The following is a 144,179-nucleotide window of genomic DNA, read 5'->3' as shown; positions in this document are numbered from 1 at the left end:
ATAGCGGTCCTTACAGAACAGCAGACTGTACCGCACTCAAGCCTATGTACCGTAGCACCCTATACCAAGTTACCAGTCCTTATAAGAACTTTTGTGGACCAAGCAGGTTGTGTATTAGTGTTTAGCAGACTGTACGTCAGTCCCTATACCGCTGAAGGACTGCTGCAGTATAGGGCAGCGGTCAGCAGTGGTGCACGTCAACCCTATCTATTGTGGACCGATAGCGGTCCTTACAGAACAGCAGACTGTACCGCACTCAAGCCTATGTACCGTAGCACCCTATACCAAGTTACCAGTCCTTATAAGAACTTTTGTGGAACAAGCAGGTTGTGTGTTAGTGATTAGCAGACTGTACGTCAGTCCCTATACCGCTGAAGGACTGCTGCAGTATAGGGCAGCGGTCAGCAGTGGTGCACGTCAACCCTATCTATTGTGGACCGATAGCGGTCCTTACAGAACAGCAGACTGTACCGCACTCAAGCCTATGTACCGTAGCACCCTATACCAAGTTACCAGTCCTTATAAGAACTTTTGTGGAACAAGTGAGTTGTGAATGTTTAGCAGACTGCAGCAGAAGGGCAGCAGTCAAGTATAATATCCTTTCTATATTTGGAAGAAAGAATATTATACATGTACAAGCCTATTACTGTACCACTGATACCAGTCCTGAAAAGAACCTTTGTGGAACTAATAATAACAGCAAGTCTTTAAAATTACCCTCACTGCCTGACAACACTGCTTCCTTCCTGTCCCTATACAAATTGGCAAAAAAAGAGAACGATTAGTGGTTACTGGAACAGCTCTTTTGTGGACCTTGATAGTAACAGCTAATGATGATGATGATGATGATGATGATGATGATGATGAAAGACTAATCTGGCTGTCCCTGTAGCATACACCGTCCTTTCCCTTTCTCTAAACTAACAAAAGACACTCAGGCTGCTGCAAGAATCAGCAGCACAGCAAACCTATCAACACCTAACACCTATACCAGTCCTGAAAAGAACTTTTGTGTACCAAATAGCTAGTGGTTTATCTCTCCCTACTCCACACAGGAACCTGTCCCTATCGTAACAGAAGAAAGAATGTAAAATGGCCACCGGATCGGGTGTATTTATAGGTTAGGGGGAATGTACAAGTGTCCATGTGCTGTCATGTCTCAATTGGCTGTCCTGTATCACATGATAAACGTGTCACCAAAGGTTAAAGTTCTTGTATACATTAAACACGTAAGTCCGCCGCGGCGAACGACGGAAAAAGGCGTTCGAACGTGCGGACCGCGAATGTCGGAAATTCGCCGCGAAACGACCGCCGGGCGAAACGTTCGTCCATCACTAGTCCTGAGTCTGATTGTCTTCAGCAAACTGTTTGTAGGCTTTCTTGTGCATCATCTTTAGAAGAGGCTTCCTTCTGGGATGACAGCCATGCAGATCAATTTGATGCAGCATGCAGCATATGGTCTGAGCACCCCTCCAACCTATGCAGCAATGCTGGTAGCACTCATACATCTATTTCCCAAAGACAACCTCTGGATATGACACTGAGCACGTGCACTCAACTTCTTTGGTCGACCATAGTGAGGCCTGTTCTGAGTGGAAACTGTCCTGTTAAACCACTGTATGGTCTTGGCCACCGTGTTGCAGCTCAGTTTCAGGGTCTTGGCAATCTTCTTATAGCCTTGGCCATCTTTATGTAGAGCAACAATTTTTTTTTTCAGATCCTCAGAGAGTTCTTTGCTATGAGGTGCCATGTTGAACTTCTAGTGACCAGTATGAGAGAGTGAGAGCGATAACACCAAATTGAACACACCTGCTCCCCATTCACTCCTAAGAACCTTGTAACACTAACAAGTAACAAGACACCGAGGAGGGAAAATGGCTAATTGGGCCCAATCTGGACATTTTCACTTAGGGGTGTACTCACTTTTGTTGCCAGTGGTTTAGACATTAATGGCTGTGTGTTGAGTTCTTTTGAGGGGACAGCAAATTTACACTGTTATACAAGCTGTACACTCACTACTTTACATTGTAACAAAGTGTAATTTCTTCAGTGTTGTCGCATGGAAAGATATAATAAAATATTTACAAAAATGTGAGGGGCTTTCTCGTTCCCCTCTTTTCCTGCAGCCTGCCAGGTTGCGTGCTCGGATAAGGGTCTGGTATGGATTTTGGGGGGACCCCTATGCCATTTTTTAAAAATAATTTGGTGCAGGGTCCCCCTTAATTTCCATACAAGACCTGAAGGGCCTGGTATGGATTTTGGGGGGACCCCCATGCAATTTTTTTTTTAATGTTTGGTTCGGGATTCCCCTTAATATTCTGGGGGGGGACCCATGCTGTTTTTTTCAATGAGTTTTATCTATATTGCCGGGCCCGGACAATTCATTACAGCGGCAATCAGTTTTAAATAACTTTTTTCCTTTAGAAATGTTATTTTGCTGCAGTACTGTTCTAAACGGGAAAACTACGCCAATTTACAGGTATACTATAGACACCCCCCAGGCACGATATTTAAAGGAATATTTCATTTTTTTTTTGTTTCACTTTAAGCATTATTAAAATCTCTGCTCCCAAAAAAACTGCGGTATTTAAAACTTTTTTATGCATTGATACATGTCCTCTGGGGCAGGACCCGGGTCCCCAAACACTTTTTATGATAATAACTTGCATATAAACCTTTAAAATTAGCACTTTTGATTTTTGATGTCAGTGTCCCATAGACTTTAACGATGTTCTGCGGCTTTCGAATTTGCCACGAACACCGCATATTGTTCGGTGTTCGCCAAACGTCCGAGCAACCAAAGTTTGGCCCGAAGTTATTCTCAGGTCGAAGCGTTCGCCCGTCCCTAGTGGTGACCAACCACTTTACGTGATACACCTAAGCATTTCCTATCAAGGATCAAAGGGCAGTTACAGTCATTAGAGATCTTTGGGAGATGTATTTTATACATTATAGTCTAGCCCACAGGATACACTCAGATCAAGGCAGAGATTTTGAGAGCAAGCTAATTAAAGGATAAGTTCACTTTTTAGATAAAAATAATAAATGCACATTTTTTGCACGTAAAAAAATTTGCATTTATTATTTGTTTTGGAGCCTGTAAAGCATTGCATTAGAGATCTGCAGGTCCTTTGCAGATCTGTCTGTACATCCCGTACAGGCAGAGCAAATACAATCTAACAAATAAAATCAATGAACTACCACAGCGCTGCACAGTGCCCCTAGAAAATAAACTCAAGCTTAGGACATAAATCAGTGGATCAAAGACTACAAATTAGCCAGACTAGTTACCACCTAGCGCAACAAAATTTACTATCAGCCCTGTTTAGGACAAAGGTTCTACACGCTCAAATGCAAAAAACAGTCCATGGCTTGTTTTTTTATTTGTTGTTTTATTGGGGGATGACAACTTGGATGGGGTAGGGAATTATGGGATGCCTAACATGAAAAATGTCCAAACACAGAACCAGGGACAACTTCCTCCTTATGTACAAACTCGTCTTCTTCCTTCCTTCTGCACAAACTTGGTTCCCTTATGTACAGCTCCTGCTGGTTGTTCCTGGTGGAACTGATGCCGCGTACACACGGGCGGACTGTATGGCGTACTTAGTCCGTCGAAACACATTTCAGCGGACAGTCCGCTCGTGTGTGGGCTTCACTTTTTCAGCGTGCAGTCTGGCGTACTAAGTATTTCGGATTTTTCGAAATTCTGTCCGTCGTACTTTGGTTTCAGCGGACAATCCGCTCATCAGTAGGCTAGTTCGACGGACTAAGAATGGCGCATGCCCAGAAAGGATTTACACGGCGGAAGGGTGCTTTGCTGTGTATTGGACTTCCTATTTCTAGTCCCGTCGTACGTGCTGTACACGTCATCGCGCAAGCTTTCGACGGACTGTTTGGGTATCCGTGTGTGGTCAAGTCCGTTCAGTCGAAAGTATGACGGACTGTCCGTCGGATTGTACGACGGGCTAAGTACGCCATACAGTCCGCCCGTGTGTACGCGGCATAACAGTCACTGTAATTCAGCAACAGCCCATTACAGGCTAGGAACTTGCCGTCCCTTTTTGATAAAGTAGCACATATGGAGTGAACAGCATTTCTTATCACCTTTTGCTTACCTGTAGACACTGAGCCTAGTTCTACTGCTTGCAAAAAATGCTAGCCCACCTGGCTGCTTTCTCTTCCCAGTCTTCCTGACTGACACACACATGGAGATTCCCCAGGGCAAGGTTACGTGGCTAGACTTGGCACTCCGCTGTCTTCAAAAGAGCACCACTATACCTGGCAGTCTCTCCCCTTGTCTGTCCCTGCACTGTGCTGATCTACTCACTGTCTATCTTTGCTCTCTCCGCTGCCTCTCCAGCTTGAATCCCTCCAACTGCCTCTTGTGGTGGGATCCTTCCAGGCCAGCCCCTTGAGCTTTAGTCCCAAATAAACCCTCCCCCTTATGGGGGTTCCAAGGGCCACCAACAGCCTCTCCTCAGCACTGCCTCTCCATCTTCCACCCAAATCCCCTGCTGGCATGGCTCATGTCTATTTAAGGGCTTTTTAAGTTCTCTGTCAGACCCCAACCTGTGGATTTTCCAAAGGCCCTCAAATATTCAAGGAAATCACTCCTAGCCTCTGCTCACTATTTTCCAGAACATTCTCCAATATTCCAGAAACAGAGAGAGGAACCAGAGAGCTGCCAGGATGAGTCATCCAGCCCGCCAATAACCCTGACCCAAATTCAGTGACTCAGATTTATCTCTGGATCAGACTATAATTTACTTCCTCTCACTTCTAGTAGCACACACTAGAAGGCAATTATTGTAGCTGCTGACTTTTATTATTAGGACACTTACCTGTCCACGAATCCAGCGGTGTCTTCACCACAGTCGATTTTTAAATCGGCTCTCGAGTGCTGCCACCGCCATTTCTTGTAAAAGAAACCGACAGTGACGGTTCCCTACTGCGCATGTGTGAAGCACGCTGCACTTTGTAAATGGCCCTGCGGCGGGGGAAAAAGGAGAGGGGCCGAGCCTCCCGATGACTTCGCCATGACGAGATCAGCCAGAAGTGGATGAATTTACCTGTCAAAACCAGGTACCCTCTCCCTCTCCCCTCTGAAAGGTGTCAATGTGGCAGCAGAGAGGGAGGAGGCAAACAAGCCCTTTTGGGTGGAGCTCCACTTAAGGGATACTGACGCCAGTACTGCGGCCCAAAGATGACATAATTCCAGCAGGGAAAAGCTCTTCTGACAGCTCCAAACTGCCAGGAGACACCTGCTGGTGGATCTCAGTACTGCACGCCAAACAATCGATATTACCAGCAGAGGGAACCTTTCCTGACAGGTGGAGTCATCGCCCAGACTGAGTTCTACGGATGGCTCCAGAGTCATGCCTTGGGCTTGCCACCTGCAGAAGACAACACGGCTGGTCTTCCATTCATCTTTGTCGCTGATGAAGCATTTGGGCTGGGTGATCACCTGATGTGGCCATTCCTGATGATGACCCTCACCCAACCCAGACCAGATGGTTTTTAACTACTGGCTTGCCAGAGCCAGAAGAGTGGTGGAGAATGCTTTCGAGATAATGGCCAGCCAGTTCCGCCTGTTCCTGACGCCAATCAACATGGCAGAATATAAACTAAACCATATAATATTTGATAAACCTTTTTAAAATATATTTTTTTTGTTAAAATGAAAGAATATTTAATTTAATTTACTGCTTGTGTTTCTTTTAGCTGTCTTCTTGGTTCTCCAATGGGCTTTTCTTTTTGCCCATTTTCTTCAATAGCGCAAACATAATTTAGTTGATACATTAGGGTGACAATCTCTTCTTCAGCTATTATGTTGTGGGTCTGCTACACACACACAATATTTTTCTTGTTAATATATGTAATGCATTAATGATAAAAAACACACATCCTTTTCAGCACCATGAATTAATTGTTTTGAGTCCCAAAACTGGCCTGATTGGGGCAAATTTTAGAGCACTGTAGGGGTAATTTACTGAAAGTGCACTTGTAGTGCAAAGTGGATTTGCCTTTAGTAAATAACCCCCATTGTCACTGTAAACACCAAATTTCTACAACAACTGGTATTGAGTATTAAAAGAAGAAGCCACACTTTGTTAAGTAGAAAACATTTTACTCAAAACGCATTCACATGTGCATTAGAAAAGGGTTTTTGAACAAACCAACATATTTGTTGTATAACATTTTTAGATTTGACAATACAAAAAGCCTTTTTGGGTTAAACAGGCATGTTTAAAACCATAAACATACACAACTCAGGAACTTACAAAGTTCAACTTTGACAAAGTGAAGGCAATATCAGACATTAGTATGTCCAAACTGTGTTAATATTGCCTTCATCGGATGGGGTGATGTCACCCCTATGAAAGCCAAATTTTGAAGATGCACACAATTTGGGAGTCAAAATGTGGCTTTCCCTCCTGATCCTATGCCTAATGTCAACATGTGTTAGCTCCTATCATGGGGGATCAATGGACGTGTTTTGGGGGTGCAACCCCTTCCTCTCATCTACTTTAGTTGCAAGGAAGGGGTTGCACCCACAAAACGCATACCTTGATATCCCGTGATGGCAGATAGCACATGTTGACACACTGGGGCTGATTTACTAACATGAATGCGCTGCGCCGGTTCATACCTCCATTTGTGCGCCAGGTAAATTTTCAAGTGAGCGTATGAACTGGTGCACGCATAAGCGCAACACAGAATGTGCCGGCGCAATTCATAGTAGCGAGCGCCTTATCATTAACAGTGCATTCACACAGGGGCAACATGACTTCCAGCGTGACTTTGGGAGACAACTTGGACACGACTTGCGTGTGAATCACAGCGCGACTTGCGGTGACTTACAACACGACTTTAAGTCGCCCCAGGCCAGGCGACTTTAATTTAAAAAAAAACGGCATGGGTTCCCCTCAAAGAGCATACCAGGCCCTTCAGGTCTGGCATGGATATTAAGGGGAACCCCGCAGCAAAAAAATGGCGTGGGGGTCCCCCTCTAAATCCATACCAGGCCCTTCAGGTCTGGCATGGATTTTAAGGGGAACCACGCAGCAAAAAAATGGCGTGGGGGTCCCCCTCTAAATCCATACCAGGCCCTTCAGGTCTGGCATGGATTTTAAGGGGAACCACGCATCAAAAAAATAAACTGGCATGGAGGTCCCCCTCAAAATCCATACCAGACCCTTATCCGAGCATGCAACCTGGCAGGCCGCAGGAAAAGAGGGGGGACGAGAGAGCGCCCCCCTCCTGAACCGTACCAGGCCACATGCCCTTTAACATTGGGAGGGTGCTTTGGGGTATCGGCCCCCCAAAGCACCTTGTCCCCATGTCGATGAGGACAAGGGCCTCATCCCCACAACCCTGGCCGGTGGTTGTCGGGGTCTGCGGGGGGGCTTATCGGAATTTGGAAGCCCCCTTTAACAAGGGGACCCCCAGATCCCGCCCCCCTTGTGTGAAATGGTAAGGGGGTACTTACCCCTACCATTTCACCAAAATAGTGACAAAAGGGTTAAAAATTACAGGAGACGGTCTTTGACAAGTCCTTTATTAAAGTCTTCTTTCAACTTCTTTCTTCTGGTCTTCTTCCTTCTTTTCTTCATCCTTTGGTTTCTCTGTGACGCTTCTCTTCTCTTATATAATGGAGGGTGGGGCCACACGGTGACCCTGCCCCCTTCTGATGCACAGTTCCATTCCTCGTCCTCCTCATTGCTGCTCTCCTCTGCATACACTTGCACTTTCATTGACATGTGCTCTCCCAAAGAGAAGGGGCGAGGAATATACTAGAAAGAAGGTCAGGGGCGGGCGGAGTTTCACGCATGCGCAGTGTATATAAAGCGTAACACCCGTGCATCGTACGCACGATCTGTGAGCGGAGGACGGAGTAGTGTAAGCACCGATCGTGATTACGAAGGTGCAATTTGAACTTGGGGCATTAGTGGTCTATACTGCTTCTAGATTGAGGCCTATATTGGGACAAGATTAGGAGAGTTTAGCCTGACATTAGGGTGTGTCTTGTGTTGTGTCTTGGAGAGAAAATGGATCAATTCATTGATCACGACTTCCTCCCCCAATTCATTGATATGTACAGAGAGCTACCCTGTCTGTGGCTTTATTAATACTAATAAAAGAAAGAGGCAGGCAGTGGTGGATCAATTGCTGGAATTGGTGATCCCCACGGCAAACATCAACTATTTGAAAGCCAAAATTGGTGGCCTGAGGACCACATATAATAGGGAGCACAAGAAGGTCCAGGATTCCATGAGATCAGGAGCAGCAGCAAATGACGTTTATGTCCCCAAGCTCTGGTACTACGACAGACTGCGGTTTTTGTCAGACCAGACTAAAATCAGGCCATCACTCTCAACCCTTCCTTCCACACATCCTTCCACTCTTCCTTCCATCTCAGATGAGGCTTCAGAAGTCCAACCTGGGCCTTCCACCCAGGAAGAAGATGTGGAGGAGCCCAGCTTGAGTCAGGTATAGCATTGTTTAACATACTTCTGAAAATTGTGTTTGATTGATGAACAATTGTCACGTACCTTACAGCGGAGTCCAAAATGCTGAGGGTGGCCTCTTGCACAGTTCCAGTCCCAACACCCCTGGTAGTGAGGACTGGGAGTGCTGGGGCAACGAAAGGGTGCAGGTGCCTGCAGGCTGAAGGCTGGAGCTCGGAGATACAGGATCCTCTTGGAGGAAGGCGTGAAGACCAGACAGGTAAGTATGGATTCAGGAACAACTGCAACGTCAGGAACAGGCAAAGGCTGGCAACAAGGTACATAAACGGAAGGCAAGTTCGTAGTCAAGGACAGGCAGAGGTTGGCAACAGGTTGGCAGTGAGGTACAGAATCAGGAAGCAGAGCCGTAGTAGAGAATCCAAGCCGAGGTCTGTATAATCAGTAAAGGTAGATAACAGGCAGGGGTTATCCAGGAGAATGGTCAAGGAAGCCAGGTTTGTCAGGAGCCAGGTAACAGGTCAAACAGCAATCAGGAACTCAGGAACAAGCTGAAGACGATCCAGCACTGGTATCAGGCAGAGACTCTGTTTATATAGGGCCCCATGCACCAGGATTGGTGGACATGAAAGTGCACGCACACGTTCGCATTAGCGTGCGAGTGTGCACACACGTTCGCATTGGTATGCGAGTGCGCACGTTTGTTCCGGAACTCTTTCGCCTCTGTCGAGGACACTGCGCATGGCCATTGGTATTAGCGGAATGGGAATTAGCCACTGCTGCACGGAGACGGGCATTAGCACTGTGAGTTCTCTGACAATGTCCATTGGCATTAGCAGAATAGGAATTAGCCACTGCTGCACGGAGATGGGCATTAGCACTGTGAGTTCTCTGACAACAATAAAACTAAAAATATGTCCCATTTTCATACACAGGAAAGCCTCAGCCAGGAGGAGGCTGTGGAAAGTGGCATCCAGGAGGTTGCAGGGGAAAGTGGCAGCCAGGAGGTGGCCGGGTCCAGTAGCCTGACCGAATCCCAGGGTCCTCCCCTTTGCCTTCCAACAAAAAGTACCAGCAAGGGGAGGAATGCGGAGGAGGCAGTTCTTTCTTTGATTCGGGAGGCTACTACGGCCCTCAGAACCACCCCCAATCTAAAAGAGGCCTATGCCTGCATGGTAGCCAGCAAAATGCAGGAAATGAAGGTGGGCCAATGCCTCTTTTGTGAGGAAGTGATCTATCTGGCCCTAAATAAAGGGTTGAGGGGTTAACTCACAAGCAAAACCCACCTGTGAGTTGGACCATCCTCCACCTCCTACCACAATTTCAACCTCAGAGCCACAGCCCAGAAGCAAGCATGCAATGAAGACAAGAGAGTGATGGCCTGGGTTCAGTCTGGTCTGACAAAAGACGCTGGCTGTTGTAAGACCACAGCCTAAGGACATATATGTCATCTGCTGCTGCTCCCGATCTCTCTGAGTCCTGGACCATATTGTGCTCCCTATTAAATGGACTCCTCAGGCTACCAATTTTGCCTGTAAGATAATTGATGTGTGCTCTGGAGTACAAAGGCTTCACCAATTTCACCAGTTTATCCAGCGTTGCCTTCCTCTTTATTTTGTTATGACCCCTAATAAATGCCTAGTTTATTTTCACAAATACTTGGCTATGTGTTTTAGTTCAAAAATGACAGTTTGTTTGTGAGTAGGCAGGTACATTTCAAAAAGACAATGTCAAATTAACAAGGGACACCAACACAAACTAATTTATTTGAGGTTAAAAAATACAAGATAATAATGGTGTTGTGGTAACTTGACACACAAAATGAGAAAAGATATTATGGAGAGCACCATAAAAAACAAAACAAAAAAACAGGAGATCTTGATAAAAAAATGTTTTAAAAAATTGATCATTATAAAAAAAATAAAACATTATTTTGGAGATCTGGCAAAAAAACAAAACAAAACAAAGATTATTCATGAGATTACCAGAAATAATAAAGAAATCAGTTTGTCAGAACTCTGTGTGAATATCAGCAGCAACACAACTTGATTATTCTAGCATTATAAAGAAGAAGAGAATGCGCTGCATTAAAAGATAAAAAACTTTGAAGCGTGGCGAATGTGCTATCTCCATTACGAACGCTAGTTTTACGAGACCGAGCACTTCCGCCTTGTACTTAATTCAGAGCATGCGTGGAATTTTATGCGTCTGAATTGTCTACACGCACTCGGAATTTACGATAACGGATTTTGTTGTTGGAAAATTTCAGAACCCTCTCACAAATTTTGTTTGTCGGAAATGACGATAAAAAATGTTTGATGGAGCCTACACACGGTCGGAATTTCCAACAACAAGCTCACATCAAACATTTGTTATCAGAAATTCCAATCGTGTGTACCAGGCATAAGGCTACAAAAAATGGCCATCCACTCACTGCCTCGGAATATAGTGGTCTACTCTTCGTAAAAAATAGCTTTATTCGGCTTAGTTTCCTACCCACGGAAAAACCCTCTAACATGTTTCACCCAGTAGGGGATTCATTGTTGAAGCCACTACTAAGTGAAACATGCTAGAAGGGGTTCTCCCATGGGCAGAAGACTAATGCCGCGTACACACGACCAGACTGTTTGATAGCAAAGGTCCGACGGAATGAGTCCGTCGGACTATTCGATCTTGTGTGGGCTCCATCGGACCTTTGCTTGCCAAAAATAAGGCGGACTTTAGAAATAGAACATGTTTTAAATTTTTCCACCGGAACTCCACCGGACCGAGAAATCCGTTTGTGTGTATGCTAGTCCGATGGACAAAAACCAACGCTAGGGCAGCTATTGGCTACCGGCTATGAACTTCCTTATTCTAGTCCAGTCTTACGTCATCACGTTCAAATCCGTCGGACTTTGGTGTGATTGTGTGTGGCCAAGTCCGTTCATTCGGAAAGTCCGTCAGAACTCCGCCGAAAGTCCGTCGGAAAGACCATCGGACTTAGTCCCTCGAAAAGTCCGGTCATGTGTACGCGGCATAAGCCAAAGCCATTTTTCTCATTATATGCAAAGGCAGTGCTCTGATGGGTGAAAAGGAAAAAGTAAGATTGCGCTATGGATCGATTGTTGAAAAATTGAAAACACCTTAGGTAAGCGCTGCCACTACCTTATTAGTCTCACCAATTAAGGTGGACCATGCTATATGAAAGAGAGAAAGTTAGGTAGAAATAGCGCTATACCTTTAAATCAAAAATCAGAGATACTGTCTCAGCAAAATATATTGTGTTCCTTATATATAATAAAGTGTGGGGGGAAAAAAAAAAACTGGCGTTATAATCTCGTTTGTATATTTAATGAGAAAGAAGGATATCCATGGTGTAGTATGTAATCACAAGTACGTTTATTAAACAAGAAAACTACTCACATGTAGCAAGTGATAAAACTGCAACACTTTAAAATTACCGCCGGCCGCTATGGTTTGCTATGGAGAGTGTGCGTCGTAAACGTACTTGTGATTACATACTACACCATGGATATTCTTCTTTCTCATTAAATATACAAATGAGATTATAACGCCAGTGGATGGAAAAGGAGTCTCCCAGGAAAGCACCATAGAGCGGCACAGGGGCTTACACTGTGAAGGCGAATCCACCCCAGCAGGGGCAGTATATCTGGTGAGGGCAATAATATTATCTTGCACTGAAAAGCGCACCGGGAGAGAATTTTTCCATCTTTGAAAATCAAGGACAGTCTGCACAAGTCACCTTCTTTACTACTATTAATCTTGGGACTATTTTATGAATTTTTTAATTTATATCTTTCCATATGTACAATAACATATGTATGCATTGTTGTTTGATGAATTAGTCACTATACTATAGGTATGAAAGTATGTGCATTGATTGTTCACTAGTATAGATTTGGTATGAGATATTGATCTCAGGTTCACACAGCAATAGTGGTGTGTTTTTTTTCCCCACACTTTATTAGTGTCTTTGAAATTCCTTCCCTTTAGTGGAGAGGAACTTATAATTAATTCAGGGAGTTGACACGCCCTTGACATATTTAATCACGATTATCACTTTTCACCTCACAAGAAAGATATATATGTATGTAAAGATATATATATAGGAACACAATATATTTTGCTGAGACAGTATCTTTGATTTTTGATTTAAAGGTATAGTGCCATTTCTACCTAACTTTCTCTCTTTCATAGTGCTCTGATGGGTGCCATTTTGTGGTAATCTTTGGTTTGTTAATAGTTATTAAAGTTTAAACCCTTCATGACTGAGGGACCTGCAGAGTGTAGAGGCTCTGATTATCTATAAAACATTAAAGCGGAGGTCAACCCTAAAATGGACCTTCCGCTCATCGGATTCCTCCCCCCCTCCGGCGCCACAATTGGCACCTTTCAGGGGGGAGGGGGGTGCAGTTACCTGGATAATCCAGGTAACTGCACCCACTTCCGGGCTAGCTCTCTGCGGAAAGGGGCGTACATTACGCCCCTTTCCGCAAGTGCCCGCCCCCTTCCGCAAGTGCCCCGCTGCCTGCTGGGAAACACACAGATCCCAGAGGCAGCGGGGACCGTCCTCATTGCGCAGCGCGGCTCGCGCATGCGCAGTAGGGAACCGGGAAATGAAGCCGAAAGGCTCCATTTCCTGATTCCCATACCCAAGATGGCGGCGGCAGCACTCGAGTGTCGATCTAGAGATCGGCTTTGGGTGCCGACATCGCGGGCGCGCTGGACAGGTAAGTGTCACTATTTTAAAAGTCAGCAGCTGCAGTATTTGTAGCTGCTGACTTTAAAAAAAAAAAAAAAACGCGGAGTCCCGGCGGACTCCCGCTTTAAAGAGGAAGTAAACCCTGATGAGTTTACTTCCTCTTTCATTCCCTGCAAAGCATAATGGACTACTATGCATCGCATAGTAGCCCATTATGTGTCACTTACCTGACACAGGAGCCAGCGAAGTCGCCGCTGTCCCCTGTAGTCCGCCGTATCCATCTTGTTGGTGGGGTCTAGCAGCTCCGCCGCTGTCATTCGGCGAAACCGCGATGACGTCACTCCCGCGCATGCGCATGGGAGTCGACACGCGCGGCAGCTCCATTCTTGGAAATGTTGCGCTCAGTGCGCCCGCTGTCTACGGCGCATGCGCCGTAGACAGTGGTGCCCGTTTTCGGGCAAATATCTCCTAAACCATATAGGTTTAGGAGATATTGCTTGGACCTACAGGTAAGCCTTAATCTAGGCTTACCTGTAGGTCAAAGTGGTTTGTAAGGGTTTACAACCACTATAAAAACCTTGACCAATCACTCCTTCCAGGATGACCATACAACACATTTTATTTGGAGTCGAATGGCCATAGCAGCCTTTAATTACAAACCATTAAATACAACATTCACAAGAAAACAAGTTTAATGCATATAATACAGTCAATGCATAACAAATAAACCAACCTCGGCTTATGCCAGATCTAAGGTCTTTGAAGGCCTATATACTCACGATTAACCGGTTGTATCTGCCACCCAATCAAAGGCCCCCGACTGCAACTACACCGGCTCAGGGATAATTAACCACTTACGTACTACCAGATACAACCTAATTAATACCCCGATGTTACCACCGTATTATTAGGAAGGGACACCCATACCTCAGATGGGCCAAACCCACAATTTCCCACAATTATTTAACCAGCACCACCTTCAAAGACCCAATAGAGCCCCTGCCACAGCACACTAGCATGACACCTTATGCATGTGTTGCCCCCCAAACCGGAAAGCCACGCTGAATACACTCCTGCAAAAAAATTGCTACCTCCTAGTTCACCTTTATCCTGGCTTTATTGATCTTTTCAACAGAGTGAGCCATATGCCACGCAGACCTGGCAAATATATTGGACCACACAACTTAACCCGACCCAACAGATAAAGTTATGAGAAGAACAGTTGTCTGCACTCCAACCAGCAGATAACAGGCATTTCCTGAACACCGCCCTAAACTGGAATTGAGACCTTGCAGTCCCTTCTGCATGCCTAAAGAAAACTCCTGGAAGATTTGACCAAAACCATGAAAAAAAAACACACACAACCCAGACAGGGCAACCTGGAGAAGAGGGAACCCCACAACTCAATCCAAGAACCCCTCCCCGACTGATCAGTGTTAGATTTTTTTTAACAGAATTCCCAAGTAGTGTCCCATAACCACACATCCTGTTTGCTCAAACCACCCTCACCACATTTGTTACGGCTTACTAATTTCCCCACCCGAAAAGCCCCCAAAAAAATAAAATAAATAAATGGCCAGCACAAAGACGGCCCAGAACAAGGTAACTTCATAGGTGGAAAAACCATGTGTACATCATTATCCTTATAAGAACACCCCCCCATCCTCATTCATCAAATTGCTCCATTCCTGACACACTCTGCAGTATGAGGACCAAATTGACGCACATATTGAATGACAAATTGAGAACTTGGAAATCACCTACTCCAGCCAAAGAGAGAGACCATTGTAATAAACTAGAAATTAATCCCACACTCGCAAGTCCTCACGCTAATCCTGCCCCAGCCCAATATAAGGATGTTGTGCCTTAATGGCAGCTTTGGCAGCTGCCAGTCGTATGCAAAAAAATGTGGTCCATAGGCATACTGCAACAAGCAAAATTCAACTTGCCCAAGAAAGATTGCAGAGCATGAAGTTGAATTTATTTTATTTTTTTGCTTTGCCAGGTGGCAGAAACCTTCCCTATCAGATCTTCAAGATTGTCCAAAGGCAAACGACATTCCATCACCACGGTGTCAATGACAAAACCCAGAAACCACAACTCAGTGACTGGCCCTTTGTCTTGTTAGGGGCCAATGGTACACCAAAAAACTGGAAAACATGATGGAAATGCACCATCTTTTCTACCTTCACTTCCCTCTTTCCAGCGTCACCTCCTTTTCCATGCTTGAAGCATCTGGACAGTGCATGAGACCCTCCACACCCTGAATAGTCATGACAAAAACAGCACGCGCCAAACTTGCAAGATCTGGCATTGAATTGAGAACATAACCCCCTGTGATTTGTGGCCAGTTGTGAAAAGGCTGCCGCACCCTCAGTCCCACCCTGAAAGGGAGGAACCGAACTCTGTGGAGACTACATCAGTTTCATCCAGAGAATGAGGTTTTTGTGGTCCCACCGTAAATAGGGCCGGACTGCCTTGCGCTGACAAAATTGCTCTTCATACCGAAACCAAGCAACCCCACCATAGACTCGCTGGGCTTTGCTGATAGAGTCCAGATAACAAAATAAAAAGGGTTGAGCAATTCTCAGGGGCCTTTTCCCCAATGACACTAGCTTAAATTGCACACGCCTTCAACCAGTTTGAGAACATATGGGTAATCAACCGATGCCGCTGTTTTCTTCCTCCTTCTTACATCCATCTGGTCTAACTGTAAAGTAAAATTTCTCCAATGGCAACAATGAAATACATTTCCACATACTCACCCTTCCATATACTCTCCTTCACTTATGGTTTTAGATGCACACTCAAAGGCCCTTCTAAACACACATACACATTGCATTTTGCAGTATTTGCCAGACATACCCCGGCGACACCTTTGTCAGCCACTTTGCCGTTGGAAGCCTTACTGGCTGTAGTTACCACAGATGCTGCCAGCCGTTGACCGAAGGAATTCGATGGTCCCACACTCGATCCCTGCTGAGCTGTCACCTAAGCCCCCCGGAGCCCCCTTGAATAGATATTGAATAAGAACAAGAAAGAGGACATGAAACAAAAGGCTCACCTGGCTGCTTCTGTCCCTCAGGACATCCAGCCACAAATCTGGATCTCCGAACAGCGTGTCGGAGTTCAACATCTTCAGAGCCTCTGAGCACCCCTTCAGACCAGCTCTGTTCACCAAGCCGCGCTGTCTCTCTCTCCCCTCAACAGGCTTCAGGGTGCAGTTGCCAGCCCCAGAGTCCAGCGGGCGCCCGCTAATGATATCAGCAGCCGCAGCCACCACTTCCTCTCCTACTCCCACGCTGGGCTCTGTGAGGGGTGGAGAAAGCCTCACCAGCCCACGCCCAGCTCCTTACATCCGCAGGGCATGCTCTATAAGGCCTGGACACAGGGAAAAGCTGCCAACCGTGTCTTCTGTCACTGGGGGCCCTGGCCGGTACCCGCCACTCCCACACCGGGCCACACTAGACATAGGCAGGGAGCCTGTATAGCCAGCCGCACCATCCATACTGCGAAGGTGTGAGGGCAGGGGAGTCGAAGCCAAATGAAAACACTCCCGCCCTGTGTTCACCGTACACAGGGATTCCTCCCAACTCGGACACCAGGGGAAGCAGGCATGTGCATGGCTGGTGGGGTCAGTGGGTCGCTTGAGGGGCTCCCAGACTCAGGAATTAAGTGCTCAGAAGGCCTAGATCTCCTAGCACGTGGGTGACTAAAATCGGGGGACCAGGAGAAACCTACCTGGGCTCCTGCAATAAGTCTGATAGGTTGTCTTGTAGCCACTCAAGGCCTCTGGCCACAGCTGCAGCTCTAAGATGGGACAGCATGTTATCTAATGCCGTGTACACATGATCAGACTATCCGGTGGACAAACCGCCGGAAAGTCGGCGGGAGTCCAATGTACTTTTGAAATGAATGGACTTGCCCACACACGGAGGAAAGTCCGTTCATTCAGGTAGCCGGGACTAGCGCCATTGGCATTGACACGTCGCTGGCCCCGTCACCTGGTATGGACTTAAAGGGGAAGCCCTACGCCGAAAAAATGGAGTGGGGGTCCCCCCCAAGTTCCATATCAGACCCTTATCCGAGCACGCAGCCCGGCCGGTCAGGAAAGGGGGTGGGGATGAGCGAGCCCCCCCTCCTGAGCCGTACCAGGCCGCGTGCCCTCAACATGGGGGGTGCTTTGGGGAAGGGGGCCGTGCGGCACCCCCACCCCAAAGCACCTTGTCCCCATGTTGATAAGGACAAGGGCCTCTTCCCGACAACCCTGGCCGTTGGTTTTTCGGGGTCTGCGGGCGGGGGGCTTTTTGGAATCCGGGAGCCCCCTTTAATAAGGGGGCCCCCAGATACCGCCCCCCACCTATGTGAATGAGTATGGGGTACAATGTACCCCTACACATTCACCTGTGAAAAAAATGTAAAACAAAAAAACGAAAGGGTTTAAAATAATTTATTGCACAGCTCCGGGGGTCTTCTTCCATCTTGGGGGGTCTTCTCGCTGGACTCCTCCACTATCTTCTGCTAGCTCTTTTACTAACCGAGGAGCCCGGCTTTCTTCTTCGTCGCCACCTGGGGGTCTTCTTCCGACTTCAGGGGGTCTTGTCTCCCTCTTCGGTTCTTCTTGCCGGGCCTCTGCTTTCTTCCTTTAGCTCTTTTACTAGCGGTGACCTGGTCTTCTGTCGCCGCTGCCTCTTCTTCCGACTTCGGGGGTCTTGTCCCCCTCTTCGGTTCTTCTTGCCGGGCCTCTGCACCTTCTTCCAGCTCTTTTACTAGTGGTGGCCCAGTCTTCTATCGTCGCCGCCTTCTCTTCTTCTTGCTCCTTGAGATGTTGACTCGACGCTCTCTCTGGCCGCAATGACAGGGAAGCGGTGTGCGGCGACTTATATAGGGAGGATGCTGGGACTGTGACATCATAATGGGCGGGGACATCACCCAGCGATGTCCCTATATAAGTCGCCGCACACCGCGTCCCTGTCATTGCAGCCAGAGAGAGCGTCGAGTCAACATCTCAAGGAGGAAGAAGAACAAGAAGAACAAGAAGAGAAGGCGGCGGCGGCGATAGAAGACTGGGCCACAGCTAGTAAAAGAGCTGGAAGAAGGCGCGGAGGCCCGGCAAGAAGAATCGAAGAGGGGGACAAGACCCCCCGAAGTCGGAAGAAGACCCCCAGGTGGCGAAGAAGAAAGCCGGGCTCCTCCGCTAGTAAAAGAGCTAGCAGAAGATAGCGGAGGAGTCCGACGAGAAGACCCCCCAAGACGGAAGAAGACCCCCAGAGCTGTGCAATAAACTATTTTAAACCCTTGTGTTTTTTTTTTCACAGGGGAATGGGTAGGGGTACATTGTACCCGATACTCATTCACATAGGGTGGGGGGCTGGTATCTGGGGCCCCCTTATTAAAGGGGGCTCCCGGATTCCAATAAGCCCCCCGTCCGCAGACCCCGACAACCAATGGCCAGGGTTGTCGGGAAGAGGCCCTTGTCCTTATCAACATGGGGACGAGGTGCTTTGGGGTAAGGGGGCTGCACGGCCCCCCTTCCCCAAAGCACCCCCCCATGTTCAGGGCATGTGGCCTGGTACGGCTCGGGGGGGTCGCTCGCTCATCCCCACCCCCATTCCTGACCCTCACACCGTTTTTTTGGCGTAGGGCTTCCCCTTTAAGTCCATACCAGGTGAGGGGCCAGCGACGTGTCAACCTCGTCGCCGAAGGCGGTGACATTGATTTCCTTCGCCAGTCCCGGTTGCCTGGAGCCATGTTCAAAATGAACCTCCGTGTGCGGGAAAGTCAGTTCATTTCAAAAGTATTGCGGACTAGCACACACACGGCCGGATTGTCCGCCGGACTCGCAGTCCGGGGGACAATTTTTGAGTCAAAACTACTTTATAAGTCCGCCGGACTTTTGGGGAAAAAAAGTCTGCCGGAGCCCACACACGGGCGGATTGTCCAGCGGACTCTGGCTCGCCAGATAGTCTGATCGTGTGTACGCGGCATTAGTCACCAACATTTTGTTCTGCCTACAGGTGAAGTCCAGGAACAAAAGAGAAAACTGATGCTGTGATGAGCTCTGACTGAGCTGTGACACGATCCCTCTGTTAGCAGCAGGGGCGGATCCAGAGTCTAATCTCGGGAGGGGCACTGCTATAAAATATGTTTTTTGGGGGGCAATTTATATGGGAAATGGCTGGTATTGGCGCTTCAATCATTACGGCACCATGGTTGTTATGGTGTCAGGATGATTGAAGCGCATTATTTCTATTAATACATTGTAATATAAAATTAAATGGTTCAACTCACTATATTGCAGAATCTGTGGGAGCCCTGAGGATGTCACTTGCCATGTCGCCTGCCACCAAATGTGGATTGTCACTTGCCACGTCACTTGTCACCAAATGCGGATTGTTACTTGCCACGTCACCTGCCACACATTGCGGATTGTCACTTGCCACGTAGCCTGCCACACATTGCAGATTGCCACTTGCCACGTCACCTGCCACACATTGCGGATTGTGACTTGCCACGTCACCTGCCACACATTGCGGATTGTCACTTGCCACGTCGCCTGCCACCAGATGTGGATTGCCACGTAGCCTGCCACACATTGCGGATTGCCACTTGCCACGTCACCTGCCACACATTGCGGATTGTCACTTGCCACGTTGCCTGACCCACATTGTGGATTGCCACTTGCCACGTCACCTGCCACACATTGGGGATTGTCACTTGCCACGTCACCTGCCACACATTGCAGATTGTCACTTGCCACGTTGCCTGCCACACATTGTGGATTGCCACTTGCCACGTCACCTGCCACACATTGCGGATTGTCACTTGCCACGTTGCCTGCCACACATTGCGGATTGCCACTTGCCACGTAGCCTGCCACACATTGCGGATTGTCACTTGCCACGTCACCTGCCACACATTGCGGATTGCCACTTGCCACGTAGTCTGCCACACATTGCGGATTGTCACGTCACCTGCCACACATTGCGGATTGTCACTTGCCACGTTGCCTGCCACACATTGCGGATTGCCACTTGCCACGTAGCCTGCCACACATTGCGGATTGTCACTTGCCACGTCACCTGCCACACATTGCGGATTGCCACTTGCCACATAGTCTGCCACACATTGCGGATTGTCACTTGCCACGTCACCTGCCACACATTGCGGATTGTCACTTGCCACGTCACCTGCCACACATTGTGGATTGCCACTTGCCACGTAGTCTGCCACACATTGCGGATTGCCACGTAGTCTGCCACACATTGCGGATTGCCACTTGCCACGTAGTCTGCCACACATTGCGGATTGCCACTTGCCACGTAGCCTGCCACACACTGCGGATTGTCACCTACTGGTGGTCTTTTGTTGGGTCCCAGAGTGAAGATAGGCAGCAGAGAGATGATGCAATCTCTCTGCTGCACACAGCTTCCTACACAGTGAGGGTGGAACTGGAGGGATGCAGGGCAGTGAGAGATGATGTCATCTCCCTGCTCCCCTGCCTGCTGGCTTCCTGATTGGCCAGCAGCCCTCCTAAGCCGCCCAGCTGCCCCCCCCCCTCACCCGTCCACTCAGCGCGGGTACCCGCGGAACCGGCCGCGCGGGTACCCGCGGAACCGACCGCGATTGGACCCGCGGAACTGGCCGCGGGTACCCTCGGAACCGGCTGCGATTGGACCCGCGGAACCGGCCGCGATTGGACCCGCGGAACCGGCCCGCGGGTACCCGCGGAACCGGCCGCGATTGGACCCGCGGAACCGGCCGCGTGTACCCGCGGAACCGGCCGCGATTGGACCCGCGGAACCGGCCGTGCTGTCATTAGCTGGCGGTATTCTCGGAGGGGGCAATTGACCCGTTGCCCCCCCCCTGGATCCGCCCCTGGTTAGCAGAGTATTGAAATCATGCTGGAAGTTTGTTGTATGCAGTAATACGGCTTATCAATGCATGTCTTTGCATAATGGAGAAACATTAACATAGGAACAAGGAGCATCCAAGTACATAGAGAGAGGATAGACAAACATCCTGTTATATCATAGATAACCTAACTATACACTATAATACTACAACGCCACCTGCTGCTTAGACAGGCATAATGCATATGCAGTATATAGTCAGTTTATAAACAACTATTCTGTTGTACTTTTCTAACACCCCCCCTCCTCTCTGCCCGCTACAGGACACACCCTCTGCCTTAAACTCTTCAATCTGCTAAACTGACTGCAGCATATCAAAATCACCCACTAATACTCCGTCTCGTCTGCAGGCCCCAGTCATAATGGCCCTCCTCCTAGTTTCACTCAGCTCCAGGCCATGTACTATACATCGCAAACTACCCGCAAGACAGCTACAGTTATTCTGGGAAGGAGTCCATGGATGTCCTCCCAGAACACGCCTCCCGTCTCCTTCGGACACAGCTGATCACAGATCGAAAATAAAGGGCCAATCACAGCGGCCCTTTACCATCTGATCAGCTGTGTCCAATTACAGCATGTAAACAAACTTGCCAGTTATCGGCATTCCTTTCCTTACACACTGTCACAGTGCAAGGAAAGGAGAGCTGGTAAGTGATAACCGGCAAGTCTGACAGGGCACATTTACACTGATAATCAGGGCACTGATCTTCAGTGACCTGATTATTAATGCAGCCCCATCAGTGCCCATCAGTGCTGCCTCATCAGTGCCCTTCAATGCAGCTTATTAGTGCCCATCAGTGCCCCCTCATTGGTGCCTTTCATTTCAGCTTATTTGTGCCCATCAGTGCTACCTCAATAGTGCCCATCAGTACCCATCAGTGCTGCCTCATCAGTGCACATCAGTGCAGCCTCACCAGCACCCATCAGTGCCTCCTCATCAGTACCCATCAATGCCGCCTCATCAGTGCAGTATAATCAGTGAAAATTAGTGCAGCTTCATCAGTGAAGCCCAGCAGTGCCCATCAGTGCAGCTTCATCAGCACAGCTTCATCAGTGCCCATCAGTGCAGCTTCATTTGGGCAAATGAGTACAGCTTCATCAGTGCAGCCCAGCAGTGCCCATCAGTGCAGCCTCATCAATGCCCATCAGTGCAGCTTCATCAGCGCAGCTTCATCAGTGAAGGAGAAAAAAATTACTTATTTAGAAAATTGTATAACAGAAACGAAGAAAATCCTTTTACCCCCAAAATTGTAAGTCTTTTTTCATTTGTTCAGCAAAAAATAAAAACCCCAGTGGCAACTACTTCCAGACTGCCCGCCGCCATTGTATGTCGGTAATTTGACATAGAATACCGGCTTTATGGCAGCAGATAGTTGCCATAACCCTGGTATATTCTTAAATGGCGGACGGTCCTCTTTCTGATAAAAGTGGTCCCCGCTGCACATTCGCCGCGAGATCACTTTTATCGGAGATGGGAGAGGGCCAATCTTCTGCCATGCTACGGTCGTCTCCGCCGCTTACCAAGGCCGTCAGTAATGGAGGAGCCGATCGGGTCCTCTTCTCTCTGAGACATGGAGCCGAGTGAAGGAAAGATGGCCCCCGCTTGACTCCATAACCTTGAATAACAGAAGCGACATCAAATGTCACTTCCGCCCAATGGTTTTAAAGGGGAAATAAATTATTATTATTTTTTTATTGTATTTAAGTGTAAATGGGAGTTATGAGGTCTTTTTGACCCCAGATCTCACATTAAAGAGGTCCTGTCATGCTTTTTTTCTATTACAAGGGACGTTTACATTCCTTATAATAAGAATAAAGGTGACACTCATTATTTTTTTTAAAGGACAGTGTAAAAATAAAAAATAAAAAGTTAAATAAGAAAAAAATAAATAAATTTTAAGCGCCCCATCCTGCTGAGCTCCCGCTCAGAAGCGGACACATACGTAAGTCGCTGCCGCATATGAAAACGGTGTGAGATACCACACATGTGAGGTATCGTCGCAATCGTTAGAGTGAGAGCAATAGAAAAAGACCTCCTCTGTAACTCAAAACTAATCACCTGTAGACATTTTTAAACAGCGCCTATGGAGATTTTAAAGGGTCAAATTTTGTCGCCATTCCGCGAGCAGGTGCAATTTTGCAGCATATGTTGGGTATCAATTTATTTGGCGTAACATTATCTTTCACAATATAAAAAAAAAAATGAGGCTACCTTGAAGCTATTACCTTTTGTACCACCCCCTTCCTTTAGAATGTAATCTCTACGAGCAAGGCCCTCCCATACCTTTTGTATTAAACTGTACTGTAATTGTGTTGTCCCCTCCTACACATTGTAAAGCGCTGCGCAAACTGTTGCGCTATATAAATCGTATATAATAATAATAATAATAATAATGTCTTATTTTTTAATTTAAAAAAAAGTGCATTTGTAATACTGCTGCGCAAATACGGTGTGACATAAAGTATTGCAATGACCGCCATTTTATTCTCTAGGGTGTTCGAAAAAAAAAAAAAAATGATATAATGTTTGGGGGTTCTAAGTAATTTTCTAGCAAAAAAAACAAAATGCTTTTAACTTGTAAACATCGACTTTAAAAAATAGGCCTGGTCCTTAAGAAGTTAAATACCACCAAAAGAAATCTCTATTTGTATGAAATAAAAAAATAAAAAATTAATCTGGGTACGGTGTTGCATGACCGCACAATTGTCATTCAAAGTGCGACAACGCTGAAATCTGAAAATTGGCCATGGGCAGGAATAGGGTGAAAGTGCCCAGCAGCTAAGTGTTTAATTAAGCTTTGACAAAAAAAAAAAAAAAAAACAATACTGGAAGCTTTTTTTTTTATGAGATGGTGTAGTAAACCATTCCCAACGTTTGATATGTGTATTCCGTTTCAGTAGCACAGATTTAGCAGTCATGGCCGCTAGGGGGCGGCTATCCATCATGCCAATGGCTTGGAGTTGCGGGCTGTCTGGCAGTCCCCACCCTGTGATGTGACAAGGAGGGGAGGGAAGATACAGGTTAGGAGTCAGTCTACATAGATGTGACAATATACACGTTATCGGGCTGCGGGACTACGCCGCTCCTCCTTCCCCAGGACAGAGGATGAGGGAAGACGCAGCTATCCATAGATAGATCCATAGACAATAGCTGGATCCCCCACCCTTCCCTGTGTACTGAGGCTGCTGGGAAAGATCGGAGGAGGCGAGGAAGTGCATCTCTTTTTTCTCATCTGCCATTGCTTTGTGATGATCTGTGCGGTGGATGTGTGGACTCATCATCCGGCTTTATTGTGACAGCAGCCTCCTCCTGTTCTGATGGAGGGGGGCACGGTGGCATGTACATGGCTGGTGAGTGGAGGTGTAGGGATCGGGGGTGACACATTGGGGATCGTTGTTATCCATCACAGGGAGTGATCTAGGTGGAGGATGTCATATCATGCTTAGGACTATGATGCACCATCGCTGACACCCCCACCCTCCTCACTGTTGATCATGATGATGGCATCAGCAGCAGGAAAGGATGGCTACAACAACAGCTGTGACCTGAAGACTGCTAGACTATGGAGGGATGCCGCCCTGCGCTCCAGGAAGCTGAGGAGCAGCCTTAGACAGCTCACCCTAAACTGTGGGGATCATGACAAGCTCATCCTCCCTGAGGACCTGGGCGACGTGGAGGTGCTTAACCTGGGCAACAACTCCCTGGAGGAGGTACCTGATGGCCTACAGAGCCTGTCTATGGGCAACCTTCATGTCCTTATCCTGCGCAGGAACAAGTTCCTCAATGTGCCCTCTGCTGTGTATGAACTGGGTCGCCTGACCGAGTTGGACATGAGTCACAACCGACTGGGCTGTCTGACGGAAGCTGTGGGCTTACTGAGCCAGCTGAAGAAGCTGTGCCTGAGCCACAACAAACTGCAGACCCTGCCCAGGCAGATTGGCTCTTTGATGCACCTAGAGGAGCTGGACGTCAGCTTCAACCGCATCAGCCAGCTACCCGACACTATGCAGGGCCTTCCCCGCCTTAGAGTCCTGGATTTGGACCACAACGACCTGTGCAGCTTCCCTCAACAGCTCCTGCATCTCCCTGCGCTGGAGGAGCTGGACTTCTCCGGTAACAAAATGCTTGGCAGCGACTGCGGTGGCTCCTTGCCTCCTGGCATCAGAGCCATGAAGTTGTTGAAGGTCTTGTGGTTGAGTAGCACAGGGCTCTGCTCCTTACCGGACTCCTTCTGTAGTTTAGGTAGCTTGGAAAGCCTCATGTTGGACAACAATAACCTCTGCTCGTTGCCCGACAGCTTTGGGGAGCTGCAAAAGCTGAGGATGGTCAACCTGTCTTCAAATGTCTTTCAGGAGTTTCCAAAGGACCTACTTCAACTGCAGGACTTGGAGGAACTGTACATGAGCCGTAACAGGCTGACGGTAATACCAGAGGGCATCTCTAGCTTGTTCAGGCTAGTCACCTTGTGGTTGGACAACAACAGGATAAGGTATCTGCCGGACACAATAGTAGAGCTGGGTTTGCTGGAGGAGCTTGTGTTGCAAGGTAACCAAATAGCAATTCTTCCAGATAACTTTGGGAAACTGTCCAAAGTCAACATCTGGAAGATCAAAGACAACCCTTTGATTCAACCTCCCTATGAGGTTTGTATGAAAGGGATCCCTTACATTGCTGCATATCAGAAAGAACTAGCCAATTCACAGCCAGCAGTGAAGCCAAGGTTAAAATTAGTCCTCTCAGGCCAGATGGATGCTGGCAAAACTATGCTTAGGCTTTGTCTCACCGATGGTCTGCAAAGCAGCTGTATACCGGGAAATACAGGGATTGAGGTCACTAACTGGACAGCTGATGTAGAACGGGGACTTACATTTATCGTGTATGAGTTAGCAGGGGACCAGAGCTATGACATAATCAATCCTTTCTTCCTCTCCCCTGGTGCTCTGTATATCCTTGTTGTTAATTTAAAGTCTTACGTTTCTACACATTTTTATACATCTGTAGGTTATTTTCTACATTTTATCAGTGCCAAGGTACCACATGCAGTTGTATGCATAGTAGGGACTCATGCAGACTTGTGTGAGGAAAAGGAGATCGAGGAAAAATGCCTTGATATCCACCACCAGATTTCCCTGCAGGAAAAGAAAGATACGGAGTCCCTACAAAATCTGGCACAGACTGTTGACGAAGCCCTTAGCCAAAATTATGACATGCGTGCGTCGAACCCTCACGCCGCTTTTTATGGTGTTAGTGATAAGAATCTGAGGAGGAAGAAAGCTCAGTTGCAATATTTAATGAACAATCGTCTTCAGATTCTCTCCCCTGTTCTCTGCGTCAGCTGCCATGATTATTCCAACATCAGACGCTTGCGAGAAAAACTCCTTTCCGTGGCCGAGCACAGGGAGATTTTCCCAAACCTGCATAGAGTTCTTCCCAAATCCTGGCAAATGCTGGAAGAATTGCACTTTAAACCTCAGGAGCTCTGGCTGACTTGGTGGGACTCGGCAAGGCTAGGGCTACAAGCGGGATTGACCGAGGACCGACTGCAGAGCGCCCTGTCTTACTTACACGAGAGTGGGAAGTTGCTCTATTTTGAAGACAATGTGACTCTTAAAGAGTACGTTTTTCATAATCTGACTAAACTTATTGACATTTTGAATGTCTTTTTCCAGAGAGATGCATCTGTCCTGCTACAAAAGCTAATGAGTGACTCTAAGATAGATGAGTTGAGGGCCACACAGCTTCATCATTACGTCGAAGGTTTTCTTCTTCATGGACTTCTGCCCACTCATATCATTAAACTACTGCTTAAACCACATATCAAAACCCAACAAGACTTGCAGCTAATTCTTGAACTTTTGGAAAAGATGGGCCTGTGCTACTGTATCAATCGATCCAAATGCAAACCATTAAATGGGGCCACGGCTTGGTATAAATTCCCTTGCTATGTGAAGAATGAAGTACCGCATGCAGAAGCCTGGATCAATGGTACCAACATATCGGGACAATCTCTAGCAGTAGAACAGCTACAGATAGAATACAGCTTTCCATTTATATTTCCTCCTGGCTTGTTTGCCCGCTTTAGCGTTCACATTAATAATCATGTTGTACATCGCTCAGATGGTAAATTTCAGATCTTTGCCTATAGGGGAAAAGTGCCAGTTGTAGTGAGCTTTCGACCTTCCAGAGGAGCCTTACAGTCAGACGTTTTGTCTATTGCCAGCCATGCTTCATTGCCTAACATATGGACTGCATGGCAAGCTATAACACCCTTGGTTGAAGAACTGAATGCACTATTACAAGAATGGCCCGGCCTTTACTACACAGTACATGTTCTATGTTCCAAGTGCCTTAAAAGGGGGTCGCCCAATCCGCACACCTTCCCAGGTAAGTTTATTGTCAGCTTTGTGTGTTTGTGTATATGCCTTTCACTGTCTCTCTTGCATTTTGAATATAGTTGTTGATAACATTTTATCAGTTATATATTTGTACTGAACAGTTAGGCCTCATGCACACTGAACGTTTGTGACGTTACTGTTAGGGGCATCAGACGTTTTTTTTTTGTACTGCATCTAAACTCTCCTGCGTGTTATCCTATGTGTTCATGCACACATAGGCTTTAAGGCCCCTTTCACACTTGTACGACCTAAAAGTTGTACTTTGACGCAACATTGACATGAGTTGAAGCAATGCCTGTGCAATCTGGAGGTCTATGGACCTCAAGTTGCATCAAAGTCGGACCAAAGTAGTGCAGAGACTACTTTGATGTCGCACAGGTATGAACGGTACTCATTGGAAATCATGAATTACGACTTGTCATGCGACTTTGCAGTCCCAAGTCGCAGGACAAGTCCCACAAGTGTGAAAGGGGCCTTAGCCGCATTTTTTGCAGGATAGTTTAGTGGCAGAAAAAAACAAAAACATCCACTGCCAACGGTTTCTGGAGCAGCAGAAACTGACAAAATGCTGAGAGCCCCTAAACTCTGCTAAACGATGGGTGCCCAGTGTTTTTTTTTTCTAACGACACTGAACACTGGTCCTCAACAACCGGTAAATAGCAAGCCGGCCACTGCATCCTTAACAACGGGTGAGTCATCAGCTGTCAGCGGGTTTGCACTGACAGCGGAATGTAAACAGACCATTTGCTGGCAATAAAAAATTGATAAAAAAACATCTGCCCCAATCCATACCATGTGGTCTGGCATGGTTCAGGAGGTGAGTGGGGGTGGGGCGCTTGCTTGACTCCCCACCCCTTTCCTGGCCCGCCGGGCTGCATGCTCAGATAAGGGTCTAGTATTCATATTGAGGAGGGACCACCCACTCCATTTTTTTTTCCGGTGTTGGGTTCCCCTTAAAATCCATACCAAACTCGAATGGCCTGGTATGGATTGAGGGAGACCCTTTTTTTTCCCTCAATTTTTTTTATTGCCAGCAATTGTTTTGTTTACATTCTGCTGTCAGTGGGGAAGCCTGATAACTCATCTATTGTTAAAGTAGTTCTAAAGCCTTATTGTTTTTTCACCTTATTGCATTTTATGCATTAAGGTGAAAAACCTTCTCCCCCCCCCCCCTTTTTCTTACCTGAGCCCGATCTGATCCATCAATGTGCACGTGTGGCGCAGCTGTCTCACTCCTCAATGGGCAGATTGAAAACAGGAGTGGGGGTGCTGCTTCCCGCTGTCTGTGTCAATGGACACAGCAGCAGGGCTCGGGAGCGAGCATGCACAAGTGCCCCCATGGAAAGCCACTTTAGAGAAGGGGTCTGGTGCTTTGTAGGGAGACCCCAGAAGAAGGGGTTCAGAGCTGCTCTGTGCAAAAGCATTGCACAAAGCAAGTAAGTATGACATGTTTTTTTTTTTTTTTTTAGAAGGAGAAGCTCTACTTGTTCTCACCCTCACCCCTCCCCCCTCCATTGCCACATTTGGCACTTTTTGTTGGGGGGGTTCCTGGTTTTGACAGGTACCTGCTTCCACTTCCGGGTAAGCTCACTGTGGAGATCTATGAGCATTTCCACCCCCTCCTCCTTCCCTCCCTGCTGCCTTCTGGGATACGCACACAGGTCCCAGAAAATGGCGGCACCATTCAGAAAGCGCAGCGTGACTCACGCATGCGCAGTAGGAAACTGGCTTGTGAAGCCTGAAGGCCAACATTGTGATATCTTTGGACAGGTAAGTGTCCTTATATTAAGTCAGCAGCTACAGTATTTGTGGCTGCTGTCTTTACATTTTTATTTTTTTTAATAGACTGGAGCTCCTCTTTAACCACTTAAGGACCGCCTCACGCCGATATATGTCGGCAGAATGGCACGGCTGGGCACAATCACATACCTGTACGTGGCCCTTTAAGTGCCTAGCCGTGGGTCGGGAGCGCGCCGCGCTCCCGACGCGGTCCTGAGCTCCGCGGCCGCGGGACCAGTGGACCCGATCGCCGCTGGTGTCCCGCGATCGGGACACAGAGCTAAAGAACGAGCAGAGGTCTGTGTAAACAAACCTCTCTCCGTGCTTCCTAGTGTGGCTGTCATCGGAAGTCTGTTCCCTTTTATAGGGAAAGACGATCAGTGACGTCACATGCCAGGCCATGCCCCCTGCAATAAAAAAAAACACATAACATCACACATAACCCCTAGACTGCCCCCTAGTGGTTAACTCCTTTACTGCCAGTGTCATTTACACAGGAATCAGTGCATTTAAATAGTCCCAAAAATGTCCGATGTGTCCGCCATAATATCGCAGTCACAATAAAAATCGCTGATCGCCGCCATTACTAGTAAAAAAATATATATTAATAAAGATGCTATAAAATTATCCCCTATTTTGTAAACGCTATAACTTTTGCGCTAACCAATCAATAATCACTAATTGCGTTTTTTTTTTAATTTTTTTTTTTTTTTTTTTACCAAAAATATGTAGAAGAATACGTATCTGTCTAAACTGAGGAAAAAAAAAAGTTTTTTTATATATTTTTTTGGGGATATTTATTATAGCAAAATGTAAAAAATATTGAATTTTTTTCAAAATTGTTGCTCTATTTTTGTGTATAGCGCAAAAAATAAAAACTGCAGAGGTGATCAAATACCACCAAAAGAAAGCTCTATTTGTGGGGGAAAAAAGGACGCCATTTTTGTTTGAGAGCCACGTCGCAGTGCTGAATCGCAAAAAGGGGCCTGGTGGTCCTTTGGCTGCAAATTGGTCTGGGGCTTAAGTGGTTAAGGATGCGGTGGCCGGCTTGCCAGTCATAGGTTGTTAATGCTAATACTACTAAATGTAGCCTACACACTGTGCTAAACGCTGGCAAAAACTGCTAAAATATTAGCATTTTTTTTACCCGGTGTTTTTTATTTATTTTTGCAGTTTTTATCTGCTAGTGTGCATAAGGACTTATTATTATTATTATTATTATTATTATTATACAGGATTTATATAGTGCCAACAGTTTGTTTAGCCCTTTACAACATGTTTAGCTTTAACGGTAGGCAGTGGCCACAGAAATTTTAAAGAATTGTTACAACTCCCAATGATTATCAGTCAGTGGTATTGATTGGACATGTATAGCTATAAGTATTTTCAGGCCTAAACAGATGTGAAATGTAACAGAAGTATGACTATGCTGCATTTGGAGTGTATAAGGTACGTGTAATATCTAAGGTAAAGTGTGTCTGGCAATAGTAAATACTGTATTCCTTTAAGGGAAAATTGACTCTACTTATGAACAGCTGCATGTCTTCCTAATAGTATCTCTGGAAAGCCTTCCTTGTTTTCAGGTCAGTGCCCTCCGATGTATACAGTATGTTCTACATAAAACATTGCTGCACTTCCACAAAAAATAGTTTTTTGTTTGCTACTGTGATTACCAGTGACGTTGTTACCGTGCCTAACATTGAAGGGCTTTTTAAAATATGGTACCGTATTGAGAGTATATAAAGAATTTTTTAATATTTTACGTTTTTCAGGCCATTTTTAAATCTGGAAGTCCTTTTATTATCTCTTTCACGGGTTACATCCAATTGGTATATAAACATGATAAATATAGGCTTTCACGTGACTTTGTTATTCTAGACATCGTGTCGCTAAGCATAATAAACTTTGAAGCACAACAGATTAGTGTATATAGTGTATGTATGTAATGTATAAATATTTAAGCCATGTATGTTCATGTATAGTGCTGCCAATTATATGTAGTGGTAATAATGTGTTGGTGGTTCCCTACTGACCCTATGCTTTTCTTCTCCCTGATCTTTGCACCTTGTGTTAAAGTGGTCTTTCGCAACCTTTTTACCAGGGAGGAACCCTTCAAATCATTTTTAGGTTTCAGGGAACCCCCGCTTAATATGTTAGACCTATGGCTCATGGTACAATAATGCGATTAGCATGTTGAAAAGAAATAAATAATAAAGAATGGGATTTACTTTGTGAATTTTAAACAGATTGTAAAATGAGCAGGGCCCTCTTATTCCCCCTGTCTTGAATTGTATTGTAATGTCTGCCTTAATTTTGTAAAGCACTGCCTAAACTGTCAGCGCTATATAAATCCTGTATAATTATAATAATAATAGTACTAGATAGAAAATAAACACAGGCAGTGAACATTTTCATAACCTCTTACATTGGTGGCGAGTGTACAAGTGACCCCTTACATTGGTGGTCAGTGTAAGAGCATGGTCAGTGTGGAAATTACCCCTTACATTGGTGGCCAGTGTACAAGTGACCCCTTACATTGGTGGTCAGTGTAAGAGCATGGTCAGTGTGGAAATTACCCCTTACATTGGTGGCCAGTGTACAAGTGACCCCTTACATTGGTGGCCAGTGTACAAGTGACCCCTTACATTGGTGGCCAGTGTACAGGTGACTCCTTACATTGGTGGCCAGTGTACAAGTGACCCCTTACATTGGCAGTAAGTTTAGAAGTGACCCTTACATTGGTGGTCAGTGTAGGAACAAGTCCTTTTGTTGGTGGTCAGTGTGGAAATGACCCCTTACATTGGCAGTCAGTATAAATGTAACCCCTTACATTGGTAGTCAGTTTACAAGTGACCCTTACATTTGGTGGTCAGTGTAGGAGTGAGTCCTGTCATTGGTAGCCAGTGTAGAAATGACCCCTTAGAATGGCAATCAGTGTAAATGTAACCCCTTACATTGGTCAGTGTAGAAGTGACCCTTACATTGATGGTCAGTGTAGTTACATAGTGTGGTTGAAAAAAGACACAAGTCCATCTAGTTCAACCAATAAAAGGGGAAAACCCTATATACACAATCCTATACCCACAGTTGAAGTGATCCCTTACAATGGGGGTCAGGGTAGAGGTAGCCCCCTACTTTGGCAGTCAGTGTAGAAGTGACCCCTTACATTGGTGGTCAGTGTAATGGTAACCCCTTATATTGGTGTTTAATGTAGAAGTAACCCTATACATTGGTGATCAGTATAGAAGTGACCCATTTACATTGGTGTGCAGTGTAGAAGTGACCCCTTACATACTGTAGATTGAGTGTGGAAGTGACCCTTACAAAAATATTCAGATGAGGTCGGAGATCATGTTTCTACTGCTTTCTTCTCAAGGAACCCCTTGCTCTCTTTGGAGGAACCCCAGGGCTACATGGAATGTTGATTTTGAAAGGCAGTGTTGGATCAACTATCCGCTCAGTTAAATAGGTATTTCTTTAGATACTTATTATGCTTGGAAAGTCATAGAAGCCATGGTAATGTTTGGTGTGTTCATTACTAGGAGATATTCCCTTGTCTACAGGTATGCCTTATTATAGCCTTACCTGTAGGTACAAATGACTTTACGACCACTTTAAAAAAGTTGCACAGCTTTGTAAGCTGTCTGTAAACCTGGTGACCTCTCAGCAACACAGTGTTATGTACTGGTCACCAAACCAAACCTGGTGTACTGGTCACCAAACACTCTTTTAAAGGTTATGACTGTAAACCTGGTGATCTCTCATTAGTAAAACATTGTTATATACTGACATTCCAGTCACCAAACACTCTTCTCTCTAAGCTGTATATTAGTAAACTTGGTGACCCCTCAGTAGCACAGTGCTGTTATGTACTGCAATGCCTGGTCACTAAGGATGGGGAGAACACCCCCCTGTTTGCTTCACAGCAGAACTCCCAAACAGGGGAAATGTTCTAACCCGAAAGGCGAACTCCATTGAAGTCTACATTGGGAGCTAGAAAAATCAAAAGTGCCCATTTTGAAGGCTTATATTCATGTAATTGGACATGAAAGAGGTATGGGGGTCCGGGTACTGCCCTGGGGGACATGTATCAATAAAAAATAAAATACATAAATAATTTTAAAAACAATTGTTTTTGCAGGAACAATGATTTTAATTATGCTTAAAGTGCAACAATTAAAATGAAAAATTCCTTTAAATACAGTGCCTTGGGGGACCCCTTAATGTGCCTGTAAAGTGGTGCATCTGTAGCACACATAAAACATGCTGCACGTAAAATTATATGAGTCAAATCCCATTTAAAATGACTCGAGGTTGCAATTGCCAGCACCCGGCTATTGAAAAAAATATAAAAACGGAGTGGAGCCCCCCCCAGTCCATACCAGACCCTTATCTGAGCAAGCAGCCTGACAGGTCAGAAAAGGGGGGGGGAACAAGCGAGCGCCCCCCTGCTGAACTATACCAGGCCACATGCCCCCAACATGGGGGGGAGCTTTGCCCCCCCCCCAAAGCACCTTGTTCCTATTTTGATGGGGACAAGTGCCTCTTACCGACAACCCTGGGCTGTGGTTGTGTGACCAGCCGACAACCACAACCCTGGGCTGTGGTTGTCGGGGTTTGCAGGTGGGGGACGTATCAGAATCTGGAAGCCACAGATCCTGCCCGCCCCCCCCCCCCCCCCCCCCCATCAGCTCAGTACTGTTATGTACTGCAGTGCTGGTCACTAAACACTCTTCTTAGTGGCGGTATTACTGCAAACCTGGTCACCTCTCAGCAGCATAGTGCTGTTATATACTGCAATGCTGGTCACCTAACCCTCTTGTTATCTGTGAACCTGGTGACTCCTCAGCAGCACAGTGCTATTATGTACTGCAATGCTGGTCACCTATGTGTTATGCTGGTGTTATGACTGTAAACCCGGTGACCTCTCGGCAGCACAGTGCTGGTCACCAAACAGTCTTCTTAGTTATGACTGTAAACCTGGTGACCTCTCATCAGCACAGTGCTGTTATTTACTGATTTAAAGGTTAAATGTATGGTATCAGACAATCAAATTTCTAAAAATGCTTTAATTTATATCTTTTTCTAAACATGTCTTCTAAATCAAACTATTTTTAAGGTCTTGGTTGCACAATCCCACATCCTGTCTGGAATCCCACTTGAGCAGAACTTGTGTGTAGTCCGTCGATATGTGATTCTAGCTGTATTAGTGAGCTGGTCATGAGCCTCGTTTTTTAGCATGGATGATTTACTGCATAGCTTAAGACTAAACATTTTCTCGCTCTGGCAGCAGGCCTTAGAGATTCTTTGAATAACTTGGTGCTGGATTAAAGTCAGCTCCAGTGCAATTGCCATAGATCAGTTTAAGATATATAAATTGTTGTTTCCTAAATTGTCAGTGCATCTTAAACACTGGTTGAAAAACTGCAGTCTGTCAAAACAGATTTTAAGTTTAAATATAAGGCTCGTTGTAGATGGTATTGATGTTTTAACACTGGATCTTCATTGAAGAAAGTTCCTGCTTAAAAAGCACTGTGATCTGTATAGTGCTTGTGTACGTTAATGTTCATACCAATATAAAAGTGTGTAAAATTCTTCTACCTCCCAGAATGCAAAATAAATGTAAACACTTCCCAGGTTAAATAAATGAATAATCAAAATCTAATTTTTTTTTTTTTTTTTTTGTAAGATGGTGTGTCCAGTAGTGCAAATTTTTTCTCATTCTTTCTTGACGTATCTGAGCGTTGTGCTATAGTCTGCGTGCACGGGAACATAGAAAAACAAGTGTTTGCATTCAGATCAGTAAAAAATAAATTGAGTGCCGAAAATACCTTGCATTTTTGCAGTAGTCCCAATGTGGGTTATTTATTTTTCTGCAGAGCAAGCTGTGACCTTGGCCAGATACTTTTGGCTCATAAGACTTGTGCACATGCAGAACTCTGCAGGCAGCTTTACTTTGTGCCTATGTATTACAAAGGAGCATGCAATAAAGAATCACTTTTATTATATTTTGCCTTGTAGGATAAGGCCTACATGCATGTGTAAACAGCACGGGATGTTTCTGTAGAACTGCTGATCTTCTGATGATACTGAAAAGCTCTCTTATGAATAGACTTTTTAGTTTGACAAGTAGAGCACAAAGGAATTCCCACTGTTGGTTCTCTTGCATCTTTGAAAAATGCTTTCGAGAGAAAGTTAAAAGTGGACCTGTCACTCCGAATCAATGTCAGCTCATCTTGCTATAGGGCACTCTTTTATTTGTGACTGGTACTTTTGTTATGTGACCATTAGCTATAGGTAACACGTTGTGGATGTGACTGTATCATTTGTGATACATATACACATTTTCCCAAGTTACCGTTTAATTACCTATAGGCATAGCCCTGAACGTATAAAACATTATTTTGATTTTTCCAGTGATATGCCTTGAAAATTACTTTGCATGAGCTGTCACAGTTGCTACTTCAAGTACAGGAAACTGCTGTTTTCTAGAGTAGTATATGAGAGGGGCTCCTCAATGATGTATAACAGTTGTCTCAAACTGGTGGCCCTCCAGCTGTTACACCACTACAAGTCCTATGATGCCTTGCAAGGCTGACAGTTACAATCATGACTCCCTCAGGCAAAGGCATGATGGTACTTGTAGTTCTGCAGCAGTTTGGAGGGCCACCAGTTTGAGATCCCGGATGTATGGTGTATTTGTGTGTAAGCCTGGCCATTTATGGAATTTTTCTTGTACAATTTTCCTTTAGATTTACCAAAACCATATAATATAAGGTCGAACCTAAACACTCAATTTGTATGCCCTTGTACTACATAGTTGAAGGTAAATATAAAGGAAATTCAATAAGAAAATTGTATAATGTATGGCCAGCTTAACTTAGTAACACAGGTAAGCCTGTTGCAGGTGCCTAAGAGCAAAGGAACGTGAATCTTTTTATTCATAGCAGATATGATTTATGAAAACTGGAGCAAAAGGGACAGTGTTGCCCAAGAGAACTTTAGTCTCTCTTATAAATAGCGGTTGCAAGGGGTAACAGTTCTGCTGGTGGTGTAGCATTTAATAACTGTCTGCAGTATGTCTCTAGGTCAGGGGGCAGTGACAGAAATTCCGATCTACTCATTGACCATGTGACTTGTAGATCATTTTGTTGCCATGCTGACCCTCTATCACAAGTGCTTTCCCTTCCCCTAACATATGCAGAGTGCTGCAGGGAAGCAGCAGCAAGACCTAGCTACCTGTTCTGCCATGTTGGGCCCCGTGATCCTCCCTCCTCTGCAATCTGTCGCAGATGCTTGTATGTGATGTCACACATTTGAAATGCCTGGGATAGATAGAAGAAGTAGATTGTCAGGAACTACCGACCAGAACTATGTAGCTATGTCTGACCTCCGAGGGAGAAACCTGGTAGAACTAGGGGAGATACTAGTAACATTAGGGTGACATGATGGCACTCGGGGTACTTATACTATAATGATGAGCATCACTATAATGGGAAGGAGTATATAATGGAGGGCTCGCTGACCACCAATGTAGGAGGGGTGTTAGTGGGGATCCCCACTGGCCATCAATGTAAGAAGGGAGGTTACTAGGGTTCCCCCCTGATCACCAGTGTAAGGAACACACCGCTAAGGGGGAGGGGCGTACTAACAACCAATGCATGATTTTTCTTATCGCCCTTTCACCACTGACCACACACACTTTAATTTGGCCACACCCCATTTTAAATGTTCTCCCACCCTACGATGATCTTTGATTTCTTATGTGTTTTTAAGGTAGCTCTGCTCCTCTCGGGGGTTTGTGTCGGGGGTTTGTGTGTGATATTTTGGGAAAAGGTTTCCATGTTCCCCTTTAATGTAATAACAAGATAACAAAGTAAATTATAAGCCATTTCTAGTCATTATTGTTTTTGTCCTGATCGATAGAATCAAGGGGCTGTGAAACAGAAGTAGCACATATTAAGTTACCTTTCATTTTTCCCACACATTGACTGTCCAAAACAGTTATAGGCCCAGACATTGCTGTACATCACTGGTGTCCAAACTGCGGCCGGATGTAGTGGTGTTGATTATCGTAGCATCGATGCATCGCGATTCAGCTGTTCACGATTCTGTATCGGTGCTACGACCAGCCTAATCGATTGGCAGATGACGTCATCCCAGCTTGCCCTGCCTCTCCTAGGAGAGCGCTCCCAGCATACTCTACTTACAGGTATTAAACTAACGGTGTCTTATTGAATCCCGTCTTACAGTACAATAAGTGCCCCACTGTACATGCTTTTTAAAAAATATGTAGCTAGATACCGCATTTTAGAGTGCCCCTCAGCGCTCATGTGACTGCCTGGCTTGGTGCTCTCCTCTCCCCATCTGACAGCTACAGCGGGCAGGGCTGAGAATCCCCTGCTGATGTCAGCCGGGAGGAGATAGGAGGGCAGTGAGCCAGGCAGTCACATGAGCGCTGAGGAGCACTCTGAAATGCGGTATGTAGCTACATATTTTCTTAAAAAGCATGTACAGCGGGGCACATTAATGTGCTGTAAGGCAAGAATCAATAAGACACCGTTAGTTTAACACCTGTAAGTAGAGTACATATGAGTTTGTACTCTACTTACAACTCGTACTGTATCTGTGCTGGGAGTTCAGCTCGGTTTTCCCGTTTGCACCTTCCACTGTGTTAACTCCTAGCGTGCTGAAATGTCTCTTGGTTTTGTCATTGATACAATTTTCAGTTTAAGCAGGAAACTTGAAAGGTGGAAATACAGATATTTGAAATTGCAGATATTGAAACTTTGTTGTAACTGCCATGTTGTGAGTCTTGCTTCTTTATATACAGGTTTTGTAACTGATTTTTCTGATGTCTATAATAGTGTGTTTGCACAATTGGATCTCTCCCTTCGGTAGACGAGACCAAGCAGCAAATTTTATGATTGTAATTTTAGATTTCTGAGCTCATACTCCTTTTTAATGTTCTTTATTCTCAGTCCCCTTTCTCAAATTATCCATTGGAAAATAAGTAGAATGGATCTGATATAGCAAAATATATTTTCTATAGCCATCCAAATAACAGTCCCCCACTCTGTTCAGAATTAAAAATAAAATTTTGGCTTCAGATCTACGTCCACAAGTTTTCAAGAATACAATATACAGGATATGGATGTAGAAATTAAATGGAGACAATATTTTGAAAACATAATTCCAGGGAAACAGATAAATACACAGTTGTAAATTTGGGCAGCCAGTTTTTTTATTTATACACTTCTAAATCTTGCAAAGCCTGGCAGTTGATGCAACGCCCTAGTTAAGCATTGAATTTTCCTACATCACCCACCCAGCTACAGCTTTATTGGACAAGGAAACTAGTGCCTTAAAGCAGTTGTAAACCCTTAGGGTCCTTTCACACGGGGCGGATCAGTTCTGATCCGCCCCGTGGATATCCGTTTGCTCAGCGGGGATCACTCCGCCGATCCCCGCTGAGCAGGGAGATGACAGCTCCGTCTCTGAACACTGCGCAGGGACGGACCTGTCACAGCGCCGCTCTCCCCTATGGGAGATCGGATGACGACGGACCGCAGTGCCCGTTGTCACCCGATTCGATCCGCAGAAGGATGGAAAAATAGCTTTTTCCTCCGTTACACTTTTTCGGATCGGAGCGGGTCGGATGTCAGCGGACATGTCACCGCTGACATCCGACGCTCCATAGAGCTCTATGGAGCACCCGTTCAGGTCCGCCTGAAAAACTGACAGGCGGGCCTGAACGGGACGTCAGTGTGAAAGGGGCCTTACACATACCCATGAAGTGACTGACCTCAGGTGATACACAGAAATGAAGCAAATCCTCCTATATAACTTGAACCTTTTTATCTGTAGTCTTCTCTAAATCCAGAATATTTAAGCTTGTCTGAGCTGTCAGAAAAAAAGGGGACAAAGAGCTGAAGTTACACTCTGCAGTGCTCAGTGAAGAGAACTCTGAGAGCTGATTGGAGGGAAGAGACACACCCTCCTTCACATAGCACATAGGAACGGAGCAGAGGCTGTCAATCTGCTGGAGGTCCCTTCCTTGTCACCATTTTTCTCTTGGTGTTGGGAAAACTTGTCAAAAGTGATTCTTGGCAGAACTTGTCAGAAACGAATAAGCAGAGAGAAATGACACTTAGCTCTCTTATTTGAAACAAGTACACACTATAGAGGGATATGCTCTGTTCATATTTCATGTCTGAGCCACTTTAAGTCTAGTCTTCCAGGAGCACAGAATGGACAAAATAATGCACTTATTTCCTTCTTGCCCCTGGGCCAACTGAACATCCAAACCCACTACTAGAGGTCGACTGATATTTGCAGTTTTTTAAATAATCGGCATCGGCCGATTGTGCTGATAAAAAGTCGATTTAGAACTACAGCGGGACTTTGAAATGACTTCTGTAATAGAAGTCAGTGTAAGTTGCTGAGTCGTCATAGAAACGTCTTCCTCCTCTCTGGGCAGGCTGCCAAGAAAAGAACAGAAAGATACAATGTTTACACTTCTGAATGAATGAAATCATCTCTGTGTGTAGAAGTTCTCAGTTTAACCATTTAAAGACTGCGTACACACATTTAAAGGCCGCGTACACACGGGCGGATTGTCTGCCCAACTTAGTCCGCTGAAACGTGTTTCAGCGGACAATCCGCTCGTGTGTGGGCTTCAGTGGACTTTTTCAGCGGACAGTCTGACGGACTTAGTCTTTCGGAATTTCCGTAATTTTGTCTGTCCAAACTTGGTTTCAGCGGACAGTCCGCTCGTGAGTAGGCAAGTTGGACGGACTAAGTATGGCGCATGCTCAGAAAGGATTTACACGCCGAAGGTTGCATTGCAGTGTATTGGACGTCGTAGTTCTAGACCCGTCGTACGTGCTGTACACGTCATCGCGCAAGCTTTCAGCGGACTGTCTGTTCATCGTGTGTGGTCAAGTCCGTTCATTCAAAAGTTGAACGGACTGTCTGTCGGATTGTCTGACGAACTTAGTTGGGCAGACAATCCGCCCGTGTGTACGCGGCCTAAATCTTTTCTGACACTTGTTGCTTACAAGTAAAAATCCTGTATTTTCTGCCAGAAAATCACTTAGGCCCCCCAAAAATTATCTATATTTTTTTAGCAGAGATCATCCTAGGGAATAAAATAGCGGTTGTTGCAATATTTTATGTCACACGGCATTTGCACAGAGGTCTTTCAAATGCATTTTTTTGGGGAAAAAAATACACTATTTAAAAAATAAAAATAAAATAAAAACAGTAAAGTTAGCCCATTTTTTTTTTTCGTCCAAAAGTTTTGACTACCTGTTTTTATTTAACCACTTGCAGACCGGACCATTTTGCTGATCAAAGACCAGACCACTTTTTGCGATTCGGCACTGCGTCGCTTTAACTGACAATTGCGCGGTCGTGCGACGTGGCTCCCAAACAAAATTGACGTCCTTTTTTTCCCACAAATAGAGCTTTCTTTTGGTGGTATTTGATCACCCCTGCGGTTTTTATTTTTTGCGCTATAAACAAAAATAGAGCGACAATTTTGAAAAAAACACATTATTTTTTACTTTTTGTTATAATAAATATCCCCCAAAAATATATAAAAAAACATATTTTTCCCTCAGTTTAGGCCGATACGTATTCTTCTACATATTTTTGGTAAAAAAAATCGCAATAAGCGATTTATTGATTGGTTTGCGCAAAAGTTATAGCGTTTACAAAATAGGGATAGTTTTATAGCATTTTTATTAATAATTTTTTATTATTTTTTTTTTTTTACTAGTAATGGCGGCGATCAGCGATTTTTATTGTGACTGCGACATTGGGGGACCCATCGGACATTTTTGACACATTTTTGGGACCATTGTCATTTATACATAATCACTGCTATATAAATGCAGTGATTCCTGTGTAAATGACACTGGCAGTGAAAGGGTTAACCAGTGGGTGGCAGTGTAGGGGTTAAGTGTTCCTAGGGGTGTGTTACTAACTGTGGGGGGGTTGGGCTTTCATTGGGTATCCAATCGCATGGAGCAGAGATCAGCGTCACTAGTTGCTAGGTAGAATGGAGAAATGTTGTTTACACAGCATTTCCTCCATTCGGCCGCTCCGTGAGACGATCGCGGGGATGCCCGCGGCGATCGAGTCCGCGGGTCCCGCGACCGGACTCACGGGGGTCCCGACCAGCGCGGGAGCGCGCCGCCGGCGGCGTGCTCCCGATGGCAGGGCGGCATTGAATATTGGACATACCTGTACGCCAATATGCCTGCCCGTGCCATTCTGTCGATGTACATCGTCGTGCGCTGGTCGGGAAGTGGTTAATATATAGGTTTTTATTTTTTTATTTTAATCATACATACAAGTAAACTGATTGGAGGTTTGTTTTGTTTAATAAATGTTTAAATGTAAGAAATTTTCTGTATCACTTATGAAGGCTGCTTTCACACTGGAGCGGGCAGGTGTTGATGGTAAAACGCAAGTTTTAGCGGCTCTTTACCATCATTTTAGCGGTGCTATTTGGCTGCTAGTGGGGCACATATAACCCAGCTAGCGGCCAAGGAAGAGGTTAAATGCGCCCATGAAGCACTGCTGCCAAATCGCATTGCATGCGCTTCGGCAGTGGTGCCCATTCATATCAATGGGCAGGAGTGGTGGAGGAGCGGTATACACCACTCCAAACGTGCTGCTTGCAGAACTTTTTTTTTAAGATCCTGCCAGCGCATCGCCTCAGTGTGAAAGCACTCTGTCTTTCACACAGACTGCAGGGGAGCCATTTTGCAGGCACTTTACAGGCGCTATTTTTAGCCCAAAAGCGCCTGAAAAACGCCCCAGTGTGAAAGGTGTGTTAGATCAAGGGGGATTAAAAAAAAAATAATAATAAATAAAAAAGGAAAAAAATAAATAAAATAAAATCGGCCTAACACATCGGCCCAAAAAAATCGGCATCATATATCGGCTATCGGCCGCCATGATTTCTAAATATCGGCATCGGCATCGGCCAGAGAAAAACCCATATCGGTCGACCTCTACCCACTACTATATAATATTAGGCAGCAAACCAGCCGTTCTGGATGGACAGTTGACCCAAGGGAGTAAAGAAATGATTTGCATGCCCATTATGCTAAAAGGAGGAGCAAATCCTTATATTTGGGATTTGTGATGAAAGTGAGGCCCCGTACACATGATCAGACTTTCTGACAACAAAACCATAGAATTTTGTTCGAAGGTTGTTGGCTCCAACTTGTCTTGCATACACACGCTCACACAAATGTTGGCCAACAATTACGAACGTAGTAACGTACAATACTTACGGCGAGCCGAGAAAAAGGAAGTTCTATTGTCATATGATATTACGAACGCTAGTTTTACAAGACCAAGCGCTTCCGGCTCGTACTTGATTTCGAGCATGCGTGAACTTTTGTGCGACGGATTTGTGTACACACGATCGGAAAGTCCGACAGCGTTTTGTTGACGAAAAATTTGAGAACCTGCTAGCCAACATTTTTGGCACAAAGTCCGACAACAAATGTGCGATGAGGCATACACATGGTCGGACTTTCAGCCAACAAGCTCACATCCAACATTTCCTGTCGGAAAATCAGATCGTGTGTACACGGCATTAGACTTGGCTGTAATCTGTTTCAAGAAGGCTCTACTGTGCTTCATGCAATTGTCAGAAATTTTTATTGTTCTAAATTATATATTATTTTTTAGTTACCAAAAAATACATCTGTAACTACAGATACATATGCCTGACACAAGACAAAGTGTTCTAAAACTGAACTATTTAAAAGGTATTAGCGCAACACTTCCATGTAGATCAGCTGTTTTGGTACACTGTATTCAGAACTAAAGTCCGACCCATTTGCACAAATAAGAGGCCTCAGACTTCTACAAGAGCCATCTATTCTTTTGTGTAGAAATGTTGAAATGAACTGAAGACCCCTGGCATGAGGATAGTCATTTATTTACACCTTAGTATAGCGTCTAAATCATTTATTTGTATCATGCATATATTTTTGCTGCTACATTGTTGTAGTAATGCTACAACAATAGTAATGCAGTCACAATCAAAGCAAATGCAAGATTTGCATTGATTTGGAATACTAAAGGGCAGCTGAACATATAGTTATTCTGCCGAGAAACAGAAGCACATTTAAAATTACAATGAAAATAGTGTCAGAACCTAGGTTATTATCTTATTTGAATTATTCATTTCTTTCCAGTCTAGTCTTCTGGAGGCTGCCTCTAAAGATCACTTTTAACGGAGCCTTCTATTTCTGGCCTCACTTGGTGTCATGTCAGACAATCAGTCTGTGCATTTAGCTGAGCACAAGAAGAACGAAGGCATTAGGAAGGCTTTTACTGTGTGTCGTATGAGTTCCCCGTGATTACAGTAATAGAGGCTGGAATAAAATGACTCATGCTGATGTGCACCACCCTGGATTTTCCCTGCCTCAGTTCCCCTACAGACTCTTTTCTTCTTACACTCATTCAGTTCCTTTCTGACAAACTAAGCTTGCATCATTATGACTAAATTGGGTAAATGGAAAGTTGATGTAGACGTCTGAAGTGCCGCAAATTCATGTTACAAACGTGAAAACTACATTTTATATTGAAAATAAAATGAAGCGATCGTTGTGTGATAAAAGGCAGCTAGCACACAAAAGTAAATATACAAACTTCAATAAGCAATAAAACAAAAAATGGTGTGCAGCACTCAACTGTGATGAACATACAAAAAATGTATTGGAAGTGATAAACAAATATAGTCCTAAGATGAATAAATCTGTGATGTGATTGAGGAAATTCTTCTGTGTGTTCAAAAAAAAATTTCAATGGTAGGTGTGCTGTGTCGGAAACACTCACCAGAAATCAAATAAAATTCAAGCATCAAATAAAGCGCACTTAACCCAGCACGTGAAAAGTTAGATTGCCACGACCGTGCACCTCCCAGAAATCTAGACACTCACCAGATGGTGTACATCAAAGAGCCTTGAACTATTGCTGTGAAGCCCAGGTGCTGTGACCAGAAGTTGAATTTCAGAGGGATCATCCACAGATAACGGACATCAATATGCAATGACCTGTTGCTATGAAGCAAAGGGATTCTTGCCTTGGTATAAACGTAAATGTATTTTATTGGGATTTATTTTTAGTTTTTTTCCCCAAGTTTAACTTTTTATTAAATTTCCAAAATATAAACATACAACATATACATTCAAAGACAAATATTTTATTGGGATTTTATGTTATAGACAACACAAATGACTGTGAAGTGGAAGGAAAATGTTAAATGGTTTTCAAACTTTTTTTACAAATAAATATCTAAAACGTGTGACGTGCATTTGCCCCCTTAACTCTGATACCCCTAACTAAAATCTAATGGAACCAATTGCCTTCAGAATTCCACCTAATTAGTAAATTGGGTCCACCTGTGTGTAATTTATTCTCAGCATAAATACAGCTGTTCGGTGAAGCCCTCAGAGGTTTGTTAGAGAACACTAGTGAACAAAGAGCATCATGAGGGCCAATGAACACACCAGACAGGTCAGGGATGAAGTTGCGGAGAAATTAAAAGCAAGGTTAGGTTGTAAAAAAAATATCCCAAGCTTTGAAAATCTCACGGAGGGTGAGAAGAATATGGCACAACTGCAAACCTACCAAAACATGGCTGTAGACGTAAACTGACAGGCCAGGCAAGGAGAGCATTAATCAGAGAAGCAGCCAAGAGGCATGGCAACTCTGGAGGAACTGCAGCTTGGGTGGGAGAATCTGTCCACAGGACAACTATTATGCCTCGTACACACAATCTGACTTTCCGACAAAAAAACGTGGATTTTTATCTTCTATTTTTATTGGAAAGATGTTGGCTCCTACTTGTCTTGCATACACACGGTCACACAAATGTTGGCCAACGTGGTAACGTACAAGACGTACGACAAGCTGAGAAAAAGGAAGTTCAGTAGCCAGTGCGGCTCCTTCTGTTTGATTCTGAGCATGCGTGAACTTTTGTGCGCCGGACTTATGTACACACAACCGGAAATTCCGACAACAACGTTTTGTTGGCGGAAAATTTGAGAACCTGCTATGAGAAAATTGAGTACTGTCCGTGATACTTTTTTTATTTACACTAAGTGCCGGTTCACACAGGGGCGACTCAGATCCGACTTCAAGTCGCCCCAAGTCACCTCAGGTCGCACAACATGTAGAAATCAATGTAAGTGAATGAGAGCCGTCTTAATGCACACTACTGAAGTCGCTCCGACTTCAGAAAAGGTTCCTGTACTACTTATATCCGACTTGTAGGTGACTGGTACCTATTGATTTCAATGGAGGTCGCCTCCAAGTCGGATCTCTGTCTATACAGAGGCGACTCTCAGAGAATTATCAGCTCTCAAAAGGAGTTCCCCCCTGAGAGCTCATTCTCTGATTGGCCACGGCAAGTCGCCTGGCCTGGGGCGACTTAAAGTAGTGTTGTAAGTCGCGTCCAAGTCACGTGACCACGTCAAGTCACGTCAAGTCACATCAGGTCAAGTCACGTCAAGTCACATCAGGTCAAGTCACGTCAAGTCACGTCCAAGTTGCCTCCAAAAGTCGTGTTGCCTCTGTGTGAACCGAGCCTAACGTATCATTTTTCATGGACGACCTTTCAAGGTCCAAGCAGTACTGATTCACAAAAGTTTTAGGTAAAATGTTAAAACAAAACAATCTCTGAGGGCCGGTTCACACAGCGAGCCGCGGCGAGGCGTCTCCGACTTACCTCGCCGCGACTTGAGGGGAGCTCAGCGGCGACTTGCAGAGGACTTCTGCATAGAAGTCAATGCAAGTCGCCCCCGAAGTCGCCCCGAAGTAGTACAGGAACCTTTTTTCTGAGTCGGAGCGACTCGAGTCGCTCCTCTCAGAACGGTTCCATAGTACTGAATGGGGGCGACTTGCGGGAGCGAGGCGAGGCGAGCCGTGTCGCCTCGCCTCGCGTCGCAGTGTGAACCGGCCCTTAGGGAAAGGAAAACTAAAAACAAACACATACAAATCAATAGTATGGCAATGGTAATAAAGCTATCAGCAAGTGAGATAAGACAGAGGGAAAGCTATAGACTGGAGGGGGGATCACATTCACAGAGGAGAGTCATAAAACTGTAGTATAGTGGGTGAGGAAACCATTATCTAAATTTAGGCCATTGTTTTTTGTGTCAAAAAGAAGTATCGTTCTTAGCTCAAACGTTTTCCTTTCCTGGATAGTTCTGAAATTCCCTTTAAAAACGAAAACATTGCAGTCTTCTATAGTGTGGTCCGGTTGTGAGAAATGATGTCCCACAGCTGTGCAGAAACTGTCTTCCTTGTGTTCTTTGATCGTATGTCTGTGCAAATCCATTCTCAGTTGTAACTTCTGTCCTGTTTCAACATAAGATCCTTTGCTACACCTGTTGCATTGGATGAGGTACACCACATTACTGGAGGTACAGTTGTATGTTTCTGTGATATTGAAGGTTCCATTTGTGGGTGTGACACTTTTGGATAGATCTGGTTGCACAGATTGCAGCGTTTTTTATTGCAGGGTTTGCGTCCATTATTTGTGACTTTATAATCAGAGTGACGTTTCCTGCTGATTAGTTTGTCTGAGGTTGGGTGGTTGTCTGAAAACCAATAATGGGGGTTGTTAAAATATTTTTTTTTTAGAGTTTCATCCTCTGTTATGATGGGTTGTAAATCGTTGATTATCTTTTTGATCCCATCTAGTGTTGGGTTGTATGTGGTGACTAGAGGTTCTCGGTTGGTTGTTTTTTTTTCTCTATGTATTGGAGGAGATTTTCTGTTCGGGTTAGAACCTGCTACCAAACATTTGTTGGCAGAATGTCCGACAGCAAATGTTCGATGGAGCATACACACAGTTGAACTTGCAGCCAACAAGCTCACATCCAACATTTATTGGCGGAAAATCCGATCGTGTGTACAGGGCATTAGTCTTGCACTCCCAAAATCTGTACTTTATGGAAGATTGGCAAGAAGAAAGCCATTGTTGAAAGCCATAAGAAGTTCCGTTTTCAGTTTGCGAAAAGCCATGTGGGGGGAACTGCAAACAAGTGGAAGAAGGTGCTCTGGACAGATGAGATCAAAATTTTACTTTTTGGCCTAAAAGCAAAACGCTATGTGTGGTAGAAAACTGACACTGCACATCACCCTAAACAAAACAACAGGGACAGGGAAGCTGGTCAGAGTTGATGGGAAGGTGAATGGAGCCAAATACAGGACAATCTTAGGCGAAATCTTGTTAGACTCTGCAAAAGACTTGAGACTGGGGCAGAGGGTCACTTTTAGCAGGACAACGACCCTAAACATACAGCCAGAGCTACAATGGAATGGTTTAGACCAGGGGTCTCCAAACCCCGACCGCGGGCCATATCTGGCCTGCTTGAATGTTTTATCCATCTATTCAGAGACTGCCTGCTTAATTTCCCCCATGCGCTTTAGGCAGTGGGACTAAGCAGAAGGCAGGCAGGGCAATGTATGTGTGCCACTGTCAGAGCGAATCCAATGAGGCTGAGGAAGGCGGAGCGGTGGGCAGATTCCTATGTGTGCAGGGAGGACACAGGGCACTGCTATTGGGCAGCATGGATGTGGGCTGGGTGTGTGTGCTGGAGTGAGGCTGGGGGAGTGGCAGCAGAGGAGGAGGAGGAGGTTGGGCTGGGGGAGTGGTGGCAGAGGATGAGGTTGGAGTGGAGGAGGCTACTGCTCTGTGCAGCTGCCACTGCCAGATGTGTATGGAGGTATTGTGCCTGCTCAAGTGACAGATAACCCACACTGGTGTGCTGCAGATTCCTCCACTGACATCATCTGGAGGAGAAGCAGCAGGACTGGGATGATGGTGGGGTGAGTTAGGGGAAAGGTATGAGGAGGGGGGGTGTGATCAGAGGGGAGAGATATGGGGGGGTGATCAGACTGGGGGTATCTGGGGTGGTGGTGATCAGGCTGGGGGCTATCTGGGGGGGGGGTGGTATCAAATTGGGGGGGTATCTGTGGGTGTAATCAGGGTGGGGGACACAGACGTGCAGAAAGGCTCTGACGGGGGCACAGATGTGCGGACAGCAAAATACAGTCACAGGTACTCTTTATGGAAGGATCTGGGGTCTATAAGACCTCAAATCCCCCCTCTGCACATAAAAGGATTTAAAACACCAAGGTGTTTTTGAATACTTTTAATTTTTTTTAAATGGCTCAGTTGACATCTGGGTAAACCAGAAGTGACGTCCTGTTATCACTTCTGGGTTACTATCACAAACAACCAGTCAAAGCCGAATCCAGCTTTGCTTGGTTGTCCCGCCAGCCGACATCATCCTGGTATAACCACTGAAAAACCAGCAATGTACGGGTACAACGTTAAGTGGTTAATCACAGCAGCTTGCTGTACTAGCACACTCCTGGCCTCTGGTTAAGGTCTCCCAGCACCCTAGGCTCTCTACTCGAAACTTACAGATTCCACTCCTGGACCCTCTAGTTGCCTTAGCTCTCCTGGCCCTCTACTTGGCTCTCCTGGTCCTGTGGGTAAGGTAATCTCTCTAACATGCAGTCATGTCTTCCCAGAAGGTCACTGGTGCTACTCTCAGATCTGGTTTATAACGACTCCACACACCTGTGCACTCACACAGATAACCAAGACATAGGATTGAAGGTTGTGTCCCACCCAAGACACTTTGGAACCTTCAAACTCCCCAATCCAGAATGACAAAACCCAGAAAACATTTACAACACAGTTTTCACCACCATCCACTGCTAATAGATACTTAGGTAGAGCGAAGGCTGCACTTTAACAAACGGCTTTAAGGATATTTTCATTTATCTCAACCATGCGAGTTTCGTACACTGTGGACTTCTAAATTTGCACTTGTCAGATCTTTATATGGTCCCCTATGTATTGAAATGCTTAATATGTGTTCAACTAGAATATGCCTTTTTTGTATAGCAAATGTGTAGTTTGGGAGAGCCAGACAAAGCACTGCCTTTGTCTGACTAGACTAGATTCACATGTGATCGTTCTGTAAGCCTGCACATACCTATAACCTGACCTGTCCCACTGAATTTATGACAATAATAACCATATCTATAACTTTTTTTTTTTGCCCGTGTCACGTTGCAGTTAAATGCTGCTGTATAACAGCGATTGATACACGTTACAAGAGACTCCTGAGTTGTAGAGAAACTGTCCAACTGGTCTATAGTTACAGGGGGGACTACCCAAATTGGTACAGAGGAGCTGTCCAGAGTAATGGAAAGATTGCTGCTACTTCTATTACTGCAGAGCTGTAGCATATGAGATGAAATTCTGAAGCTGGCGCTTACATTATTACATAACTGTGCAGGGAAGCATATCAGGGGCTGAACTTAGCAGAAAACACTATCCACAACTTTTCCTAGGTTTGCTTTTTGATACATCCTTCTATACTAGGTAATGTAGCATCTCAGATATCATGACCAGCACTGAGAATGCATGCGATTGCATTACTGTGCCTAAATATTGGTGGTAGTGTTTAATTACTAGCTCAATCATGGCCCTGTATATGTAATTTAAGCTGATCATACATAGATGCTTCAGCCATTTACTGCTGAATTGGCCAAATTTTTGATCCGTGGGTGACCCCGCCAGCAGCAGGCCAGGCAAATATTGTCATGCGAACATTGAGTGCAGCTAATCAGCTGTAGTCATTTCATTTTACTTTCTTTGGATTTCTAGGTCTATTCATTCCATTCCATCCAATGTATTTCATTATAGTGCAGCCTTGAATAGGTCCTGCAGCATTTGCCTGATCCTGTAGGTACGCTGATATTCAGAGGTAATATGCAAAGTAAAATCAATCTGCAACATTAACAAAAATAAAAAACTATCTCAATATTAAAGAGGTGTTGCACATAAAGAAAAAAAATTCATCAAAATTCCTAAAAAAAAAAAAAATTTGGGAAAAATAAAACTCACCTAAAAACCTGTTGCTAGGGGGTCCCTCATAGTCTGCCTCCTTCAGTGCCTGGGCTCTTGATATCACTTCCCTTCGGTGCAGGAAGGGCTCAGCTCTGCCCCCTCCCTCCTGTCAGTCATCTGGGACACGTGACAGGTCCCAGATGACTGCACAGCCAATCACGGCATGCAGCGCCGCTCGCACATGCACAGTGGGTGCCTGGCTGTGATGCCACAGCCGGGTGCCCACAGTTAGAATGCCGGACCCTGGTACAGGTAAGTGTCCGATTATTAAAAGTCAGCAGCTGCAGTATTTGTAGCTGCTGACTTTTTTAAATTTTTTTAATTTTTTTTAGGGGAACTCCTCTTTAAGCCCCAAAAACTTTTATTGCTGTCACAAGGAAAGTAAACATCCCTTGTGACCATAATAGGCAGCGACAGGTACTCTTTATGGAGGGATTGGGGGTCCATAAAGACCCCAAACCCCTCCTCTGCACTTGAAAGTATGCAAAACATCAAGATCTGTGTTTTTGAATACTTTATATTTTTTTTAAATGGTGCCTTTAAGATGCCAGTAAATCTGGTAAGTGATGTCATGACATCGCTTCCGGATTACTAGATCCGAATGAAGCACTGGCTTTGTTCGGGTTTTCAGCAAGCCTGCGGACGTGTCGGCTGGTAGCTCGGGCCTCCCAGTGGGACGGGAGAGTCTGGGCAAGCGGCGGAAGGCGGCGGAAGGGGATGTCCTCTCCCGCTGCTTGTGATAACAGCCGAGTGGCTGCTGAGCCGCTTTGGTGGATGTTACAATAAAGCCGACTGCCCGCTCTAAAGAACGGTACCGGAGTGATGTATGCAGCTGCATGCATCACACTGGTAAAACCCCTTGAAGCAATAACGGTAATATTGGGTACGTTTGTGCCCAATACCAATACTTAAAAAAAAAAAGTGAATGTCGGCTGCCGATAATCAGTCCCACCGATAATCGGTCGATCTCTAGTGTGTACCCAGCTTTAGGGTCTTCCCCACACTTTTCTATGGTTACAAAGACAAGATTGGGGGAAAATCTTCCAAACAGAAATAAAAACCTGAAAAAATTGTGAATCCTCCCACAAGCTTAAATAAATTGGCCTTAGCTTAAATTTAGAAGCATTGTATCTATAAACGTTGTCTAATGTCTGATGTATTGTTGTATTTGTTTTCAGCTTTGTGGTTGGTTTGTAGAATGGCATTGCACCAAAATGTCAGTAATATATTCTGTAAACAGTTTTACTTCCCATAAACTGCGATTATTGAATCATTATGCAGGCTGCCAAATTTCCAGCTAATTACTGAATAGGTCATGCTGTTCTTAAGTGGTCAAAGAACTCGCATTGGTTTTTCCCTTTTTGCTAAGTCAATATGGACATTAATATTTACTGTGTGACTTGTTTTTAAGATTTTTAATTCTGGGAAAGTCCACGATTTTCTGCCAAATGGTAACAAAAGGTACAACCTACAGTAAAGTTATTTTAAAACTATGTATATGAAAATTAGCAAAAATATTTGCTGAATTCTGGATTTTTTCAGTGTCTCCTAAACTCCAGGAAACTCTGTGTTTGCAGTAAGGCTGTGCCCATACTTTAAGGCAGTGGTCATCAACCCTGTCCTCAGGGCCCGCTAACAGAACAGGTTTTATGTATTACCTTGGGGAGATGCAGTCTAGAATACAGCAATCATTGAGCAGCAAATTATATCACCTGTGATGTATTTCAGTTATCTTGCAAACCTGGCCTGTTAGGGTCGGGTCACACTAGGACGACTTGTCAGGCGACTTAGCCGCCTAACAAGTAGCGTCCCGTTCTGTACAATGGTGTGTCGCTCCGACTTAGAAAAAGGTTCCTGTACGACTTTGGGGGCGACTTGCATTGACTTCTATACAGAAGTCGTTTTGCAAGTCGCCGCAGCGGTCGCGTCTGGGTCGCCTGAGGCAGTCGCGCTGTAAGTCGTGCTGCCTCAGTGTGAACCGGACCTCAGTGGGCCCTGAGGACAGGGTTGATGACCACTGCTATAAGGGATAACTGCTTATTCTAGGTGGGAGTAAAAGCACTTTTACTGTCCAAATCCTCTGCTCCCTGGGCAGATGCTTCATCAGTGGACTGTCCCTCAGCATCTTCATGACTGTAGGGCTAAGGACCCTGTATCGGTCTTGATGACGTCAGGGCCTTGGACTTAGAGTTTCCACCTCATTCCTTTAAACCCAAATACCTTTGAATTACACAGGTTCTGAGGCTAATTAAATGTAGATAAGGCACCAAGTTAGTTTAATTACCATGTTAATCGGCCACAGAACCTGTGTAGTTAATATGTGTTCGGGTTTTAGGGGATGAGGCGGCAACCCTACTTGGATCTCCAGACCAGTGTTTCTCAACTCCAGTCCTCAAGGCACCACAACAGGTCATGTTTTCAGGATTTCCCCCAGATGAAACGGGTGTGGTAATTACTAAGGCAGTGAAACTGAACAAATCATCTGTGCAAAATAATGGAGAGCATGAAAACATGAACTTTTGGAGTGCCTTGAGGACTGAAGTTGAGAAACACTGCTCCAGACACTGCGGCGACAGGACTGTGTAGGTAAGGCTGGCCACAGACGGAGCGGTTTTCAAGAGATCGATCAATCAACTTGGGTACATTCAGCCTGCCCATACAGGGTTTGAATCTCGGACAGTTCCTGCTGAACCTGTCGAAATTTGAACTGTTTATTGACGGCTTAAACCTTCTTTTCTATGCCCAATAGACCGAAAAGTGCAGGTAACACTGGTGTCCGTTTACATCTGGCTATCTCTGATCCGGTCTGCAAAAAGGGCGCAGTCCTCTTCTGTTTTTTTTTTTTGTGGACTTGATCGAACCCAGAAGGTAGGCGGGTGTAAACAGACAGCTAAGGCTGCATGGACCTTATGATCAGGTCTGCCTGAAAAACTGACAGGTGGACTTGATCAGAAGCATCACATAGTAGTCCATTATGTGTCACTTACCTGACACAGGAGCCAGCGATGTCACCGCTTTCCACTGTAGCCTGGCGCATCCATCTTCTCGGTGGGTCTCGCCGCCCCGCCGCTGTCATTCCGCGAAGCCGCGATGTCACTCCCGCGCATGCGCACGGGAGCTGCCACGCGCGGCATATCGCCGTTGACACATGCGCCGTAGACAGCGGTGCCTGTCTTTCGGTAAATATCTCCTAAACCGTGTAGGTTTAGGAGATATTTCTTGGACCTGCAGGTAAGCCTTAATCTAGGCTTACCTGTAGGTCAAAGTGTGTTGTAAGGGTTTACAACCACTTTAAGGGGTGCTAGCAGATTATTTATTTAACAGCCGTTGCAGACCTTGATGGCTTTATCGAAAACATAAGCATGTCATCCAATCCACCTTTTTTTTTCTAAGTAGATAGATCTTTGATCCCACAAATATTCTTAGTGTTGTTTTTACAAAGTCTGACTTTTTTTTTGCTGCACCTACTGAAAAACCATACTTTTCAGTTTTTTTCAAATACGATCAAGACACTTAACAGTGGTGTGACTGTAGGCATTCCATCCCATATGACTAATGTGGGATGACGGCACGGCTTTTCCAGAGAAATGTGGTAATCAGATTCTGCAAACTCTGAGATTGAATGTGCTTTTGCAGTCAACCGTATGCCATGGCTGGATATAGTTATATTATGTAGCCTTTCACAGGTGCCATGATTTGTTAAAACCTGCTATCAGTACTGTTTTTACAATCCATTATTGATTTCTTCTGTCTAATGACCGCCAACTAAAGTGGTCTAATTTACATAGTCATGCTGATTAGTTATGTGAATTTGAATGTGTGTGGGGCAGTAAAAATGTAATCTCTGTACATAACTAGTTTTGGGGTACTGATTGAACAGATTGATTCTTGCTACGTAAAATGGCTTATATAATGTATAAGAACTACTAAATCTTCAGATTATCACTTATTACTCAGCATGCATAGGCACTGAACAACTATATTAGGTGGGCACCATACTGAGGGGTCTAATGACAAAAAATATTTAGAATTTATTTTGGAACGTGTAATCTTATTGGTGCCTAGGGAACTTGCTGATGGCATTTTAAATGTGCAGGTATAATAGGTTTAACATTTTACACACCCACAAACTCAAGTAAGGTATATCTTGTTATTAAAGAATGCCTTGGGCACATATAAATAATAAATGTAATAAAATACATATAAATGGGCTGACAATCATTCACATGAGCCAAGTTTCCTGGGAAACCATGTATTGTCTTAGGATACATAACAACTATGGTTCTAGAACAGGGGTGTCAAACTCAATTTCATAGTGGGATGCATCAGCAGTATGGTTGCCTTTTTTAAAGGGCCAGTTATATCTGGGTACGCTATGTACAGAATGCAGGGTTCAGAACTGCATTATTTACAGTGTGCAGATTTCAGGATTAGGCTACGTACAGGGTGCTGAGTTCAGGAGTGCGATACCTACAGGGTGCAGAGTTCAGGGGTGCGCTACCTACAGGGTGCAGAGTTCAGGGGTGCGCTACCTACAGGGTGCAGAGTTCAGGGGTGCGCTACCTACAGGGTGCAGAGTTCAGGGGTGCGCTACCTACAGGGTGCAGAGTTCATGGGTGCGCTACCTACAGGGTGCAGAGTTCAGGAGTGCGCTACCTACAGGGTGCAGAGTTCAGGAGTGCGCTACCTACAGGGTGCAGAGTTCAGGAGTGCGCTACCTACAGGGTGCAGAGTTCAGGAGTGCGCTACCTACAGGGTGCAGAGTTCAGGAGTGCGCTACCTACAGGGTGCAGAGTTCAGGCGTGCGCTACCTACAGGGTGCAGAGTTCAGGCGTGCGCTACCTACAGGGTGCAGAGTTCAGGAGTGCGCTACCTACAGGGTGCAGAGTTTAGGAGTGCGCTACCTACAGGGTGCAGAGTTCATGGGTGCGCTACCTACAGGGTGCAGAGTTCAGGAGTGCGCTACCTACAGGGTGCAGAGTTCAGGAGTGCGCTACCTACAGGGTGCAGAGTTCAGGCGTGCGCTACCTACAGGGTGCAGAGTTCAGGCGTGCGCTACCTACAGGGTGCAGAGTTCAGGCGTGCGCTACCTACAGGGTGCAGAGTTCAGGCGTGCGCTACCTACAGGGTGCAGAGTTCAGGCGTGCGCTACCTACAGGGTGCAGAGTTCAGGCGTGCGCTACCTACAGGGTGCAGAGTTCAGGCGTGCGCTACCTACAGGGTGCAGAGTTCAGGCGTGCGCTGCCTACAGAGTGCAGAGTGTTCAATATATTGTACGTAATGCTTGAGAGGACTGTCTGTCAGAAGCTGCAGACCTAATAGAAGAAATGAGGGTCATAAAGTGTGGACATGCTGCACTTTTGAGCTGGGTATATGCTGCAGAAGACAATATATATAAACAACATATTACATGAGGCTAGTAGAGATCAATGCTATTACTCTAATCAATGTTCTCACTACAAACTGCTGAGGTTCGAGGGCCATACATCATAAACTACAGGGCTGCATGCAGCACCCGGGGCCTATAGTGTGTATCTGCCTCAATCCAAAGCACTAAGTGTACTATCTGTCTGCTGCTTCATTCCTCTGCTCTCTGCATGAGTAACTTCTGAAAAGTTCTCCTGACACCAAGAGGTAAAAAGGTGACATGGGAGGGAGCTCCCGCACACATCCTGTGATTGACAGTCTGAGCTCTGTTCCTGTGTGCTGTGTGAAGAGGGGTGTGTCCCTTCCCTCCAGTCGGCTCTCACTGAACTCTGCAGAATGTAACCGCAGTTTCTTTCCTCCTGCTTTCTGAAAGCTCAGACAAGCTGTATAAATTATGGACTTTTGCATGACAAGTATCACTCTTAAGTATCACTTGAAGCTAGTCACTTCACTGGTTATACATAAAGGTTTACAGACACTTTAAGTCTATTCTAACCAGAGGTTAGGCCTAATTCCTGAATGCAGTAACCTGCTGTGGTCAATCGGAGTTAATACAAATACAGTACCAGTGTGTGGCGCCCCCAAAAATTGTGAAAAAAAATTTGGCCTCCCCCTTTGTAGGTGAACTAAACACCTTTAAATATGCACTCGCTTCATGAGGAGTCATAAAGGTGAAATGTATGTCGAAGTATATAATAAGGCTTACCTGTAGGTACCGTAAATATCTCCTAAACTTGCACAGTTTAGGAGATATTTACTGTATCCGCATGTACCAACGTCATCGGCACATGCGCACTTAAGAAACTGCCCGCTCCGGCCATTTCTTCAGGAGCTGTGCCCTGATGCCATTGTGGTTCTGGTCAATCACAGCGCTGGAGCCCGCGAACCAGGAAATAACTCCGGAAGACATATCGCCGATCACAGTGGTGTGCGGGGACTGCTGCAACAGATTCGATCTAAGGTAAATATTTCATAATAAGCTAGCATGCGAAGCATACTAGCTCATTATGTCGCTGTCTTTTTTTTTTTTTGGGTGTTTACAGCCACTTGTAAACTCTTAAAGTGCAACCATTGGTGTTGGGACAGTCACACTTCGATAATTATATAATATAAAATATTTCTCTCTCTCTATCTATCTATCTATCTATCTATCTATCTATCTATCTATCTATCTATATATCTTTTGCATATTATATTGCTTAACCACATTGACTTTTCATTTACCGTATATACTCGAGTATAAGCCGAGATTTTCAGCCTCTTTTTTGAGGCTGAAAGTGCCCCCCTCGGCTTATACTCGAGTCATCGCTGTCTGCCCGCTCGATCAGCGTGTCGAGCAGACAGACAGCGGCCATTCTGATTCAAAAGCCGCGCCTCCGGCTCCCCCTTCGCCTGTGATAGGCGGAACACTGAATTTCCCAGCAGCCTGTGTTCCGCCTATCACGGACTTCGTATCATCCTCGTACTACGGACGAGGATGATACGATGTACGTGATAGGCGGAACACAGGCTGCTGGGAAATTCAGTGTTCCGCCTATCACAGGCGAAGGCGGCGGCGCAGCTTTTGAATTTTACAATGGCCGCCGAGGCGCCGACGAACGAAGAGGGCACGGGACGGAGGCAAGGCACAGGACGGCACGGCACGGGACGGGACGGGACCGGAGGCAAGGCATGGCGGCGAGGCACGGCGGCGAGGCACGGAGGCAAGGAGGCTCGGCACGGGACGGAGGCTCGGGACAAAGGCTCAGGACACAGGTAGGCTGGACACACACACACACACACACACACACACACACACACACACACGGATACACACACACACAGGGATGGATGGATGGAGACACACACACACAGGGATGGATGGATGGATGGACACACACACACACACAGGGATGGATGGACGGACACACAGGGATGGACGGACACACAGGGATGGACGGACACACAGGGATGGACGGACACACACACAGGGATGGACAGGCATGTCTTACCCTCGGCTTATACACGAGTCAATAAGTTTGCCAGTTTTTTTGGGGGTAAATTGGGGGCCTCGGCTTATATTCGGGTCGGCCTATACTCGAGTATATACGGTATGTTTGTTTATTGTTAGGTGCTGTTTTTGACATTTTATTTATGCATGTCAGCACATCTTTACATTTTTTATTTTGCAATCAGAGTTAATCTTTATTATAAATATTAGTTATAACATTGTTTATTTATTGTGGCTGTATTCTTAGTTTTCAGACATGTCATAATGAGTGTAAACTTTGAAGGAAGAGTATGCTATTACAATATACGGTATTTGAACTTGAATTATTGACACAGTTAAAACGTGGCGCTTAACAGAGTGAAAATTGTAGTTCTTACGTGAGTTACCCCACCCAGCCTTACCTGAAATTGCAGCCTGAATTTTTCTCATGAGGGCACTCCCATATTAGTTGTTTTTTTTTTCTTTTGAAGTTTTTTGTTTTTAATCCTTTTTGAATTCCTCCCTGTGTCTGACCTACCATGTCCAAATTGAGAATGTCATTTGTACCTCTGTGCCCATGCTCTTCGCCTTCTCTTAAAGTGTCAGTCAGTGTACAGGAACTAGAAGTACAAGCAGCGAGGATGGCAAAGTAGTTGCCCTTTCACCCCCTTCCTAACCAGACCAATGTTCAGCTTTCAGCGATGTTCCACTTTGAATGACAATTGTGCTGTACCCAAACATTTTTTTTTTCATACAAATAGAACTTTCTTTTGGTGGTATTGAATCACCGCTGGGTTTTTTATTTTTTGCTAAACAAACGTAAAAAGTTTGAACATTTTCTATAAAAAAACAAAAAATTTTTCATAGTTCGGTATAGAGTTGCAAACAGGTCATTTTTCTCCTTCACTGATGTGCGCTGATGAGGCTGCACTAATGGGCACTGATATGCTGCGATGGGCACTGATCAATGGCACTGGGCTCTGATAGGTGGCACTGATGAGGAAGCACTTATGGGCATTGATAGGCTGCAATGGGCACTGATCAGTAAGAAAGAATAATAGGTTACTGCAGAGGAAGGACTATGGGAGGTTATTATGAAGGTGTTTCTTTCCTATGTAAATGAATCACTTCACAAAGAGCAGGGTTCTGGGAGGGCCATACTTACCTGGGCAGGACTGAATTCTAATTGTGATCCATTCAATCCGGCAAAGCAGCAGCACAGCTAGCTTTCAGAACTGGCTGTGTATAAAAATGTTTCCTTTTTGAATAATGCTTTGATCTGTTAGGCGGGGCATGGGAGGTTTGGACTCTTCCTGTAAGTGTGGCTGGGTGTGATTGAATGCTAATTAGAATGTATTCAATATTTTGTCCAGCACCCGGTATGCACCTTCAGTTACAGGGCTGGAGGAAGTATCATGGGGACTTGAGGTGCTGTGATGTCACCACACTTATACCCTATTGCGACAAATCCACTGCTGCAATGGAAGATGGGGCTTGTAGTCTTATCCACAGATCCTGTGTCTGAATGATGCTGCTGTGGGGGACAAAATGGGTGCATTATGAAGCATAGTCAGAAAGGTGGACTTGGCCTTTTAAAGGGACTTTTTTTCACTTTAACCACCAAAAAAGCAACAGACAGGAATAAGGACCTTTTGTTGGTGGGCTTCAATGGACAAATGCAGCTTGCTGTAGACATCAGTTTGAGCAGTTTCTGAAATCATTCAGAATTTATTGCAAGTTCAGTTGGTCTGCTTAGGCTGCTTTTGCATCCCCATAGACCTATATGTGGAGAAAAGTAAGCAAATACCTGGTGTCATTGACCCTAAAAAATAGGCATCTAGACATGGCCTGTTCTGCTCCTAGTGCTTCCATTAGTGCTTAGGCTTGCCCAGCCCTTTCTTCCTCCCTATGCATTTCTATTGGCTAGTGAGGAATCGTTCATAGTAATCGGCGAGCACGTAAGTGTGGGGCAGGAGGAAGTGAGCAAGCTCCAACAGTACCAGCTTTGCCCAATCAGAACTTATTTCTATTCAGGAGCACTGACTCTAGGTGCCGGTGTTGTGTTGAATACTGTCCCCCATCAGATGCTATACGCCCTATACTGCGTTTTCGCAGTACGGACGACAAGGAGACGCCGAAAGTCTCCGAAGATGAACGGCGCCTGTGCACTGAGTCCAGATTCAAGCCCCACCATCCAAGTGGACATAACTGCTACCGTATGTCCACTTGGATGGTGGGGTTTCAACCTGGACTCAGGCACCCTTCCGAGACTTTCAGAGTCTACTTGTCCTCCGTACTGCGCAAGCGCTGCGCAGTATGGGGCGGACACAATCCAATGGGGGGACAGTTTTTGACAGAACACCTGCACTTATTGCCTGTCAACAGTCTGCTTTTTGGTAATTAACCACTTGGCGCCCACACTACGTCATATGACGTCATGGGCTTTGCGGCGGTATATCTGAATGATGTCTGAGGCCACAGACATAATTCCGATATCAGCGTTTTCAGCCGGCGATTCCCTGCACCATAAGAATGATCATAGTGGCTGTTCCGCCGCTTGATCGTTCTCACGGACAGCGGGAGTGGACGCCCCCCCCCCCCACCGCCGCCCTCCGTTGCTTGTACCAACTCACCGCTTCCATCGGTGAGTTGGTCACAGGATCCGCCGGCCCCCGGAAGTTACCATAGAGATTTCTGGCGGACCAGATCGTCCCCGGAGTCTCTATGATCGTTCGTAGGCCGGGCACGATGTTATGACGTCACGCCCGGCCTCTGCATTCACATTAACGGTTCCGTTTTGGCTGGGAAGCAAGGATCGTTTTTTTTAATTTTTTTATTTTTTTTATTTTTTTTATTTTTTTTATTTTAGGCTTCCCAGCCTAGAGGTGAGATATGGGGTCTTATTGACCCCATATCTCACTGTAAATAGGTCCGATCATGCCATATTCCTATTACAAGGGATGTTTACATTCCTTGTAATAGGAATACAAGTAATCATTTATTTTTTATTTTTTTTAAGTGTCAAACTAAAAAAATAAACTAAAAATTAACAATAAAAAAAAAATGTAAAGTGCCTTTGTCCCCGTGAGCTCGTACGCAGAAGCGAACGCATACGTAACTCCCGCCCACATATGAAAACGGTGTTTAAACCACACGTGAGGTATCGCCGCGAACGTTAGAGCGAGAGCAATAATTCTAGCCCTAGACGACCTCTGTAGCCCTAAACATGTAACCAGTAAATTTTTTTAAAGCATCGCCTATGGGAATTTTTAAATACCAACGTTTGGCGCCATTACACAAGCGCGTGCAATTTTGAAGCATGACATGTTGGGTATCTATTTACTCAGCGTATCTTCCTCTTTCACGTTATGCAAAAAAATTGGACTAACTTTACTGTTTTTTTTTTTTTTTTAAGCATGAAACTGTTTTTTTTCCTGAAAAAAATCTGTTTGAAAAATTGCTGCGCAAATACCGTGCGAGATAAAAAGTTGCAACGACCGCCATTGTATTCTCTAGGGTCTTTGCTAAAAAAAAACATATATAATGGGTTCTATGTAATTTTCTAGTAAAAAAATTATGAATTTTACATGTAGGAGAGAAATGTCAGAATTGGCCTGGGTGCGAAGTGGTTAAAAGGACAGCATTACTTTAGCAAAGCTAGAGGATAAGCAGAGGAGGTAAGAACCTAGCAACATCTAAAAGACGTCAATAGCGGCCTTTGTGTTTTTATTATGATGGGTTATCTTTAAAGTGTAACTGCATTTTTCTTTAGGAAAATAAACAATCCCCTCTGTCTAATATATGTACTATGGAAAGATTTTAACTTTATAGTATAGTTGGACTGTTTTCTGCTCTGAAGGAAAAGCTGTTTGTAACACTGTTTAAGACTGATTCCTGAATGGGAGGGTCTGGTTCATAATAACTGCTGGATGCACTTTTTGTGTTTTGATGAAGAAAGTTGCAGAGTCTGCATCTCTATAGCTGTATTTAAAGAGGAAGTAAAGGCTATTTAAAAAAAAAGGCAACCTGCAAGGCAAAGGCATAATGAGCTTTTATGCATAGCATACTATCTCATTATGAATAACTTACCTGAGAACGAAGCCCCCGAAGCGGTCCTCCGTCTTCATCTTCGCCGCTGCCATGTATCCCGGAGTGACTTCCCGGTCTCGCTGCTCCAGTGCTGTGATTCACCGGAGCCGCGATTACGTCACTCCCGCGCATGTGCAGGGGAGCCGACACAAGCGGCATATCGCCATGATCTGCGGCCGTCTCAGTGCGCCTGCGCGCCGTAGACAGCGGTGCCTGTCTTTTTGTAAATATCTCCTAAACCGTATAGGTTTAGGAGATATTTCTTGGACCTACAGGTAAGCCTTAATCTAGGCTTACCTGTAGGTCAAAGTGGTTTGTAAGGGTTTACAACCACTTTAACCCTTAGGCAGTTTCTTACCAAAAAATGAAACTCCTATTGCAGAGGATGCCAACATAGTTACTAGTATTAATGCAGATTTTTGAGAAAATCAACCAGCCAATCAGAAATTATATTTCTGGGGGCCTTCTGTAGACTAACTGTGTATCGAAGGCCTCCAGGTTGCAATTTCATTTTTAGAAAATTAAAGTGGCTTCAGATTGAAATAGAAAGGTAATATTTATTAACATTAAATTACAAATTGGCTTGTGTAGCAATTCTACAAATGGAATTCCCCTCTAAGCCGGCTGTTGAAACGTTGAAAGGGAAGTAAAAGAATATCAGAAGAATTTAGAAGCTGGGACTGTTAACATTTAAACTGAGAATTTCTGATAACTGAAATGGAATATACTTTCCAGCTTAAATACAGAGAAAATTGAATACTTTGTTTGTCTTCTGGAATAAAAATGTTAAATGTACGGAAAGTCTCACCAACAGTCCATGGGAAATCAATAATTTCCTATTTAAGTACACGTCCTCATAAATATTCAATTTTTCTCTTGAGATAGTGTCTGTTTATGAGAGTAGACTACTGACCTCTAAAGAACGGTAGTGGTTGATTTACACGATCTCTATTTTCTCTGTTTTGGTCTGTTAAATATACAGTACCATTGAAACTGTTTGTTTTTTTTTCATGATATTTGTTCCGCCACTGCAAGAAAAAAAAATTGTTGTTCATCCGTTCATCCAACCAGAAACCTTGTGAGCTGAAATCTTCCTGCACTCTCTGCCTCTGAACTGTTATCAGTTAGCATTGTTCCCTGCTATCTCTTCCATGCACTAAGAGAGAGAGAGAGGTTATGTGGTCCTACTTGGCTCAGTACAGTTGCCCCCCTAGGACAGGAAGTGGGCAAATGACAGGATTTCCAGGTTAAAATAAAGGGAAAAAAAGTGTAAAAAAATAAGTAAACAAATGCAATCACTGCATACAACGACCAGTGAGCTACAGTACTGTCAATTTGTGTTCTTGGGTTTTGATACAGTTTAAAGCATCACTAAACCCACATCATGAAAAAAATATCATTAAATGCTGTATTACATGCTGTTCATACTCACTCAGTCATTGTGAGATTTGTTTTCTGTATTCTGCAAAAAAACCTGGTTGATCCTGCTGTTCTCTATCTCCACCTTTTTGTACGTGTCCCTAATTCAGCTAGGGATTTTGCAGAACAGTGTTGGCAGCTCTGCACATGCTCCGTTTTTAGTGAGTTTCTATGCTGAGCATTTCCTCCCTATCACATCTGAGCAGCCCATGTGACTATAGAGTCGCACATGTGGACGTATACACAGTGGTAAATGACAGCTCACCCCTCCCTTATTTTGAGGGGACAGAAAATTTACACTGTTATACAAGCTTTACACTCACTACTTTACATTGTAGCAAAGTGTCATTTCTTCAGTGTTGTCACATGAAAAGATTTAATAAAATATTTACAAAAATGTGAGGGGTGTACTCACTTTTGTGAGATACTGTGTCTGTACTGTTTACTTATCTCTCTCCAAAGCCCTCAGGCCCCTTTCACACTGGGGTGGTGGGGGCGTCTGCGGTAAAGTGCTGCTATTTTTAGTGGCGCTTTACTGTCAATTTCGCTGCGCTATTTGGCTGCTAGCGGGGTGCTTTTACCCCCGCTAGCAGCTGAGAAAGGGTTAAAACCACCGCAAAGCGTTGCTGCAGCAGCACTATAGCTGTGCTGCCCCATTGATTTCAATGGTCAGGAGCAGTGAAGGAGTGGTATATACACCACTCCTTCACCGCTCCAAAGATGCTGTTAGCAGGACTTTTTTTAGCGTCCTGCCAGCGCACCGCTCCAATGCGAAAGCCCTCAGGGCTTTCGCATTGGCGACGGCAGCGGCTCTTTCAGGGCACTTTGCAGGTGCTATTTTTAGCACTGTAGCACCTGCAAAGAGCCCCAGTGTGAAAGAGGTCTAAGTCCTGTGTCTTTCTGCTGTTTTGTTCCTCTGTTAACAGTATGATAACTTCTGTCAAGTTCTCCAAGACGGGAGATAAACACAGCCTGAAAGTGGGTGCTATAAATAGATTAGCAGAGAGCTTGTCTTGTCACAGCACAGCTCTGACGGTATCTTCATTCTTCTGCCTATGTAGAGTGGGGGTGTGCGTGTTTCCTTCAATCAGCTGTCACACAGTGTAAGCCAAGACTACACTATTACTGCTAAATGAGGAAGTAAAAATTCTAACACGATGTAAGAATTATAAAGACTATAGAAAGCTGAAGACAGCAAATGTACATTTAAAACATATGTAGGGAGATTGGTTTAATCTCTGTGTATCATCTGAGGCTGTTCACTTCACTGGGTATATGTGAGGGTTTACATCCACTTTAATGGAGGCTCCCTGTTATTCTAAGACGCAGGCTGGAGGGGCGTTACACAGCCTGTAACTGGCAGAAATCCACCCACACCATGTTATTTCCAAAAAATAAAAAATATCTGATTTCAAATATATATTTGTATGACAACTTAAAACAGTTTTTAATATTAATTATTTATTTTTACTCTGTATTCCAAAGGCTTTTTTTTTTTTTTTAACATATGACCAGCAGCAGAGGACTAGAAGCTCCTCCTGCTTATGTTTCCCTGCAGACAGGCTGGGAAAGAGCCATGTGACAGCTGTATATCAATTAGGAAAAAAAGGTACTTAGATGTTTTTTTATTAAAATAATTACAATGCAATTTCCCTCCTCCCAGTACAAATCCGCTTCCCTTGCTGAAATCCCCCAGCACACAAAAAAAACACCTCTCTTAGCACAGATCCTCTACCCTTCAAATCAATCCCTAAATGATCTCTCTGAGTACACAACCTCTCTCTGTGCATTCAGAAAAGGAAGGAGCTGGTAAATTACATATTTACCAGCTCCTTCCTTCGCTCTCCATCCTGACAGATATGGGGCAGGTTAGGAAATTAGGAAAAAAAAGGTACTTAGATGGTTTTTTATTAAAATAATTACAATGCCATTTCACTCCTCCCAGTACAAATCTGCTTCCCTTGCTGAAATCCCCCAGCACAAAAAAAACACCTCTCTCAGCACAGATCCTCTACCCTTCAAATCAATCCCTAAATGAACTCTCTGAGTACACAACCTCTCTCCCCACTCCGAATCCTCACTCCCAGCACAAACCCCCCCCCCATATCCCCCTTCTAGCACAAGAGCCCCCCCCCCCCAAGAAATTTCCCATCCTAGCACAAATACCCCCCCCCCAAGAAAAATAAATCCCCCCTCCTAGCACAATTTCTCTTCCACGTCTACCATATCAGCTCTTCTAGCACAAACCCCCTAATCCCCCCTCCTAGCACAAGTCCCCCCCCCAACAAATTTGCCATCCTAGCACAAATCCCCCCCCCCCCCAAATAAACTCCCCTCCTAGCACAATTTCCTTCCCCCTCTACCATAATAGCTCTTCTAGCACAAACCCCCAAATCTCCCCTCCTAGCACAAATCCTCTTCTCCCAAATTGTGCGACTTTGAATTGGCGGTAGTGTGAAAGGGGCCTTACATGGATGTAAAAGTTCAAAGCTGGCCATAGGTGGGTAGAAATTCCAACGAAAATGTTTAGGAAAAGAAGGTTCTAAGAAAGTTTGTCCATTTTTCTAAAAATGAATCAAGTCGATAGGTGTTTTCAAGCACAGTCACTAGAAAATTTAAAGGAGCAGGATGGAAATTTTTTCCTAAACGAATGTATTTTGAACATTGTATGTCGTTTTTATTTGGTAAAGTCCAGTCATTCCAAAATCAAAAGTTAACAGCAAACAAAATCTTTCAAACGACAAATGAATATACTGAGAATGTTTTTAGAATTTTTGGACAAATATTTTGAAGACTTTTCCGTTCGAAACTCTATCCATGGCCAGCTTATGTCTTGATCTTCATTAGTGGTTATCAGAGCACCTCACTTTACATCTGTGATGGACAGAGATCAGTGCCACATACTTTGGTCTCTTGATGTTATGGCCTGCGCCGACCTGCAATGTGCCCTTCAGTAACCTCTGATCATCAAACTCAGCACAGCTTAGCAATTATAAAAACCTTGGATCTTCAGGACTGTTCAAGGACATGCCAATGGCAGCGGTAAATAGGCATAGAAAGAATGAAAGTATGAGTTGCATGTAGCATTGTTGTCAGTTACCATAATAATAACTAGGGTTGCACCAATACCACTTTTTTTTAAGATCGAACACAAGCTCTGATACTTTTTTTCAAGTACTCGCCAATACCGATTACTGATGCTTTTTTTTTTTTTATGTCATGCAACAGTGGCACTAATATGCAGCACTGATGGACACTGATGAGGTGTGGACTATGTCGGTAGTTTTTTATTTAACTTTTTTTTTTAATGTGTGTGTATATATGTGTGTGTGTGTGTGTGTGTGTGTGTGTGTGTGTGTATATATATATGTGTGTGTGTGTATATATATATATAATACATTTTTTTTTTTTTTTACATTTTTTTTTTTTTACAATGCTTTCTTTTTTCATTTGGGGGAGGGGTGTGTGGAGGGTGATGCTTTTTTATTTTTTTATTTGCTTTTTTATTTTTTTTTTGCTTTTTACAATTTTACTTTTAAGTAATTTATTCTTTTTTCTTTTAATCAACACTGTTGGGGTGGGGGGCTTGAGATATTAGGGATCTAAATAGACCCCTGACATCAACCTTTGAGAGAGGAGGGACTGAGGACACAGATTCTCCAGTCCCTTTCTCTGCAGCCTCAGCTGCACTGAAGATGAATGGACAGGAGACAGAGGCTCCTCCCCATTCATAAACGGAAGCAGAGTGAACAAAGTTTACTCTGCTCAGTTATGAATGGACAGTCAGTGATGACTGACTCTGCACATTCAGAAAAGGAAGGAGCTGGTAAATTACATATTTTCCAGCTCCTTCCTTCGCTCTCCATCCTGACAGATATGGAGCGGGGGGGACTGGAGAAGGACAGAGAGGGTGGAGGAGGTGGGAAGGGGCATGGAAGAGGACACAGAGGGGGACTGGAGGAGGACACAGAGTAAACACAGCTTACTATTCTCAGTTATGAATGGACAGTCAATGATCACTGACTCTGAGCATTCAGAAAAGGAAGGAGCTGGTAAATTACATATTTACCAGCTCCTTCCTCCGCTCTCCATCCTGACAGATTGGGGGCGGCCCGCAGAAGGACAGAGAGGGTGGAGGAGCACGGAGGAGGACATGGAAGAGGACACAGAATAAACAGTTTACTGTGCTCAGTTAAGAATGGACAGTCAGTGATCACTGACTCTGCATTCAGAAAAGGAAGGAGTCGGTAAATTACATATTTACTGGCTCCTTCCTCCACTCTCCATCCTGACAGATTTGGGGAAGGGGGGACCAGAGAAGGACAGAGGGGACGAAGGAGCATGGATGGGGACATGGAATAGGACATGGAAGGACTAGTGGAGGATACAGGGGAGAGTCAGGGGTGATTGGCGCTGCTGTGGGGGGAGTTACAAGCACTGATCTCCTGTATATATTCCAATAAAGCAGCTGGTAGCCATGGGAGGAAGAGGAGGCTGTCAGCTGCTTTATTCAAAGCCTATACAGGGAGATTGGTGGTTGTAACTCCCCCCACCGCTGCACCGATTACCCCTGACTGCCCAGATATCAGATTAGGCATCGGAGCATTTGCACGAGTACATGTACTTGTGCAAATGCTCGGTATCGGCTCCGATACCGATAATAGTATCTGTGCAACCTTAATAATAACCCCAGTGAAGTGAAGCGAAAGCTTACGCCTTTCTGGCCTAGGTCAGAGAGATGCCCCCCCCCCACCCTTGGGGCTGTGTATAATTCCACTGCGCATGCTCAGTGCAGTGTCATCAGCAGGCCAGTTGCCAAGACCCGTAAGAGACAGCTGGCCTCCTCTTTGCAATGCTGGACCTGGTAATGCAGCAGATTTTGGTAGATGACAGTGAGATAGCACTGGATTCGCTGAGTGGGTGGGTATGTTTTTTCACTTCCACTTCAGCAGACTAGGAAAAAGGGGTTAATATAATTAATCTCAGGGGAGTAAAGTTGCTTTTTAAGGCCTTCATAGACATGACAGTCATTCAGTCTGTCCAATTATTTTTTTATTTTTTATTTTTTTAACAAGATCACATGACGTCATATTAGGTTACCTATTCCACTCTATAGGCCAAAGGCTAGCATTAGACAGCGCTAAACTTTGAAATCTAAAAGCATAGTATAGGAGACACATGTAATCTGAGATTGTCTGAATGACCACCTGTCCTCTTGTCTATGGGCATGCTCTCTCCCCATAAATCGGTTACACAATGCATCATTGCCTTCAGCAAGGAGAACAAGACGTGAGATCACAAACTGTCAGAAGAGCTCTGTAAATAGTGTAAAACTAGCTCCAAAAAGTTCACCGAACATTTCCAATGACGATGATCATATTCAGAAAACTTTTGTCTAGACAGTCCCTTTAAATACTTCATTTCCACTGCTGAGTAGATTCATAGAATTCTTTTGAAGTGATTTCACATTTTTCTTGATTCAATACCTAAGAATGTTTAAAGTGGCCTAAAAAGAAACATAAGAGTATTGTAATACACTGCTTTTATATAATTTAATGAAGCACAAGAAATTTGGTGCTGGTAGAATGTGATGTATTGATCCATATATTAGTAATTTCTTATATCTGGAGTTAAATCACCAAGATCTTTAAAAAAAAAAAAAAAAAAAAAAGGGTTTTTAAACCCCCATATATACCCAGTGAAGGGATTAGCCTCAGGTGATACACATGATCCTCCTACATAAGTTGTACCTGTCTATCTGCAGTCTTCTCTCTACTTCCGTTCAAAGTGCTGAATTTATAAGCTTGTCTGAGAGTTCAGAAAAAAGAGGGTGGAGAGCTGATGTTACACTCTGCAGAGCTCAGTGGGAAGAGGTCTGCGAGCTGATTGGAGGAAAGGGACACCCCCCCTTCACACAGCTCATAGGAACAGGCTGACAATCTACTGAAGGTCCCTCCCTTCACCTTTTTTCTCTTGGTGTCAGGAAAAATTGTTAGAAGTAAATCATGCTGATAGCAGAGGAACAAAGCATCAGACAGAAATTAAACTTTTAATTAACCACTTCCCATCCCAGCCATAGTCATATGACATCCGCAGGAGGGATCTCCCATCCTGGGCGGGCGTCATATGACATCCTGGGCTTCCCAGCTGTCTGGGGGGGGGGGGCACCGTGTCACTCGGGAGTCGTTGCGTTTGCCTGGCAGCCGTGATGTCCGCCAGGCAAGCGTGATTACCCATTAACAGAGCAGGACCATGGATCTGTGTGTGTAAACGCACAGATCCACATCCTGTCAGGTGAGGGCAGACCGATCGTGTGTTCCCAGTACAGAGGAACACCGATCGGTCTCCTCCCCTTGTGAGTCCCCTCCCCCTACAGTTAGAATCACTCCCTAGGTAACACAATTAACCCCTTGAGCGCCCCCTAGTGTTAACCCCTTCCCTGCCAGTGACATTTATACAGTAATCATTGCATTGGTATAGCACTGATCGCTGTATAAATGTGAATGGTTCTAAAATAGTGTTAAAGTGTCCAATATGTCCACCATTATGTCGCAGTCATGATAATAATCGTAGATCCCCACCATTACTAGTAAAAAAAAAAAAAATTATAATAAAAATGCCATAAAACTATTACTTTTTTTTTTACCAAAAATATGTAGAAGAATACATATCGGCCTAAACTGAGGAAAAAATGTGTTTAAAAAAAAAAAAAAAATGGTGGTATTTATTATAGTAAAAAGTAAAAAATATTGGTTTTTTTTTTCAAACTTGTCACTCTTCTTTTGTTTATAGCACAAAAAATAAAAACTGAGGAGGTGATCAAATACCACCAAAAGAAAGCTCTATTTGTGTGGAAAAATGCACCTGCCAATGACATTTATACAGTAACCAGTGGCTATTTTTAGCTCTGATCGCTGTATAAATGTCATAGTCCCAAAAAAATAAAATACTGATCACCGCCATTACTAGTAAAGAAAAAAATAATAATAATGCCATAAATCTATCACGTATTTTGTAGATGCTCAAATCAATCAATATACACTTCTTCCGATTTTTCTTTTTACCAACAAAATGTAGAAGAATACATATTGGCCTAAACCGAGGAAGAAATTTGTTTTAAAAAAAAAAATTGTTAGGATATTTATTATAGCAAAAAGTAAAAAAAATTGTGTTTTTTCAAAATTGTTGCTCATTTTTTGTTTATAGTGCAAAAAAAAAAAAAAAAACTGCAGAGGTGATCAAATGCCACCAAAAGAAAGCTCTATTTGTGGGAAAAAAAAGAACATCACATAACCGCACAATTTTCAGTTAAAGCGATGCAGGGGCGTATCGCAAAAAATGGCATGGTCATTAAGGGGGCAAATCTTGGTTAAATGAAAAAAAAAAAATAGACTTTAGTATCACTTTAATTGGCCCTGGTGTATGAATGTGAGTTAGGGACCTTAGACTGTAAGCTCCTTGAGGTTGTGGGACTGATGTGAATGTAGAGTGTGTGTGTGTAATATATATATATATATATATAATGTGTAAAGAGCTGCATAAATTGTTGGCACTATATAAAAGTACCTGTAATAAATAGGTAAGTGGTATGACATTTCATTGCTTGTGAAGATCTTACTTGTAAACCAAAGGCCAGTAATGAGTTTCTAAATGTCAGTAGTCTGAGCATAATGAGCGTTAATGAGTAAATTACTCATACCTGCATGCTTCTGATCCACAAATATTTTTTTTAAAGTGGCAGTCCCTGCATTTTTTTTTTATGGGAACCACACAGAGTGATTTATATGATAAAAAAGTGAAGAAATTAAAATGCGAATACATATGGGAAAAAAAAAATATACTAATAAATAAATAAATCTCTCAAATAAAAATAAAAAAAAGCACTTAAAATGGCACTCCACGCAAAAGTGTCACAAATGTATGCTCCAATAATATGTGATTATAAACTCTTGAAAATTCATTAACCACTTAAGGCCCATAAAGATTTACTTAATGACCAGGCCATTGTTTGCAATATGGCACTGCATCTCTTTAACTGACAATTGTGTGGTCGTGCGACTATCTACACAAACAAACTTTATGTCCTTTTTTCCCACAAATAGAGCTTTCTTTTGTTGGTATTTGATCACCTCTGCGTTTTTTTTTTTTTTTTGCGCCATAAACAAAAAAAATGATTTTTTTTTTTAAAAAAAAAGCAATATTTTTTACTTTTTGCTATAATAAATACCCCCCCAAAAAAATATTTAAAAAAAAACAAATTTCTTCCTCAGTTTAGGCCAATATATATTCTTCTATATATTTTTGGTAAAAAAAAAATCAAAAAAAAATCGCAGTAAGCGTATATTGATTGGTTTGCGCAAAAGTTATAGCGTCTACAAAATAGGGAATAGATTTATGGCATTTTTATTATTATTTTTTCTACTAGTAATAGCGGTGATCTACGATTTTTAGCGAGACTGTGACATTGCGGCAGACAGATCAGACACCTAACTGACATTTTTGACACTTTTTTGGTAACCAGTAACATTATTACAGCGATCAGTGCTAAAAATATGCATTGACATTATACTAATGACACTGGCAGGGAAGGGGTTAACAGGGGTGATCAAGGGGTTAAATATGTTCCCTGGGTGTGTTTACTAACTGCATGGGGGACTGTGTGACATAGCATAGCAGATAGACAAAATCTGTGTGATCTCCTCTGTCAGAATGGAGATCTGCCTTGTTTACACAGATAGATCTCCGTTCTGGCACTGCGGGGAACAATTGTGGGTGCCTGGTGGACATCGAGTCCGCCCCACCTACTGATTGGCTGGCCAGTGGGCGTGCACACGCCCACAAAATAGAGTTCTCAAGCCGATGTACTATGATGGCGATTCATAAGAATGAGCCAACCTGCAGTATAATGACAGCGGCTGGTCAGCAAGTGGTTAAAGTGTTGACAGAAATCAAAGTGCTTATAAATATTCATCCAACGTTCTCTTCATTCAGCATCACCTTGTGATCACCACACATGCAAAAAATGCACTCACCATCAGGATTTTACCTATATATATATATATATATATATATATATATATATATATATATATATATATATATATATATATATATATATATAATATAGAAGGTCAATAAACACATGCCATCATATACAGTAGATAATATAACCAGGCTCTGCGTCACACTCTTCTTGTGGAATGCCAGCCGCTGCTCAGAATCCTCGGGAGACATCTCCCTGGTTGGGAATGCACCCTTCACCACATGCAGCAATTCTTAAAAAAGACATAAGAGCACCATATAATGCTCTCCGTGTCAAAACAATTTTATCGACCTCAAAATAGTACTCACATAAACAGAACTTGTAATAATGCATGTAATGGCATCTGTGCATCTATTCCACTACCTGGTCTCACTGCAAACACAACAGCCGTTCAGTTCGATGGTTTTGCCGAAACTCCTCCCCAGTGGTGTGCTGACTTCACAGATCAATCCCATTTGATACGTTGCGTCCCTTCCTCGGAAGCTAGGGACCGATCAGAAACTGCACGCTTTAAACAGACGCACACAGAATGATGTCTGCTTCCTTTGTGCATTGGTGGCTTCAGGCATTAAAATGACTACAGCAAGCACATTTTACTTACTCTGGGCTTCCATTTTTACTCAGCCAGCCATTGTTGTGCTTTGAGAGAGCAATGCTAAAATCCCCTAAGTGGTGTTCTTGGTGCTCTGTTATCTCGAAATCCATTGTACAGGCAGGGTAGTCTTGGTTTTTCCAAGTATGGTCTCAAACTGTGGTACCTTGAAGGAGAATAAATATGATTTATATTTATTTATAAAACGGTGTATGTGGCTTTCGTTTGGGAAGGACCCTTCGTTCCAAAATCGAATGTTAAAATCAAATGAACTACTTGAAATACTTTTGTCAAGTCACTTAAAGTAGAACTATAGGCAAAACCTTTGTCATCTGTGTCCCATTGTGGAGATTTACCTCCACTTCCTGTTCCATAGCCAAACAGGAAGTGAGAGGAAATTCCTGCAAATTAAGGGAATTCCTTGGGGACCCCCAGATCAACAGAATTGATGTCCCCATTGGAAGATTTCCCCTCTATTACTTTTTTGGGGACAGCCCACCTCTTTGGGATTTTCTTTTACTTTCACATTCATTGATAATGGTAAAAAGGATAAATAGAGACAGACACAGACAGCAATAAAAACTGACAAGCATTGTAATCCCTCTCCACTCTATCCAAAAGTAAAAAAAGGAATGTTGCTTTTAGTTATACTTAAGCCCCATACACACTATCAGATTTTCTGCTGAGTTTTTCCTTCAGATTTACCAAAACCATGTAGTAGAAGGGCCTGCCTGATTGCATACACATTGAAACTCCTAAGGTTTGACCTCATATTATATGGTTTTGGTAAATCTGAAGGAAAAACTCAGCAGAAAATCTGATAGTGTGTATGGGGCTTTACTGAGAACTGCACCATCATATAGAGTGCAGCTGTGCACAGCCATTGATGTCTATGGGAGGCAGTATGTGGCATCTGGGCAGAATTTATGTTGAACGAGCTCAGCTGCCTATGTGCAAGGCAGTGCAACCCCCTAAAGCTGACCTTACACATGTTGAATTTTGTTAGAAATTTTTCGTGTTCAGGACATTTGAGTTAAAAGGGAAGATTTGGCAACTGGTTTCAACAAGAGCGAGCGAAAAAATTGAAAGACAAAGATGGAAAATTTTTGGCAAATCTAATGGAAACAAATGAATTTCTGATCGTTGAGTTTGCTCCTAGCAGAGAAAAATCAGAACTAGTCTTATGCACATGCAACATTACATCACTCCTGCACACACCAAACTTTTTTCACAAAAATCGAGACATTGACATGGTACTTGAATGAAAAGTCAACAGAAATTAGTCTATGAAGGCCTCATTGAATGGTTGGATGAGTGACTTTTTTTTTATATCTTTTCGTCCAAAAGCCCAAACAAGACCAGCGTAAGGCCTTGTTTAGAAGGGCGTACTACAGCGTACACCCATGTGAGGGCTGTGTTTGCCCACTTGGGGAGGTGCAGGTGTTCCATGCAACCCTGTCCAATTCATGTCAGTTGGGATTCAGTTGCTCCCAATTTGAGAGCTGTGTGGGTGGATGGCCTTGAATGTTCACTGTCTGCGTTCGGGGGTGTGCACCTGCATGACTGTCAAATTTGGAACAGCGTCTGTGTCCCAATTGACATGAATGGGACTGCCTGCATGGGGATGCACACAACACCTGTGCATCCCCATGTGGATAAATGCGGCCGTTGCATGGGTGTATGCTGTAGTACGCCCTATGTAAACAAGGCCTAAACTTAATTTCCCATTTGTTTACATTTTCCACATGTGTATGAGACAGTGACAGGATTTTTTTTTTCCTTTCAGAAAGAATTGCCGTTTTTCTAAAGGCTAATAGTGCCTTTTGTAAAAGTGGCCCATGGGAGCACAGAGTAAAAATCTGGCCCTGACTGTGACAAATGAAAATTCCAAATCGTTGTATTTGTATTTACACTGTATATGAAAAAGTAAAAAACAAAAACAAAAAACACACACCGTAAAAAGAGGGTAAGCACCGAGGTATCTGGGTTTGATTCAGACTAGAAAAACAGGTTTACATTAGTACCACCTTATCTGTTACATTTTGCTGTAAAAGATTACATAGAACAGGAACTAGTTTGGTATCAGGCATTAAATATTCATCTGTGTAGAAGTATGTTTGCACAGCATCATTACTGTTTCTACTTTGTCCTTTGTCCTAGAGGTGCAAGCACACACAAACAGACTGAAGATTATAATGCTCGTAGAGGAGCTTTTTCCTGATGATAGAGGTACAAGCATATCAAAGGGTTGTAGAGGAGGTATTTTCCTGATGACAGAAGTGCGAGTACATCCAAGCATTGTAGAGGAGGTCTTTTCCTCAAGGTAGAGGTACAAACACATCCAAGCGTTGTAGAGGAGGTCTTTTCCTGATGATGGAGGTGTCCACACAACCAAACATTGTAGAGGAGGTCTCCTGATAATAGGGGTGCGAGCACATCAATGCCTTGTAGAGGAAGTCTTTTCCTGATCATAGAGGTGCAAGCACATCCAAGCAACATAGGTTATAATGCATGTAGAGGACATCTCTTTCTGATCATAGAGGTGCGAGCAAATTCAAGCGTTGTAGAGGAGGTCTTTTCCTGGTGATAAACGTGCGAGCACACCCACACGTTGTAGAGTAGGTCTTATCCTGATGATGGAGGTGCGAACACATCTAAGCATTGTAGAGCAGGTCTTCTCCTGATAATAGGGGTATTCACACATCCAAGCATTGTAGAGGAGATATTTTCCTGATCATAGAGTTGCGAGCACATCTATCAATGTAAAGGAGGACTTTTTTCTGATCATAAAGGTGCGAGCAAATCCAAGAAATGTGGAGGAGGACATTTCCTGATCATAGAGGTGCGAGCACATCCAAGCAACGTGGAGGAGGACTTTTCCTGATCATAGAGGTGCGAGCACATCCAAGCAACGGGGAGGAGGACTTTTCCTGATCATAGAGGTTGCGAACACATACAATCATTGTAGAGGTGGTATTTTTCTGATGATAGAGGTGCAAGAGATGTAGAGGAGGTCTATTCCTGATCGCAGAAGTGCGTGCACATACAAGCATTGTAATAGAGGTCTTTTCCTGCCTATATAACTGCCATGAAACAAAAACAAAAACATGCTTGCAAAATACGTGCTGAAATTGTTCCATTCAGTGAAGGAAAATACGACTTGTTTTTACAGCCTCTGCTGGACAATGTGCTGTGTAGTTCCAAGTAAACATGTTCTGGTATTGTGCTTTTTTTGCATAACACCACAGATAAAACTGCAGTGTCTAGTATAGAACAAGCTTAAATTCTGGGAGCATTTCCTGAAATTATAAGGCCTCTTTCCTCTGTATTTGTGTGCACCAGCACTCCTACCCTTTTCCCACAATGTGTACCAACGATATTTATATTGGCCCACTAGAAGAAGATTCCATATTTACTTTACTATTGTTATACAGTTGGACTTGCTCTCGTCTCCCCATCCGTGTGCAGCATGTTCTCCACTTCACCAGTAAGTGTAGCAAACACAAGCTCTTAAATCAGATTTTTAGTTTTGGGGCCCACAGGTGCTCCTGCTATAATGTATCTAGCAAAAGGCCTTCTCAACAATGGGCATCCACCCTTTCCCTCATCTCCGCTACTAAAATCTTCTCCTGGTCCTCTTCCAGGTTTACAGTCTTCTCTCCTTTATTTTTTTTATTGACTGGGTCAGGGTAACATAACTCATGGGCAGATTTGTGGGAGTTAGTGGCCATTCACTTAATAGAACTCATAAGAGGTGAGGCAGCCATCTTGTGTGCTCACAGTATGTGGGAGGAGACCCTCCAGTGAATAGGCAGACCTGGTATGGAGTGGAAGGTCCGCTTTAAGATAAGACTGGCCATACACTAATGGATATTTTTATTTTTTGTTGTTCTGTAAACCATGATAATAGGTAGATGAATAAATCTCCCGCTGAGGCTGTTGTTATTTAGACAGCCGCTGTTGGTGGTTCGTGATATGCTCATCTGAAAATGATCCGCCCAGATCCTTTGGTTTTCAAAACAAATGATGTAGGGTGATAGGTGCTCACCAGGCCACCTATTGTTCCAGTTTTTTTCTGGTTAATCAGAAACTGGAAATTCGATCAGTGCATGGCCAGCTTTAGTCCCTAGGTGCAGTATTAATAGAATGATGTAGAACTGGAATATTAAAGGGGTTCTGCACTCATAATAATATATTTGCCCATTCTGTTGCCTCTAGACCGTACATTTGATAATGCCACATGTTTTTTTTTTTTTATTAATCTACCTTTTGTAATTCGTAGTTTTTTATTTTCCTCCCCTGCGGCGATGGGCGGTCTCTTGCGGGGATCAGCATCATTTCCTGCTGAAGCCCGCACTGTCTCCTGGGATCTCGTCCAAGTAATCCCAGGAGACATTGCGGCTAATGCACCCGGAATCTCGCGAGATTTCGGCTAATACACCCTAAATCTCGCGTGATTTCGGCTATTACAGCCGAAATCCCGCACTGTCTCCTGGGATCTCGTCCAAGTAATCCCAGGAGACATTGCGGCTAATGCACCCGGAATCTCGCGAGATTTCGGCTAATACACCCTAAATCTCGCGTGATTTCGGCTATTACAGCCGAAATCTCGCGAGATTTAGGGTGTATTAGCCGAAATCTTGCGAGATTCCGGGTGCATTAGCCGCAATGTCTCCTGGGATTACTTGGACGAGATCCCAGGAGACAATGCGGGCTTCAGCAGGAAATTATGCTGATCCCCGCAAGAGACCGCCCATCGCCGCAGGGGAGGAAAATAAAAAACTACGAATTACAAAAGGTAGATTAATAAAAAAAAAAAATGTGGCATTATCAAATGTACGGTCTAGAGGCAACAGAATGGGCAAATATATTATTATGAGTGCAGAACCCCTTTAACTGTGTTACCGATTTTAGGAATAGTAGAAAATGTTGAGTCTGCTTTGCACAGTAGTATCAAATATTATATAATTATTGCATATCTAGCATTTCTTTATCTGTTGCCACCACAAGTCATTCCTTGTTTGAACTTTACCTTACTTGCTGATGTGTATTCAGGTATGTTTTTTATTGTACAAACTTGAACTGTGACCTAACTGTTATCTGAACGCTTAGTCACGCCATCAAACACAAGATGTACACTAGTCATAACCTATAGGCCTCGTTGACACGGGCATATCGAAGTGTGCATACTGTATGTGCTAAGGTCAATGTTTGCCCGTATGGGATGCACTGGTGTTACGTTCATCTGCATGCAGGCATTCCTGTGCATGTCTTATCGGCCGCTGGTCCCATTTTGGCTCCCATGTATGTGCAGGTGTGTTTCCCTTAACACACACTATCTGTGTTTAAAGACACACACCTGCATCTGTACAGGTGTCAAATTGAGATCAGCGGCGCTGTCCGTGCAGCTGCTGCGGCCCAGTAGACATGAACGGGACCGTCTGCATGCAGATGCATAGAACACCTGTGCAACTTATGCAGACAAACACCGCCCTTCACATGGATGTGCATCTAGATATGCCCGTGTGAACAAGGTAATATTGGCACAAAATACATTAAAAAAGTAAACTGGCATATTAATGCTCTGCCCAGGGAAGGCTCTGCAAGAATCATAGACATTAGAAAAACAGCTACAACCCATTTTGCAGATTAAATGTATAAGAAAAATTTGCTAAAAGAAGAGGAGGAACAAGGGAATACTAGGTAATGCCTTTTCAATGGCTGACCTTTAAGTTAAGGTCATGAAAATATGGGGCAAACTGCCAGGACAGAGTGCCAGCTAAGTAATGAAGCTTGGGTGGTGAGGTTGTAAAACTTCCATTTTTTTTTTGTCAAAGCTTTATTATACAAGCTGAAGTCTATCATGCACAGCTGCATCAGATTTTGCACTCCAGTTTTAGTAAACCAAATGTACGTGTGTGTAATTCAGATCCAGTGTTACTCAAAGTCCAACTCCGGGGAATGGAAGAGGAGGACCAGGGAATGGAATTGCACAGAGCGGCCCCCGATCCTCTTCTTCTCAAGTCCCCTGCTGGTGCTCCTGGCTCTTCTTTTTTTAGGTGTGCCACATGGGATACCATAGTGGCACACCTATGGGCTCAGCCCGGAGCTACGTTCTCTTTGTCCATAGACACAGACAGTGCAGCTCGGGTGTCCGCCCCATCCCTCTGCCTCGTCACATGAATACTGCTACCTAAACATTTTGTACCTTGATGCAAAATGTTTAGGCTTTAGAACCACTTTAAGGAGAAAGGTCTTGCTGTTGACGCTATATTACTGTATCTTACTTTTAACAGTTTTAGTATCGCTTGTTTCCCCGCCCCCCCCAATTTTTTTTTTTATTCCATTTAACAAAAGGTTTGTTTCTGTAATTTGCACACTTTGTGCTTGAAGGTATAATTTTATGTGCAGAATGTTCCAAAATGCCTCTTGGCTCTCTCTATGCGGCAGTAGGCAGCGGAGAGGAACCAGGACTTGGAGCAAGCATAAGAAAATTGACAGTATGCCTAGGGCCCTGAGCTCTGGCCTAGGGCGGCTGTCAGATGTTCTTGTTGATTTCTATATTATAGGCACTTCCCCTGCAAAACGTACTGCGGAGGAAACTTGCCACTAGGGCCAAAAAAGCTTAGAGAATAACCTAATTAATTTAGAAGAAGTTGTGTAGCGGCATAGAGTATTGACACACAATGATATGCTGGTAAATGTTTTTTTAATGACTTCAAAAGGAACAGAACACCAGACAAAAAAAAAGAGTAGTTACTTAAAGTGGAAGTTCAGAAAAAAAACAAACTAACTCTAAATCTATTGGCAGCCGATCGGACCTTGTTGTCGGATAATCCAACTGTGTGTGGGCTCCATCTGACTTTTTTCGTCGGGAATGTCCGACCAACAAAGTTTGAGAGCTGGATATATAAATTTTCCGACAACATGATCCGATGGGATTTTGTCAGATCGTTTGTAGAGAATTCCGATCGGACAAAGTGCCACGCATGCTCAGATCAAATTCCTAGACCAAAGCTATTGGCTACTAGCCTGAACATAGTCCCGTCATAACTCAATAACGTCATCACGTTACGAACGATCGGATTTTCCGACAACTTTGTCCGACCGTGTGTATGCAACACCAGTTTCGGACAAAATCCGTCGAACAAAATCCAACGGATTTTGTTGTTGGAATGTCCGACCGTGTATACAAGGGCTTAGACTAATCTATCCAACACTGTAAAGCAGAAATCACTATACATACCTTTTCTGCAGCTGATCCGGTCTGGTCTCCAGCGGTGGATGCTGTGTGGAAGAGAAAGCCGATAACGGCTGTGAAATGCTTGGGAAGGGACGTCACCCATAGGCTAAGGTCCCATTCATACCTGAGCGTTTTGTAGCTTGAAGCCTGACGCTACAAAACGCTGGAGGGGAAAAAAATCTATTATTCTCTATGGAGATGGTTCACATCTCCACTCCAAAACGCCTGAAGCCCGAAGCTCCAAAACGCCTGAAGCTCAAACAAGTTCTGGAACTTTTTTTTAGGCAGATTTGGGCATTTTTCTGCATTGGTGACCTTTTGACCTATACAAAATCGCGCAACTTTCTGCCTGAAAACTCTACGCTCAGGGGTGAATGGGGCCTAACAATGGGGTTTCTGTTGTCAGCTGCCTCCCCTTCACACTCCTACACAGAGAAGTTGCCACTGACAGTTCAGCATGGGACCAGAGCTGGTCAGCTGCAGAAAAGGTATGCATAGCAATTTTTGCTTTACAGGGTTCGTGGTTGCAGGAAAGTAATTTGCTCCATCTATGGCCAGCCTTACCCTGCTTTTGGGAAGCACAATGGCTTAATGGTTAGCACTTTTGCCTTGCAGTGCCAGAGTCCTCAGTTTAATTCCCAACCAGGACACAATCTGCATAGATTTTGCATATTCTCCCTGTACATGCCTGGACATCCTATAGACACTCTGGTTCCTCCTATGCTGCTAGGCTCCTGTCTAAATCATCCCTAGTACAGCATGTATATATATGTGAGTTAGGGACCTTAGATTGTAAGCATCAGGCAAGGAGTGATGTGAATGTGTAATTTATTTACACACACACACACACACACACACCTCTCTATATACACACACATACATATGCATAAAGCACTGCACAAGATGTCGGCACTATATTAAATACCTGTAATAAATACATACAGTAGATCATTGGTAGAATAATGTATGTCAGCGATAACATGGAATTTGCATGTTGTGTGTGTGTGTGTGTGTCTGTTTCCTCTGGGAACTCCAGTCTCCATCCACACTTCAAAGAAATGCTGGTAGGTTTAATTGGATCCTGTCTAAATAGTATGAATGTGCATGTATAGTCTAGTATTTGTATGAATGTAAATTGGGGACCTTAGGTTGTTGGCTCCTCAAGGGCAGGGCTAGATGCAAATGTATAATATACTGTGCGATATAAATACCTGTAGTAAATAAAAAAAAGAACATGGCATCCTGTATCTGAATAGTAGTGCTGTGGCACTAGATTTTACCTGCAGATGGCACTGCAAGTGAAATTTATATATACACGGTCCTAGTCTAGCACAACTGGGGTCATCTGGGAATAGCTTCGCTAGACTGAAAGAGTCCGTTATCCTAGAAAATTACTTTCAAGACACTGGAACACCATCTATATAGCCCTTTTTTTGTAAGTGTGTATTGTTTGTAGTTATATATTTAAAGTGGTATTAAATCCAAAAGCATACATTATATTGCAGCTTGCCAATTCTTAGCCCTTGTACACACGGTCGGAAATTCCAACCACAAAATCCATCAGATTTTTTCCAAACTGGTGTTGCATACACACGGTCGGACAAAGTTGTCGGAAAATCTGATCGTTCGGAACGTGATGGCGCTCGTTCTTTATGACGGGACTACGTTCAGCCTAGTAGCCAATAGCTTTGCTCTCGTACTTTGATCTGAGCATGCATGGAATTCTCTACAAACGATCGGAAAAAGTCAGATCGGATTTTGTTGTCGAAAAATTTGAGATCCTGAGGAAAAAGTCCGATAGAGCCCACACGCGATCGGATTTTCCGACAATTTAATCTGATCGGACCGCTTCCGTCGGAATTTCCGACCATGTCTACAAGGGCTTAGATGTGATGGCTGCATTCATTTACATTTTTAGACTTTCTCTCTTCTCTTTTCATCTGGTGATCTGCCCAGTATGTCTGTTTTTCAAAAGAACAAACAGCTGTAGGAGTTATAGGGTTGAGACAAACCATTTACCGCTGACAGGGGTGCTTACATTGATCAGCTTTTATTTCTGTATGCAAAACCTATATCCCAAAAGAAAAAAACAGCTGTAACTGATTATAAAGTGTGAGCTGGAATTTGGCCTTAATGTGTTAGCCCTTGTACACACGGTCGGACATTCCGACAACAAAATCCGTCGATTTTGTCCGAAACTTGTGTTGCATACACACGGTCGGACAAAGTCGACCGTTCAGAACGTGATGACGTTACGACGGGACTACGTTCAGACTAGTAGCCAATAGCTTTGTTCTAGGAATTTGATCTGAGCATGCGTGGCACTTTGATCGGAATTCTCTACACACAATTGGACAAAGTCTGATCAGATCATGTTGTTGGAAAGTTTTATAGCCAAGCTCTAAAACGTTGTCCTTTGGATATTCCGACGGAAATAGTCCGATGCAGCCCACACACAGTCGGATTATCCGACAACGAGGTCCGATCGGACATTTTCCGTCAGAATGTCCGACCGCGTGTACAAGGGCTTAGTGTATCTAAATCTGCTAGCTCGTCTAACACGCCTCTCCCCCCAAAGTGACAATTCTGCTGTCCAAAGGTGCCCCTGTGCTCCTTCATCCAGAGTGGAGGCACTCTAATACAGGAGGGGCGTTGCTGGCCAGATCACCAGGTGAAAACAGAGGGAACAAAGCCTAAAAAAAAAAACAAAGATAACTAATGCAGCCACCACATCTAAGGAGCTGCAGTGCTGTAATACTTGTATATACAAACACATAAATGTGCATGGTTATGTGGCTCTAATACTTTATTTCTAAAACGATTACCTTTTTGCCTGTGTTTTCTTTGGATGTAACATGGACACTCACATTTTATTGCTACTACCCTTATTTGGCCTCACCAACAGAAACGCATTGCATTTTTTTTTTTTTTTTACGCCATGGGACTTCACATACTACAAACACAGAGGAAATTAGAAACCCCTTGAACAAAAATAAACCGAGAGCTGGCGACCCCCTTCACCTTCCCTTTAACCTTTGCATGTTCCAGAGCTACAAGTACAGAGGTGCGAAAAATGCTGATTAGGCTCCATGAGCTGAGCAACTAATCCTGTTGCAAATTAAATGCCATTTAAATTTGGCACATGCTAAAGGCTTTCACTCTACTGTACGGGTGAGACTTCTCATCCTCTTTGCTCAGTTACAAGGTTTCAGAATAGTGTGCAGATTTATTTTACAGTTTCCCCGTCCATGAAAACTGCAACTTTTTCAGCTCAAACATTGCACACAGCAGCAATTCTCTCAGCAGAGGATCAGATATTTCAGCTGTACAAAATGCAAAAATGTCATCTTAACCGCTTGGCGACCAGCCGCCGTCATTATACTGCGGCAGGCTGGCAGGTCTGTGCGAATCACCGTAGGTGTACGTCGCTCACTTTAATGCCCCATACACACGGTCGGAAATTCCGACCGTGCGTGGGCTCGGATTATGTTGTCGGAAAATCCGATCGTGCGTGGGCTCTATCGGACTTTTTCCGTCGGAAAAAGTTTGAGAGCTGGATCTAAAATTTTCCGACAACAAAATCCGATCAGATTTTTTCCAATCGTGTGTAGAGAATTCCGACACACAAAGTGCCACACATGCTCATAAAAACTTTGGAGACGCTATTGGATAATGGCCTCTATGTAGGTCACCTCGTTCCGAACGATCCGATTTTCCGACAACTTTGTGCAACCGCGTGTATGCAACACAAGTTTCGGCCAAAATCTGTCGGAAAAATTCAGCTGGATTTTGTGGTTGGAATGTCCTACTGTGTGTATGGGGCATTAGAGCTCTAGGGGGGCGCATGCGTGCCGCCGGAGGCACGAAGCCAGTGTGCGCAGCTGGTGGCCGAGTTGTCTGCTGGCGACCCGCGATCGCTCCTCAAAGAGCCAGAACAGGTAAACAGAGGGATCCCCCTTCTGTCAGGGAAGTAGAGAGAGATCTGCTGTTCAAAGGCCCCTTTCACACTGGGGCGGGAGCGGTGTCGGCGGTAAAGCGGCGCTATTTTTAGCGTTGTTTTAGCGGCGGTATTCGTCCACTAGCGGGGCAGTTTTAACCCCCACTAGCAGTCAAAAAAGGACGCTTTGCTGGCGGTATAGCCGCGCTGCCCCATTTATTTCAATGGGTAGGAGCGGTTTAGGAGCAGTGAATACACCGCTCCAAAGAGGAGCTCACACTGGAGTGAAAGGGGCCGGATTTTTTCAGGCGCTATACAGGCGCCATTTTTAGCGATGTAGCGCCTGAAAAACGTCTCAGTGTGAAAGGGGCCTTAGCGATCAGGAACAGCGATCTCTCTACTCCCTGTCGGTACACTTCCCCCACAGTTAGAAACACCTCCATAGGACACACTTAACCCTTGATCACCCCCTAGTGTTAACCACTTCCCTGCCAGTGACATTTATACAGTAATCAGTGGCTTTTTAGCTCTGGTCACTGTATAAATGTCAATGCTCCCAAAAAAGTTTTGAAATTTTCCAATCTGTCCCCGCAATGTTGCAGTCCTACTAAAAATCGCTGATCACCGCCATTACTAATAATAAAAATGCCATAAATATGTCCCCTGTTTGGTAGACGCTGTAACTTTTGCGCAAACCATCAATAGAAGCTTATTTGATTTATTTTTTTACCAAAAATATGTAGAAGAATACATATTGGCATAAACTGAATTTTTTTTTTGGGATATTTATTATAGCAAAAAGTAAAAAATATTATTTTTTTTTTTCAAAATTGTCGCTCTTTTTTTTGTTTTTTTTTGTTTATTGCGCAAAACTGCAGGAGGTGATCATATACCACCAAAAGAAAGCTCTATTGGTTTAAAAAAAAAAGAACATAAATGTTGTTTGTGTATAATGTCGCATGACAGCACATTTGTCAGTTAAAGCGACACAGTGCCGTATTGCAAAAAATGGCCCGGCCATTAAGGGGGGAAATCCTTCTGGTCCTTAAGTGGTTAAAAAAGCCTTCAGGTTTAAAGGATAACTAAACCCAAGAGAAAAAATTTAATATATTGCAGCTTTCAGGTCCTTGGATACGGGAGCTGTATTGGTTATTTTGTTCACATGAATAGCATTTTCAGCAAAAACAGAACATACACTGGGAATAGTAAATAATCACCCCTGTTTAAAATAAGCACATGTTGTTGTTGCTTTGCAGCCTGAAATAAAGACAGACACAGTTTTTCTTTTATCCAGCTGTATTTATTAGTGCAACTTATAACATCCAAGTAAAAGATATAACACCAACATGTCAGAAACAAAATGAAAAAAAAAATAAAAAACAGAATTACTGAGTCGGAAAAAGGATCTTCCCCCTTATGTCAGTATTTTTTGGACCACATTTTGCTTTAATTACAGCCTTTAGTCTGTTGGGATATGTCTCTACTAACTTTGTACATTTAGACTTTGCAATATTTGCTCATTCTTTATTGCAGAACTGCTTAAAGAGGAAGTGAACCCTGATGAGTTTACTTCCTCTTTGATTCCCTGCAAAGGCAAAGCATAATGGACTACTATGCATCGCATAGTAGTCCATTATGTGTCACTTACCTGACACAGGAGCCAGCGAAGTCACCGCTGTCCCCTGTAGTCCGGCGCATCCATCTTTTTGGTGGGGTCTCGCAGCTCTGCCGCTGTCATTCACGATGACGTCACTCCCGCGCATGTGCACGGGAGCCGACACGCGCGGCAGCTCCGTCGCTGAAAATGGCGCGCTCAGTGCGCCTGCGCGCCGCTGTCTATGGTGCATGCGCCGTAGACAGCGGTGCCTGTCTTCGGGCAAATATCTCCTAAACCGTATAGGTTTAGGAGATATTTCTTGGACCTACAGGTAAGCCTTAATCTAGGCTTACCTGTAGGTCAAAGTGTGTTGTAAGGGTTTACAATCACTTTAAGTTCAGTTAAATTTGATGGTGACCGTTTGGGGACTGCAGTCTTCAAGTCATTACAAAAAATTTTTTCAATGGGGTTTAAAGGAGAAGTCCAGCCTGAGCACATTTGGCTGGGCTTCTCCTATGGGTCACAATTAGTTTTGCACTCCTGTGACCTGTTATCAGGAGAGAGCAGTCTGAAGTCCACTCTCTGCTGATGTCACCAAGATCAGTCCAGGCACTGCGTCATCGCAACAATAAAGTCTGGATCCTCCAGGTGTCTGGACTAATACCCATCTCAGTTTCTAAGAGACTGGGACGGCCACTCCTCGCCCCTCCACAGGTCAGCGCTCCATTGAGTGCAGGGAGGGCAGAGAGGAGAGCCGCTGACTGACAGGCAGCAGCTCTCCTCTCAGGGGAACTGAGAGAACCGAGCCATCAGCGGTGTTCGATTGCTCGGTTCTCAGTGCAGAGACGCCGGGGAACAGATGCAACATCAGACGGATGATGCATCCACCTGGGGTAAGTATGATGGGTTAAAAAAAAAAACATACTTCTCTTTTAAGTTTGGGCTCTGACTAGGCAATGCAAGGACATTGAAAGGTAATCAATCAGCGCAAATGAAAATATAATAATAATAATAATAAATACAAGCAGCTGAACACTCAGGGTCAATAAATCAAATCCCATCGTGAAATATAAAAGTAGTAGTGCAGCACTGTGAATAATGAATAGTACACAATGAAATATAAAAGTTCATATAAAACAGGGCAAACAGGTTCCCAAAGGGTGTCCACTCATGTTTTATATTGTATTCATGCAGGTGGAAAACGTGCAGAGCCTCTACCACAGATAGCGTTAGTAGCTCACCTCATAACATGAACCACTGACTTAACAGGTGGGTCAAATGCGCCTTCCCATAAAGGGTAAAACACTTGGAATCCTCATCAATAAAGTCAATACATCTCAGAGCAGACATCCAAAAATGGCAGCACGGATATAGATATAATATATAATCTGACTAATCTCTGATGATCCAATTCTCCTCAATATAAACACCGGAGCTCCAAGTGGCATGGTACATACAATAAAAAGATTTATTGGGATTTTATGTGATAGACCAACACAAAGTGGCACATAATTGTGAAGTGGAACGAAAATGATAAATGATGTTCAACATTTTTTACAAATGAATATGCGAAAAGTTTGGTGTGCATTTATATTCAGCTCCATTTATTCTTATACCCCTAACTAAAATCTAGTGGAACCAATTGCCTTCAGAAGTCACCTAATTAGTAAATAGAGTCCATCTGTGTGTAATTTAATCTCAGTTTAAATACAGCAGTTATGTGAAGCCTTCAGAGGTTTGTTAGAGAATATTAGTGAACAAACAGCATCATGAAGGCCAAGGAACACACCAGACAGGTCAGGGATGAAGCAGGGTTAAGCTATAAAAAATCCCAAGCTTTGGCCATCTCACGGTGCACTGTTCACTCCATCATCAGAAAATGGAAAGAGTATGTCAGAACTGCAAACTTACCAAAACATGGCCGTCCATCTAAACTTACAGGCCAGGCAAAGACAGGATTAATCAGAGAAGCAGCCAAGAGGCCCATGGTAACTTTGGAAGAGCTATAGAGATCCACAGCTCAGGTGGGAGAATCTGTCCCCAGAACAGCTATTAGTCGTGCACTCCACAAATCTGGCCTTTATGAAAGTGTAGCAAGAAGAAAGCCATTGTTGAAAGAAAGCCTTAAGAAATCCTGTTTGCAGTTTGCGAGAAGCCATGTGGGGAACACAGCAAACATGTGGACGAAGGTGCTCTGTTCAGATGACACCAAAATTTTACTTTTTTGGCCTAAAAGCGAAACACTATGTGTGGCAGAATACTGACACTGCACATCACCCTGAACACACCATCCACTGTGAAACATGGTGGTGGCAACATCATGTTGTGGGGATGGTTTTCTTCAGCAGATACAGGGAAGCTGGTCAGAGTTGATGGCAAGATGGATGGAGCCAAATACAGGGCTATCTTAGAAGAAAACCCGTTAAAGTCTGCAAAAGACTTGAGACTGGGGCGGAGGTTCACCTTCCAGCAAGACAACGACCCTAAACATACAACCAGAGCTACAATGGAATGGTTTCAATCAAAGCATTTTCATGTGTTATGCCGCGTACACACGAGCGGACTTTTCAACGGACTTGGTCTGACGGTCTTTCCGACAGACTTCCAGTGGAGTTCCGACTGACTTTCCGAATGAACGGACTTGACCACACACAATCACACTAAAGTCCGACGGATTTGAACGTGATGACGTACGACCGGACTAGAATAAGGAAGTTCATAGCCAGTACCCAATAGCTGCCCTAGCGTTGGTTTTTGTCTGTTGTACTAGCACACACACGAGCGGATTTCTTGATAGGACCTGGGTCCGGCGGAGTTCCGGCGAAAAAATGTGAAACATGTACTATTTCTAAAGTCCGTCAGATTTTTGGACAGCAAAGGTCCGATGGAGCCCACACACGATCGAATTGTCCTCCGGATTCCTTCCATCGGACCATTGCTGTCAAGGTCCGGTTGTGTGTACACAGCATTAGAATTGTCCAGACCTAAATCCAATTGAGAATCTGTGGCAAGACTTGAAAATTGCTGTTCACGGACACTCTCCATCCAATCGGACAGAGCTTGAGCTATTTTGCAAAGAAGAATGGGCAAACATTTCACTCTAATTATAATTATAATAATTGGGGAGTTTGTGATGGTAGGGTAGTTGCTGGCCTTTGCATATAAGCTAACTTGCCTATATCTCAGGATCTGCGGATCATTTTGACTTGCGTTTTTTTTTTTTCTCTAAAGGTGACCCTCGTTTATCCATTTTTTTTTTCATCAAACGTTCAGGTGTATTGCCCAGATTCATAACGCGTTTCAGAAAGTTTAGTTCTTTAGGTAAGCAGTGGAATACAGTGCCAACTTTTGGATTAGCAGTTGTACTAAATCAAAGTGATATGTCACATACTGTAAGAGGAGCCATGTGTCCTAGTAAGTATCAATGTACAGTTCTCTGCATTAGTTAGCACTGTTTGCAGATGCTCAGCATAAGCTCCCCGTCATGAACTGCAGAAAGCAAAGCTTCAGCGTGATGACTGCTCTTGGAAATGTTTCCTGGCAACTGCTGCTCCACAACTGATTAACCAAAACATACAATAACCCATGCTTACAAATGTCTTGTAGATAACAACTTTGAGATGCACCACGACCATGGCTTGTGCTCTATATCTATAAAACTTGCATGGTTTGCTTATTACGGAAATAAGAATTTTTTATTTTATACAGAGTAGTAGCAGCATTGTATATTGTTTGCTTAAAATGAGCGCAGCAATGTTTGACAACATTGATTTTACAACAGACTGTTGCATGTACAGGATGAATTTGGGCATATTTCTCTGCTCGTGATCGGTTTATCATACAAATCAATTACAGGCTTCCTCCTTATTTCCTTTCTTATCTATTGAAGCTGACCTAACTTGAATTTCTGTATTTTTATTTTTTATATATAAAAAATAAAATAAAATGCCCAGGTTTGTAAAACATTTATTTGAACTATTCTTACCTCCGTTATGCACCTTATATTAAGGGCAACCTGGTCCAGGAGCCACAACAATCGACAGGCTAAGCAGCACTCTGGTCTGCTTCTCAGCTGGCAGCATGAACAACACCGCTTGGCCTATTCTCCATAGAACCTAATGGCAAAGCCATTGGGTTTACAGGGAGACAACACCGCTTGGCCTATTCTCCATAGAACCTACTGGCAAAGCCAATAGGTGTACAGGGAGACAACACCGCTTGGCCTATTCTCCATAGAACCTAATAGGAAAGCCAATGGGTGTACAGGGAGACAGCACCGCTTGGCCTATTCTCCATAGAACCTAATGGCAAAGCCATTGGGTGTACAGGGAGACAGCACTACTTGGCCTATTCTCCATAGAACCTAATGGCAAAGCCATTGGGTTTACAGGGAGACAACACCGCTTGGCCTATTCTCCATAGAACCTAATGGCAAAGCCATTGGGTTTACATGGAGACAACACCACTTGGCCTATTCTCCATAGAACCTAATGGCAAGGCCAGTGGGTTTACATGGAGACAACACCACTTGGCCTATTCTCCATAGAACCTAATGGCAAGGCCAGTGGGTTTACATGGAGACAACACCACTTGGCCTATTCTCCATAGAACCTAATGGCAAGGCCAGTGGGTTTACAGGGAGACAACACCACTTGGCCTATTCTCCATAGAACCTAATGGCAAAGTCAGTGGGTTTACTGGGAGACAACACCGCTTGGACTATTCTCCATAGAACCTAATGGTACAGCCAGTGGGTTTACAGGGAGACAACACCGCTTGGCCTATTCTCCGTAGAACCTAATGGCAAAGTCAGTGGGTTTACAGGGAGACAACCCCGGTTACCCTATTCTCCATAGAACCTAATGGCAAAGCCAATGGGTTTACAGGGAGACAACATTTCCATTAAGACCTATTGGTGCATGTACTGGTCAGCACCCTCCTTCAATGACACTTCTTGTAGCTGAGTACCAGTCTGCCTGTAGAGAGATGGACAAAGAGCTGTCAGCATTGTCTGCAGGAACCTGACATTTTACCTACAATCCACTGCTTGCAGGTGCAAATGCTTTGCAATCTCCAGTGCAAAAAAAAATGATGAATGCACTATTTTTATCTGCAAAATCGTGTGTATTTTTTTTAAATTTTTTTAATAAAGGTAATGTTTAAGGCTTTACCAAATAAGAGCAGTTCATCGCTATGGTTTACAAACACCATAAGTAGTCAATAAAGCATACTGTTGATATAACTGACACACATAGCATTAGCACATATGGTTTTGTTGTGTAACTAATACCATACAAAGATGCAGATATTTCATCGCTATCCTTCAAGTTCAGCTGAGTAGTACACATTTGCCATAGCCATAAATAGCCTAATGCCGACCTTTCAGTATATGCTCTACTTGCAGTGCACACATAGGCCTGTACCTGGCTTGTTATAAGATTTCAACAGCACATTAATTCACCCGTGCGCATGAGACCATACAGGGGAATTTTAGGTGTATTTACATGTCTGAAAGACACCGCTGCACCACCCATAGTAATGATCAGCTGTACAATGACTGGTACACTGACGTATGCAGCTATATGCTGTTTTTTTAAATTATTTAAGGTACTTGTATAGCGCCGTCAATTTACGCAGCTCTTTACATATACATTGTACATTCACATCGGTCCCTACCCTCAAGGAGCTTACAATCTAAGGTCCCTAACTCACATTCCTATACTAGGGCCAATTTAGACAGAAGCAAATTAACCTACTAGCATGTTTCTGGAGTGTGGGAGGAAACCGGAGTACCTGAAGGAAACCCACACAGGGAGAACATGCAAACTCCAGGCAGGTAGTGTCGTGGTTGGGATTCGAATCAAGTGCCCCTTTTTACTGCTAGGTGAGAGTGCTACCTACTAATCCACTGTGCCACCCATATATACATGCCCAAGGTGTAAATGCACACAAGCAGCTGTGTCTACAACTGAAAGACTAAGGCTACTTTCACACTGGGGCATTGCGGGCGCTGGCGGTAAAGCGCTGCTATATTTAGTGGCGCTTTACCATTGTTTTAGCGGCGCCATTCGGCCGCTAGTGGGGCAGTTTTAACCCCCGCTAGTGGCCAAAAAAAGGGTTAATACCGCCCACAAAGCGCCGCTTTGCAGGCGGGTTTGAAGAGATGGCCCATTGTTTTCTATGGGAAGGGGCGCATTAGGAGCGGTAAATACACCACTCCTACAGCGCTCCAAAGATGCGGCTTGTAGGACTTTTTTGACTGTCTTACAAGCGCACCGATCCAGTGTGAAAGCGAGACAGCAGTGCCTGTTTCAGGACGCCCAGCAGGTGCTATTTTCAGCGATGTAGCACCTACAAAGCACCCCAGTGTAAAAGGGGCCTTATATTCAGAAACAAGTAGCTTTTGAAAAAACCTCTTACCTTTGCCTTGAAAGTGGTCACAAGCTCAAGCCAGCGTAAACATTTCCACCTGTCTGCTTCTGCAGACCCAGACCGAGTGCAACTGGGGAGGCATTTGCTCCAGATATTGCTTGATTCAGTGTTTTCAGTTGCAGTCATGTAATCATTGTAGAGCACAAACTGCTGGAATCAAGCTACCCCTTAAAGCGGGAGTAAACCCAGTTTCAAAAAACACTTCCATTCCCTGCATGCCGGAAATGCTTTCACATTGGTTGTGCTCTCAACCAAACTTTCAAACCATCCAATGTCTGGTTTCATAACTGATCACATGTGCAGCATTATGGCAGTTGAAGAATCATTAGAGGCCAAGATGGCAGCTTCCTTGACTGAAAACAATAGAAGGGTTTACTTCCATTTTAAGCTGGCCATACGTGACTCAAATGTAATCAGCACCCTACTGAATGGACAGAAGTTCAAGCCACGGGTGGCCCTGCACCACCTGGCTCCACAATAATCAAAGGAGCCAAGGAGAGGAGGAAAATTGTCAGATGCTGTGAGTGCTGTGCCTGAATAGCTGGCAGTGCAGATTTATCCATCCATGTTGTTTTAATGTGGATGAATGAACTATTAATTTCTCTGGTTCAGCCTCAACATCTACAGTTAGCTTAAAGTGATTGTAGACATATACACAGTAAACTGACTGGCCTCAGGTGATACACTGATATAAAACAAATCCTATGTATGTTGTACCTATTTATCTGTGACCCTCACTTCTCTACATCTGTTCATTAATTATAGAGTTTCAAATAAAGGGGGGGGCGGAGCACTGAATTTACACTCTGCAGAGCTCAGTGAGGAGAGCTCTGAGAGCTGATTGGAGGGAAGGGGTACACCCCCTTAACACAGCACACGGGAACAAAGCTGAGGCTGTCAATCAGCTCAAGGTCCCTCCTCTGTCACCTTTTTTCTCTTGGCGTCAGCAAAACCCAAAACAAAAATCAGAAGTGATTCCTGCCGATAGCAGAGGAACAAAGCATCAGACAAAAGTGACACTATGTGCTCTTAATTGAGAGAAGTACACACTAAAGAGGGATATGCATGGTTCATATTTCATATCTGAGGTTTACAACCACTTTAAGATTAGCCAAATCTACTCCCCAGCTCCTGCACACCTATGTGATTTCGGGACAGTGAGTAGTGGAAAGAAGAATGCACATCTAGAGGAATAAAGTTGGCCATAGATTCATTTGGCTAGTTCAGCAGGGACCAGATACATTTCGATCCATCTTTGGCCTTTGCTGTTCAAGAGGAGTCAACCAAGTGATCAACTCCTGTCGAAAGGGAACGTTGGAAAACTTGGGTTCTAATCAGCGCATGCAGCCACCTCCAAAGTGTGGTAGGGGGAATCGGAATCAGGAATTGGTATTTTTTTGATCAGCTGGCTGGCTGAAGAGAGCAGGAATCCTCCCTGCTGCATCATTGAATTCTGACAGTGGAGGGACTCCCTCGCCTCCACTCCGTCAGAATACATAGATCAGCCCTACAGCCTATTGGCTGCAGGGCTGATCGAACTGAAATTTTCCTGCAGTCCCATTCGTGAGAAATCGATTGATAGATTGATTTCTCATGAAAGATATTGGCCATACAAGGATCGAAATTCAGATGGTTCCTACTGAACCGGACGAATTTCAATCCTTGTATGGTTAGCTTTACTAATTTGCAGGCCTGGTCTGGGGAGTTTTGTTCTTTACATTGTGACTAAATGTATCCCGCGGTTGTCCACTTCTATCTGAATATGATCTCAGCTGATTAGACAAGTGCTGTGCCTTATACAAATCAGCCTTTAGGTACAGGTCACAACCCTGCATTTTTGTGTGGTGTGTTAAAGAAGACTGTAATTGCTGCATTTTTGTGCGGTTTCCAGCAACACCATTTTCCATAGGCATGAATGGTATGCATTTAAAATGCAAATGAAAACAACAATGGTATGAATGGACCTCTTTGGCTGCTGCCATTGAACATGCACTTACTGACCTCTTTATTAGGTACACCTTGCTAGTACCAGGTTTTGCCTTCAGAACTGCCTTAATCCTTCATGGCATAGGTTCCACAAGGTGTTGGAAACATTCCTCCGAGATTTTGGTCCATATTGACATTATAGCATCATGCAGTTGCTGCAGAATTGTCAGCTGCACATCCATGATACGTATCTCCTGTTCCACCACATCCCAAAGGTGCTCTATTGCAGTGGTTTTCAACCTCCGTCCTCAAGTACCCCCAACAGGCCATGCTTGCAGGTTTTCCTTTATCTTGCACAGGTCAAATCAGAGTCCATGGCTTGGTATTCTGGACAGTTATTTAGCTAAGAAAAATTCCCAAAACATGGTCGTAATTAAGGACTGAGCTCTATTGGATTGAGATCTGAGTGTGGAGGCCATTGGAGTACAGTGAACTCATGGTCATGTTCAAGAAACCAGTGGTGAGACCACGTCTAGATGCCTAAATGCATTGCATCTTTTTATTTTCCTCTCTTTTGGGAGGAGGGGAAGGGAAGACCCAAGAAAGCGGGGTAGGGTCCCCCCCCCCCTTTTTTTTTTTTTAATAGTGTTTGCTTTGTAAGATACACTTGGATATGAGATATATGACACATATAAACAAAGAAGACTTGGACACTTAATCACAGCATGGTGGAGGTACCCTGCATTGTGTTGAGCGGAGGAACTCCCCCCCCCCCCCCCCCTTTTTTTTTGTCCTTTCCTTCTTCACTATCCCTTATATGAAGTACACATGGATAAACACACACATATAAAGTAATGCACCTATAATAGACACATGATAGCACATAAGGCAGGAAAGGAATACTTTCTCGTACACTCACCTTCGCTGTTTTTTTTTTTGTTTGTTTTTTACCTTGCTGATTGGGGTTCTGTACATACCTTTTGTGTCTCTATACTCTCTGGTCATGCCCTTTCCTTGCCTCCCCCCCCTTTTTTTTTTATCCTTTCCTTCTTCATTTTCCCTTATATGAAGTACACATGGATAAACACACACATATAAAGTAATGCACCTATAATAGACACATGATAGCACATAAGACAGGAAGGGAATATCTTCTTGTACACCTACATTCACGTTTTATTTATTTTTTTACCTTGCTGATTGGGCTTCTGTACATTTGCATGGCTATACTCTCTGGTCGTGCCCTTTCCTTGCCTCCCTCCCCTTTTTTGGGGGGGGGGGGGGGGTTGTTGTCATTTTTGGTTCTGTTTGGATTAAGTGGATGTGGTCTGGCTGGTTGTATTTATTGTACAGAATATAACCTATATAAATGGGAAAAGTGACCTACGTTAGAAGGATGGGAGGATATATATAATAGCTCACGCTCTCATTTATTTTCTTTTGTATAGCATTGTGTGGTTTGTTATAAATAAAAAAAATTGAATAAAAATGTAATTTTAATAATTTTTTTTTTTTAATGCATTGAGTTGGTGCCATGTGATTGGCTGAGTAGCAATTTGTGTTTCCAAGAAATTGAACAGGTCTACCTAATAAAGTGGCCGGTGAGTGTATGTATGTATGACATGTGCCTTGTTTGCAGTTACTGTGCAAATGCACATAGGGTAAACGTTGCATCGTTTAATCTAATCTGGTTATAATAGCAAAGCTTGCGCAAAAGATAATATAGACCGTTCCTAGTGGCTGCTATACTCCTAAATGATTCTTAGCAGATCAGAGAGCCCTTTGTTTAAATGCTTAGGAGAAATGTTGCTTCTCCTGCCTTGCTCATCAATACTTGGGTATGTCATGACATGCACTCATTTGCACAAAAATAAACAATAAAGTCACTTTGCAGCTCCCGGTGGACAAAGGTGGTATTGCACTAATTGTCCAGTAATCGTTTTCTCTAATCGCTCCAAAGGTCGTGCTACGTGTTGATTTATTGTTCTCCAGTTTCTGGAACTGCCTCCTGCAGTTTTCTAATCAAGCCAACATTTAGCTCAATTAAACAATTAATAGCAATAAAATTGAATTAGAACATAGCAAACTTCTTGGGATATGTGAGACAGTAACAAAAAATAGTTTTTAATCCAATTTGTGTAAGATTACATTTAGAACTGTAGATCCTTCGTTATTCAGTTGAGGAACAAAGCTTTACATGTCTTAACTGCAACTTTGTGCTAAACTGGTTTTTTGAAATGTTGCCAGTTATGACATGTTAGAAATAAGCTATGTGGATGCTTTCCAGGCACTAACCTGGGCATTCATCTGCTTTACTTTCACCCAACATTATTTCAGTTTGATTCTTTTACCACTAATTGTTTTTTTTTTTGTTTTTTTTAAGGTGAGTAATGCTGCAGTTTATCCGCATGATGGAAATTGTATGCCATTATCTTTGTTAAAGCAGAACTCTAGCCAAATATCTAAATACACAATTGTATATGGACCAATGTAACTGCCAAAAATCACACATACTGCACAGCCAAGATGGTGACATTGCTCATCGCTTTTCTAGCTTTGAGCGTCAATCGCCTGCTCATTGGCAAGCAAATGTACATCCTTGTCTTTTTGTGCTCTTCTCCTTCTGTAATCTGTCTGAGCATGTCTTCTTCCATCCTACAAAGACTGAAAAAGTGTTAAGGCCCATACACACGATCTGACTTTTTGACAACAAACATGCAAATTTGCTGTTTTAAGGCAACATCCGACTGAGTGTACGCTCCATCGGACAAACTTTTGCGGTTTTCATCTGACTTTTGTTGGCTCTGTGAACAGACAAACTTTCCGCCAACAAAAGTCCGATGGAGCAAAGTCCGATCGTGTGTACAGAAAACCATAGGACTTTACAAACATGTATGCTCAGAACCAATGCAAAAGATCAGACAACAATACAGAAGTTGACCAAAGGTGACGGTAAAGAGCAGAAAAATCACGTGATTTGGTGAAAGTTGGCTGAAAAAGTCCTGCTGTGTGTATGCAATACAAGTTCACGGCCGACGCCCTTTGTACAAAAATCCACGGGAAAGTTTGTACAAAGTCCGATCGTGTGTATGAGGCTTTAGTATGGCAGCACATGACAATTCAATAGAGCCTAAATGGCTCACCCAATAGCAAGACAGGGTTGTCCAGCACCCAAAGCAAGAATCCAGAATTGCACCCCACTCCCCCACTGTTAATACATGTCTTAGAAAGGGTGTACCACCTTGTGTCTGTTCTTTGCCCCCTTGCTCGTCTGCGGCAGCTGCCCCTCCTGGCCACACCCTGTCCCGACTCTGGGCTCACCGCACACAACTTCCCACAATCCATTCTGTTTATGCATGCCACTAAATTATGGGAAGAGGATGCAAAGATACATTCAGAAGTAATGAAACACATTTAATATTTCTAACGAATATATCAATTCTTTCAAAGCTGTCTCAAATATAACCCGATCAGTCATAACATTATGTCCACTGACAAGTGAAGTGAATAGCATTGCTTATTTCGTTATGATGGCACCTGAAAGTAGGTGGGATATATTAGTAAGTGAACATGTTGTCTCTGAAGTTAATGTGTTGAAAGCAGAAAAAATAGGCAAGCGTAAGGATTTGAGTAACGTTGACAGGGACCAAATTGTAATGGCGAGACAACTGGGACGGAGAATCTCCAAAACTGCAGGTCTTGTGGTATGCTCCCGGTCTGCAGTGGTCAGGTCCTACCAAATGTGCGTCAGGGGAGGAAAACCGGCCAACCGGTGACAGGGTCATGGGTGGCCAAGGCTCATTGATGCACGTGGGGAGCGAAGGTTTGCCATGTAGTCTGATCCAATAGAAAAACTACTGAGAAAGTTAATGCTGGTTCCAATAGAAAGGTGTCAGAAAACGCAGTGCGTCACAGTTTGTTGTGTATGAGGCTGCATAGCCATAGACCAGCCTGGGTGCCCGTGATGTACATGTTCAGTCAAAATTGCCTACAATGGACATGTGAGTATCAGAACTGGACCACGGAGCAATGGAAGAAGGTGGCCTGGTCTTATGACTTCAAGATTGGTTTGATGAACACAAGTTAAAGGTGTTGACTTCCCTCCAAATCTCCAGATCTCAATCCAATAAAAGCAGCTGTAGGATGTGCTGGAAAAAAACATAAAGTCCAATTCATGGAGGCCCCACCTTGCAACTTACAGGACTTAAAGTGGTTGTAAACCCTTACAACCAACTTTGACCTACAGGTAAGCCTAGATTAAGGCTTACCTGTAGGTCCAAGAAATATCTCCTAAACCTACACGGTTTAGGAGATATTTGCCGAAAAAGACAGGCACCGCTGTCTACGGCGCATGTGCCGTAGACAGCGGCGCACTGAGTGCGCCGCTGTCAACGGCGATATGCCGCGAGTGGCGGCTCCCGTGCGCATTCGCGGGAGAGATATTAAAAAGCTGTGCAGATTTGCAAAACATTCATTCATTTTATTGTAAGATCTGTAGGCCATTTGGCCCCCTAGGAAACCTGACTTGAAAAAAAAAAAAACAGCAATCCCCACGTCCTGTCTTGTTACTGGGACATGAAAACAGCATTACAGAAGTGAGAAATGTTTTTACATCTTAGAAACAAAGCCAGATGTGGGGATTGCTATCTAGGAGTTTTTCAGCCAGGTTTCCTGGTGGGGCACAAATGGCATACAAATCTGACCATAAAATGAACATTTCACAAAGCTGCACAGGTTTTAAATACCTACTGGGGCCCTTTGACTGCATAGGCTATTCTCTGGAGAAGGTGAACATGACCTTTAAAAAGCTATTCTACCAATTATAGAAAGCTCTTTTGTGTAAATTAGACTGGATTCGATTCCCCTTATTTAGTCTCCAGGACCCTTGACCTTGCCCTGGTTTTAACAATCCAGCACGGGTTTCTTAGAACTATGGCTGTTGTCTTCCAGACACTGCTGTATACTTTTAGGAATATATATACACTATATTGCCAGAAGTATTGCGACGCCTGCCTATACACGCACATAAACTTTAATGGCATCCCAGTCTTATGCCCCGTACACACGGTCGGACTTTCTTACGGAAAATGTGCGATCGGATAGTGTTGTCGGAAAATCCGATCGTGTGTGGGCTCCATCTGACTTTTTCCGTCGGAATTTCCGACACACAAAGTTTGCGAGCTGGATCTAAAATTTTCCAACAACAAAATCCGATTGTTTAAATTCCGATCACGTGTAAACAATTCCGACGGACAAAGTGCCACGCATGCTCAGAATAAATTACGAGATGAAAGCTACTGGCTACTGGCCCATTTATAGTCCCGTTGTATGTGTTCTACATCACCGCGTTCAGAACAATCGGATTTTCCGACAACTTTGTGCGACCGTGTGTATGCTAGACCAGTTTGGGCCAAAATCTATCGGAAAAAATCTGATGGATTTTGTAGTTGGAAAGTCCGACCGTGTATATGGGGCATTAGTTCATTGGGTTCGATATTGAGTTGGCCCACCCTTTGCAGCTATAACAGCTTCAACTCTTCTGGGAAGGCTGTCCACAAGGTTTAGAAGTGTGTCTATGGGAATGTTTGACCATTCTTCCAGAAGCACATTTGTGAGGTCAGGCACTGATGTGGACGATGAGGCCAGGCTCACAGTCTCTGCTCTAATTCATCCCAAAGGTGTTCTATCGTGTTGAGGTCAGGACTCCCTGCACCCCAAACTCGCTCATCCATTTCTTTATGGACCTTGCTTTGTGCACTGGTTCAAAGCATTTGGTGGCGGGAGGATTATGGTGTGGGGTTGTTTATCAGGGGTTGGACTTGGCCCCTTCATTCCAGGGAAGGGAACTCTTAAGGCTTCAGCATACCAAGACATTTGGGACAATTTATTGATCCCAACTTTGTGGGAAGAGTTTGGGGATGGTCCCTTCCAGTTCCAACTTGACTGCGTAAAAGTGCACAAAGACTGGAATGCCATTAAAATTCAAGTGCCTGTAAAGGCAGACGTTCCAATACTTTTGGCAATCTACCGTATATATTTTGAACCTCTGTCATTGATCGAGATGAAAATGATCTGCTCTGTCTTTTCAATGTTTTTAGATTCACATGTGAAGTAGATTATCTTTATGCAAATTGTTTAATCACTTTGTGGTAATAGTTTCAAAGTTTTGTTTCTGTGTGTAACTAACTAGAATGATATACCCCATAAAAATACACTATATTACCATCATTTTAGGCTACAAGTGGAACCAATCAGTAAACACCTAGTACTGTCCAGTCATTGAAATCACTGTGTTTATGAGTTCAGTGTAAAATCCACCGCAGCCAGATTTCAGAGGGATCCTCACATGTGGTATGGATGGGCCTGATTATAAAAACCTAAACCTTGTGTCCTGATTGGCTAGATTGATAGCAGCGCAGCCATTGGCTCCCGCTGCTGTCAATCAAATCCAATGACGTGGAGGGGGCAGGGCCAAGTCATACATTCGGCAGCTATGGACGCTGAATGCTGGACTCGGGAGCACGCCCACAAGGTAGCGGTTTATCCGATGCGGGGAGGAGCCACGAGAGCCGCTGGGGGACCCCAGAAGAGGATGTTTAGGGCCACTCTGTGCAAAATGAACTGCACAGTAGAGGTATGTATGATATGTTTGCTATTTTAAATAAAATAAAAAAATAAACCCTTACAATCACTTTAAATTCATCCTTCCAAGGCAGGTTTTAGTCTCTCTGGGGGCTGTGAATACTGGCATGATGATAAATTAGGCTGTCTGTATTTGAGCGATAAAGGAAGAGATTTTTTTTAAATGCAGGAGAATATTTTTCTAATTAACTTAGAAAAATATTCTCCTGCATTTAAAAAAAATCTGCAACAAAAAGGGGTTCACAGATCATTGACAAATATCAGTAGAGAAACTGCTGCTGTACTGCAATGCCTGAATAAAAACTGAAGGCTGTGTTCCCTATATGCATTCCACTACTGGATTTTCTCTTTTTACTAGGGTGTAAACTTACCTAATGGCAAATTCCCAATACTCTCTCCCATTGCAGTCACACAATGTGTGTATGTGTGTATATATATATGTATATATATATATATGTATATATGTATATGTGTATATGTATGTATAGTATATTTTATTTTATTTTTTATTTTTATTTTTATTTTTTTTTATTTTTTTTGTTGAACTGGATGGACTTGTGTCTTTTTTCAACCTGACTAACTATGTAACTATGTAACTATGTAACAATCATTATGAACTTTAAAGAAGAAATGGAGTCTGCTCACATAATTTTTAATAAAAAAAAACATCTTTGCCATTCTGAAGCTTCCCTCCAACCACTTTGCATATTATTTTATATATACTGTGATTCTGTACTTTCCAAATATGTTGCAGAAATCTCCCTCCTCTGAGTCTGGCTGTAATCATTTTAACTGTGGGCAGCGGAAGCTGCAGACACACAGAGGCACACCTCCAGCTCTGCAGCTCTCATTGGCCCTCTTACGACTCACCCTCTCCCTTCCTGGCAAAGAGTGAGAGAGAGAGCTGTGCATGATATCATAAGCCTAGGCGGAAGGGGGCTGTATAAGGTATTTACTGGCAGAACAAAAATGTTTTACTATCCAAAGTTGAAACAAGAAGGGCAGAAGATTTAATAGATGGAAAGATGAAAAAAATGAGTGAAGGTCCGCTTTAAGGTGCCTTACAGTAGTATTAAGCCCTAGGCACTTTTTAGCTTAAAGTGTCACTGAACCCACATCATAAAAAACTATCAAATGGTGTTTTACATGCTGTTCATACTACTATGAAATTCATTTTCTGTATTCTGCAAAAAAAACTGTTTGATTCTGCTGCTCTCTAATTCCACCTTCTGTTCATGTCCCCGCTGCACTTGGGGATTTTGCACCATGTTATGGGCAAAAATAATAAAGATTGTTATTCAGTTTACTGATATCAATTATTTATTTTTACTCTGTATTCCAAGCATGCTGTGACCAGCAGAGCTAGAAGCTCCTCCTGGTTATGTTTCCCTGCAGACAGGCTGGGAAATGTTTGGGTCATGTGACAGCTGTATATCGATTAGGAAAAAGGTACTTAGATTTTTTTTTTAACTAATTCCAGTGCCATCTTCCACATACAGAAACAAAAGGGACCATGTAAATGAATCAGTGGGGTTAATTTACTAAAACTGTCACTGTCTTTTGAACCATTCAACATTGCTGGTTAAAAACCCCTTGGGGGGGGGGAGACCATCCCATTTTGCAAGTTTTTGGGAGGTGCAGCTTGAGTATCTCTCTCATATATGTGTTTTCCCGATTTATCAGCTTCTAACTTCAGCTTGTTCAATTTAGCTTTGACAATAAGCCCCCTCGTTTACATCGGGGTGATTTGACATGCCAAATCGCATGCCAAATCGCAGTCTATTGCCAGAAACAGCACCGTCGGAATCAGTGCGACACCAACTTTGCGGCGCCGCGCCCATTTCCAAAAGTAGTTCCTGCACTACTTTAGGCAACTTCGGGGGCGATTTCAATAGACATCTGTGCAGGAACACGCACAGATGCCTTTCAAATCACTGCAAAACTCACAATGAAATGCAGGTTTGAAATCGTTCGAGTTCCACTGTAATTGCGCGATTTCCAACCTGCCTCCAATGTGAACGAGGGCTCAAACATGGAAGCTCATTGGTTTCTATGCAAAGCTGCACCAACTGTCGGCAGCGGCGGAGACAATCGGGTCCTCTCTGTGGCTAGGCATGAAGACGAGTGAGGGGAAGATGGCCCCCACCCATCTCCATGACATTGCAGGGCGGAAGAGATGTCAAAATGTCACTTCCGCCCATAGCTCTTAACCCTTGTACACACGGTCGGACATTCCGACGGAAAATATCCTGTCGGACTGTATTTTCGGATAATCCGACCGTGTGTGGGCTTCATCGGACTGTTTCCGTCTGAATATCCGACCGACAACGTTTTAGAGCTGGGCTATAAAATTTTCCGACAACATGATCTGATCGGACTTTGTCTGATCGTTTGTAGAGAATTCCGATCGAACAAAGTGCCACGCACGCTCAGATCAAATTCCTAGACCAAAGCTATTGGTTACTAACCTGAATGTAGTCCCGTCGTAACGAAATAACGTCATCACATTACGAACGATCGGATTTTCCAACAACTTTGTCCGACCGTGTGTATGCAACACCATTTTCGGACAAAATCCGACGGATTTTGTTGTCGGAATGTCCCACCGTGTGTACAAGGGTTTTTTTAAATGACAATTTTTTTTTTTTTAATTGCAATTCAGTGTAAATAGTCCTGTCATGCTTTTTTTCTATTACAAGGGATGTTTACATTCCTTGTAAGAGGAATAAAAGTGACACAATTTTTTAAAAAAACTGTGTAAAAATAAAAAACAAAAGGTAAAATAAATAAGAAAAAAATAATTTTAATTGCCGAACTCACGTGCAGAAGCGAACGCATACGTGAGTAGCGCCCGCATATGAAAGCGGTGTTCATACCACACATGTGAGGTATCGCCACAATCGGTAGAGCAAGAGCAATAATTCTAGTCCTAGACCTCCTCTGTATCAAAATATGCAACCTGTACAATTTTTTAAACGTCGCCTATGGAGATTTTTAAGGGTAGAAGTTTGTCGCCATTTCACGTGCAGGCGCAATTTTGAAGATTAACATGTTGGGTGTCAATTTACTTGGCGTAACATTATCTTCTAAAGTTGGGCTAACTTTTTACAAAAAAAAGTGCGCTTGTAAGACCGCTGCGCAAATATGGTGTGACAGAAAGTATTGCAACGACCGCCATTTTATTCTCTAGGGCAGTGATGGTGAACCTTGGCACCCCATATGTTTTGGAACTACATTTCCCATGATGCTCCACTACAGTGTAGAGTGCATGAGCAGCATGGGAAATGTAGTTCCAAAACATCTGGGGTGCCAAGGTTCGCCATCACTGCTCTAGGGTGTTAGAAAAACAAAAAATATAATTTTTGGGGGTTCTAAGTCATTTTCTAGCAAAAAAAAAAAAAAAAACTGTTTTTAACTTGTAAACGACACATCTAAAAAAGAGGCTGGGTCCTTAAGTGGATATGGAGACACAAGTCTAATCCCTACATGCCAGGGTGGCTCCATAGGATACTGCAAGTGATGGTAGCCACCATGAACAGAAAACTTGGGGCAGAGGTCATGACATCAGCCTAAACAGAAACATAGGCAAAGATTAAAAGATAAAGAAACCGTATACTCAGTAAATGATTCAATTGGCTGAGAGGGTTTAAAGAGGAAGTAAAGGTAAAAAAAAATAAAAAACACACCCTGTAAGGCAAAGGCATAATGAGCTAGTATGCATAGCATACTAGCTCATTATGAATAATTTACCTGAGAACGAAGCCCCCGAATCGGTCCTCCGTCTTCCTCTTCGCCGCTGCCATGTATCCCGGAGCAACTTCTGGGTCTCGCTGCTCCGGCGAATCACAGCGCTGGAGCAGCGAGACCCGGAAGTCGCATGCGCACGGGAGCCGACGCTCGCGGCATATCGCCGTGATCTGCGGCCTGCCCAGTGCGCCTGCGCGCCGCTGTCTACGGAGCAAGCGCCGTAGACAGCGGTGCCTGTCTTCGGGTAAATATCTCCTAAACCGTATAGGTTTAGGAGATATTTCTTGGACCTACAGGTAAGCCTTAATCTAGGCTTACCTGTAGGTCAAAGTGGTTTGTAAGGGTTTACAACCACTTTAATATCACTTCAAATAAAATATGTATTTCCAAATAGCAATTAGTTCTAGTCAAACCTGCACTGGAGTGAATGCACAATATATACTGTAATTGGGCTTTTGTTGTAGTTTGAAGATGCAACGAGCCTTGAAGTGTTTAAATTTAGCTTGCAGAATTTGAGAGGAAATGGCAGTATAGTCAGAGGCATCATCCAATGACAGGTCGTTTAGGGGAAGCGCAGTCTTAACGGCTTGGACAAACTTGAAAGAACGTTTAATCCATGAAAGGAAACGAATCCCAGTGATGGGAAATCATTTATCTTGTGTCACAGGAAATAATGGACTAGAACACTCAGCTTCCTGCTCAAAGGACTGCTCCAGGTGGCTGGGGAAATAAGGAAAAAATACAACAAATCCTCCATATCATTATTGTCTTCCATGGAGAATCCAGCCAGTATCATGTCAGTAAATTGTAAGAAGTTCTCTTTTAATCAAGATATGAATTCAATTGTTGGATGAGGACTAATCTGGACTCAGTTTTCCAGCCCCTAAGGTTGACTCATCCTACATGTTACAATCTGACCATACCTAACTGTAATCAGTTTACCGTATATACTCGAGTATAGGCCGACCCGAATATAAGCCGAGGCCCCCAATTTACCCCCAAAAAACTGGAAAACTTATTGACTCGTGTATAAGCCGAGGGTGAGACATGGCTGTCCATCCCTGTGTGTCCGTCCATCCCTGTGTGTGTGTCCATCCATCCATCCATCCCTGTGTGTGTGTCCGTCCATCCATCCCTGTGTGTGTGTCCATCCATCCATCCATCCATCCCTGTGTGTGTGTGTGTGTGTGTGTGTGTGTGTATCCATCCATCCATCCATCCATCCCTGTGTGTGTGTGTGTGTGTGTATCCATCCATCCATCCATCCATCCCTGTGTGTGTGTGTGTGTGTGTGTGTGTGTGTGTGTGTGTGTCCATCCATCCATCCCTGTGTGTGTGTGTGTGTGTGTGTGTGTATCCATCCATCCATCCATCCATCCCTGTGTGTGTGTGTGTGTGTGTATCCATCCATCCATCCATCCATCCCTGTGTGTGTGTGTGTGTGTGTGTGTGTGTGTGTGTGTGTGTCCATCCATCCATCCCTGTGTGTGTGTCCGTGCAGCCTTGTGTGTGTGTGTGTCCAGCCTACCTGTGTCCCGAGCCTCCGTCCCGAGCCTCCTCCGTCCCGAGCCTCCTCCGTCCCGAGCCTCCTCCGTCCCGTGCCTCCTCCGTCCCGTGCCTCCTCCGTCCCGTGTCGTGCCGATGGATCGCCGCTCTTCTCGGCGGCCATTCTACAATTCAAAAGCCGCGCCTCCGCCTCCGCCTGTGATAGGCGGAACACTCAATTTCCCAGCAGCCTGTGTTCCGCCTATCACGGACATCCTCTCATCGTCGTCCGTAGTATGAGAATGAGCGGATGTCCGTGATAGGCGGAACACTGACTGCTGGGAAATTCAGTGTTCCGCCTATCACAGGCGGAGGCGGAGAAGGAGGCGCGGCTTTTGAATTTTAATGTCCGCCGTCTGTCTGCTCGATACGCTGATCGAGCAGTCAGACAGCGGTGACTCGAGTATAAGCCGAGGGGGCACTTTCAGCCTTTAAAAAAGAGGCTGAAAATCTCGGCTTATACTCGAGTATATACGGTATATCCAGTGAAGCGGGGCCCTTGCACAATTATAATGTACATGCAGAGCTTTCCAAATTCAATCTAAAGCTAGCCACGGGCATCGGAGAGCCGATCAACATTGGATCAGCTGAGCATGTATGTTTATGCCTATGGAGGAGTGAGAACAGTAGAAAGTCTTCCCCAATAATGCTTTTCTTGGGGGAAAATCAACAGCATTCAGTTACGGCAATCCAAATGAGATCATTATTTTCCCTCGCACTGTTTAGACTGTAGGTTCTGCAGATTTCAGTGTGCGTACACATGCAATTGTTCCTTGATGTGGTCTGATGGGATGATTGTTCAAAATGCACCTTTTAAAAAAAAAAAAGCAATGGTAATGGTTTTTGTGATGGGGTAACGTGGTGACGTAATTGCACCTTAAAGGGGCTATTGGGAGTAAAAGGAGGGAGGTGGAGGGTTTTTTGGGGAGATTAAATGGGAAGGGGGAGGGAAAAAAAATAAGGGGGTTTCGGTAGAGATGAAAAAAGGGGGTGGGGGGATTAGATGTTTAGACATTAACAGTAACACTATGTTTACTTACTATTGGGACGAACCTCCCACCACCCCAAAACAAAGGGGGGGGAGTAATTATAGTGGAAAATTTTCGAATATAGTTGACACCTCTATTTCCTCATTTAGTCCCCCTGGCGAAAGAGAATCGAGAGAATAAATCCAATATGTTTCGTGTTCTCAGAGCCTATGGAATCGCGCAGCCTCTGAGAGGTTCTTAGGCATCTGTTCCATGATCCATACTTTTAGGCCTTCAGTAGATTTCTTATGATATTGGGAGAAGTGGCGGGGAATGCTGTTTATCTTTGCCTTCCTCAACCTTTCTCCGGTGCTCGCCAAATCTCTGTCGGAGAGGGCGGATAGTATAACCTACATAAAGTTGATGATGGGCAGCTGAGGCAATACACCACATAATCGGATGAACAGTTATAGAATTCACTGATATTGTAGGTTTTGCCCTTGGTAGTAAATTATTTCTTGCCATGTTGTACAAAACGACATGTCTTGCATAGCGTTTATGTACAATGAAACATAATCTGTAATGGTATGAGGCATAGCTGGGGTGTCAAATTGACGGAGTGAGATTCAAGCTTGCTGGGTGCAATTTTTATTTTTGAAATTTAGTGCTTTTCTGTATGTGACTTCGGTGTGGTTGGGGAGGATAGTTTTGAGATGTATATCCTCAAGCAATATCAGCCAATGTTTTTTAAGAATTGTTTCCATTTTTTTGTGATCAGAATTAAATCTGGTGATAAAACAAACAGATTGGTCAAATGTACCTTTATTTTAGTGGGAACGTCTTGTGAATACTGAGTGTAAGCTTGTTTGATCAATGAGTAAGTCGCTTTGTTCTGTATAGTCTGTCATATTGGTACAGTTACGCCTCAGATGTCCTTTTGGTATATTATTTTTCCACTTGTGGTAGTGGCAGCTTTTGTAGCATAGTAGTGAGTTGCCAGCTGTTGGTTTACAATAGTTTTTAGTATGTATTTCGTCATTGACATGATAAAGTTTAAGACCGAGAAAGGCTAATTTGTCTGGGTCTTTAACATATGTGAAACTGAGGCCATGGGAGTTGGTATTGCAATGATTGACAAAATCCTGAGTGTTGTTAATGGAGCCATTCCAGCAGATAATTATGATCTAATCTATGTACCTGCAATAATAAATGAGAGTATGGATTGTTTTGCCAACTATATTGATGCTCCCAAAGGGCCATGGATAGATTGCCATATGAGGGAGCAAAATTGGTTTCCATGGCAGTGCCTTTGACTTGCATATAGTATTGATCATCGAAATTTGGCGCATTCCAAGATGAACCCAGCTTGTCTATTACTCATAAGTTGGCCATGAAATAGGAAGTGGTCCAGAGCTGCTAGTCCAAATTCATGGGGGATGAATGTATATAGGGAGCTTACATCCAGAGACAGATGTAGTCATTATCCCATTTATATGACTTTAATTGCTCTAATAAGTGCGTACCATCTCTTATATAGGACTGCAGGCCCTGGGCTGAAGATAGTGATCTATGTATTTGGACAAACCCGATGTTATGCTGTCCATGGCAGCTATGATCGATTTACCTGGGGGATCAATGAGACTTTTGTGGATCTTTGGGATATGATAAAAATACGATGTGCAGTAAAAATCCCTAATGAGGAAGGATGCTTCAGATTTATCTATGATTTTGGTTTGAGTGGCATATTCAATTAGAAGATTGATATCCAGTTTGTACTCGGGTAGTGGATCTTTGTTTTTGGTATGTGGATCCATCCGCAAGTAAGCGATGGGCCTCTTTTATATAGTCATCCCTATCTTGAATGACAATCCCTCCACCTTTGTCTGCAGTTTTTATGATTAGGTTGTCATTATTGGCAAAGGATTTTAATGCTTTATTCTCCAAAGGAGTAAGGAGGCCTAAGTCAGGAGGATGGAGAGTTGGTTGTGAACATAGTTTTTTCATACCTGAGAAGACTATGTTATAAAAGGTAGTGAGGTGTGGACCTTTTGATTGACGCTGGTAAAAAACTGATTTGGCTTTCGTGTGGAATGTGCAACTAGGGACGATGTATTGAGATGTTGAGTATATATGTCTAGGTTGGTGTGGGAATTGTCTTGATATAAGTCTGCAAGTGTTTCTATGATATCAGCCTCACAATTGAATTCAATGGGTTCAGATTCTGGAGTCCATATTGTCCTGGGAAATATAATCAGTCTCGGTTTGTTTAGTGCTTTTAATCTGAAAGAACCTTTTTGAGAGTAAGGTTTCTAATGTATTTGTTTAAATCTTTAAACAGTAGATATGGGTCAGGCTTGTTGGTCGGTGCAAAGTTCAGTCGCCGGCTCAACAATGATGTCTCTTCTGGGGAGAGAACATGACTGGAAAGATTAAAGATCTTTACAGTTTGCTGTTAATTGGCATTTATGTTTACTTCTTCCCCCTCTGCAGCTTCTATGTCGAATTTCTTTTTTGGGGGGCAACTGGAGAGGGGTTCATGACTAAAAAAGAACCAAATATCAGGGAATTTGGACAGATATCTAAAGGTGGCTGCGAACTAAATGATAAATGGCAGAAAGTTGAGATGGGGGTATGGTGAGGTTACTGGGCTCTGTGGTGGATATTTTCTTGGGCTCTATGATGGATACATCCACGGAAACAGGGGTTGGTGTTATCTCCATGGCAGAAGAGGAGATTCCAACCATGGGATTGCTGGGGTCTGTACAGGATCCATATGGAGTCGCTGTTACTGTGTTGGAGGTTAGCAGCACTCCATTGGTAGTGGATGTTCCATGGGCGGAAGTGGTTTGGCACATGGGTTGCAGAGGTTGATGAGCAGATATGTGTGGAGTATTAACCGGATGATTCCGATTGTAGAATTTTTGTAAATCTTTAAACAATTTGCTCTGAAGAACATTGTTGTCTGATGTTTTCCATTTGTATGATGAGCTTTTTTGTTATGGTTGGAAGTAGGTTGTTTTTTGTTAATCTGATTAGAATCTCTAGAGGTGTTGGACCTAAGGGTCCGATTGTGATTAGTGGGTGTGTGAGAGATCCAAGGAGGGAGAAGTGGACGGATGGTGCGACGTACTGGAGGTTTTTGAAATTTTTAGTTGGGATGGTGAAGGTAGGGGTGGATTTTGAGCTGCCATTGGCTTGGTCATCCACGTGAAGACCTTGTCGTTAGTATAGTCTTTCAGATCTCTTCTAAGAATACTTAATTGGTTGTTAATAAGGTCATTCTCTTGTTCTTTGGTATTTCTTTTCAAAATATCAAGCCAAGATAGGGGAACCTTATGGCCAATATCCATAATCTCTTGTGATAGTATTTGGACCTGATGGGTTAGTTGTTCATATCTCGCTAATCTATGTTTAACCAAGATGTCAATCCATTTTGCTGTACCAAATTAAGAGATGTTGTGCCATTCTTTGGAATCCTAAATTCCCAGAAAAGAGCAGGTTTTTTATTATTCTAAGGCCTCTGGGAGAAATTCTATTTTCCAGATATTTATCTAGAAAATATTTATCCCACCATTGAAGGTTAGTGGAGTGGTGTAAAACCGTTCTAATTTTTTAAACTTTCCACATAAAATATTCTTATTATTTTTATTGACTGTGGCATTAGGACAGAATAAAGGGGAGGGCAATATGGAATATAGATCGCCCACAATTTAGTATTTTGAAACTTCTATAGAAGAGATAAACTCCATCTTTAAAGGCAGTGATGTGGATGTGATGATCACCCAAAGAGGGACCCATCCTCCTGTAAACAGAAGTAGGAACTCACCAAAAAGGCTGGCTATGTCCACCCTACCCAAACCCAAGAACCCCCCCCCCCCCTTCTCCACTCATAGCTGTACTATAGCTTCCATCAATGAAAAGTACTCTATGCGTGGAGGAGATGGAAAGGTCTTCTTCCTTCATTCATAGAGCGCTTTTCATTTTGGAAGCTATAGTACACCTTCTATGATTGGATCGGGGGGGGGGGGGGGGGGTTGGGGCAGAAAGGGTGTTAATAGTCTGCACTCGTGCCTGTTACATGTGGTGTCATGTATATTGACCCCCGCAACACCAGAAGATCACAACTGCAGGGATATCTTATTTTAATGAACCCAGCAGCCACCATATATATAAATGTCGTCTCCGGTGCTGGTTTTTATTTTTAATCACTGAACTATAGCTTTAAGTTATTCCTTCTGACATATATAAACCACATCCTAACACATCTGCAATACATTTGATGCTGAATTATTCTTTACAGTGGCAGTTTTCTATGTGTAATAGAGTTGAGTGTAGAGTAGTGGCTCAATCACTTCAGTATGATTATCTATAACTGTAATTATAATCATATGTGTTTACAGTCTAAAATCCTTATATTGTGGTGTACTAGTGGAATGATGCCACACATTTTTTTGATACTCCTATCTCGCCTTATCCAGCGATGTTAGAATAGCTGCTTTGTATCTCCACTTGGCTTTTCCTTATTTTCCTATAGAGATATGTATGTGTATGTATGTGTGTGTATATGTATGTGTGTGTGTATGTGTGTGTGTATATATATATATATTGTGGTGAATCTCCAATCCTGGGACCGGGTTTTGGGAACAGCCAGCAGTCTGGCTGGATGATTGCACAGGTGGGTCTTGGGCTTAAAACAAAGCCAACACCATGGTTCTGGGCTCCACCCTCCCGAGGAGTCCAGGCATGTAAGGGAGAAGAAGTGTGCATGTCTGCACAGGTCGGTCTGTCAGAGCAGCAGAGGGTCCAAGCTTGTGGGCTGAAAGAGAAGCTGTTAAAGAGTGCTGAGGTACTGGGTGTACAGGAACTCTGTTAAAGAGCCAAGAGGGCTGCAGCAGAAGTCTGAGCAGCAGTGCTGCTAAAGAGAGCCAGGTGGCTTGGTATTTTTGGTTCTACATACATTACTGCTGTGGAAAGCTGAAACCCCTGTGTGGGCAACTATTTTGTTATCTGACTTTTCTTTCTTTAATAAAAGTGGGCCTACGAGCCCTTAAACGACATCTGGTGTGGATCCAGCTCACTGGTAAGCTCTACCTTTAAGCTAAAATAACCCCCAAATATTACAATATATATATATATATATATATATATATATATATATATATATATACATTTTTTTTTTTTTTGCAAATAAATATTGTTGTGATTTTCCTGAAGGAAACAAATTGTCACTACAGGGCTACAAAAAACGATGCTCAGCATTTTAGGATCTGATAGAGGGTTTCCTGAGGCAACAACAAAGCTCTTAGTTCCGGAGGCTTTACTGTTCTGTCATAGGTTAACAGGTCATGCTTCAATATAAGCAGAATCCTATAGTCTAGTAGAGAACTGTCACAATGTATAATTGTTGTGATTGGATGCCCAAAGAAAGATTTACAGGAGCACATTTATCAAGCAAATTAGCAACACATAGGGGGAGATTTACTAAAACTGGTGCACGCAGAATCTGGTGCAGCTGTGCATAGTACCAATCAACTTCTAACTTCAGTCTGTTCAATTAAGCTTTGGCAATAAAACCTTGAAGCTGATTGGTTACATTGCACAGCTGCATCAGATTCTGCGTGCGCCAGTTTTAGGGCCCTTTCACAATGGCGGACTGACCTCATCAGACCCTCCAGTGAAAAAACACCTGTCAGTGACCGTCCCCCAAGCCCCCCCATTTTACTTACCTGAACCCTCGAACTTGACCCGCGGGAACCCGCTGTCTCTCTGCTCGGGGTTCTCGGCTCTTGATTGGATAGATTGATAGCAGCACAGCCAGTGACTTCCACTGCTGTCAATCAAATCCAATGACGCAAGCGCCGGGGATCGGGGCCGAGCCCTGCATTTGTCCTCTATGGATGCCAAATGCTGGACTCGGGAGCGCACACGCAAGGTAACCCCCTGGGGGAAGCACCTCTCTGAATGGGGTTATCAGATGTGGGGAGGAGCCGCGAGAGCCACCGGGGGACCCCAAAAGAGCAGGTTTGGGGCCACTCTGTGCAAAACAAGCTGCACAGTGGAGGTAATTATGTTATGTTTGTTATTTTATTTTTTTACCTTTACAATCACCATAAATTACTCCATTATCTTCAATTGTGGCCTCACAATTTTTTTTGCTTCATCCATTGGTCATAATTTGATGCTTTCCTGATTCGTGCTATTCTAATGAATGAACCTCCAACCTGGAGAGAAAACAGCCTAGTGTCATTATTATTGCCAGCATTTGCACAGAACGAACGTACATTCAATTATGCTGATGAATAGCTCTGCAATATATTTTTTTTTTTTATAAATACACGTTTTACTGTAAAGAGGGACTTACATTAAATATGTGAATTTAGGGCAAAATCTTTATAAGAAGAAAACGTCATTATGATTCGTATGACTGGAAAAATGTCTATAACGAGACACCGAATCACTAAAAGCTATGTATATAAATCTGTGTCTGCCTTTCATCAAGTTTGAAGATAATATAGTCCATTTAGAAGATCCCCTTTTATGCTGTTATCTTTAATGGGATTTCTGCCAGACTTCACACTCTTTTAACCCAGATTCTGAAAGGATGCATATAGAATTATTCACTTTAGCAGTCAAAGTCCTAGCCTCAAGGATACAAAGCTGACATTGTGAGGACCCAATTATATTTCTACTGTAAGGGTCTGTGCACAGTTTGAAAACATTTATTCTCTCGTTTTCAGAGGAGGTTCTTCCTCCGTCTCCATTGTGTGGTTCTATAAAGCATTACGAAATTAGGAGCACTAAACGATCTTCTATTTAAAGTACATGTAATACCAATCACTTACCGTATATACTCGAGTATAAGCCGAGATTTTCAGCCTCTTTTTTGAGGCTGAAAGTGCCCCCCTCGGCTTATACTCGAGTCATCGCTGTCTGCCCGCTCGATCAGCGTGTCGAGCAGACAGACAGCGGCCATTCTATTCAAAAGCCTCGCCTCCGGCTCCGCCTTCGCCTGTGATAGGCGGAACACTGAATTTCCCAGCAGCCTGTGTTCCGCCTATCACGGACATCGTATCATCCTCGTACTACGGACGAGGATGATACGACGTCTGTGATAGGCGGAACACAGGCTGCTGGGAAATTCAGTGTTCCGCCTATCACAGGCGAAGGCGGCGGCGCAGCTTTTGAACTTTACAATGGCCGCCGACGAAGAGGGCACGGGACGGCACGGGACGGGACGGGGGCAAGGCAAGGCACGACACGGGACGGATGCAAGGAGGCAAGGCACGGCACGGGACGGAGGCAAGGAGGCAAGGCACGGGACGGAGGCTCGGGACAAAGGTAGGCTGGACACACACACACACACACACACACACACACACACACACACACACACACACACACACACACACACACACACACACATGGATGGAGACACACACAGGGATGGATGGATGGATGGATGGATGGAGACACACACACACAGGGATGGATGGATGGATGGATGGAGACACACACACACAGGGATGGATGGATGGATGGATGGAGACACACACACACAGGGATGGATGGATGGATGGACACACACACACACAGGGATGGATGGACGGACACACAGGGATGGACGGACACACAGGGATGGACGGACACACAGGGATGGACGGACACACAGGGATGGACGGACACACACACAGGGATGGACAGGCATGTCTCACCCTCGGCTTATACACGAGTCAATAAGTTTGCCAGTTTTTTTGGGGGTAAATTGGGGGCCTCGGCTTATATTCGGGTCGGCCTATACTCGAGTATATACGGTACTTCTCATTTAGACCCCTTTCACCCTGATGTGGTGCGATTTGACCGCACCATGGGTGTGGTGCAGTGGTGTGGGTTACCAGCACTTTCCCATAGAGTTCTATTATGTCTCATGGTTTTGGTGCTCTTTCTGAAAGCACAAAAAAACTTGCGAATCTGGGACTTTTGCGCAACTAAAACGCAGGGCATAATAGAAGTCTATGGGAAAGCACAGCTAACTTGCACCAAAAACACTGATACACTGTGCTTACACTAGTAGTACGGTCAAACCACACCGCATGAGTGTGAAATGGGCCAGTAGCTTTAACGTGTTAGGCCTCATGTACACTGCTGGGGGTAAATGGACATTTAGGAGCAGTTGGACATTTTTTTCAACTGCCCCTGAACTCTCCTCTGTTATCTTATCAGTACATGTACACAGGGTCGTTTCTACTCATTTCTAGGCAGTTGCGTTTAGAGGCTTTTTTTGGAACCCAAAAAATAATGCGTTCAGAAGCTGTGTTTAGAGGCATTTCAAACACCAAATGCGACTAAATGCGGTAACTCGTGTCTAGCTACTTTTCGTTTACAGGTGTTTTTCATTTTTGGCTATTTTAAGAAAAAAATATTTTTTCGAATGCTTCTAGACGCAAACCCGGCTAAACGCGGCATGTAAACGTGGCTAAATGGTCCTGACATGAAGCCCTATTGTCATTTTCATTCATTTTAAATCTTTAGCTTTCAATAAAGTAACATCTGGTGATCCTACCCTGAAGGTCCTTGTTTGAGCACGTCCTGTTATAGAGTGACAATACTATGTCTCCTGGTTGTGCTCTTGTGTCACGTGGGATTCTGATGAAGACAACAAGTGGCCATTTCAACACACATTACGCAGGCATGGTGCACTGTTTTCACCGTCAAGAAAAACTTCCCTGAGAGATGCCATGCAGCCGTTGCTGGAGTACATACATGTAGGCAAAGAGGCTACGAGGATTTGCGTCACAGAGATGAAAACAAGTAAAAAAAGGCAAACTAAGTATTTTATTAAAAAATAGAATTATTTTTATAATACACAGTGCTTTAGCAACCTAAATGTTTTTCAGTCAGGCTTTACATCTACTGTATCAGGCAATAAGTGGCCTAGAGCCATCCTAATAACTACTTGGTTTCGAGTTATGCACTTAGTACTTATCACATAAAGGATCAACTGTCTGAATATTACCTCATAGGTATGTGCTGGAACAGTGCTTCTCTGTGTAAATATATTAGCGATTTCAACATAAGAGGATATCCGCATACCTGTGATGTTAGATGTAATGTTAGACATGAATTGCCAATATGTTCTCTTAAAGGTACACTCCAATAAACTGAACATTTACCCTGCAGTTTTTCTTCTGGACATTGCTGTACATCACTTGTCCACTCAACTCTTTTTTTTGTCTGTCATCTAATCATTGTAGAAACATGCCTGCTTGTAATACTGGAGAAAACCTTCTAAAAAGGTGCTGCGTGAAAAAATGCCACCAATCATATTCAGAACTGCCTTTGAAGTTGAAGTTTAAGGACCTCAGATTTGCATTCTGGCACAATGAGTTATAGCATCTTGTGATAGGGCAGCCAATTTAGTTGAATAAACTGCCTGTGTACCAGAACAGAAAAAAAAAAATTAACGTACAATTTGTAGTAACGCAGTGCAAAACACATGGTAATGCATTACCATGAGTTGTGGTGCCCTGCAATGCATGTGTGTTCCCTTTGTGGCATTCCAAAGAAAATAAATGGCACTTGCTACCTCATGTATGGTGCACTAACAGCACATCTAGCTGTGAATTGGTCCTCAAAGTTCACGTACAGCAGGATTCAGAAAATAGGTTTCTGCTGTTTCTGATTGGCCAAGGTGGAACTTGCAACGTCATCCATCATATATTTTCATAGGACAACTGGTAACTGAAGTACATTGTTAGCTTAAAGCGGAACTAAAGCCCGCAGATACCGCTACCTTCCAGCAATGCGACCGTTGGATCCCTTGCCGGCTGTTGACATCTTCTTCCTGGGCTTCTTAATAGGCTAGAGGAGGCTGATGTGACTCATGCGCATGGGAGTCATTCATTCCTGCACCATTGTAGTGTGCCGGGAATGTCCGCCACCTCCCCACTGCAGGTGTTGACCTTGAGTAGTGGGATTGGGGGCAAGCAGAAGGCGCTGTCACTGTCCTGAGTGGGCCCGAGTATACCTGTACTAAACTTATAACTGCACTGCCATTACTGACCTCTTATTCTTAAAATAATAGCTGTCATGCCATTTTGTTGACTCATACTGTATATTTTGGGGGTTATTAACCCAGAAGAAGTATGCAGATCAGGAGGTCTAACTGAACCCTGGTGCAACTTAATGGAAACCTGTCTTGGGTCAGTAAACATTTTGAAGCCAGAGATGGCCAGGCAACTAGTGTGTTGAAATAGGTATGCCTGCTGTTGACAAATGTGACCCAGAATATTGTGCTCATGTGGGTGTACAAACAAGAACCATTTTACCTGCTTTTTAACCACTTGCCGACCGCCGCACGACGATATATACGTCGACAGAATGGCACGGGCAGGCATATGGGCGTACCTGTACGTCCCTGCCTTCCCGCGGGTGGGGGGCCCGATCGGGCCCCCCCCCCGGTGCCAGCGGCGGTCGGTATCCGTTCAGGAGCGATCCGGGATGAGGGGGCGGGCATTCGTTCATGGCCACCCCCTCGCGATCGCTCCTGACGAATGGAAGTGAGGCGTGACATCACTTCCTCTCCTGTAATGTAAACACAGGCAGAGGAAGTGATGTAATCTCTCCTCTGTGTCGGTATTTTTCGTACCGGCACCGAGGAGAGAGGATCGGTGAGTTGCACCAACATGACACTACACAGTAGAACATGCCAGGCACACTCTCACCCCCCCTTCACCCCCCGATCACCCCCCCAATCACCCCTGCCCCCCCAGTCACAGTGACACCAATTGCATTTATTTATTTATTTTTTGCATTGGTGTCATTTGTGACTGTAATAACTGTTAGGGCAGTTAGGGTTAGCCCCCTTTAGTTCTAAGGTACCCCCCTAACCCCCCCAATAAAGGTTTAACCCCGTGATCACCCCCCGTCGCCAGTGTCACTAAGGCTGGGTTCACATTGCAGCGGTTTATGAGAACGGATGTGATTCGCACCGCACTGCAGTGCAAATCACATCCGATCTCTGTGCGATTCGAGTTCAGCCATACAGATAGTATGGCTGAATTCGCGTCGCACCCGCCGCAAACTCGCACGGGACCCTTTTTTTGGTCCGCAGCAGAATCGGATCGCATGGGTGTTCACACCATGCGATCCGAGTTTGCAGATCGCACTGCGATATGCGAACTGATCTGGGGGTGTCATTAACATTTCACTGACACTCCCAGCAGTTCGCATAGGGCAGTGTGAACTGCCGCCGGGAGGCATGCGATGCGGGAACCCGCCGCGGATTTGTGGCGTTCCCGCATCGCTCCAGTGTGAACCCAGCCTAATAAGCGATCGTTTTTCTGATCGCTGTATTAGTGTCACAGGTGACGCTAATTAGGCAGCTAGGTATTTAGGTTCGCTGCAGCTTTTTATAGCGCCAGGGACCCCCATATACTACCGCATAAAGCCCCCTGATTGCCCCCTAGTTAACCCTTTCACCAGTGATCACCATATAACTGTTACAGGTGACGCTGGTTGGTTAGTTGTTTTTTTATAGTTTCAGGGCACCCGCCATTTATTACCTAATAAAGGTTTAACCCCCTGATCACCCGGCGGGTGATATAAGTTTGAGGGTCAGATAAGGTCTGCGTCGCCCCAGGCAGCGTCAGGTTAGTGCCAGTACCGCTAACACCCACGCACAAAGCATACCTTAGTAATATAGTATCTGATCAGATCTATATTAGCGTCGCCAGCAGTTTAGGTTTCCCAAAACGCATTGTTAGCGGGATCAGCCCAGATACAGCACCTGCGTTTAGCCCCTCCGCCAAGCCCAGACCAGCCCACCCAAGTGCAGTATCGATCGATCACTGTCACTTACAAAACACAACACCCATAACTGCAGCGTTTGCAGAGTCAGGCCTGATCCCTGCAATCGCTAACAGTTTTTCTTGTAGCGTTTTGATACAGTCGCTGACAGTCTAGGTGCTTTTTTACCTGTGAGTCTCACTAGTGTACCCCTAAATTTAGGGGTGTCTACTTTCCAAAATGGGGTCATTTGGGGGGGGGTTTGTGCCATCTTGGCATTTTATGGTGTCATTTCACATATGCCCATGGCATGCGTGAGCAATATATCATTTAGTGACAACTTTGTGAAAAAAATAAATAAAAAAGAAAAGTTTGTAATTTTCCCGCAACTTGTCGCAAAATATAAAATATTCCATGGACTCAACATGCCTCTCAGCAAATAGCTTGGGGTGTCTACTTTCTAAAATGGGGTCATTTGTGGGGGTTTTGTGCCATCTTGGCATTTTATGGGCTTCAAAACTGTAATAGGTAGTGAGGAGTGAAGTCAAAAATTTACGCCCTTAGAAAGCCTGAAGGCGGTGCTTGGTTTTCGGGGCCCCGTACGCGGCTAGGCTCCCAAAAAGTCCCACATATGTGGTATCCCCGTACTCAGGAGAAGCAGCAGAACTTATTTTGGGGTGTCATTTCACATATGCCCATAGCATGTGTGAGCAATATATCATTTAGTGACAACTTTGTGAAAAAAATAAAAAAATAAATAAAAGTTTGTAATTTTCCCGCAACTTGTGCCAAATATAAAATATTCCATGGACTCAACATGCCTCTCAGCAAATAGCTTGGGGTGTCTACTTTCTAAAATGGGGTCATTTGTGGGGGTTTTGTGCCATCTTGGCATTTTATGGCCTTCAAAACTGTGATAGGTAGTGAGGAGTGAAATTACAAATGTATGCCCTTAGAAATCCTGAAGGCGGTGCTTGGCTTTCGGGGCCCCGTACGAGGCTAGGCTTCCAAAAAGTCGACCACATGTGGTATCCCCGTACTCAGGAGAAGCAGCAGAATGTATTTTGGGGTACAATTCCACATATAACCATGGCATGTGTGAGCAATATATCATTTAGTGACAACTTTGTGTAAAAAAAAAAAAATATATATTTTTTTTGTCATTATTCAATCGCTTGAGGCAAAAAAATAAAATATTCAATGGGCTCAACATGCCTCTTATCAATTTCCTTAGGGTATCTACTTTCCAAAATGGGGTCATTTGGGGGGGTTTTGTACTGCCCTGCCATTTTAGCACCTCAAGAAATGAGATAGGCAGTCATAAACTAAAAGCTGTGTAAATTCCAGAAAACGTACCTTAGTTTGTAGATGTGACAACTTTTGCGCAAACCAATAAATATACAGTTATTGACTTTTTTTTTTACCAAAGACATGTGGCTGAATACATTTTGGCCTAAATGTATGACTAAAATTGAGTTTATTGGATTTTTCTAATAACAAAAAGTAGAAAATATCATTTTTTTTAAAAATTCGTGGTCTTTTTACGTTTATATCGCAAAAAATAAAAATCGCAGAGTCAGTCAAATACCTTTAAAAGAAAGCTCTATTTGTGGGAAGAAAAGGACGCAAATTTTGTTTGGGTACAACATTGCATGACCGCGCAATTACCAGTTAAAGCAGCGCAGTGCCAAATTGTAAAAAGACCTCTGGTCATTTACCAGCAAAATGGTCCGGTCTGAAAGTGGTTAAAAGACAAACAGTATTTGTGATACCCTTCAGGTTTCCAACTTATTTTGTTACTTTCTCCATTGGAGATCTGGGAACTCAGAGCAGGGATAGTGGAAACCCAATAATGGGCACAGCAAATGTGCAGACCTACAAACTCAGTGCAGGGATGGGAGAAACCCCTCATCATGGGCACTGCAGGTGTGTAGATGTGGAAACTCAGAACAGGGATAGAGGGAACCCCTCAATTGAAAAACCCAGAGCAGAGATGGTTGGAAACCCTCACAAAAGGCACAGCAGGTGTGCAGATCCCAGCACATAGATGGCGGGAACCCTTTAAAATGGGCACTGCAGGTATGCAGACCAGAGAAATTAGAACAGTGATGATGGAACACCTCATATTGGGCACAACAGGTATGCAGACCAAGGAAATCAGAGAAGGGATGGTGGAACCCCTCAAAATGGGCACAGCAGGTATCACACACATGCAAAGTCATAGTGAAGGATTTGGTGGTCTTAAATTATATATGAAAGTGTACCTGTGAGCTTAGAATAGAAAAGTCACATATAGCCGTCTAGCACCCCAGGATTCCTGAAATCTGAAGCGGTTAGGGTTGTGGGCTCTAGCTTGCCCCATTCTACATCTCACAGATTACTTATCGCTGCAATTGGCACTATGAAACTTAAATATAATTTAGCTGTATTTCGCAGTTTTGTTTCAAGGACAAGGGTTTTGCTTTATTTTCCCCTGGTAATCCTGCATACAATACACTTACTGTTTCTTGGTGGCTACATCACACCTCCACTGTATCTATGGAGGGAACCATAGTTGTCAACCTAAGCTGCTCTTCTGATATGGACTACTAACATGTCTGTATATCTTCAGTACCATTAGATGAGCAGTAGGGCAATTGGTAGTTTGCAAAAGATAGCTTGGAAAGAAGATTTTCTTCGGTGCAGCTCACAGGAAGTGACAAGGCCAGCATTTCCGACAAGATCGACAGGTATTTCTGGATTTGCTGGAAATGTTATTAGCCTGAAACAAAAAAGAAAACTAAGGCAGCCAGCTCATCTAAGGACTGAAAGCTGTACTATATTGCATTGTTGTTCTTAGGTTTAGTTATAATAACAGTTGTGCTGTGCATATTATATGTATTTAACATGATCCCCCACTAAACTGTAACGGTGGGCAAAGCTTGCACATCTGATCAAGCATTTATCAGTGGTTGAACCAGTCTTCAAAGTCTTCTCAATGTAGTAAAGGCTGGAACACAGCTGACCTCATGGACACCTGTCCAGTATTAACTGGATCTAACCCAAGAATTAGCTCCCTTGAAACCAACAAAGCTCTTTCTTGGATAATAGCTTTCCTTCTGTAATACCCTGATCCCGAATTAGAATTAACAGCTTACAGACTGAAACTTATCCATCTCATTGAGATAATGCTTGAGTTAAGAGAGTGAATGACCACAGTGAGCTCAGTATGTAGAAGGTGGTTGGTCTACAGCAGGGATATGCAATTAGCGGACCTCCAGCTGTTGCAGAACTACAAGTCCCATGAGGCATAGCAAGACTCTGACTGCCACAAGCATGACACCCAGAGGCAGAGGCATGATGGGACTTGTAGTTTTGCAACAGCTGGAGGTCTGCTAATTGCATATCCCTGGTCTACAGGTTAACTACAAATAGATTGAATCCGTTTAATTATGAAATGCTATATAAGCTAATATAGCTTAGGGCCAGATGGCACTATATGTGGCCTGTAGGTACCAATGTCTTGTTACAAATTCCCCCCACCGCACAGAACAGTGAAACTAGGGTGTGCAAAGCCTGGGTTTAGGCTTTTGCTGTGGGAAAGGGGGCACTGCACAATATCACGTTGGAAAAAATGTCTTGCGTGTCCACGTCTGTACGTGTACATGTGTGTCTATGTTTATAAGTATACAGTATGTGTGTTCACAGGGCTGTACATTCATTTTACTCCTGACCCCTGCACCATTTATGTTACAGTGCCTTGAAAAAGTATTCATACCCCTTGAAATTCTCCACATTTTGTCATGTTACAACTAAAAGCGTAAATGTATTTTATTGGGATTTTATGTGATCGACCAACACAAAGTGGCACATAATTGTGGAGTGGAAGGAAAATGATAAATGGTTTTAAATTTTTTTGACAAATAAAAATGTAAAAAGTGTGGTGTGCATTTGTATTCAGCCCCTCCTGAGTCAATACTTTGTAGAACCACCTTTTGCTGCAACTACAGCCTTAGGAATGTCTCTGCCAGCTTTGCACATCTAGAGAGTGCCATTTTTGCCCATTCTTCTTTACAAAATAGCTCAAGCTCTGTCAGATTGGATGTAATTTTCAAGTCTTGCCACAGATTCTCAATTGGATTTTGGTTTGGACTTTGACTTGGCCATTCTAACACACGAATATGCTTTGATCTAAACCATTCTGGCTGTATGTTTCAGGTCGTTGTCCTGCTGGAAGATGAACCTCTGCCCCAGTCTCAACTCTTTTGCAGACTCTAACAGGTTTTCTTCTAAGATATCCCTGTGTTTGGCTCCATCCATCTTCCCATCAACCCTGACCAGCTTCCCTGTCCCTGCTGAAGAAATGAAGAAAAGCATCCCCACAGCATGATTCTGCCACCACCATGTTTCATGGTGGGGATGGTGTGTTCTTTTCCGCCACACATAGCGTTTTGCATTTAGGCCAAAAAGTTCAATTTGGGTCTTATCTGACCAGAGAACCTTCTTCCACATGTTTGCTGTGTTCCCCACATGGCTTTGCACAAACTGGACTTCGTATGCTCTCTTTCAACAATGGGTTTCTACTTGCCACTCTTCTATAAAGGCCATATTTGTGGAGTGCACGACTAATAGTTGTCCTGTGGACAGATTCTTCCACCTGAGCTGTGGATCTCTGCAGCTCCTCCAGAGTTACCATGGGCCTCTTGGCTGCTTCTCTTGATTCCTTGCCTGGCCTGTCAGTTTAGGTGGACAGCCATGTCTTGGTAGGTTTGCAGTTCTGCCATATTCCATTTCCATTTTTGGATGATGGATTGAACAGTTCTCCGTGAGATGTACACTATACACATTGCCAACCCCTGCACTCTGCATGTTACATGCTTCACACCGCTGTACATTACATGCTCCTGACTCCTACATTCTGTTCACTGAACTGTATGTTCCTTTTACTCCTGGCCCCTGCACTTTTCTACTTTTACTCCTGACTCCTGCACTTTCTACGTTACACACTTCTGCCCTGGCAATCTAAAAGTTACACACTCTTGACCCCTACACTCTGTATTTTACACAGTCTGGGTCCTTACACTATGTATGTTATGCACTGCCAACACCTGCAGTCTGTATGTTACATGCTTCTCACCCCTATGCTATTTACATTACATACTCCTGACTCCTTCATTCTGTTCACTGGAATGTATGTTACTTTTACGCCTGACCCCTGCACTCTGTATGCTACACACTCTTCATCCATATACTCTATTCGCTATACTCCTGGGCCCTGTACTCTGTACCTTACACTCTTCTGCCCTCTGCATGCTATACACTACACACTCCTGACCTCTGCACTTATTATGTTACACACTCCTGCCCTTTGCAGTGTAAATGAAACACTCCTGGCCCCTTCACTTTGTATGTGGTCATAACAATTGAGCATGCACATCAGCCGTGGGTTAAAAAATGGGCACACACATCACAGAGAAAGGGGGGTGCATTAAACACATTCACCCAGGGCACTAGATGACTTTGTCTTGGCACTGCCAATAAGCATGTATTAAAGTGGTTGTAAACCCTTACAACCAACTTTGACCTACAGGTAAGCCTAGATTAAGGCTTACCTGTAGGTCCAAGAAATATCTCCTAAACCTATACGGTTTAGGAGATATTTACCCGAAGACAGCCACCGCTGTCTATGGCGCATTCACCATAGACGGCGGCGTGCAGGCGCACTGTGCCAGGCCGCAGATCGCGGCGATATGCCACTAGTGTCGGCTCCCGTGTGCATCCCGTGTGCATTAAGGTAAAAAAAATCTGACAGTGCCGGCTTCCCAGCCCCCCCGTTTTACTTACCTGACCCCTCGAAAGTCCCGCGTTCATCCCCGACATCCTCTTCGCCGCTCAGCCTGGCCGTAGATTGGCTGGAGTGGATGGATTGAAAGCAGCGCAGCCATTGGCTCGCGCTGCTGTCAATCACATCCAATGACGTGGTGCACCGGGGGCGGGGCCGAGTGATACAGTGAGCGGCTATAGCCGCCGACTGTATCACGGGAGCACGCCCGCAGGTGTTTCTCATTGAGCTAGCATGAACATGAGAAGTACTTGCGGGGGGAAGCTGAGACAGCCACGAGGGACCCCAGAAGACCAGGTTCAGGGCCACTCTGTGCAAAACGAGCTGCACAGTGGAGGTAAGTATAACATGTTTGTTATTTAAAAAAAAAAATCCTTTACAACCCCTTTTAATGAAGTGCCATGTGCCTCTTTTATTAATTGGTTGCAGAAGGCACTAAATAAACTGGCATCGAGAAATTGGCTTATTTTTTGGCATGCGCCATTCTTTGGTAATCATACCTATTGTTGCTATAAGATAACGGATTTGTTTTCCTGGTGTGTGCAGATGCGTTTCTAAGATATACTGAGTAGTTATTTTATGCATTTGTCCTACTGACTGATGCTGCAGTTGTCCAGTAAATAAATCCTGCCAAAAACCCAGTGCTCACTACAGATCGCTTTCTCTGTAAACATCTATCAAAAAAAGTGTCCTAACGTGGTGTTGGATTCGAACACTGGTGGGAAGCATCTGCTTATCTGTAACAAAAGCCAAACGTTTGCGCTAAAATTTTGTCCATCCTTTTTCCCCTTATCTTTGTAATTTTTTAATGAAATTTGTTGTCATTGTAAGGCTTTATGCACACGGCCGCAGGAGGATGTATGGAGCGTAAATAGCTGGCGTTAGAGAGTCACAAGCGCAGCATTCAATATCCTATTGCAATAAATGAGTGTATGCTACTGTGTGTGGGTTCATGCCGGCACTTGCGGAAAAAAATTAAAATAAATATAAAAATAAAATAAACTTGCGTAAACCTGCAAATGCATACGGGACCCCTGGATGCAAATTATATACCGTACATCCAGGATCGTATGCCCATGTGCAATTCCCAGTGTAAACCTTGGTATAAAAGCGTACCGCTGTTTATTGTGGAGTAGCTGAACGTTGTACCTGTGGCTCCCTTACGCTGTGCTCTCTGCTGTATGCCCTCCTGAAGCCTAAACAATATGAACAATAGAGATTTACTCTTGCTTTTTTTTCCTTTCACTTTAATTATGAATGAACACCACCAGCTTTTTGACTTGTCAAGGACCAAATGAAATCTCCAGATGGAGTTCCTAGCTTTACGCTCGTCTGTGGAGTCCCACTGCTGCCTCGTTCCACATAATGGAAAGGGAAATAAAAACCCAACGTGAAGAATGGTGGTCACAGCAGGTGTGTGTACACAGGCATTCAGATACTCTGAATTCCACAGCACTCCTTAAAACTGAACTCTGGGCACAAAAGGATTCATTTAAATAGATCACCGAATGGACACACAGGATACAAACCCACATTGTGTGCACCCAATGCCTTTGCAAACCCAGCTACAACCTTGTAAAAATAGCAGTGATGTCATCACTGTGCTGTACATAACCTGTTCAAAGAGCAGAGTTGTGGAAAGGATCCAGCAGGTTCCCCCACTACAGCAGTGTTTCTCAAACTGTGTGCCAGGGCAGATTTGCGGGTGTGCCGTGGGATATTTCGGTGAGCCATCACTGTAACAGCAGTCAGACTCCGTCAGAGTGACAGTCAGACCAGGGTGTGAGGACAGGCGGTCTGTGGTGGAGCGCAGCGAGACATGCAGTGCCCGACAATGTGGATCGCAGGGAGGAAGTGTCTTTAGAGCATGCGCGATAGCCCAGAGAAGCTCCTTTATCAAGCTTTCTGAGCCCTGTACCTGTGTATAAACCTCTGTGCCAGCACCACGGAAGCACCTGTGCACCTATGATGTGCCTGTATGCTTCCTCACTCATGTGAGTTAAGTCTTTAAAATATTATCACTGTAGATACAACTACAATATACACTGAGTTAAAGAGGAAGTAAAGGCTTCCTCTTTAATTGTACCTACAGGTAAGCCTATAATAAGGCTTACCTGTAGGTAGTGTAAATATCTCCTAAACTATATACGCTGCCGCCAGCGTCATCTGCACATGCGCACTGAAGGAACGGCCCGCTCGTGTCGTTTCTTCAGGGCACGTGCCGTGACCGGCGGCTCCCACGCACATGATGTCATCACAGCACCCGGAAGTAACTCTGGGAAAGATGTCAGCTGTGTGTCGGCACCGAATCAGGGCATCATTCTAAGGTATTTCATAATGAGCTAGTATGCGATGCATACTAGCTCATTATGCCTTTGTCTTGCAGTTGTTTTTTTTGAAAGTTTACAACCTCTTTAGGAGTCTTATGCTGCGTACACACGACCAGACTTTCCAGCAGACTAGGTCCGATGATCTTCCCGAAGGACTTTCGGCGGAGTTCCGATGGACTTTCCTAACAAACGGACTTGGCCACACACAAACGGATTAAAACCTGTTCGAAAGTTCGTTCATTTTGAATGTGATGACGTAAGACGAGACTAAAAAAGGAAATTCAATAGCCAGTAGCCAATAGTTTCCCTTGTGTCGTATTTGGTCTGTCGGATCAGCATACAGACGAACGGTTTTCCCGATAGGAATTGAGTCAGTCGGACAGATTTGAAACATATTCTATTTCTAGGTCCGTCTGAATTTTTTTAAATAATCTTTATTTAACAAAACATTTTTTACATATTATTTATACATCATTTACACATTCACATATTAACCATTACTTCATATGGATTACCTGCTACTATCCTTATCATCTCATAAGTATATACCTATATCCCATTTATCTATAAACAAAAAAAAAATTGTTTATCCTATTCTCACTAGGTCCATATTTCTATTTATATGATATATCCATATATTACTTTCATTCCTACCACTCTTACCCACCCATTCATTCCATTCACTCTATTCATTTTCTCTACCAACCTAAAAAAACAACAAAAAAAAACACCCCCACACATAAAGGGGGGGGGGGGGGGGCAAATCTTCCCTTCCTTTCTTTCTCTCGTACTAATATTCCATTCTTAATCTTAGAGCTTCCTCCAGCCAACCTGCGAGGTGCGAAATTCTGTCCATATCCGCCATGTTGTTATTATCTGTTTTTTTATTCCTTTTTCAATCTCCATCCTTTCCTCCAGGGCACACAACTCACCCATCTCCCATTCTTTTATATCAGGCTCGGTTCACACAGGGGCAACACGACTTTTGGAGGTAACTTGGACACGACTTGAACACGACTTGTACACGACTTGGGGCGACTTACAACACGACTTTAAGTCACAGCAGGCCAGGCGACTTTTGCCGTGGCCAATCAGAGAATGAGCTCTCAAGGGGGAACTCCACGCCAAATAAAAAAACGCTGTGGGGTCCCCTCCGAGAGCATACCAGGCCCTTAGGTCTGGTATGGATTTTAAGGGGAAACCCCTACGCCGATAAAACGGCATGGCCCCCCCCGATCCATACCAGACCCCCCCTCCTGAGCCGTACCAGGCCGCGTGCCCTCAACATGGGGGGTGCCTTGGGGAAGGGGGGCCGCACGGCCCCCCCCACCCCACAGCACCTTGTCCCCATGTTGATGAGGACAAGGGCCTCTTCCCAACAACCCTGGCCGTTGGTTGACGGGGTCTGCGGGCGGGGGGGTTATCGGAATCCGTGAGCCCCCTTTAATAAGGGGGCCTCCGGTTCCCGGACCCCCACCCTATGTGAATGAGTATGGGGTACAATGTACCCCTACCCATTCACCTGTGGAAAAAATGTACAAAAAAAACGATCGGATTAGCCCACACACGATCGGATTGTCCGGACTGATTCCGTCTGACCTAGTCTGCCAGAAAGTCCGGTCATGTATACGCAGCATTAGACTTAGAGGCGCCTGTCCCCTTCTCTCTTTTGACTACAGTGGTGTATTCTCTCTCTCCCCCCCCCCCCCCCCCCCATAAAATCTGTTATATCTTTTCAGGTGTGTCGCCAAAAATGTTTTAGATCTTTTTGGTGTGCCGCAAAAAAAAAAAAACTGCACTTACTGGTGTGCTGAGAGGCTGAGCCAGTTGCCGGTCAGGCATCTGGGTGGATCCCGACATTGTTGCCGGGGACGCTGCAGAGCCTGAACCAGCTCTGTGACATCAGCTGACAGCAGGCTTTAGCCCAGTGACGGCTAAATCTGGGTCACAGGAGTGCAGAACTAAGTGCACTCCTGTCACCCACAGGAGAAGTTTGGCCAAAATAGCTTACTTCTTTTATGTCCACATTGTGGGCACAGGTGCACTTTGTCCAAGGCTAGGTTCACACTGATGCAGCTCTGCAAACTGCCGTGCCCCCTGAAATGCAGGGAAAAGGTCCTTGCTCCATTTTTGGAATCGCAGCCCACATGGGAACTGCAAACACAGTGAAGTTCCCAGGGCAGGAGTGATTTCCAGTTCATGCGGCACGCCATTAGGATTAATCGCACTCGAACATATCTCCTGCGGATTTATAGGCAGGTGGTTGCGGTTGCAGGAACAGGTGCAGACCCGCAGCAGAAACCACTTGCACAGATGTGAACCTAGCCTAAAATGAAGCAGATGAAGAGATGCGTCCTCAGGCCTAGTCCCACATCTTTGACTTCATATGGGGAATTCTCTGATCCCATTTCCCAGTGATTTACATTACAGAAATGCAGGCATAATCCTACAGAAAAGAGTCTGAATGTTTTCACTAATTATGAATAATACGGCAGAGAGGTTTTACATTATATTGTCCTTACAACAGACAGTTGTGAGTTGTTTTCTTATAAAATGTAGCCATGGGGACAGATTTGTTGCTAAGAAACTAGTAATACAACATCAGCATAAGTGGTCAACAGGATGTTCCCAGTGAAGGTTTTACTTTTCCTATAGGTACCTATGTAAATTGCATGGCTTAGACCATGTAGCTCCAAAGCAATATAAAGTGAATTTTTATGATTACTCCAAGGATGGATATATAACTCACAAATCTAGCCAAAATATTTTTGGCTCAGTTTTGCTTCGGGGATGAAAGAATGAGAACCTCTGTCAGGTTTTTTTATTCGTGTTTGTGTCCTTGTTTGCGCAGTGTCCCCTTGCTTGTTGTGTGGTTACTAAACGAGTAAATACATCTCCCCAAAAGTGGCACAAGCAACAATAAAAACTTCAGGCTCTGGCCTGAGACTCAGAAAGGAATCTGAGAGGGAGCGCGCTCTGTTTGGACTTAAGAAAAAGGATTAGGTCCTTCAATTTCAAACCTACCGTGAAGGCATGACCTTACGGCAACCGGAAGTGACGTTTGCATTCCACGGCCAGGAAGAGACAACCGGAAGTAAGCGGGGGACGCTGTCTTCCTTAGTTTTGTGTGTCGCGTGGGTCCTGTGCCGTGTAGAACACTTTTTTAATGCTGATAATACTGATTGATTGATGGATTTTATGGAACATGTCGTTTTGAGTTTAAGATAAACGAGAGAGAAAAATTAAATTATGCTATTTGAGCCCCTTTTTTCTGTCCGAGCTCTGACACCCTTCATGATGTGGAAGACAGCCGTGGTTAACATATGAAAGCGTGATGTGTTCATCTTTCTGGTGAGTGAAAACCCCTGAAGCCCCATACACACAATCAGAAATTCTGCCAGCAAAAGTCGGGTGTGAGCTTTTGGTCAGACATCGGACTTTTGCTGGCAGAATTCCAGCCAGCAAAAGATTGAGAGCAGGTTCTCTATTTTTCGGTCGGGAAAAAGTTCCGATTGGAAATTCCGATTGTCTGTACAAATTCTGACGTGCAAAATTCTTACGCATGCTCGGAAACAATTGGACGCATGCTCGGAAGCATTGAACTTCATTTTCTCGGCTCGTCGCAGTGTTGTACGTCACCGCGTTCTTGACGGTCGCAAGTTCAGAGAACTTTTGTGTGACCGTGTGTTTGCAAGCCAAGCTTGAGCGGAATTCCATCGGAAAAACCATCCAAGTTTTTTCCGACTGGAAAATCCGCTCGTGTGTGCGGGGCATAAGGGGAGTGTGACGCACGGCTTGCGGATTCTGGTGTGAGGCGCACAACTTTTATACCACATTAGGACCACCAATTTGTGTCTTCCTGGACTTTTATCACCATCTGTCATTCTTTCATTTTCTCATGTGACATTACCATATGAAAGCTGGTCATCATAAGCAATAATAGCGCCAATACCTGGACATTTTACTATATTGTATGAACAATCAAAACCTGACCGGGTACTCTTTTTTTCTAGTATTTTTTATTATTTCTTGTACTTTTCTATCTTGTTATACATTCTGTAATCTGTTTAACCACCTCAATACAGGGCACTTACACCCCCTTCCTGCCCAAGCAAATTTTTATCTACTCGCTTCTGTCAGAAGCGAGTGAGGAAAAGCCGATCAACGGCTCTTCCTGTTTACATCGTTATCAGCTGTGATTGGACATGGCTAATCACGTGGTAAAGAGCCTCAGTCAGAGGCTCTTTACCGAGATCAGTGTAGTGGTGTGTCCGACTAACACATCGCACCACCGATCAGCGCTAGGGGCGCGCGAGAGCGGTCGTTCTTGGAGGATGTCATATGACGCCCGCCCAGAACGAGAGCTGCGCCGCCTGCCTGTCATCTGATGACCGGCGGGTGCGAGGCGGTTCATTTTGTATAATGCCTCCATATTCTGGACATTTAATTAATTATTCATTGTGTGTTTGATCTGAATGTGGATTGTTTTATTCAATTGCATATTAGTAGCCTTTTTTTTTTATTGATGTGCTTTCAACCATATCAAGGTGATATTTGATCACCTCTGCGGTTTTTATTTTTTGCACTATAAACAAAAGAAGAGCGACAATTTAGAAAAAAAAAAATATCTTTTACTTTGATATAATAAATATCCCACATTTTTTATCAAAAAACTATTTTTTTCCTCAGTTCAGGCCAATATGTATTCTTCTACATATTTTTGTTACAAAAAATTGCAATAAGCGTATATTGATTGGTTTGCGCAAAAGTTATAGCGTCTAGAAAATAGGGGATAGATTTATGTCATTTTTATTATTGTATTTTTTTTTTACTAGTAATGGCGGCGATCTGTGATTTTTATCAAGACTGCAATATTGCGGCAGACAAATTGGACACTTTTAACACATTTTTGGGACCATTGACAATTATACATCGATCAGTGCTATAAAAATGCATGGATTACTGTATAAATGTCACTAGTAGGGAAGGGGGTTAACACTAGGGGGTGATCAAGGGGTTAATTGTGTTCCCTAAGTATGTTCTAACTGTGTGGGGATGGGACTGTCTAGGAGGAGAGAGAGATTGGTGTTTATACATAGTATGAACACAGATCTGTCTCTACTCCCCTGAAAGAACCGGGAACTCACATTGGTTCCAGGCACACGCTGCGGGCGCACATGCATGCCCCTAGTGGCCAAAAGGCGATGCGACATAAGGTAACGGAATTTTGCCCGACCGTGCCATTCTGCCACAGTAAAATTCCAGTGGCTGGTCAGCAATCTGTTAACTATTCTTTGATAGCTTTCAGATTTTTTTAAAGTGGTTCTAAAGTAAGAAGGTTCAGCCCTTCCGTTACACTTACCTGAACCTGATCTCGATCCAGTGATGTGCATGAGAGCAGAGGCTTTCTCCACTCCTTTGCTGTCTCCCTCCTCATTGGCTCAAAAAACAGCAGCAGGAGCCATTGGCTTTTGCTGCTGTCAATCACAATAGTAGGGAGGGAGTGGGATTGAGCCGTACTTTGTGTGTCAGTGGATAAACAAAGTGAGAATGCATGAGTGCCCCCATAGCAAGCGGCTTGCTATGGGGGCACTTGGTGGGAGGTGGGGGTGGGGAGCCAGGAGCACCTGTGGGGGACCTGAGAAGAAGTGGATCACGGCTGCTCTGTGCAAAGCCATTACACAGAGCAGGTAAATATAACATGTTTGTTATGTTAATAAAATAAAAATTTAGCATTTACAATCACTTTAACTACAGGCTTCTGAAGTGTACTACTTTTCAGATGACTTCCTTAGAAGATGTCACTGTTATTAACTTTTTTAGTTAAATATAATTAGAGTAGACACTACCCTTCACTTCTGTAATTCGTTTGGTGACCCGGAACACAATGATTGTGCTCAAAATGCAACTAAATAGCCCATTTGCGATACTTACATACAGAGTATATATACAGCATATATGTATATAATATGTATGCATGGGTGTATGCATATATAATGTGCATTTGTGTGTATATCAAGATTAAAGGAATGTGTTGGAAATGTTGCTCTGTAAAGGCAATACACCAAAAGCTGCTTTATATGCAGGAATCTATTTAAAGTCAGTGTGTTGGTGAGGGCACCGTTTAATGACATCATTCCAATAAGCCCAGTGATGTCATTCTTACATTGATGTAGGAATATTACTGTATAAGTAGTCCTGACAAAGTCATGGTATACTCCTGTACAGATAAAAATGACTTCCAGTGACTAGTTATCATTTGAATTCTACTCACCTGGGAGCTGACCTTAAGTTGTATGTAACCTCTAACAATAAACGTTTAATATTTTCTCCCTTTGAGTCTATTAAATATACAGTTGGAAGTGTTTTTTTATACACTATATTACCAAAAGTATTGGGATGCCTTCCTTCACACACATGTGAACTTTAATGGCATCCCAGTCTTTGTCTAGGGTTCAATATTGAGTTGGCCCACCCTTTGCAGCTATAACAGCTCCAACTCTTCTGGGAAGTCTGCCCACAAGGTTTAGGAGTGTGTCTATGGGAATATTTGCCCATTCTTCCAGAAGTGCATTTGTGAGGTCAGGCACTGATGTGGACAAGAAGGCCTGGCTCACAGTCTCTGCTTTAATTCATCCCAAAGGTGTTCTATTGGGTTGAGGTCAGGACAGTTCCTCTACTCCAAACTCTCTCGTCCGTGTCTTTATGGACGTTGTTTGTGCACTAGTGCGCAGTCATGTTGGAACTGGAAGGGGCCATCCCGTTACTGTTCCCACAAAGTTGGGAGCATGAAATTGTCCAAAACGCCTTAAGAGTTCCCTTCGCTAGGAACGAAGGGGCCAAGCCCAACCCTTGAAAAACAACCCCACACCATAATCCCCCCTCCACTAAATGATTTGGACCAGTGCACAAAGATCCATAAAATCATGGATGAGAGAGTTTGGGGTGGAAGAACTTGATTGTCCTAACCTCAACCCGATAGAACACTTTAGGGATGAATTAGAGTGGAGAATGTGAGCCAGGTCTTCTTGTGCACATCAGTGCCTGACCTCACAAATGCGCTCTTCTGGAAGAATGGACAAACATTCCCATAGACACACTCCTAAACCTTGTGGACAGCCTTCCCAGAAGAGTTGAAGCTGTTATAGCTGCAAAGGGTGGGCCAACTCAGTATTGAACCCTATGGACTAAGATCGGGATGCCAAGTTCAATATAGTGTATCTGTTCCAGGGGTGCAAAAAAAGCTGTTTGTCCAGGCAGAAATCTTGTGAGCAGAAAACTTCCTGTAGTCTCTAGCTCAGCTGGAATCGTTCCCTACTATACCTGTGAACTACAAAACACTGCCCCCCCCAGTTATGGATAAGAGAGGGAGGTGTTATTTAGTCCTATAGTCCACACAGTGTTCTATAGTTTTAACACTTAATTGAGGTTGACAACGCTTCTCACTATGGTGTCACCCTAGGACAGGAAGTGAGTTAATGGCAGGATTAGCAGTTAAAATACAAGGGAGTAAAAACGAATGCGGCCACCACATCTAAGCTACAATACGATCAAATTGTATTCTTGGTTTAAGATATGCTTTAATATTTTTAAATGACCTTTGCTTTTTTCTTTTCCTTTACAGGAGAGTTACTCACCCAGCCAAGACCGGAAGGGATAATCGAAATGATGTGCCCCAAAAATGGTACTGAGAGAGTGAATGTAGCTCTGGTTTTCCCCCCTACACCAACAGTGCTCAGCCCTTGCTCTAAATGATCCCCCAGTATCCCACTTCTGCTTTGCAGTATTTGGATAACAGAATCAAGGAACGAGAATTTGGAACTAAGACAATCGCAGAGTACCCAAACATTTTTCAAGAACTGTGACCATGTGGTATATTACAATGCAGCAAGAGGCACAATTCTAATTAACTGGGAGCCACTGTGTCATTTCAGAGCTTTAAGGTATGTATGTAATACATAGTCTATGAATAGGACTTCTTTAAAGGGGATGTATGATGATTTTGTATTACACATTTCCTTTACTTATTAAGATTAAGACTTCAAGCAGAGTTCCACCCAATTTTTTCTCTTTGGCTTTGCTGCATGCCCTAGTTTTCACAATGGCCTTTTTTCTTTTTTTTTGTTGATGATAAATACCTGTTTTTGTATTTTAACATTACTCCCGCCTTGTGGTCACTAGGCGATTCACAAGTGTTCATGGGATAGCGGTGTCATGTATCGTTGCGAATCGCCTACTGCCGCAATCTTCTGTATGCAGGGAGAGAGAGGAGCTGTCAGAATTCATCGATGATGTCGGGGGTGGGCGGAACCGAGCAGCTATCAAACACCAGCCATTAGGATGGGGTCAGGGCGGCCCGCTACGTGTATGTGGCACCGCCCCCTTTCACAAGGAGCACAATAATTGGCTGGTGATCGATAGCTGCTCGGTCCCGCCCACCCCCGACATCACCAATGAATTCTGACAGCGCCTCTCTGTCTCTGCACACAGTTACATTACAAGTCTACTCAATGTTAAACGGTCTCAGCGTGGGCTACTATGTGTGTGTGCGTGTGTGCGTGTGTATGTATATATATATATATATATATATATATATATATAAAGCATGTGCGAGATTTGGTACTGGTGGTGCATGATGGGTAGACAGCTACACAGAAATCCAGGAAATTAACACGAGAGGGCTTCAGATGCCCACAACTAAAATGCAACCTACTTGCTTCCAAGATCAGTAAGTAACTATTTTTAAAGAAAGTAAAAGCACAACAAATGTGACATGTTAGAAATGTTCATTTACAGGTTGAGACAGTCACAGAGCAGTCTTTAAAAAAAAAAAAAAATGTTTAGGGGACTGGAACTCCACTTTAAAAAAAAATTTCGGCCAGATAAAAATAAAGATAATAAATAAAGATAAATAAATAAGATGAATAAATAAAGATGATGAAATAGTGCATATTTAAATCTTCATTTTCTTTATGATCCTCTGGCTTGAAGTTTAGGCTTCTTTTTACGTGTTTTCCAATTTCTCTTTATCTCCTAATGAAAAAGTCTTCTGTTTACACAGCTCAATAGCCTAAATTGAGTGTGAAATTTACATGAACGGGGACTAAAAACAAACTGAATGGATGGGTCAAAGGTTTTAATGAGTCCTTGCAGATTATTACTTCTATGGTGTCTTTTTAGCTTAAGGGTCTCAAAACTTTCTAAACAAAGAGCCAGTTTACCACCCTTCAGACTGGGGGGTGGTGGAGTGGTAATTGTGAACAGTGGGGCTGGAAATTTCCAGCATCAGTGAGAGCAAACAACGCCTCAAGCTTGATGATCAGTGGGAGTAAATCCTCGTAAAAACCAAACCCCTGGGTTGAATGGATAAAAAAAACTGACAGGTTGGAGCTGCTGTACTAACAATCTGATGTTAGTACAGCAATCTCCCCTGCTGTTCTATTGTGTTCTGACAGGGGGATGCGCCCACCCCCCCAGAACAATCCAGTCAGCCCTCTCTTTGGCTGAGAGCGCTGATTGGCTGGTTTTCTGGCCGGCTTCTGTCAGACCAGCTGCCATATACATGCTCTCCTCTGTTAGAAAGGCACCTGTGGTCAGCAGGAGGGGGAGAAAAGTGCCTTATATCTGCCAGATGAATAGTGACCCATCATTGTTATCAGTGGGAGGATTAGTGCCCCATTATTGGTATCAGTGGGAGGAATAGTGCCCCAATGGTTGGTATCAATAGGAGGAATAGTGCCCCACCACTGGTATCAGTTGAAGGAATATAGCCCTTAAGCCTTATATCTGAGGGAGGAATAATGACCCAAGAGCTGTATAATGGCAAGCTAAGAGCCACAGTTTGAAGACCACTGTTTTAGCTAACCCATTCTACTCTGGGAATCCTTAGCCATAAATAACAAAAAATTCACAATATTGTAAATACACAACAGATTTAAATAAAGTGTAACCGTAAAAAATAAAAAAATGGGATTTGACCAAAAATTATTTTAAATCTACATTCCGTTACATATGCTTTCTGTCCAGGGAAACTAGAATGCTTTCTGGTCAGTTTTATTCTTTTAAATTATACATTCTTTAAACTGTGCTATATCTCCTTTTTTAGGTATAGTGTTTGCTTTAGGAGCAACCCACACCCATATGTCAGAGAGCACAGCAGAAGCTGTTTGCCTTCAGAGTCTTCCCCCTTCCCTTTTTCTCTCTCCTTCTTTCTTTCCTACCCCCCTCTCTCTTTCGCCTTTGCTTCTATCCCTTCTTCCGCTCTCTGTCTCTACCCCCCCCCCCCCCCCACCTTCCTCTCTCCCCTCTATCTTGCACTCCTTTCTAAATAATACTACTATGGTCCTATCTGAACAGTGGAGGGGATCAGAGGGGTTGATGAGTTCCTTCTGTGACTCTCTTAGCTCTGTATGGTATATATTGGAGCTTGGTCTATTGAGCTTTGTAAACAGGCTTTCTTTTGGTGCAACTGATAAACATAACCTGAACACCCTGTCAAAATGAGCCTAGCACTCCGTCTGCTTGCTCAGAATGACAGTACCCCCATAATATAGTATAGTATATTGTTCTTGTTATCCTTGTTAGAATAAAAAAGTAAATATATACAGTATAAACCACTGTGCATTCCATTGCATGATTGGAAAGAAGTTATCTGATGGTCTGCAAGAGTATCTATCTATCTAACTTTACTGTTTTTTTTTTGTTTGTTTTTTAAATGATTAGTGTGTTTTTTTTAAAAAAAAATCAGTTTGAAAGACCTCTGCGCAAATGCCGTGTGACATAAAATATTGCAACAACCGCTATTTTATTCCCTAGGGTCTCTGCTAAACAAATATACATAATTTTTGGGGGTTCTAAGTGATTTTCTAGCAGAAAATACAGGATTTTTACTTGTAAGCAACAAGTGTCAGAAAAGATTTAGTCTTTAAATGGTTAAACTGAGAACTTCTACACACAGAGCTCAGTTCATTCAGAAGTATAAACATTGTATCTCTTTACTCTTTTCTTGGCAGACTGCCCAGAGAGGAAGAAAGTCGCTTCACTGAAGACGCGCAACTTGCACTGACTTCTATTACAGAAGTAATTTGCAAGTCGCGCTGAAGATATATCGGCCTTTTTATCAGCACAATCGGCTGATGCCGATTTAATTAAAAAACACCAAATATCGGTCGACCTCTAATATTAAACCCACAAGTGTTTTTTTTTTAACACTACTATTCCTTTATATTGGCTTTCGAAATTTACAAATGCAGCAGTTAAGACATTGGATAAAAGGTTTGGCAGTGTGAAACAGTTTTTAAAAGATAAATAGTGCATTTTATATACAACTATATATCTCAGACAAAAGTTTAAGACAAATGAGGAGGAAAGAGGGACAGAGAAACTTGGTTCCAAATCAGGGACAGTTGGGAGCTATCTATCCATCTATCATCAAGTAGCCTGTACTTGGTAACCCAGTTGGATTTACAGTATGTGGAGTATATGGTTCCTATGGCTCCAGAGGTCCAGTATAAGAGGTTTGAAACGTGACCAATGTGTGTAGTGCTTTACCTTGGCGGTCACCATTGTTGATCAGGTAATGAGGCTGCACTTTTTCAGCTCTAATGCCTTTTGATCAGAAAGCTCAGATAGCTTGTGCTTTCGGAACTCCTTGAATTCATGGACTAACTAAGACTAGATCTTTCTCAGCCTTCCACTAGTAAAACTAGTTTGCAATGATTGCAAGATCTGCTGTTCATTGGAGGTGTGAGGGGCCAGCCCACTGCTGCTCATGAGAATGGGAATATCTTAAAAGTGGTTCTGCCACCCAGGACACACATCATTAGTGCATTAAAGTGTAAGTAAACCCCCCCTATCGTTTTCAGCCAAGGAAGGTGCCATGTTTGCCTCTGTTTAATCTACAACTGCCATGATGCTGCACATGTGATCAGTTAGGACACCAGCCATTGGATGGTTTGACAGTTTGGTTGAGAGCACAACCAATGGGAGTGTTACATTTCCGGCACGTGCTAGAAATGAAACTGTTTTATGGATGGGTTTACTTCTGCTTTAAGTATATAAAGTCTTTAGTAACGAATAAAAGTTAATTTTACAACTCACATTTGCATAAGTAGACATAAACATAATCTAATATTAATGAGACCAGGGGTAGTCCATAGGCAAGTATAGACAAATGTGATTAACGTAATCCTGTGATCTGTATATCTAATCGGTCTGCACTGTGCGCTTACTTATCCTAATCTTCCTGATGCCTACTGGGCTATGTCAAAGGTTTACCTGTAGATCTCATTGTGCAAGGCCTTCCAAAACAAGCTGGCAGCAGGCCATATCAGCACTTGGATGTGGAAATGATATATGCAAATACCTTAGAAATCATTAAGGCTCTAGTCACACCTGAGCATACTGAAATTGCGGGCGGAATCACACAATTCTGCCCACGATTCCAGAATCACGGAAAAACATGGGATGCGTTTGCAATGCCATTATTTTTAGTGCCACCCCAAATGTGGTGCGATTTTTGCCACAACTGATGTACGAAAACATGCAAAAATCGCACTGCCAAACGCTCTTGGCTCTGTGCCAAAATGTGGTACATGAGCTTCTTTGGAGCAGAGGGAGAACCATTCAAATGAATGGTGCCACTCCAAAAACACACAAAGAAGCTTAAAAAAAAAAAAGTGTCGCTGCACTACGCTTAGGTGTAAATGAAGCCTAATGCCTCTTACACGGTCGGATTTTCTGACGGAAAATGTCCAATGGGAGCCTTTTGTCGGAAATTCCAACCGCGTGTAGACTCCATCGGACAGTTTCCAAATTTCGGAATTTCCGTCGCACAAAATTTGAGATCTGGTTCTCAAATTTTCCGACAACAAAATCCGTTCACGCAAATTCCGATCATGTGTACACAATTCCGACGTACAAAGTGCCACACATGCTCGGAATCAAGCAGAAGAGCAGCACTGGCTATTGAACTTCATTTTCCTCCACTCGTCGTACGCGTTGTACGTTACTCCGTTCTTGATGTTCGGAAATTCCGACCAACTTTGTGTGACCGTGTGTATGCAAAACAAGTTTGAGCCAACATCCGTCGGAAAAAAAGAACATGGATTTTGTTGTCGGAATGTCCGAACGTGTGTACGAGGCATTAGGGTACCATTGATACGCTCTCCTTTTGAAGATGCTAGATGCCTGCCTGTTCTGCCGTGTGGCTTCAATGTTTTAAATCACTAAATTAGAACAAGTACTAAAACAGGATTTTTTTTTTCCGGTCAATGATTCAAAAATATTGAAGCCAGTAGATTAGTATGACATCCAGGCAGTTAGCGTCTTCAGAAGGCAGGGAGCAATGGCAGCCTCCTTCTTTTTTTTTTTTTAAATAACAGGAATGAAGATCTACTTTACTATGAAGACAACTCCTAGTAGTAGTTTGAGAGATTCTTGGTTTTGTGTTCGTATTTAATTTGTCTAAAATGTTTTTCTTTTTTTTTTTTTTAGGAAACATGTACTTGTTGAAGAATATATCACATGGAGAAAATGGGTGCATTGCATCCACGGACAAGTAAACCGTGCCCCCCTTTACACGCCTTTTTTTTTTTTTTCGGTTATTTTTTTAATGACCGAGATGGACATTTTTATTGACAATAAAGTGTGTTATTGGAATGGGATCATATGTTAACTCCACTGTAAAGTAATGTTGCACCTATTATGTATCACAAAAGGATTGTGGGAATTAAATGACTGTGTTATTGATTTCTCAGGGATTTTGCTTGCCATGAAAATACAAGCCATACTGTGTAAACATGGTTGTATTGTAAAAAAATAAGCTCTTCAAATGTAAAAAAAAAAAAAAAAAAATCAAATACACTCCACTAAATTTAATTGCTATTTAACGTCAGCAAAATGATACATATGTTTTGTTTTTAGAACTTTCAGAACAAAAAAGCACATTAAATGTTATGCATCTCAAAGTATTTAGTCCGCATGGATCTGATGTTTTTCTCCTTCATTGTAAAACACAACCTAATACTGAGAGGAATATAGAAGCTGCCATTAAAGTGGAACTATGGGAAAAATAAAATAAAAAATACCTATATTCTGCAATCACTAGCATTGACACAGCAGGTTCCCCTCCCTAACATAGTTTTGTTATCAATTGGCAGATCTGGTATTTTTCTACTTCCTGCAACAGGGTGAAACCAGAGCCCTGGGCTATTTCACACTGTGCTAACCCAAAAAACCTTTTGGGATTGGCAAAGTTTAAAATTGCCCAGGGCTTTCAAGTCTGTGAGGTCCCACCATAATCTGCACAATCCCCTGGCTATACCAGAGCAATGTGCGGTCAGGTCAGAACTGTTACAGTCAGCAGCGCTCGAGAGACCTGGGTACAGAAGATGAGGGTGCAAGGTGTCACAACTCCAGTTCCCCTGCAGTTGACAGTTGATGTGATCTAAGCCCTGGTTCACACTGATGCTATATCGGATGTGTTCCAGAACACATGGAATCGCATGACAAGTGAAATAATATTATTACTACAAAATAAGGCTGTTTTGTACCACATCCCATTCTTGGACAGAACTATGATTAGCCTGGCTAAAAAAAAAAAAACATTGTAAATACATACTACAATACAAACATTGTAAATACACACTATATATAAGTATATATATATATATATATATATTACAAAGCACAACAACAGTAAGATGAATATAAAAAATTTTGATATACATATATTGGCAAGGTCAGGCAACTTAAATTTTGCTCCTGAGTTGAAAGAGAAATGGCAGCAGATAAACAGTGGGAAATGGCTGCCAGGAAGGGCATACTAAAGTATTAAATCATGCTTAGTCCAATCCAAGAAAATCATTTCTCCAGTAACGAAATAAAGCAAAAAAAGACAACAAGGAAAAAATAGCATGTGGGATATTAGGGAAGGAACCACTGGGCACATGTGAGACAACCAATAATGATGAAACATTGCTCAGATTACTTACTTTGGGAACCAGATGACATTTCCAATAGGAAAACCTATACAGGGAGACCCCTTAAGGGAGAGCTAGCAGATTCCCTATGTATCCCCTAGTTGTAGATCTGTCTAAAGGTTTGCATTTAGATGCAACTAGGGGATACATTCCATTTGCTATACATTCCTTTTTACGGGCCGCTTCGTTCCATTAGCTATACTGTACATTCCATATTCCGGACCACCTAATTCAATATGTCATGCTGTACATTCTATATTACAGATCACCTCATTCTTTATGCCATGCCATACATTCCATATTCCTGACTGCCTTATTCTTTATGCCATGCTGTACATTGCATATTCCGGACCGCTTTGTTCCATTAGCTATACTGTACATTCCATATTCCGGACCACCTAATTCAATATGCCATGCTGTACATTCCATATTCTGGACCACCTCATTCTTTTATGCCATACTGTACATTCTATATTCCGGACCGCCTCATTCCATTTGCTATACTGAACATTCAATATTTCGGACCGCCTAATTCAATGTGTCATGCTGTACATGTCATTATCTGGACCGCCTCATTCTTTATGCCATGCTGTACATTCTATATTCAATATGCCATACTGTATATTCCATATTGTGGACCACCCCATTCTGTACGCCATACTGAATATTCCATATTCTGGACCACCCCATTCTGTATGCCATACTGAATATTCCATATTCTGGACCACCCCATTCTGTATGCCATACTGTATATTCCATTTCCTGACTGCCTCATTCATGTTGTACGTTCAAATTTCCAGACCAATTCATTCTATATGCCATGTTGTGCATTCACTATCCTGTACTGCCTCATTCTGTATGTCATGCTGTACTATCCATATTTTGGACTACCTTAAAGTGGTCCCAGAGGCAAAATAATAATAATTTTAAAAAATGACATATATGATGCAACTTGTCACTAACATTACAACAAAGTCTTTGTTTTTCTGAGCCCCCCCCTGTAAGAGCCCACTTGCTGCAGCCATTGTGAGATTGACTCTCTTGCTAATTGATTTTCTTTATGCTGCATTATTTAGAATCCATTGTGTGTGAAATCGCAGAGAAGCAGCAGAGCTGGGAACTGCAGTAGAAATATGCTGCTGCTGGAGTCCCTGAGTGATACTGTATACGAGTCTTATATGAGGTTTAGTCCACATACACACCTTAATAATAAGAACTGTCCTTGGGCTGCAGTCAGGTGCCTAGGCTAATAGGCTGAAATGATTTCATCAATCTCCTTCAGCTAGAAGATAAGTAATTCCTCAGTCTCTCCTTCCATACCCTCAGCCACCCCATCCCCAATCCCAATCAGCCTGCAACTTTGTAACATATGACTTGGTGAAAGGTAGCAGCAGGGGGCTGATCTGTGTAAGAAATGTATTAATACAGTCGAGAGCTGCGCAAGCACCAGGATTTATGTGATTGAGCTAGCACTCAGTTCTGGAACGTAGACTCTAGTTGCTCAGGCTTGGGTAGATGAACACCAGATCTGAACACTGTCACATAGGTGGTCTAAGGCTTAAAGAATATGTTACCCCAACCTCTCATATTCCTAATATGTATCCGTTGTACTATATACTGTACTTGTGTTAAAAAGTATCCTATTCTCTTTGTGTTGCTTATTTTGTGTGAAATACCTGGTGATCCCGCCAGTCCCTCTGCTTTCCTATTTCAAACTGACCATGCTAGGCATAGAAGCACATCCATCTTAGTATGGTTAGGTTTTGGCTGTGCTGGGACTGCCTTCACTGGTCAGACTTGTGCTAACACAACACCCCCTCCCCCGCACACATACACAGCTATTCACTGGGTAGACCAGTGTGCTGCTGTTTCTCCACCTCCTTCTCTATAAGCCCCTTATGCAGATGAGAACATGGGTCATGTGATCACTTATAGAAAAAAAAGTATTTATAATGTCATATATATATATATATATATATATATATATATACACATACATATACACAGTATCTCACAAAAGTGAGTACACCCCTCACAGTTTTATAAATATTTTATTATATGTTTTCATGTGACAACACTGAAGAAATGACACTTTGCTACAATGTAAAGTAGTGAGTGTACAGCTTGTATAACAGAGTAAATGTGCTGCCCCCTCAAAATAACTCAACACACAGCCATTAATGTCTAAACCACTGGAAACAAAAGTGAGTATACTCCTAAGTGAAAATTTCCAAATTGGGCCCAATTAGCCATTTTCCCTCCCTGGTGTCATGTGACTTGTTAGTGTGTGATTGGGTAGCAGGTGTGTTAAATTTGGTGTTATCACTCTCATGCTCTCATACTGGTCATTGGAAGTTCAACATGACTCTCTGAGGATCTGAAAAAAAAAATTGTTGCTCTACATAAAGATGGCCTAGGCTATAAAAAGATTGTCAAGACCCTGAAACTGAGCAGC

General features: G+C 43.6%; 1 protein-coding gene across 1 annotated transcript; it reads left to right on the top strand.

Moving 5' to 3' along the window:
* The first annotated feature begins 24,074 nt into the window (after positions 1-24,074).
* On the top strand, positions 24,075-140,713 carry MFHAS1 (multifunctional ROCO family signaling regulator 1). Its single transcript, XM_077476250.1, has 3 exons — positions 24,075-27,471; positions 134,368-134,686; positions 140,238-140,713. Exons 1-2 carry the CDS (start codon positions 24,582-24,584, stop codon positions 134,496-134,498), a joined length of 3,021 nt encoding a protein of 1,006 aa, XP_077332376.1. The 5' UTR covers positions 24,075-24,581; the 3' UTR covers positions 134,499-134,686; positions 140,238-140,713.
* The last annotated feature ends 3,466 nt before the right edge of the window (positions 140,714-144,179 follow it).

This window comes from Lithobates pipiens, unplaced genomic scaffold, assembly GCF_037356315.1.
Source record: "Lithobates pipiens isolate NorthernLeopardFrog02 unplaced genomic scaffold, aLitPip1_a1.2 Scaffold_13, whole genome shotgun sequence".
Lineage (NCBI taxonomy): Eukaryota > Metazoa > Chordata > Amphibia > Anura > Ranidae > Lithobates > Lithobates pipiens.
Note: the sequence above shows the minus strand (reverse complement) of the source record. Positions and strands in the feature narration are given on the sequence as shown.

Bases quoted from the DNA above. Each gene is read 5' to 3' on its own strand.
- MFHAS1 (XM_077476250.1), top strand. From the start codon at position 24,582: ATGATGATGGCATCAGCAGCAGGAAAGGATGGCTACAACAACAGCTGT. The intron at 27,472-134,367 runs GTAAGTTTATTG...TTTCCTTTACAG, and splicing joins CAATCCGCACACCTTCCCAG to GAGAGTTACTCACCCAGCCA.